This window comes from Chenopodium album, chromosome 14 (genome assembly GCF_948465745.1).
Source record: "Chenopodium album chromosome 14, dcCheAlbu1.1, whole genome shotgun sequence".
Taxonomy (NCBI): Eukaryota; Viridiplantae; Streptophyta; class Magnoliopsida; order Caryophyllales; family Amaranthaceae; genus Chenopodium; species Chenopodium album.
Genome location: NC_137847.1, coordinates 7,532,769 through 7,650,042, shown reverse-complemented (window position 1 = coordinate 7,650,042; position 117,274 = coordinate 7,532,769). Strand labels below are relative to the sequence as shown.

At 34.3% G+C, this 117,274-nt stretch overlaps 5 protein-coding genes, 1 long non-coding RNA gene and 1 other non-coding gene across 7 annotated transcripts; 4 read left to right on the top strand and 3 right to left on the bottom strand.

Moving 5' to 3' along the window:
- Window positions 1–7,088: 7,088 nt before the first annotated feature.
- LOC145578791 (desmethyl-deoxy-podophyllotoxin synthase-like) lies at window positions 7,089–9,777 on the bottom strand. The gene is made up of 3 exons (XM_081636093.1): window positions 9,219–9,777; window positions 8,154–8,484; window positions 7,089–7,799 (listed from the first exon to the last, which is right to left on the bottom strand). The coding sequence occupies exons 1-3, from the start codon at window positions 9,764–9,766 to the stop codon at window positions 7,179–7,181; spliced, it is 1,500 nt and encodes a 499-aa protein (XP_081492219.1). The 5' UTR covers window positions 9,767–9,777; the 3' UTR covers window positions 7,089–7,178.
- A 34,928-nt stretch (window positions 9,778–44,705) lies between these two features.
- Window positions 44,706–47,490, top strand: LOC145578790 (uncharacterized). Its single transcript, XR_014098921.1, has 3 exons — window positions 44,706–45,208; window positions 45,378–45,458; window positions 47,177–47,490. It is a non-coding gene; the product is annotated as an uncharacterized LOC145578790 (long non-coding RNA).
- Window positions 47,491–48,680: 1,190 nt separating this feature from the next.
- On the bottom strand, window positions 48,681–51,859 carry LOC145579995 (desmethyl-deoxy-podophyllotoxin synthase-like). Its single transcript, XM_081637308.1, has 3 exons — window positions 51,229–51,859; window positions 49,645–49,969; window positions 48,681–49,400 (listed from the first exon to the last, which is right to left on the bottom strand). The coding sequence occupies exons 1-3, from the start codon at window positions 51,789–51,791 to the stop codon at window positions 48,792–48,794; spliced, it is 1,497 nt and encodes a 498-aa protein (XP_081493434.1). The 5' UTR covers window positions 51,792–51,859; the 3' UTR covers window positions 48,681–48,791.
- A 3,597-nt stretch (window positions 51,860–55,456) lies between these two features.
- On the top strand, window positions 55,457–61,294 carry LOC145579993 (kinesin-like protein KIN-7B). Its single transcript, XM_081637307.1, has 15 exons — window positions 55,457–55,721; window positions 56,081–56,334; window positions 56,421–56,510; window positions 56,604–56,704; window positions 56,888–57,001; window positions 57,087–57,168; window positions 57,540–57,607; window positions 57,744–57,803; window positions 57,881–58,005; window positions 58,134–58,332; window positions 58,475–58,615; window positions 58,865–58,951; window positions 59,039–59,950; window positions 60,364–60,668; window positions 60,762–61,294. The coding sequence occupies exons 2-15, from the start codon at window positions 56,106–56,108 to the stop codon at window positions 61,090–61,092; spliced, it is 2,844 nt and encodes a 947-aa protein (XP_081493433.1). The 5' UTR covers window positions 55,457–55,721; window positions 56,081–56,105; the 3' UTR covers window positions 61,093–61,294.
- A 10,272-nt stretch (window positions 61,295–71,566) lies between these two features.
- LOC145578789 (eukaryotic translation initiation factor 3 subunit K-like) lies at window positions 71,567–77,247 on the top strand. The gene is made up of 8 exons (XM_081636092.1): window positions 71,567–71,861; window positions 72,471–72,527; window positions 72,673–72,723; window positions 72,872–72,934; window positions 73,949–73,999; window positions 74,076–74,142; window positions 76,454–76,536; window positions 76,749–77,247. Exons 1-8 carry the CDS (start codon window positions 71,721–71,723, stop codon window positions 76,950–76,952), a joined length of 717 nt encoding a protein of 238 aa, XP_081492218.1. The 5' UTR covers window positions 71,567–71,720; the 3' UTR covers window positions 76,953–77,247.
- Window positions 77,248–78,276: 1,029 nt separating this feature from the next.
- Window positions 78,277–99,325, bottom strand: LOC145579992 (phosphoinositide phosphatase SAC3-like). Its single transcript, XM_081637306.1, has 16 exons — window positions 98,686–99,325; window positions 95,304–95,508; window positions 95,052–95,217; window positions 92,100–92,322; window positions 91,774–91,850; window positions 91,309–91,496; window positions 89,502–89,599; window positions 88,910–89,043; window positions 88,685–88,813; window positions 87,481–87,838; window positions 86,160–86,281; window positions 85,786–85,899; window positions 85,229–85,420; window positions 82,333–82,509; window positions 79,795–79,903; window positions 78,277–78,883 (listed from the first exon to the last, which is right to left on the bottom strand). Exons 1-16 carry the CDS (start codon window positions 98,779–98,781, stop codon window positions 78,767–78,769), a joined length of 2,505 nt encoding a protein of 834 aa, XP_081493432.1. The 5' UTR covers window positions 98,782–99,325; the 3' UTR covers window positions 78,277–78,766.
- Window positions 99,326–113,752: 14,427 nt separating this feature from the next.
- Window positions 113,753–113,859, top strand: LOC145580395 (small nucleolar RNA R71). Its single transcript, XR_014099450.1, has one exon. It is a non-coding gene; the product is annotated as a small nucleolar RNA R71 (small nucleolar RNA).
- Window positions 113,860–117,274: the final 3,415 nt, after the last annotated feature.

Sequence of the window (117,274 nt, the reverse complement as noted above, 5' to 3'; positions counted from 1 at the left end):
CGATATGCAATGTTCGAAAAGTATTATCACCTTGTGATGAAACCAATCAAGGAATTCACTTTCGCATTTCTCCATGACATCTTCTCGACGCAAATAAGTTTGAGTACTAAGAATGTAGTCCTCAAACTGCCTAATAGAATAATGACACATGGTTAATCATTGCAGCAATTATATTAAATTTAAGGGTTTTTCAAAAGTTTATCCTAAACATATATACCTTTCGTATTCACCAAGAATGCCGGTATTTCTTAAAACGAACAAATGAGCACGTTCGAGTTCCTTGTCATCTAAATACCGAGTTTTACCCACATTTGACACACGACCCTTATCCACCGTGAACAGCTCAGGGATTTCATCGTTGTCAGCCGTGGATTCCACATCAACATTCACATTTCGACCTAGATCTCGTGTTTTTGTGTCAACTGAGGGCTGAAAGTAATTGGAGCAGAAGTTTGATATCTCTTCAGTGAGATAAGCGTTGCATATGGAACCTTCAACACGAGCCTTATTACCAATTTTTCGTTTCAGGTGATTGAGGAACCTGTAATTATTTTTATATAGCCGTAGAAGTATAAGTAACGAAAAGCAATGAAAGAGATGAAAGTAAGAGTTGAGAAAGGGCCTTTGATTTACCTTTCGAAAGGATACATCCACCGATATTGAACATGTCCACATAACTTGCCCTCATATGGCAAAGGAATTGGTAAATGCTCCATGGAGTTGAAGAAAGATGGAGGGAAAACCTTCTCAAGCTTGCACAGGATCTCAGCAATGTTTTTTTCCAATCGCTCCATGTCGCTAACTGTAATTGTGTAGCAACATAAATCGCGAAAGAATTGGCTTATCTCTGTAATTGCATTCCATATATGGGTAGGGAGCATTTCTCTCAAAGTAGTGGGCAACAACCTCTCCATGAACACGTGACAATCATGGCTTTTCATTCCATGTAACTTACCTGATTGCAAATCAACTCATCTGCTCAAATTGGAAGCGTAACCATCAGGAAACCACAGTTGTTTGACCCACTCACACAAAACCTTTCTCTGAGACTTGTCAAGAGAAAATGGAGCCTTCGGCATGAATTCTTTTCCTCTATCATCCTCTTGAAGATGTAGCTGGGGCCGTTTACAGTATTTGGCAATGTCATTCCGAGCTGATGGCGTGTCACAAGATAGCTTTTTCACGTCCATTATAGTGTGAATCAACTGATCAATAAAGTTCTTTTCAACGTGCATGACATCTAAGTTGTGACGAACAAGTAGATGTTTCCAATATGGATGGTCCCATACAGTGCTTTGCTTGAACCACCGGTTTTTTGCATTCTTGAGACGTTTCAGTGCCTCGGGGCCATCTGTTGCTTTCGAGAGGTTTTTCACACATTCCCAGAGTTCCTCTCCTGACATGATGTGAGGTGGTGAACCTTTTTCGACTTTGTTTTTACAAAATGCATTTTTACTATTTTAAAAAGGATGATTTGTCGGAAGGAATTGACGATGGCAATCAAACCAAGAAACCTTACCACCATGTTCGAGCCAAAATGCTTTGCTTTTCTCCATGTAATATGGACAAGCCTTCTTACCGGCTGTGGTCCAACCAGATAACATACCATAAGCCGGGAAGTCACTAACGGTCCATAGGATGGCTGCTCGAAGATTGAAATTCTGTTTTCTCGAAATATTGTAAGTATTTACCCCAACTTCCCACAACTGTTTCAACTCATGCATGAGCGGTTTCATGTAAACATCCAAGTTGCCCTTAGGGTTTTTAGGACCAGGAACGAGTAACGAAATAAACATGAATTGTCTTTTCATACACATTGACGGAGGCAAGTTATAAGGGGTCAAATGACAGGCCAACAAGAATATTGTCCCCCAAACTGACCATGTGGAGAAAATCCATCCGTACATAAGCCAAATCGAACATTACGAGGTTCAGACGCAAACTCAACTTTCAAGGTGTTTCCACGCTTCACTATCGCTAGGGTGTGCCATTGTGCCGTGAACTCGAGGATTTTTAGCATGCCATGTCATTTCCTCGGAAATGTTTTTAGTTGCAAAAAGCCTTTGCAACCTAGGTGTGATAGGGAAATAAAATAGAACATTCAAAGGCACTAAGCTACCTTTAGAAGTCTTCTTGTATCGGTCGTTACCACACACCCTACATGTAGATAATTGAGCATCATCTTTCCAAAACAACATACATCCTTTCGGGCATGCATGAATCTTTTCATGGGGCAGCTCTAACCCCTTAACAATTTTCTTGACCTCATAGAATGTCTCGGCCATGTGGTTGTTGTTAGGAATCGCTTCATTAACCAAAGAAGCAAATCCATCAACACATCTGTGCGGCAAATTATACTCGCACTTTAGGCTAGTGATTCTAGAAGCCATCTCTAACACAGACAATGACCTCCCTTCGTATAACGGTTGTTCAGAAGCCCTTAACAAATCAAAAAATGGCTTGGCTTGTGCATTAGGCTCCTCCTCTAATGAAACAACCGCCTCTTCGGAATGCCCTTGATCTTGAGACTGACCAAATGCATCCAAAACCATTTCACAATATTCATTTGACTGCCTTCCACGAGTTCCAGGAAACCCTTCCCCATGACACATCCACTCATAGTAATTAGGTAAAAAACCAATGCGATACAAATGAAGTTTAACCGTATCCGCATCCCAAAGACGTTTGTTTTTGCATTTAAAACATGGACACCTAACTTCATTCGGGTTGCTACATACTCTCGGGATGATCTTCCACATATTTAAGGAATTCATCTACCCCCTTCAAGAACTCGGGATTAATAGAATTCCCAACCTTCCTTTCGTACATCCAGCTACGTTCTTTTCGTTTCATGATTACAAGTTCTACACAACTAACACATATGTCATTAATCACATTAGTCACAAAGCACATTATATATTCATTACAGATCAAAGTGTTATGGAAATGCAAATGAGAAGAGAAATGATTTCCAAGGGTCCTTATCACTCCAACCTAACCCATCCTTGGACGTTCAATCTCACTAGTGAATGTATGCCAGGATTTCAATTCTATGGAAAATCCGTCAGCATTTCCCTACAGTTCTCCAAGTACACGATATAGGCGATTAGAAACACCTATATATGTACCTAGAGAACATTGTAGAGAAATGACAAGCAAGGATCTTCCTTAGAATTAAAAAAAAAGGAATACATTCACCACCTAAGTGAGATTAAACATACAAGGACAGTCCCAACCGGGGACTATTCAAGACATACTCCTAATGTGTATACCTTGAACGGGTGTCTAGACATATCATTATGCAAATGATTTATTTAAAGATATCAAAACTAAACTAACATACAAAAAATTATACAAATATATCATAATTAAACTTAACATAAACAAACATATCATAAAACCATAACATTAATATAAACAAATCAAACCAAACAAAACCAAACTGAACTAACATATCATAATATTAAATCTAGTAACATGCATTATATAAAATTAAACTTAAGTAAGAAACATTTATTATATTAAACTAAACAAAACTAAACTAGATTATAATGAACTAAAGTAATCTAACATACATCATATTAAACAAAAAGAACAAAACCTAACTAAAGTTTCATAATATTAAACTAATCTAATATACTTTAGTAAAACTAAACTAAATTAAACCACATTATATTAAAATAAACTAAACTAAACTAACATACTTACAAAAAAGTAAACTAAACTAAACTAACATACTTACAAAAAAAGTAACTAAACTAAAACACATTATATTAGAATAAACTTAACTAAACTAAGTTATGTTAAACAAAACCAAACCAAACTAACATACATACATTATATTAGGGTTTGTAATGTGACTAACCTTTAGATCTGCACTTCTTTTTGACAATTAAACCATCTAATTGTACAAATCCTACATACAAAATATTAAAATAAATAATTAAATTAAATAAATAAGGGTTTATTATTAAAAAAAATAAAATTGGGGAAACGACAACTTACTAGAAAGAGATGAAAACTGCCTTCCTATACTGCTTCAGCCACGGCGAGGGAAGGGAGGAGGCCGGAGGCTGCGGTTGTAGTGGTCAAGGAATCAAGTCAGATTTGAATGTCATTTAAAAAAAACGAAAACAAAAAAAAAAAGTTGTTAACTGACCTAGACGCGGCGCCGGCAACAACCAGCAGCGTCAACGGAGGCTCGACGGAAAACAAGCCGCCCCTTCGACCGCCGTTGTCTTTCTCTTTCTCCTTCTCGTCCTCTTTCTCTTTCTCCTTTTCGTCCTCTTTCTCTATTACATTCTCTGCGGCGTTTTGGTCTTCGTCGGCAGCGGATGGGTGACGAACGGCGCCAGAAGCGTGACGGACGGCGGCGGTGTGTGCCCTTTTCTCTTTCCCTCTCTCTTTCTCTCTCCTTCTCTTTCTTCTGTCCGTTGCAACGTCCTTTCCCCTTCTTTTTTTAAGGTTAAATCAATTTGGGCAATTTTTTAAAAAAGGCTTTTTATTTTCCGACGAAAATTATTTCCGTCGTAATTCCCTTTTCCGACGGAATTTTCTGTCGTAAACCTATTTTCGACGAAATATTCCGTCAGAAAAAGAAAATAACGACGGAAAATATTTCCGTCGGAATAATTACGACGGAAAATTCGTCAAAACTAGTTAAATCTGTCGATATATTGCGACGAAATATATTCCGTCGGAATTTTTGAATTTTGCGACGGAAAATAAGGTCCGTCGGAACCGATCCGTCGCTATTTAGCATATTTCTAGTAGCGTCTTTTTATGTACTAGTTAAAGGGTAAATGTGTAATTTCCTCACCAAATAGTAAATGCAAGTTGTAAACAGTAGTTGGACAACTCACCAAAAGTACCGAATAAATGACCACGCTTTTTCAATATATTTACAGAAATGCCACCAGATTAACAAAAATTCGTTTATCTGACACTTGTATTTGCTTGTTGTTCTGAAGTCATCTAAATTGCATAATACAAAGTATAATATAATTTTGTATTTGTATTTCATATGTTGACAATTTGTTATGTTCTTTTAGACTTTTACTAAATTATTAGTTTATTTGAATATTACTAATCCAATATGAATTACCTTGATATCTTTAATTTTCATGTGTTATAAGTGTATGGTAAATCAATTTTTTGCAATTTTGTGAAATTATATTAAACTTTTTGTAGATATGATTTGTGTAGCTGGTGTTAGTTGAGTTTCGAATTCTATTAATGTAGGCCCGATCGATAAAATATTTCTGGATCCGTCCTTGTTTTCCAATACGAATGGAGGTTCCTCGGGTCTAATATGTTTTAGGCCCATAATTGTTTTCTTGCTTTTTTTTTTTCAAAATTTTTTTTTGAGCTCTTCAACTTCAGTTCAGCTCAGTTTAATTCACTTCATTTCCTAATTTTTTTCTCGTATAAACAATTCAATTCAGTTCAGTTCAGCTTAATTCAGTAAATCTAAACAAGCCCTAAGTCATATACAATGGACGGTTAGTTGTTATTAAATTTTATAAGGGGTTTATATAAATAAAATACACTCGTAATACTAATTCAAAAATAAATATAGCTCGAATTTTATACCTCTAATGTCAAGATTATTGACCCTTACACTTGAGTAATAAAAATAGGTTTATGAGTAGGGATGTCAGTGGGGCAGATTAGTAGGAGACTCGCCCCATCCCCGCCCACTAGGGCGGGGATGGGTCTCAATTTGGTGGGTGGTGGGGCGAGGCCGGGATAGGGATAAAAATCATACCCGCCATGGGTGATGGGGCGGGGATGGATTTTAGGTTGTACCTGCCCCATCCCCACTTCATACCCACCCGCCTAATTTTGTGCCCGCCCCATACCCATTTCCTTATATATTTACATTAAATATATGCTCCGTACTTTTTTTACTATTTTAAATATAAATTAAGTAATATATATATATATATATATATATATATATATATATATATATATATATATATATATATATATATATATATATATATATATATATAGTAAAAGTATAATATTTTGTAATAATAGACTTAAATTATATAAAAAAAAAATTGTGTAACTTAACAATTATTATTATTTTTTTTATTATAATGTAATATAGTTGTATTTAGAAGGTGGGGATTAGGTGGAAGTGGATATCCAAGTGGGGGGTGGGGTGGGGATGGTTTTGGAATTGTACCCGTCGGGGCGGGGATGGGATGGGAATGAGAATGTTAGGTGGGGATGGGATGGGAGAGCCAACATCCACCCCGTCCTATTGACAACCCTATTTATGAGGTTTTATTTAAGAAAATAAATTATAAATATAAGGATAGTACCCGCACGGCCGCACGTCTTGCGTTATTATTAATATGACTTTCAAGAGTAGAAAAATAAGTATTTATAATTATGACTAAAGTAATTACAGCTGACATCATTACTATCCACTTGTCAGCCTTTTATGAAAAAATTAAAGTTCCTACCAAAACTATTTGTGACATCACTATTTTTTAAGCTAAATTAAGGTTTGAAAATGGTTAATTAATTATACATTTTCCTAAAGGATTTTATATTTAAATTGACTAATTATACAATTTTCTAGGTATAAAAAAAAAGAGGTGGTGAGACTATTTCATTTTCTTATTCTTATAAACACTATCTTTTCACCTACACAGTACATTAATTTATATATATTGTACGAATTCGGGGTTTCCAATTTTCCACTCTATATGTAATTCATCAATTTATTACTATGTATATTTTGCTTAAATTATTTATACTATGCATTACATACAAGTTAACCAAAAAAAAAAAAAAAAAAGTTGTTAAAATCGTGCATTATACGAATTGAATCAAACATTATTGCAAAAATAATTAAATTGGATGGAAACAAAGTTGATGAAAACTTAATTACTTTGTCCAACAATAAGATAAGATCGATACTTAATTTGGAACAAATGACCTATATCATCATTAAATATTACAAGTAATATAATTGATCACAAGATCATTTATATGAAAGATAACGCGTTATAAAAATAATAACCTTCATAATCAAATAATGATGGTATTCAAACGGAAAATTCCATTCTCATCATTATTGATCACACTTTTAGCTACTTGACTTGATGTTTATATACTACTAGCTAGTGTAGTAGTATAGCAACAAAAAGACAATCATATTAATTGAAACCTGAGAAAGTAGATAGTAGAGGAATTGCTTTCAAGACATTCTTCCTCCTTGCCACTACACCAAAGGTCTCATCCATGTTCAACTCTTCGGTTCCATTTGGTAACTTCCAATCAAAATGGTAGAGCAACATGGCTAGCACGAGCTCGATTTGTATGATTCCTAGTCCTATTCCCGGGCAAATCCTTCTTCCGGAGCCAAATGGAATCAGTTCAAAATGCATTCCCTTGTAATCGATTGAAGACCCTTCAAATCTTTCAGGATTAAATTTATCTGGGTCTATCCAATAATTTGGACTTCTTCCAATAGCCCATGCATTAATGTAAATTCGAGTTTTTAAAGGTATTTCATAACCATCGATTTCACATCTCGCCATGGACATTCTTGGGATCAAGAAAGGCGTAGGAGGATGAAGCCTGAAAGTTTCTTTGATTACAAGCTTCAAATACTTGAGCTTGTCCAAACTTGCTTCATTTATAAGTGTCTCCGTTCCTTTGAATAGTTTTCTCACCTCATTTTGTGCCTTTTTCATTACCCTAGGGTTCTTTATCAACTCAGACATTACCCACTCGATTACTGTTGAAGATGTTTCGCTCCCAGCAATAAATAGCTCCTATATAAATTTACATACATATAACATTATTAAAAATTGTGCATGACATACATTTTATGATAATTAGACCCTCCACAAATCTTGCATAGTTTTGAAAGAATGTCATCTTAACCTATCTATACTAGATATTGAAATTAACTCCATTGTAAATAAATTAAATTAGTGAATTGTTTGTATGTAACACAAACATTATTATAGAGACCCTATTGATAAAAATATATATAGAGAGAGAAATAAGAATCACAAATGTTAAATAAATTTACATACAACAACCAAATTAAAAGTGAAAAATATCATCTAGTTGTTCATATCAAACAAACAATTGATGTTAGCAATCAGTTTAGTCCAACTTACCAATACTATTGCCTTGATGTTGTCGGTAGAAAGAGAAAACTCGGTTTTAAGACGTACATTGTCCTTGTGAAATTTTAGGAGAGCATCAACCAAATCTTCGTTTTCAATACCTTGTTTTTTGTTAGACATATGATCTTCAATTATAGGATCAACAAATTTGTCAATTCTCTTGACTATCCCTTGAAGTTTCCCTTTCATCCCACTTATGGTGTTTATAAATTTTAATGATGGATATAAGTCTCCAATTGAAAAGCCGGAAGCCAGCGCGGTCATATCTCCTATAAGTGATTTAAACTCGTCTCCATCTTTGCCTTTCTTGTTCATTCCTAATCTGGTGCATGTAATACAACTTATTAGAATTCGGCTAATATATGTAAACTGAAATATATATGGATTGAATAATCTACCTTAATCAATTTTTTTTTGCCAAAAAACTAACTAATCTGAAAGTTGTACGTTATAGTTTAATGCATGGCTTGTTTGACATTGTATTTTGTTTTCAATTTTCAATTTTTATGAAAACAAAAAACCAAAATAAAAAAACAAGTTTTCTATTGTCAGATTTTTAAAATTTTCATGAATGTAATAAGTTTGACCAAATTTTGGTTCATTATACTACTTATATTGTACTTCCTACATTTCAATAATTATTGGAATAAGGATGAAATAATGCATTCCAAAGCACATTTTATCTGTCAAATGTCTATAATTATATAAGAATAAGAGTAAAAATTATAAAACGTTGATACTGTAAAAGTATTTTATGAGACGAATCTAACAAGATCATATTATTTTACGTGAATCATATTATGTCGTCAAAGAAGAGTGATGAATAGTGCAAAAATCCACTTGTAATATTATTAGAACAAGGAAAGTATGATTTTTGAAAAACTTAAAAAACAGAATACCATATTAATGACAAACAGGCCAGGCCGTAAGATTTTTTTTCCGAAAATGCTATTTGATAAACAATCATGATAAAAAATAATATATATATATATATATATATATATATATATATATATATATATATATATATATATATATATATATATATATATATACCTTAATGTGATGTCAAACAAGAGGGAAAAAATCCGGCTGCTAACATTAACCACAGAGCCAGCCTGAGAAGCTAAAGACTTGACAAAGTCCACCACCTCCTCCTCTCTTATGGGCCGAAACGCCTGAATACGGCGGTGGGTAAAGAGTTCGAGGGTGGCGATTTTACGGACTTGGCGCCAATGTTCCCCGTAGGGACTAAAGGCGATGTCACCAGAGTTATAGAACGCTACTTCTGGCAATATCATTGGAGGCCTACTACAAAGTAAAGCATCATGAGTTTTCATCACTTGTTTCGCCAACTCCGCCGAGGAAATGATCACCGTAGGAACTTCTCCTAGGCGGAGGTGCATGATTGGGCCGTGCACACTTGCTAGCTCGGCGAGGCGGTGTTGGGGGAGAGTGGTTTTTGATACTAGCTGATGAAGGTTGCCTATTAAGGGTAACTTTGGAGGTCCTGGTGGTAGATTTTTTGGTGCTTGGTTTTTAAAAAAGTAAAGTATAAAATATGAAATGATGAAGAGTATTGATACTACCCAAAGAGCCTCCATTTTGTAATAGTGTTAAGAGTTTTAATTTATTGAATTGTATGATTTAATTGAGTTAGTGGCAACTCTATATATACGTGGGTTTTGTGGAACTAAGTCTTGACTTTTCGTTCTTTTGAATGGCTTGCTAGTGGCATAGTAGACTAGTCTCACGAATTGCAAATTTAGTGTAAACTAGCTAGCTAGCTAGATAGTGAGTTGTGAATCTTGTGAATTGATTCCTATTACTATTATTCGCCTTAAATTGATTTTTATTATTATAGTTCTTTATTATTATTTATGTTATTTTATGGTCGTGCTAGGCCGAGGCGGGTCGTGCCTGGCTGGCCAAACTACCATGCTGCTCACTGGTCCGTGCCGGATTCTTCAAATCGTGTTCACGACACGGCCCACTCCTCGGTCATCGTGCCGCTGGCGGGCTCGTGCCAATCTCGTGCCGAACCCGTGTCGCCCGCAGGCCAGCACGGCCCATGCCCACCTCTAATTTTATATCATTATTCCCTACTTAATTGTAAATTATACAAGTATACTACTTTTTTTTACAGGGCAAGTGTACTACTTTATCTCTCTTTCTAACCCATATATTTTTAGGTTTTTTAGAAATAAACACCGAAAAAAACCCAAATTTTGATTATAACACCATAAAAAAAATAAAAATATTTATAACACCAAAAAAAAAAAAAAAAAAAAAAAAAAAAAAAAAAACCTCAAAAATTTGATTTCACCACCTCATAACGAATTTTTGAATGGAATCCGTTAGTGGGGCCATAACTAACACATGTCAAATGCCGATTGGTTTAAAAAAGTTTATTTAAAAAACAAAAAGAAAAATTAAAAAAGAAAAAAACCCTAAACCCAAACCCAGCCAACTCCACCACCTTTACCCAGCCCTCCCGACAGCCTATCCCAAGCTGCCGGCACCTCCAACCCCTACCAAAATCTCCAAAACCAGCCTTACTCTCTTCTCCCCTCCCCCCTCCCCGAAAACCACCCCACCTTCGCCTAACATCACATCTCCAACTTCAATTCAAATTTGCACCGAGCAACCCCGTAACCACCTCTGCCACTGCACGAAACCAATTCCCATCACCTTTGAACCACCAAAAATACCGAGTTGCACCGAGCCAGTGGATTGTGGTTGGTATTTTCGGTGGTTCGAAGGTGATGGGGTTTGAATTGGTAGTGATTGTGGTTGGTGTTTGCAGTGGTTCGAAGGTGCTAGGGTTTCAATTTGGCGGTTGGGGTTTCGACGGTGAAGTTGTTGTTGCCGAGGGAAGTGGTGATTTGTGGTGGGTTTCACCAGTTTTGGTGGTGCAGGTGTGCCGGCGGTAGGGGACATGTGGTGTCAGTGGTGGGGTTGGGCTAGGTTAGGTTATTTAGGATTTTTTCCTTTTTTTTCAAATTTTTTTATGTATTTTTAATTTTTTAAACCAATAGTTTAGGGACATGTGTCTCTTGTGGGCCCCACTAACGGATTCCATTCAAAAATCCGTTAAGTGGTGATGAAATCAATTTTTTGGGTTTTTTTTTTGTGGTGTTATGATAAAAGTTTTTTATTTTGTGGTGTTATATTCAATTTTTGTGTTATTTTATAGTGTTATTTTCTAAAAATGCCATATTTTTATTTCATTTTTTATTTTATTATTTAAATTTAAAGTATTGTTTTCAAATATTAATCAAACTTAAGGTGAAAATTTCACTTTATAATTATTCAAAATCTGGGGCATCTACTAGTCTCACTAGTAGTTTTGCAAAATTAGTGTGAACTACCTAGCTTAGCTAGCTGTAGTATTAAGTTAATAAATTTGTTTGGATAAAGCGAGTCATTTATTTTTTCTTTTTAACAAAGAAAGCTTCATAAATAGACAAATTACAACCTGAGAGAGTGAAAAACTAATAAAAACAAATACATTTAATCACACCAAATCAACCTAAACAGCAAAAGGAAAACCATGTATGCTGTAGCTAAGGCAACACGACAAAACAAACCAATATACTTCATAATCTAATATAATTTTATTACTATGTAGACCTATCAATTAGGGTCGGGTCACGAGTCATTTCGGATCGGGTCACTTCAGGTTACAGGTCAAGAAATGTTTAACCCTTGCCCAAAGTTTTGGGTTCGAGTCAACCCAACAGGCTTTAAACATTTTTTTATTTAATTTATTTTTTGCTAATTTATTTTTTTATTATTTTTTTTTATGTTATTACATATCTACTGGATAGAAAATAGTCAAAAAGCACACCAACTGCTAACTAATTTTGTATCATGAATATATTTTAAAATTTGACATATAGATCAAAAATTTATCTTAAAATTAATAAACAACTCGGATCGAATATTGCACGGGCACAAAACTAGTATATATATATACACACAAGTAATAGTTGGTGGAATCATACACCCACACGACACGTGTACATGGTTTTGCAATTTGATTGGGAGGATGCTCCAAGCCAAATTTTTTTGACTTTTGGGCAACCTACCCACAAATCCACAATGGTAGGAAGCCCCCAAAAGTGGACAGAGAGTGTCAGTGGGAGGGTTATAGTAGTGTTTCAACATTGCTGATGCTCTTAATAATGTTCCTGAAAAAATTTTCATTGGTCTAACTTCTATGTAATTCCTCTGTTTTTCTTTTATTGCATCATAAAAACTTTTACACTATTCACTTAATCTTCTTTGACTATCTTTTGTGATTTATCCATTAAAAAAAAACATAGTCATAAGGGATCTAGTTACATTCGTCTTGAAATTTGCTTTTCAAATATCAATTTTTTAAAATTTTTACAAAAGTATAATTAAAGATATTAATAGCCAAAGTAATGCATTGGCAAGCGTAAAACCTCTTATGGTGCAATAAAAAAAGAACGGAGGAAATATTAATTTTTAACCTAATTGAAAAACTCTTTAGGGGGCATTTGGTTCGCAGAGTGGTATAGGTTTAGAATCAGGAATAGGGTTAAGGTGATATCGGGTTGGAACTTGATACTTAATACCATGTGTTTGGTTCAATTCTGGAATGGAATATCATCCCCTTAATTTTATGCATTTGAACCTAATGGAATGGAATGAGCCAAGCCCACCTTCCCCCCAAGGTTTCTAAACCCCATACCTCATGGGTTTGAAGTATGGGATTAAAATTCATATTTTTCACAACCAAACATATGGTATGGTTTTGGTCATTCTAAACTCATACCTCATACCTTTAATCTGCGAACCAAACGCCCCCTTATATGTATAATCACCCTATTCAAATTTCCTTAAAATATTACTCCGTAATTCCATCCTTAGTAATTGCACAATAATATAATTAGTAAGAAAATGATCATTATTCTATTTTTTTGTGCATTAATCTATTCATAAAATTGTAGTAATACAGTTATATTTAGTAGTATATATTTCTTTCAAAAAAAATTTAGTAGTATATATTGACATCAAAATTATAAAATTTGCTCAATCATTTATCTTATATATTAATGCAAAAAATCATTTTTAGTCAAATTAGTTCATACAAATCTTTTAAAAGAAAAAACACCATTATATTTAAGCTCTTAGTGACAAACAAGGGCAAAGTATAATTTGTTTAAAGTAATATATTTATAATGACTCGGACATAGCCGGACCAATAATTAATATTATATGCAAACATAATATGAACTTTAATTGACTAAATTTAGATAGTGATGTGTTAATTTGGAAATTAATTAGAGTTATGCATGATTTGAATAGCGTGAATTGCTAGCTCTACGTTTATAGCTGTCATTGCCTTGCTTTATTACTTAGTAGTAGAAAATTGACGCTCCTATTTCCTTGAACGTAAGTTGATCATTGCGAACCCAATTCATGACTTGTTCTACTTGATCATCCATCTACAACGTCGATTCATTGAACGCTAGTTGATAATTGCCAACCCATTTTTAGCTTAGATTCTCCACAATAATATTCGAAATAATTGATCTAGCATTGGTTTGGATTCTTAGGGGAAACGATGACAAAGATGTCAGCCTAAGGTGGACAGTGGATCAAATTCCGATTCGACACTAAGTACGAATTTTGATTGGTGTATGATGAACTGAAAAAATAAAAATGTTATACCACGTAATTTTATTTTGTTCATGTTATATTTTGATAAAAAGAATAATTTTTCTAATTTAACATTGTAAAATTACCCTATCTAATACGACCTAACCTAGTATAAATACTAATTCCGTTAAATGTTATTCCAAAGTTGCACTTAACATTTAACAGAGGTAGTATAAAAATTACGAAGATTAGTGGTAAATTTGATAAGACCCAAATGACCTTTTTTATCTTTCTATTACTTCCGGATTTGCCGTCTACCCTATGACCAATTGACTAAAATTGATTGATACTATATAATTTTTTATTGTTTTTTTTATTATTATTTTATTGAACATAATGGAACCTTCATATTAAATACAAGGGTAAAATACGGTTATTCAACTTTTGTATTTGTAGCATTTTAGTCCCTTAACTTTCAAATGAAGCAAAATGGTCCCTCAACCACCAATGATTCACTTTTCAAGTACAAATTAGCTGATTAAGACTCTGTTCTTTAGAGCTGCTCTACTCTGCTCTACTCGATCAGATCAAATATGTATGTTCTGCTCAGCTTAAACCTAGTTCCTATTATTCACCTTGGTTCTCACATGATTCATATTATTATTTGCAACTTTGGGTATTATTAATGAGACTGTCAGATAATATAAACTCCTCGATTAGAGTGATTTCCATTGATCAATATTTATAGGGTTACAAGGAGAAACCTAATCATATTAGGTAACTATAAGATATGTACAGATATCAAAGATAATCTTATACAAAATATATCCTAAAACTTAGGATGAGAATATTCTATGGATATTCTCTATCACACCCCCGCAGTCAGAGCGGGAGAAAATCGGATGCTCAGACTGGATCTGAATCACGCATCGAACGGTAAGGATAGTATAGTAACCCATGATCAAAAGAGAAGTAATAGGCATGTGCTGGTGATGACGATGAGAAGAAACAACCACGACCTACGTATAGTAGAGATATGCGCTTTTAGGCCGAAGGAGAAGAGTCACACATATACTTGGGCCAAGTTGCATATCTAGAGAAGAATAAGTTAAGGGATCAAACCATCATCGGGGAGAAGACACTACACTACTACGTGAAATCACAGTTGAAGAAAAACAAATAAAATTGCGCAAGAAAAGATTAAATCCCATCGCTTGAAATTAATCAATTCTCAAAAGAGAAACTAGGTAGCAAGATTAATACTCCACAAAGATTCCAAGTGCTGCAACAATAAAAGGAGCTAACTTGATAGCAAAAGAGATGTGCAAAAGTTGACCTTATTGTGATATACCACCACCAAAACAAAATCTATGTGATTATGTGTAAGGAAAAAAAAAACCAGTGAGGCAATGTAAGAATCATTGTTGGTCATGGGGAGGTGGAAATAGAGTGCGGCACATGGAGTAGGTTGGCAGATGTGGTTACTGCCAGTAGGGGGAGGTGGTAGTGTATGTGATTGCCAACAACGATGGAGGAGGATTTTGCGATTGCTACTGTTGGTAGGAGGCGCAAGGTTACATAAAGATTCTAAAAAAAAAACTTTGAGAAAAGAAAAAAAAATCTATATGTGTGTTTGCGGAAGCATAAAAAACTTTGTATATCCCGCCGATGGGTTTAATTTTCTAACCCACCGGCAGGGTGATAATTTTTGTATATGATCCCAAGATCTAACCTAAGCTGTGATACCATGCATGTCAGATAATATAAACTCCTCGATTAGAGTGATTTCCATTGATCAATATTTATAGGGTTACAATGAGAAACCTAATCATATTAGGTAACTATAAGATATGTACAGATATTAAAGATAATCTTATACAAATATATCCTAAACCTAGGATGAGAATATTCTATGGATATTCTCTATCAGAGACATAAATTAAAATATTTCAAAGTTGCAGATAATATTAAACGAAGGTAGTATTAATATTATACCATTTTTTCTAGAATAATAATGTGAACATTATCGTCTTGTTTGGTAAAAGAGATTTTTGAAAAGCTTTAAGCTCATTGAGTACTATTAGAGGGTTAACCATTATTACAAGCTAATTAGGGTAAATAACTTATTAAAATAGCTTTTGGGCTCAAAAAAAAAAATTTCTTAGTTTGAAATTAGCTTATTGAACAATTATTGGCTTTTTTTAGTACTAAATACATTAAATCTATACTATATTCCCTCCGTTTTTAAATAATTGCTCCACTTTCCTTTGTCGTCCGTTTTTAAATACTTGCTTCATTTCCTTTTTTTGGAAAGCTTTTATAGTATTTAATTTATTTCTCTCACTAGTGGACCAAACATGAATAATATTTTATTAATTTCATATATCTCTCCTCCAATTCTCTCCACTACTTTTGCTTTTTATATTTTTATATATTCTTCCACTTACCACACTACCTCCATATTTTATTACTTTCTCCAATTTCTCCTAAAACTCAGCGCATGGAGAAATGGAGCAAGTATTTAAAAACGGAGGGAGTACATTAAAAGGCGTTCATAAAATTGTGTATGTGTCAAGTGTACCCATCCTTTCTTACATCGATATAGAGCAACATCTATACTATTGATTAAAAGGCATTTATAAAATTGTGTATGTGCCACATGTATCTTTTCTTACATCGGAATAGCACCAAATCATCATTCAACAACCTTTAGGTTCATGCCACATCATCATCCAATGATCATAATTAAAAATGCATGCAAAAAGATTTAAACCCCAAAACTCATTGAATGGAAAACACGTTCCTAAAACAGAATATGTTCCATGTGCCACCTTTTAAGTTTGAAATGTCATCAATATGTATCACATGTCACTATAAACATGACATGTCACCTTCACAACATCTATTAGGTTTGCATTTAAAAAATGCTTATAACAAGATTTGAACTCAAGACCAACAAGTCTTAAGTTACAAGTCTTATCATCTTAGCCATTTATTAATTGTATTTTTTTATCCAACAAAATTATAGCTATCAACTTTTGGCATTGCTATGGTTTTCTGTTTTTTGGTTTTTTGTTTTCTAAAAGTATATGATATGAGTCCAATAATGAATCAAAAATTATATAAACTATTAAAATTATGATAATTTTGAAAACTGACAATAGAAAAGTGGAAACACCTTTTTCTTGTTTCCTGTTTTTGGTTTTTGGTTTTCTAAAAAACAGGAAACTGAAAACCAAAACTGATGCCAAACAAGCCCTTAGATAAGTTAATTGGTGTTATATTATACTATTTTTTTCCATTATGTAATGATTGAGTTGGCAACTAAAAATTATTTCTATCAAGACTTAAACTCGAAACCAACAAGTACAAACTAGCAACTCGGGGCATTGTCTGGGCCACACACTAGTTTATATATAAATACATACATGTATAAGAAGAATAAATTATTGTTCTCGTTATATTATAATTTACCCACGTTAAAAAAATTTTAAGTCTTTTGAAACGTCTAATATAAAAATGAAATCATTCAAAGTATCGCCCACAACAAAGCCCGGGTCACGCACTAGTTATCTATTAATAAACAGCTGTCTCTACCAAACGATTTTACACAATCAGCTAATTACAACTAGCTAAACAAATCACCTAAAATATTTAGCTAGTCAAACTAGTTAATACAATCAACCATAGCTAAAGGGATATTTGTTGACAAAGCGATTAGATTTCCCTTAATATTTTTAAAACTAAAATAAATTTTCATTATACACCGATTAAAAAACAAATTCCTAAAGTACCATCCACAAAGAAATTTCATCAACGTTTTTAAATTAAAACTGTACCGCTATCAATATTAGTGATTTTGTAGTTTTTTTTTATAGATAAAGGCAAAAGAGACTTGTCCTTGTTGAAATGCAATCTCTTTAATTTGAACTTGTCAATGTAAAAATTGTCGCTCTGTTGCTCTCTTCCCTGCTTTTGGCTAAGGAATCTTTGAATTAGCCGAGAAGGAAATGACATTGGCTATTAGTAATATGCAATCTCTTTGATAAAATCGCCAATTTACCAGTGGTGTTAAAATTACAACCGTTATTACCGTTAGCCATTTTAAACTTAACGAAAAGGAAAAAATTACTCCAAACACCGACCCCACGTGGACGATATTTGAAAATTTTATTTTTAAACTGATACATAAGGGAATTTATTTTTATGAATTACATTATACTAAAGGCGAATCTGATATGACACTTGTCAGGTTTTGATTAAAAAAATTCCCGTCACTTTTACTTTCCTTTTTTTTAACAAATATTTATGAACATTATTTTATAATATCCTGTAATATTTAACTTTTAATTTGACAACTATATATAAAGTATAATCTATATGCATTCAATAAAAATATTTTGACATATGATATTTTATAATAGGTATTTTATGGAAAAGAAAATCAAGTATTTGTTTCAATTAAAAATATTGATTTTTATTTTTAATTAATTATTAATTATTGTTAAGTTAACATTATAATTTATAAATATGCTAAGTAAAAACCGTGCATTACACGGGACTTAAACTAGTTTAACATAATTGTGAAAAATCGCTCCATAAAAGTTTAAAAATTGCAATTAAACAACAAAGAAGGAAGTATTAGATGTGTGTGACTTTTCGTTGCATAGTTTTCTTTTCGTGTTTTTTTTTTTTTTTTGGTAAAATAGGAACTGCATTAAAAGGTTAAAGCATTAAAAAGTTTACTTTTCGTTGCATAGTTTTCTTTTCGTTTGTTCTCTAAGTCAATTTCACCTGTTCTCTACACTCTTCAATTGCGGTCCTCCTTTCCTTCATAAACTTTATTACGAACTTACGAAGTATTGTATGATTCAATTATTCTTATGCTATGACATTTTTGTTGTCAAATAGTATGACTAGAAAGTTTTAATATAGAAATTAACAATGAAGTATATAAACCTCGTGATTATTCTTACGCTTATACTAAGATTGGCTAGGCTAGGGACGTAGACTAGTCTCACACTCTCACCAAGTCACTAGTAGTTTTGATTAGCTCCAAAAATAACTAATGTGAGCTTTAATTGACTAACTTTAGTGTAGATAGTGATATAGTGAAAGAGAGGGTGGTACCAATAATTGATCCTGAACCTAGACTTTATAGTTTTCGTACTACTACACTACTAGTCCACCAAGGAAGCTATCGTCAATAAGTGTCATTGTCTTGTGGTTTGACTGTTGAAACCGACTTTATTTATTAGTGATATGATATAGGGTAGAAATCAATGGGCCATAATTCGATTTGGATTTTGGTTTTTCAGTTTTTTCAAATCCTAAAACCAAATCCAAACTGCAAACGACAATTTTTATTTCCTTCAAACCGCACCGAACCATATTAGAAGAAAAAAAGCCGCAACACATTTCTAATTCGGTTTGGTCTGCGGTTTGGTTCGTTCTTAAACAATATTATTTTCATTCCTAATATGAACTTATTACACTTTATTAAAACTTATTTTAGTTGTATTTGTACTTGGGTATTCCTTATTAGAACTTGTATTTTCGGATTGAACTTATCTAAATTTATTATAATATTATACATGTAAAAAGTGAAAATAAGGTAAATATAACAAACCCTGAGAGTTCAAAACAATTGTAATTACTTATGCTATTAATGATAACTTCCTTTTTTTCTTTTTTTTTTTTTTAACCGCAATTACTCATGCTAATGATAATTTTTACTCTAATTTTTTTACGGACTTAAATTGTCATTTTAATAATTATTACATCAAAACTTTAATCACGAAAAATAGACATTGCTCAAAATACACACTAGTTTGCTTTCTTAACAAAATTAAAGCACATTGTCTCTTAATGATAATAACAAGTTTTTTTTTTTTTTTTTTGAAAAACTATAATAACAAGTTCTTGTTCATCAACACATGAAAAATCAAATTTCAATAATAAAAAAAAAATTAATAACAATCATGCTTACACAAGGTTAATAAGGGCAAGGGATAGGAATTAGGATCTTTTAACAAAATGGCTAATTTAGCAAAAATATGTACCAAAACAGCTAATTATAAGTTTTAATCCCGAAACTAGCTAAGTTGGTGACTTGGAAGGAAATTATTAATTTTCTATGTTTTCCTTTGAACCTGTTAGGTTTAGTTGTTTGGTTTTTTTTTTTTTAATTTTATTATTATTATTATTATTGGGTTGGAACAAATTATCTTGTGCACTTACAACAAAATAATACATCCGGTCCAAATTACACGCAACTTTAGGATATTATTTGTGAGGTATAAAATATTCCAAAGTTGCAAGTAATTTGGACTGGAGGTAGTATATTTCTTTGTATTTGTTATCTCACATAAATATATGCAAGTTTTTTTTTTTTTATTATACACATTAAACTCAACAATATTCAAAATTACCCGAGATTAAGAGATAGCATACAATTAAAAGACAAAAAAAAAAAAAAAAAGATGAACAACATCTTAAATTCTCTTATCATCATATGAATTTGCAGTTGTGTGAATGGAGAAATTAAATACTACTTGAATTTCCAATTTTTTGTGAAACGATTGTGATCTCGAAATTAGAAATTTTTATGAGCGACCGTTTACATATGTCAGTAATGGCTTCTAACTGAGAGTGATGGATAGCTCAAGTGGTTAGAGCTTCCCTCCCGATTCCAGGAGATCCTGGGATCGATTCTCACCCCCGCCCTTGTGGCTCTCTAAACACCAAAAAAAAAAAAGTAATGGCTTCTAACCCCAATTTTTTTTAAAAAAAATGAACCAAATCACTTCAAAGGAAAAAATAAATAAATAATTGATGTGAATAAAAAAAATGAACCAAAAGTTAATAGTTTGCTAGTTTTGGAATTAAAAATTATAAATAGCCGTTTTTTGTAAACTCTTTTATTGAATTAGTCATTTTGGTAAAAGATCCTAGTAATTACATGCAATTCACTTTTTCTCCGCATTGTGAGTCCAGAATATTCATCCATATCTAGATTTTCATGATTTTGAACACTAGAAGATAATCAGATATAGGTATTTTCCCATCAAAACGATAGAGTAACAATGATAATGGTAGCTCAACATTAGCTATACCAAGTGCCATGCTCGGGCACTCTCTTCAGCCTGCACCAAATAGAAGTAACTTGAAATAATCTACTTTGTAATCTGATGAACAATTGTCAAATCTTTCGAGATTAAATCTTTCAGGCTCCAACCAAGATTTAGGATCTCTTCAGCATTAATAATTACGCGAGATTTAATAGGTATGTCATAAGATTGGATTTGCATTGAAATCTTTTTGACGGACTCTCTAGGAACCAAGAGAGGAAGCGGGGGATGGAGGCGTAAGGTTCTTTGATCACTTGTTTCAAGTACGTGAGCTTGTGTACTGTAGCTTCGTCTCATTTACTACAACTTCCCCTTGATATACTCATTGTACCTCATCTTGTGCCTTCTTCATTGCTTTTGGGTTTTTAAGCAATTCAGACATTGCCCATTCCATTTCTGTTGATGATGTCTCACTTCCGGCACCAAAAAGCTCCTATACTATATGCACAAGAAAATTGAAAATTTTGTCATTATTCACAATGTATGTTAAGAAATTAATGTCAAATACGTAATGTGGTTACAAATTTCCAACCTTAGGTGGTGTTCATTATCCAATATGCTCTGTACCCTAAAGAAAATGTCCAAATAAGAAAAACAAATAAAAACTATATACATTAATTAGTTGGTAATAAAAGTTTATGTCGTTACAGGTTAATAAAGCCCTTACTCCCTTAGTGTGAGAGAAGAGTAACAACTGACACATGTGAATATGTGATATGTTATCGTATCATTGTTGTAGAAGAAGGAACACAAGGTGAGATAAAATGTATATAATGACCTTGATCAATAAATAAATAATACTCACAACTACAAATGTACAATAATACTAACGAAATTTTGACATTTGCTACTGAGGAAAACACCTCGCTTCATATTTGCTACTAGTTATTTATTTATTTTTATTTTTTTTTTTTTTTTACTTTGTTGTCACCAAAATCAGAGTTTGTTAAAAATAACTATCTAATGTCTTACACCGTTACTATTTCCATTAGTGGGGCCAACCACCGTCCAGCCACCACTCCTTCCCTAGCCACCTCCCTTTTCCCCCATGAACGAACGCTGCCTCGAAGGGTGAAACACATCATTGCCACCCCTCCCCTTTTCGGCCATCCCATTCCCCTTGCTGGCGACCAACTCCTCCACCCCTACTCGAAGCCCCTTTCCTTCGCACGAAACCCTAGAAAAATCCGTCATCTACCCCTAGTCCCCTAAAACCCCCAAATCGTTCCTCCTCCACCCTCAAAACCCTGACCGCTAGGGTTTTGGGGCTGGGCAAGGAGAGATTAGGAGGTTTCAAGGGTAGAGGAGAGGTTTTTCTAGGGTTTTGTAGGAGGGAAAGGGGTTTCGCAGTGGTGAATCGTGGTTTAGAAGCTAGGGGAGAAGAGTGATGCCGCGCTAAAGAGTTCTTGGGGTGTCGCCAGGTTTAGAGGTGATTGGCAGGGGGGAAAATGGAGGTGGTGGGGTTCGCCGGCGTCAAGGGAAACGTTTGGGCGCCGACAAGGGGAGGGGGGAAGGTGGCCGACGGGGAGGGGAAGGTGTGGTGGCTGAGAATTTTTTTTAAAAAGTTTTTGTTTTTTATCAATAAATTAAATTACTATTTAATGAAATATTGGGTCCCACTTAACGGAACTTTAACATATTCTGTTAAGAGGTAGTTATTTTTAACAAAGTGTATTTAGGTGGTAACAAATAAAGTTAAAAAAAAAATTAACTGGTAGCAAATGTGAAGCGATGTGTTTTCCTGATATAGCAAATGTCAATATTTCCTAATACTAATACCATTTACTGTAATATTTGATGATTTCAACAAGTATCCAATGACTTGACTATGTTTTTTTATTTCTTTTATGCATAAGTCACAAACATTATGTGAATAGTGTAAAAAATCAACACAGAGTTTCGGCAACTTACCAGTACAACCGCCTTAATGGTATCTGTACTCAAGCAGAAGTTATGAGAATTTGTGACATTATCCTTGTGAAAGTTGAGCAAAGCATTAAACAAGTCTTCCTCTACTTTACCCTGCTCTCTCTTCTTAGACTTGTGTTCATCAATTATAGGATCAAGTATTCTATTTGATTCTTGAACAAGCTCCTTGAGTTTCAGCTATGGAGAAAATCGATCGACGGGTAGAGGTCTACTATGGAGAAACTTGAGGCAATCTTTATAACTGTTGCAGCTAGAACTTGAAATTCTTCTTGCTTTTTTTTTTTTTTTTTGACAATAGCCTAATAAACTCATAATAAAAATTACAAACTATGGAGTAAGTTCGATAAACTACCACTAGCTCCAATGGTGCAACTATTACAAATAAAACTACGAAACATCATCCTTGCAAGAAACAGTCGGCTTGAAAAACATAGTGTTTGCCTTCGAACATGCTTCAGAAGATACCCAATATTACCATTGTAATCTTTGTATCCCATATACCGTTGATCTTGAAGAATGGATGGAAGAGTATGGCACACATAGCTATTGGTTGCTAACAATAACACGAGCTCAAAAGGACACCAATAGTCCTTAACATTAGTCAACAAGGGTAGGAACAACAGACGACCAAGGCTTGACAACACACTCAGAGTCACTTTGAAAAGTGACTCGGTACTCTTAACTATAGGAACCTTTGGCCTATTCTCAAAGAAAAAGACCATTACCATAAGAGCAAGGCTAAGATAAAGGTTTTTCAAAGCAATGAATTGAAAATCCTCGATTAGAAGAAATAGAAAATCATCCCTAAAATTGAAACCCTAACCCAAAATTTACTCTGTAACCAAAGCGTTTGAGATAGGTTTGGGAAACTAGACCCTTGATCAAACCTTCACACTTGCGAATTGCGACCTTTAAGGATGCTCACCGACGAACTTAGATGAGCAGCGTTGCTTTGGCCGCTGGCAACATGGGAAAATAGAGGAGGAAGGGGTTGTTTGTAGAGAGAATGGAGATGTTTTGTTCTTTAGGGAAAGAAAGACTTTTTACAAGTAGTGAAAATTGATGAGGCCCTATAGCTTGTTGTTAATTCGGATGATATACTACAAGAGGGGGGGTGAATTGTAGTATGTTCCTAGTGCCTACTTTTCGCGGAATATAAAACTGATTGCTGTTAGGAACTTAGACAATGCAAAGCGGATTTTACGAGGAAACCATCCAGGGCCCAACTGGAAGTAAAACCTCGACCCTACCTTAGGGATTTCAAACACACTTCACTATAATAGGGCAAACACCAAGTTACAACCTATTAGACGCGGACCTTTATTTCACAAGTTCCTCACTGGACTTGCTACTTGATAGGACCCTAACCTACCCAATCTAAGTACCACACTTAGATTCACTCGTACCACCAAAGTACTACCCACTCGGCCTCACACTAGAAGCTCAATTGGCCTCACCTAGAAGCTCACACATTGCACTCTTACAATATAATTATAACGAGAATCCTCACGAACTCTCACACCCCAATACATAAAACACTCAAAACCTTTTTTCCCAATTACAAGATCTCAAAGAATAACTCTAAATACATATCAATGAATAAAGAGATAAAACTAATATGCTGGACACTTCAAGATCTGTCTGGAACTTACTGGACGAACTGTAACTGGAACCTGACTGGAACTTTGACCTGGAGGTTTGACTTAGCTTCGTGGTGAAGGATGAAACCATTAAGCACGACCACTAAGCTTCATCAGCCTCAACTTTGAATGAATACATATGAGCATATTTATAGTACACCCAAATTATTCTTTTCATAAAAGATAAGTTTTATTAAAAGATAGAAATAAAAGATATTTTCCAAAAATAAGTTTTCCAAAAATATATCTTTTGTTAAGAATATATTCTATCAATAATAATGAGATATATTTACCATAAAATCAGATTTTATCTAAATCTTATATTTTACAAATATACTAATATATCTTTTAACAAAAGATATACTTACCATATCTTTTTAACAAAAGATATACTTGCCATATCTTTTTATAAAAGATATACTTACCATATCTTTTTACAAAAGATATAATTACCATATCTTTTAACAAAAGATATACTTGCCATAAAATTAGATTTTATTTAAAACTTATTTTACTGAAAATATTTTCCAAAAGTAACTTATCTTTTTCAAAAAGGGATTTATTAGAAAATAAATATTTTTATTCTGTAAAACCAAATCCCTAAAAGATATGCACGTATTAGGTAAATATTTAAATCATTAAATTCGACCTGCGACCTTTAACGACGTGCAGACCTAAGTTCCGATTAGGTTTCGGAACTCTGACAGTCTCTGAGTTCCTGACAAGTCAGTAACTCTAATTTCATTGACTATCATGAGTTCACCTTGGTTCTTTAGACTTGTTCCAGACTGACTTTTATGTCCAACATACTTACATGAATCCTAGAGCGATATACTTCGATTTCTCCGTCTTCATGTTGTTTCTTTGAAACTCTTGTTCTAGAATCTTGTAGTATTGATGTATTCTAGATCTCGGGGCAAGTTCCTGTTAGGGAACTTAGATAGTTCTTGTTAGAGAACTAAGTTCATGTTAGGGAACTCTTCATGTACCTGTTAGGGAACATGGAACTCTTCATGTACCTGTTAGGGAACATGCTCCGGCTTTCGTGGGAAAGCCTGCCGAAAGTTCCTTCTGGATCTTGTTAGAGAATACCTTTAGGTTCCTTCGTGGTTTGGTTCTCATGGGAGAACCTGCTTTAGGTTCATTCATTCTATGTTGTTCCTCTTGAAGTCTTCTATGTTCCAACCCATTGACTTCACCTAAGTCAGTTCCTGTCTTCACATAAACACTTAAGAGAAACATTAGATTGAAGTTTGTTTGCCATAAACAAACTTCAAGTGAGAGAACTAATTAAACTTAAAGCTTATGTAAATACTCCTACACATATACAACTCATGTATGCATAGTGTACTTACCTTATGAAGCTAACATATGCAAACACCTATTTACATAGTTACCTTCATGGTTCTTTAGCCATCATCATGTTTATCAACCATAACACTCATCATTGTTCTTGTTTCTCTATTGCTTATCATATATTGCTCAGGTTCCTTATATATATATATATATATATATATATATATATATATATATATATATATATATATATATATATATATATATGTGACTGCTCAGGTTCCTTGTATCCTGTTCCAAGTATAACTTGTTCTTTCTATGAACAACTTAACAAACACACTAGATAGATAATCATCATTAGTTTACAATCATCAAAAGCTAATTACTCAACAATTTTCCCCTTTTTGATGATGACAAACTAATGATGCTTATCACACATTAAAGGATAAATCGTTGTACATTTATTCCCCCTTAGTTCTTCAAGGAAATAACATTTAGAACACGTTAGGAACATACACAGGAACTTCACATAGTTAGAAACTTAGCAATACACATCCTTATCAATATATATATACTTTCAAAGATCATGTTGTAAGAACTTTAGACTTAACTACTACATACCATAAGCATCATACATATTCTTCCCCCTTTTGTCTTTATCAAAAAGGGTATTGTTCCACAAGTTTGTTTTCCGTAAATTACACACACATAAAGTCATATGTCACACCTACCACCATATAATAAGTAAATATATAATGGTTAAACACATGTGGAGCTCAAAGGATATATAAAGAAGCATATGGAACAAAATAAGTAGAGGGAACATGAAGTGGAATTTGTGCTCTTCGTTTAAACCCTTTGAGATGATAAGGTTCACCACATTTGTTCTTCATTTCATACTCTTGAACCTCCTACTAAACACAACACATATTCATCTTGCTAATTGATAACCAAGTTCCCTTACTTCAACTACCAACTTCTTTGCCTTTCTTATTGATGTTGGTTTTCGATGAGTCCGACTCACCGCGGAAATAAAACCCGAGCCCAAGAACAAACTCACAATTAATATAACAAAATGCATAATTAACAAGAATAGAGAAAAGACTAATTTACCCTTGAAGCGTGCTTCGCTCACTCGGATAGAGCTCTTACTTGAGAAAAGCCAAGCCTCACAAATGGCAAGGACCTCAAACGAAAGTCCACCCACAACTCGACCCGATCGGTCCAATACTTGGAGGTTAGTCAAGTCCGACCAAAAAGACTAACCGAGTAATTTATGAGCTTATAGGATTTCTCTCAAGTGGAGATGCCTAATTGAGTTCTTACTCAAGTGAGTTTTCCCATATCCCAAGTTGGGTATTTATAGGGAAACTCAAGTGAGAATCCACTCTCCCATCAATGTGGGAGATTTGGTTAAATCAATTTTTTCTCCTTTTATTTTTAAATAAAAAAACAAAAGAAAATAGCCAACAACTAATTAATCAACAAGTGGCACACTTAGAGGAGAGGTTAGGTAAGGACCACAAGGGAAAGGAGGGACCAAACTTGATCCCCAAGTCCTCCCCATAACCAGCCACATGCTCCCATCACCCCTAATTGGCTGCTACCACGTGGCACCCTAGCCTTGGTTGGCCTGCCGTGGCTGCTTGGGGTGTGCGCTGCCTCGACCTAACAAGCCACGCACACAAATGCGGGCTGTTGTTCAAGGCCTATTGTTGTGCCTGTGCTAGCACACGCATCCCAACATCCTACACTGGCACTACTAAAAATTAAGGTTTTTGCGACCGCCTCTAACGGTCGCAGAAAATAGCAAAAAACATTGCGACCGTCAACGGTCGTAAAGGGGTGGTCGTTATTTACTTGGTCGCAAAAAAAAATTATTACGACTGTTTGATGGTCGCACATTTATTGCGACCGTTTTTATTAATTTCAACGACCGCAAGGAAAACGGTCGTAAATATAAACAATTGCGACCGGTAATAGCAGCGGTCGCAATTTTGGAAATTAGCGCACGCTTTTAGCCGTCGCTAAAATTAAAAAAAAAAAGAAAAAAAAAAAGAAAATGCACCCCCATCCCTGCTCTTCACAACCACGCCCCCACCACCACCCAAGCCAACTCCACCACTGCCTTTACCCACCAACCACCTTTACCCACCAACCAAACACCTCGAAAACACCACCCAATCACCTCGACAATCCCAACCAGCCACCACCAAAATGAAACCCAAAAAAAACCCAGCAAAAATCAAATATGGTCGAATTCAACCAGCAAAAATCAACCCAAAACATAGATAAAATCAAACCAAAAAAAAAACCAAATTGAAATTAAACAAAATCAAACATAAACCCAAAAAGAACGAAATATTCAAACATAAAAATCAAACAAAATTAACCAAATTGAAATGAACGAAAATGGAACCCAAAAATAACAAAAACCAAACAAACCAACAAAAATTAACCCAAACACAAATAAAATCAAACCCAGAAAAAAAAAATCCAAACAAAAATTCAACGGAAAATAAAAAAAAAAACAGCAAAATTCGAATGAATAACCCATGGAAATTCGAATTAATAAAAGTAATAAACCACAAAATCGAAAATAAAACAATTATCAAACCAAAATCAATAAAAAAATCAAACCCGAAATGAAATTAACAATAATCAACCCAAAATTCGAAACGAAAATCAAACATACTTTGTAATATTAACAAAAATCAAACAAAAAAATCGCCCAAAAATTAAACCCAATAATTATACCCAAAAAAAATAAACCCACAACAATTAAACCAACAAATTCGAACAAAAATTCCAACAAAAATGAAATAAAACCCTCATAAATCGAAAACAAACATAAATTAAACCCACCTTTGTCAATATTTTTTCCTCTAATGTTTCATATGGTCGAATTCGACCACAAAAACTCCAGATCTGGAATTTTTATGGTCGAATTTGACCATTAACACCATAATTCGTTTGTTTCTCGTTGAATAAGGATTCTTTATTGCCTAGACGGAGGGAGGAGCAGAAGAAGAAGAGGAACTAGATCAGGGAAAAGAGGAAAGAGAAGGGGAAAGGACAGGGAAAGAAGAAGAGAAAAGAGGAGAGAGGCGTGAAAATGAGAGGAGAGAGAAAATGAAGAGAAAATGAGAGGAGAGAGGCGTGAAAATGAGGGGCGGCTGTTAGGGTTAGTAAATTAGGGTTGAGGTGAGATGGGTGAGTATTTATACCCGAATATTTTTTTATTAAAAAAAAAGCTTTTTACGACCGTCTTGACGGTCGCAAATTATGAAATTTAGAGACGGTCGCAGATTATGAATTTTGCGACCGTCTTTGACGGTCGCATATTAGGACATTTACGACCGTCTCTTTGACGGTCGCAGATTATGACATTTACGACCGTCTCTTAAACGGTCGCAGATTATGACACTTACGACCGTCTTTGACGGTCGCAGATTATGACATTTACGACCGTCTCTTGGACGGTCGCAGATTATGCCATTTACGACCGTCTTTGACGATCGCAGATTAGGACATTTACGACCGTCTCTTGGACGGTCATAGATTATGACATTTACGACCGTCTTTGACGGCCACAAACGATTTATTATAATTTAGAAATATTTTTAATTGTTAAAACACCCTGGCAACCGTCTTAAAAGCTGAAAATGGTCGAAAATTTGCGACCGTTGTCAAAGCAGTCATAATATTGCGACTGTATAAAAAACGGTCGCAAATTTCATATTTTGCGACCGTTTTTCAGACGGTCGTAGAAAAACGACCGCAATTTAGCCGAATTTTAGTAGTGTGGCTAGCTGGCTGTTGCTGGATGCGTTGTGCTTGGCGCGCCAGCAGCAATGGCCTAGCACACTTGCCCCGCACATATGCACAGCAAGCCACGCATGCATATGCGGGCTACTGCTGCTGCTATGTGCGTGGTTTAGTGCATGCTAGCCATGTGCTCTTAGCACATTTTACCCCTAGCACTCGGTTTGCTCGGGGGATTTCGATACTAGGGGTATTTTGGTAATTGTCGATTAATTAGTTTGATTTTACCGTCTTATCTTTTATTAATTCGACTTAAATTGTGACGCTCGATTTCAACGCTCCTAGCATTGATCCAAAACAAATCACAAATTAAAATAGATAAATCCAAAAAAAAACGAAAGACAAGGATTTCGATTTGCGGAAGCTTGAACGGCAGTGATCCGGTGGTTGGTGATTTGCGGTGGGTTTAGCTTAAGGAAGAATTGGTGGTGGATTCGGTGGGTTTAGCTTAAGGTATAGGTGGTGGTGGGTAAATTCGGTGGTTGGTGGGTGCCCCGGTGGGTTCGATGGGGTGGCGCGTGGGGATGTGTGGCTGATTTGAGAAAGAAAGAGAGGAAGAAGGAGAAAGAGGAGAGATAAGGAAATGAAGTGAACCCCATTCTCATTTGAAACAAGAGAAAAAAGATGGGGGGAGAGAGGAGAGAACGAAGGAAATGAAAGTATATTTTATGTTGTTAATCATATTAGTCAACAAATGACAAATATCAGCCATTAAAATAAACATATCATCCAATTGATGTATGATATCAGTCAACATTAGGGACATATCAAGCATAAATAAAAATGTATCATCCAACAAAAGAAATATATTAGCCAACAAAAGATACATATTAATCAATTAATAAGAGGAATATATCATCCAACAAAAGGTAACTTATCAGCTAACACAAGGAACATGTCAGCCAACAAAAGGATGAAATCAGCAAACAAAAGCAACAGATAGACCACAAAATAAACTTATCAGCCAATAAAATGATATATATAAGCCAATAATTAAAATAAATATCACCCAACTAAAGAAACATATTTATCAATCAACTGATGTCTAACAACAGCCAACAAAAGAAACATAAAAAAAAAAACAAAAAACAAAAAAAAAAACAAAAACAAAAAAAAAACAAAAACAAAAAAAAACAAAACAAAACATATTAGCCAACAAATTAAAAGGAATATATTAGCGAACACAAAAAACCATATCAACCAACAACTGAAACATATCAGCCAACACATAAAACATATTAGCAAACAAGTAAAATATATCAGTCAAGCCTGCCGCACGCAAATTTTCGTGCGCCAGTCCGTACCCAGGCCAATACCTTCTCTACCAGATACTCCAACTAATAATTTAAGCATTCATTTCTAACAACAACTACGACAGTTAATAGTTTTCCAAGACAATTACTTTTGTCGAACACGCCTATAGTCAACATTCTTTGCCTTTTTGCATGAGTTGTATCACTACTAGAAAACTGCTGAATACCGACGGAAAAATTCCGTCGGAAACACCTCAAATTCCGTCGTAAAACACCTTTCCGACGGAATTCCGTCGGAAGTGGTTGTCGGAAAAGGGTTCGTAGTAAATAGGGTCTTTTCCGACGAAAATTCCGTCGGAAACACTGTTCCGACGGAATTCTTTCGTCGGAAGGGTTCCGGCACCGGCAAATCCGTCGGAAATCTACGACGGATGCAATTCCGTCGGAGATTTTCGAGGGAAATTCCGTCGGAAAATTCATTTATGAAATTAAAAAAAAAATACGTCGCGCCACCACCGGCACGGCGTATCACCACCTCCAATCGCATTTCACCCACCACACACCTAACCCAGCGGCCACCACACACACCCACCCTAAACCCTAAACACACCTAAACGGCTAAACCCACCTATGCCCAAACCCCCCCCCCCCCATAAACCTAACCCAGCGGCCAGCGCCACCCACCACACACCATCAACCCACCAAACCCAGATCTAAACCCGAACTACGCCCCACCTAAACCTAGATCTAAACCCACCATCCATGGTCTACCTAATCCCGACCCACCCACCATAATCCACCTAAACCACCCACCACCGCCCACCTAAACAGCCCCAACGAGATCCAAAAAACCATCTCCAGCCACCACACGCATGCACATAAGCCACACCCACCACCACCATCGAAATCCAAAAAAAAAATAAAAAAAAAGAAACAAAATCGAAAATTTAAAATATAAAACATACCTTAAATTGAAATATGCTTTGAATTTCACCATGGAAACGGTTTAACAAGGCCAAATTCGGCCATTTAAAGTCTAGATCTAGGCTTTAAATGGACGAATTTGGCCTCAAAACCATTAATTTTCTTTATTCACCATGAGAAGAGAGAGAAAGGGCGAAACCCTTGACCGATTTTGGTGTGATTGTGGTGGTGTTGTTGGTGATTGTGGTGGTGTTGTTGGTGATTGTCGAAAAGGGGGAAAGAAGAGGAAAGAGAGATATGAAGAAAGAGAAGAGGAGCAGAAATAAAAGAGAGAGAAGGAGAAGGAGAAGAGGAGAGAGAAGAGCGGCTGAGAGAAGGAGCAGAAGAGAGAAGAGCGGCTGGAGAAGAAGGAGAAGAGGAGAGAGAAGGAGAATGAATAAAAAGGAGGCGGAGGCAGCTAGGGTTTAAAAAAATGTTTTTTTTTAAATATATTCCAACGGAAAAATCCGTCGGAAATTTCCGACGGACTTTAAATCCATCGGAAATGGAAAATTACGACGGAAAATTCCGTCGGAAAACACATATATTCCGACGGATTTAATTTCCGTCGGAAATTTCCGACGGATTTTCAACGGAATTGTGAAATCCGTCGGAAAATTTCGACGAAACTAAAATCCGTCGGAATATATGTGTTTTCCGACGGATTTTAGTGTCCGTCGGAACCATTCCGTCGCTATTTACCTGTTTTCTAGTAGTGTATATATCTTAAGTTGTTGTTTAGCTTAGTAACCTAACTAAGTATAGCTAGTTTAACCTAAGTATATATTGGCAGAGGCCGTTTCACAACACTCACATAATTATAGAAGTGCCATCCTTTCACATATTGTTCATGATTCCAGTGGTATGTGAAAAACAATGACCCTCAAAGTTCGGATTATTTAAAAATAATCCAAATTTAGGATTATTTAAAGCGAGTACGTAAAAGTTGAGATCATTTTTACCAATTTTTCCAAATATAAAATATGCTAGATAGACATAAAAATTTAGGAAAAATACACTTTAATAATCCCACCTATGGGCGATTTACTTTTAATAATCCCAACTAAGGTTTATTATTTAATAATCCTAACTAAGCTATGTGTTTGCCACCAATAGTCCCAACCGATAAACACTACTCAATGACCTGTTATAACAGGTTATCATGACACGTATCAACACGTGATTGGTCTAAATTTTTGTTTAAAATAATAAAACAAAAAAAAATCCTAGCCGCCCCTTACCACCGTGAAACCCTAACCTCCACCCCCTAACCTCACTCATCGAACTAGTCGGCCACAGCCTTTTGGCCACCAAAACGAACCAATCGGCGAATCCCGACCCCCAAAACCACCATCCCACCCAACCTCGACCCCCAAAACCACCAGCCCAGCGAACCTCGACCCCCAAAACCACCGGCCCAACAAACTTCGACCCCCAAAAACCACATGTAGTCATCGCCACCACCTGCGGTCACACCTTTGCAGCGATTATTGGTTGACAAAGATGGTGTGATGACGGGCTGGCTCGAATACAAAGCTTTACCAATTCGAGTTTTTAGGGTCAAGGTTGGTTGGGAGGGGTGGTTAGACAAGGTAGACTGATAAGGTTAGGGGTGGGGTTTAGGGTTTGACAGTGGGGTTAGGGTGGCTGGGAAATTTTGGATTTTTTTATTTTTCTTTATATTTTTATTTTATTTATTAAAAAAAATAATTCTTTCAACAGGTTATCTGTCATTGGGACTATTGGTGGTAAGCACCCCAATAGTTAAGATTATTAGATAATAAACTTTAGTTGGGATTATTAAAAGTAATTCGCCTATAGTTGGAATTATTAAAGTGTATTTTTCCAAAAATTTAAAGGTAGTAAAAAATAATAATAAATAAAAGGAAAAATGGAATCTAAAAATCCAACATTTGGCCGGTCTGACAATAAAAATCCAACCTTCCATTAATCTCAAAAAAATCCAATCTTTGCACCCTACCTTCTTTGACAGATCCATAACCTGTTGATGACCGTTTTTTGTAAGTTATGTGCCACGTGTCAGTTTTTAATTGGTCAATTATTTTTTTTAATCATTAAAAAACAAAAAAAAATTAAAAAAAATAAAAAAGAAAAAAAAAGAAAAGAAAAACACCACAAGCCACCTCCCCCAGCCCCCGCACCACCCCAACCACCTCCCCCACTCCCCGACAACTTCCCCCCACCCCAACCAGCCCCGCCATTGGGGTCGTCGGATTCCGGCGATCTCCCCCCCCACCCCTTGCTGCAACCTCCCCAACCACCAAAACCCCCTACGATCTAAACCCTAACCACCACACCAAACACCCTATTCGACCCTCCCAAACCAGCCCGACCCCTCCCCGAACCTTCCCACCGCCCGCCGACCACAATCCGACAACCCCTGACCCGTTTCCACCCCTCCCCACCCTAAACCCGACCCCGGTTTTCTAATACCCCTGACCCATTTTTGGGGTCGTGGTACTATAGGTGGTGGTGTTGGGTGGTTTTGTGGTGATAAGGTGGTGATAGGTGGTGGTGGTGATGATAGGGTGGTGGTGATAGGTGGTGGTGGTGTTGGGTGGTTTCGTGGTGCTAAGGTGGTGGCAGAAGTGGTGGTGGTGTAGAGAGGAGAGAGAAAGAAGAGGAGTGAGAAGGAAATTAAAAAAAAAAAACTTTTTAACCGGTTTAACAAGTTAAAGGTCAAATGGATCTGTAAAAGAAGGTGGGGTGCAAAGGTTGGATTTTTTTGAGATTAATAAAAGGTTGGATTTTTATTGTCAAACCGGCCAAAGGTTGAATTTTTAGATTCCATTTTTCCTAAATAAAAACCAAAGTATTAGCTAGATTTGGTTGTTTTCGACTTTTAGTTGCATAATTTTCTTGTCATTTGCTCTCCAAGTCAATTTCACGTGTTCTATACTTATAGTTAATACTATTCTTTTTTGACGCAACTTAATACTATTCAATTGGGGTCTTTCTACTTCAATTTCTTAAAAAGTATTGTATGATTCTTACTTTATTCAAAAAGCTAAGAGACGCACGCATTAATATAGGTAATCTATCAAATTCGATTTTTTTTTTCTCCGCAATGTTATCTTCTTAATTCTATTCAAAAACTATTAGGTCTTGTTTGGTTGAACAAAAAAAAATAGGGGAATTAAAAAATTATGGGAATTTAGAAATTGGGGGTTTGTTTGGTTGGCTATAAAAAGTGAAATATGTAGGAATTGCAAATTTATGGGAATTTCCAATTCCTACAAAATGCGGGAAATAAATTACCAAGGCCTCCCTTGGTAACTCAAAATTCCCATGAATTACAATTTCCTTTATAGCAACCAAACAAATTTATGCAATTCCTAGAAAATTGAATGTAGAAATTTAATTCCAATGAAATGCAATTGCCTATGGGAAATAAAATCTCATATCAACCAAACAACACCTTAGTAGGTTTAAAAATTATTGATAATATATATATTAAAAAAAATAGATGATTAAGAAAAATATGTTGATGATGTCATGTAGGCTAAATGATACTCCGTAAAATTTGACTTACCTCAAAAAAAATTTATAAATAAAATATGGTACTCACATAATAGAGAGAAGTAGGAATGTAATTTAGGGACGAAGAGAATAGTTTTTTTTAAAGGATGGTAGCTTTCTTTTGAAAAAAAAAACAAAAACATGAGAGGGGTATTTTGGGAAAGTGAAATTTATCACCCAAAAACCCTTTTAAGATGTAGTACTTTGTATGATTGTATCCTTACCTTTTAAAAAGTTTGAATTAACTCTTATAAATAGTGTTTGGATAATTATATGTACTGTTCTACATTATTTACTGTATTAACTTATTTGTCCTTATAAAAGTTTTTTTTTTTTAACTATTATAATTAATGTGCAGGCATTTATTTTTTATCTATTACATTCTAAAAAGAGAAAACAAGGGTTGCTTCAAAAGGGCACATGCACAGTATATTGTTTTACATAAATTCCATCCATATCCCTTTTCATTTATTTATTTATTTATTTTATTTATACAAACTCTTCTAGAGTTCAACCGTTCAAATGCGTCTTGCGTTGGTAATTTTTGTTTTGTTTACTTTTTTTTTTTTTTTGGGGTATTGGATATATACTACGATATTTCTATATTTTAATAAGTGTTAAACCTCTCCGTAGCTCGTATTTCAATGTAAATTTTAATCAATAATATCTTTAATTATTAATAAGTGTAAATTATTAAAATTGAAAAATAATAATCTATTTATTGAGACGATTTTAATAAGTACCTCAGGATTATATTTTCCCTTATGTATAAATCACAAATATTAGTCAAAGGAGGTCAAGTGAATAGTACAAAAAGAAATAATGGAGCACTTACGGAGTATTAAATACGGAGGGAGTACGTAAAATAAAACACATATTGTTTTATTTTTGTGAAAATGAAATACTCTGTATTTATTATATTTATACTATGAAACATTATGTAATTTTATTCGTTTGTTATTTTTACTCCTTTTTAGTACTCCCTTCGTTTTTTTTTTTTTTAATAGGCTAAAAATGAGATTGTGTGGACTTTTCGGTGGTTTAAAAAAAAAAGATGTTAGTGAGGTAGATAAGGTTATTATTTTGTTGAAAAATTTAGTGGTGTGAAGAGGAGTGGGGACCATTAAAGTAGTGAAAAATGACAGAGTAAGAAACAGTGGGACATAATGAGTAAAGATACACTTGGTGCTTGTATTAGATTTTAGAAGATTTTCAAAACTGGAACTCTAGCTTATTTAATAAAATGGACGGAAATAGTAACTTTAGCTTATAAAAAACAAATGCGGTATTATGGAATACTTCCGCCATTCTTTATTACTTGACTCGCTTTTACTTTTACACTATTCACCACCCCTCTTTTGACCTCCTTTTGTGAATAATATGCAAGTAAAAATATATAATATATAATTTTTACTTATGGAGAATTCAAGTTTTCACTAGTAGAAAAATTGAAAATGCCACCGCTTAAAGGCCACCGGTTTTTATAAACCGGTGGTTTAAAAAATGGGCGGGTATAAGGCAAATATTATTGCCACCGGTTCAAACCAAACCAGTGGCAAAAATGTTTAAGGCCACCGGTTTTGAACCGGTGGCAATATTTGATTAAAAAAAAAACCGGCCCTTCTTCTTCATATAAACCCCTCTTCCCTCTCCTCTCTCCTCTCAGCCGTTTCTCTCTCCCCTCTTCCCTCTCCTCCTCTTTCTCTCTCCTCTCTTTCTCATCTCCTTCAATCGGTCTTCTCCTTCGATCTGCACCACCACCACCACCTCTTCTCCTTCTATCTCCACCATTAATTATCTCTTCTCCCTCGATCTCCACCACCATTTCTTCTCCCTCGATCTCACCACCACCTCTTCTCCTTCGATCTCCACCACCACCACCAATTTTTCCACCACCCCCGCAACAATAACACCACCGCCGCTACAATAACACCACGAACACATGCATGAGCAACCTCGACTTTAATCGAGGTTAGGGTTTGATTTTAATCGATTTTTTAAAAAATTTTAATTCGATTTTAATTCTGTTTTACTCGATTTTAATTCGAACTTTATTTGATTTAATTTTAATCTATTTTTATTCAATTTCTTCTTTGTTTTTCTGGGTTTTTAAATCCAATTTATCTAGGTTTTTAAATCGATTTTTTCTGGGTTTTTTTAATCGAATTTTCTGAGTTTTTTATTCGATTTTAATTCGATATCTTAGGTTTAATTCGATTTTAATTCTAGGTTTTTTTTTCTGAGTTCATGAAAATCAATTTCGGGGTTTTTGTTTTTATTTTTGTGGGTTTTTTTGAAACTAATTTTAGTTGATTTATTGGGGTTTTCATCCTTTAATTTTCATATTAATTTTTTCCGATCTAGAGTTCTTGTTTTTTCGGATCTACAGACAAATTTTTTTTTTTTTGGATTTTCATCCTTTTCGTATTAATTTTTTATGCGATTATTATTAGGCGAATTTTCTGGGTTTTATTTTGTTAACTGATATTCTATGTTTTGTTGGGCGAATTTTCTGGCTTTTATTAGGCATTTTTTTGTGAGTTTATTAATTTTTGGGTTTTAATTGATGCAGGTGTTAATTGATGCAACAAGATTCAAGACTTTGATTTTGGAATAATGTTTTTGATGTTGTAATTATTATTATATATTTTTTTTTATTTTGTATTGTACAATAATAATTTGAAGTTGAATTTCATTGTTATTATAATTCATTGTAATTTTTTTTTTTTTGTATTGTACAATTACTGTTATTGTTGAATATAATGAAATTATATTTCATTGCTCTCCTATTGTATTTGCCTGATATTTTAACTACAATTTTTTATATTACTATTATCATTATAATTGTAGCAAAATATATATAAAAAAAATCAATCATGTATGTTATTGCCACCGGTTAACCGGTGGAATTTATATGTAATATCCAAAAAAAAAAAGCAGGAAACATTATTGCCACCGGTTAACCGGTGGCAATACTTGTTTTTGCCATCGGTTTTGAACCGGTGGCTTTTTAGAAGATTATTGCCACCCCCCAAATGACCACCGGTTCAAAACCGGTGGCATTGGGGGGTTTTGAACCGGTGGCTAATTCATATTTTCGCCTAATGTTTGATCGTTAAAGTTTTGCATTTGCAAGTGTGATAAAAGAAACAGGCAAAATAAAACAGAATAGAGGAAGTATATATATATTGTTCCCTCCATATTTTAATAAGTGCTCTATTTCTTCTGGCAAAATTTTGACAAATAATATCTTTAATTTTAAATTAGATTAAATTATAACATTTAAAAGTTAATAATATAATCATTGAAACGATTCCAACAAGTACTCTATTGTTGCTAAACAAATAAATCAAAGAAAATCTCTTCAAAAAAATTAAATCAAAGAAATTAATGTAGATAATGCATAAAGCATGATACATACAACTTTTTCTTTTTATTTCTTTTAATTCTTTTTTTTTTGTTGAGAAAAAAAATAAATAAATAAATGTAGTGTTTTTTTGTTCAATGGATTATATTTGTCTAAATAAATCCTAAGGAAAAACTAAGTTTAATTGTTACCCCTTGAGAATTTGTAGGTAGATAGAATTGTGAATGGGATTGTATATATATATGGTTGATTGATAGAGTAATGCTCCATATAATTGAGTGCTTCTAATATGTCTTGTATAATTAACACGGACTTTTGTTAATTTTATTGAATGACAATCAATATTATAGTGACTTAAACAAATTTTTGTAAGTAGCTTTAATTTCCCATTTAATTTAAGGGTAACTTTTGATTTGTAATGATTTTGATTATATTTTAATGTGTATTCAAATGGATGCATGTTATAAGGCTAATAAGATCAAACTAGAGCTGTCAAAAGCTGACCCAACCCGAAATACCGACCCTAACCTGACCTATTAACCGATCGGTCAGAAACCGAAAAAAATGGTGACCCAAACCCGACCTGAAACTAACCCTAGACCCGAGTTGACCCAAGTATTTGAGACCCAAACCCGAACATTAACCGACCTAAAGATGACCCGACCCGAATGTAACCCGTAAATTATTGACCTGAACCGAACTCGATCTTAACCGAAATTGACCCAAACCCATTTTAACCCGTCAAAACCCGAATTCAACCCGACATATTCCTAACCCGACCCGAATTCAACCCGACCTGTTCCTAACCCGACCCGAATTTAACCCGACCTGCTACAAAGCCAACTCAAATTCAACCCGACCTGTTACAAACCCGACCCGAATCAACCCGACTTGTTATTAACCCGACCCAAATTCAATCCGACTTGTTATCGAATCAATATGTATAGGTCGTTATCTCATGTTGGTATTGGAATAGAAATTGAATCCTAACTCTATTCCTTCAATATTTCACTTTGAATTTTAAGAGGTTAGTTTCACAACATGTTTTAAGGAACGAATTTCAGGGACGAAACATGTTTTCCGCAAATTATTGACTTGAACCGAACTCGACTCGAACCCGAGAATGACCCGACTTGGAAATGACCCGACTTGATTATAACCCGCAAATTATTGACTTGAACCGAACCCGACTTGAACCCGAGAATGACCCGACCTGATTATAACTCGTAAATAATTGACTTGAACCGAACCCGACTCAAACCCAAGAACGAACCTAACTCGTTTTAACCCGTAAAGACCCGAATTTAACCCGACCTATTTTTCACCCAACCCGAATGTAACCCAACCTTTTACTAACTCGACCCAAACCCGATAAGATGTATGACCCGACGTGACCCGACTTAAGCATGACCCAACCCGAACCCGACCCGCATATGTTATGACATTAACCCGTATTGACCCGACCCAACTCACACTAACCCGTCTCAAACCCGACCCGTTTACCCGAATTGACGGCTCTAGATCAAACTAATACATTATTTATTTAGTGTTTTAAAGGGTAAAATTTATGTTAAATATACAAGCAGTAATTTTTATATTATATAAAATACGCAACTTTAAAAACTTTTAGGATAACTCTAACATGTCTTTCAATAAGCTAATGAAAGTCAAATGTATTCAAGTAGTAATTTTAATGTTATATAAAAAGCGTAACTTAAAATTTTTTAGGCTAACTCTAACCTGTCTTTCAATAAGCTAAAGAAAGTCAGAAGCATTCAAGAATTTGTGGAACTTTTTATTTTAAAATATATTTTACCCCATATAAAACCTATTGCAAGGTTGTTATAAATGCATTTTTATATATCATTAATACCTTTAATTTAATTACATATTAGTAAAAATAATTAACAAAAAAAAAGTGAATTTAGGGGTGAATCAAATAAGATTACTCATGACTATTTTTCCAATATTCAAATGCATTTATCACAAAAAGGTCAAATGAATGTGTATGATAAAGAATAGAAGAGGATATAGGTCGTCGTAACTTTTAAAATAATTTTATATTATACTAAGTTAGGGCAGCTAACACGTGCCATATACAATTAGCCATATTCAAAAAGCACTTTTGGTTTGGCTTTTGCCTAAACTTAAGTTGTTGCATCATTAATAACGAGGGACAATATATAAACATATATTTATAGAGGTATCAATATCCGCACACTATTATAAAGAGTTAAAAAATAAAGACATTTATCAGTAATGTGGATAGAGAATTAAATAAATATTTTAGAGAGTATAATCTAAATTTTCTTTATTAAACTTTTTAAAATGCAGGGATATAGACTGCAGTCAGCTTTAGTATTTGAATGACAATAGGTGACCCAAAATATAATTAAAGTAGATTTATTATTTTTTGAAGATGATTATGAGAAATAATACATATCATATGTAGGCTCATTCTTTGTACCAAATATTATTGTAAGCCTTTGCATCCAAGCAATGATTTTTACTAATTAATTATTAACGTTATTATTCACAATACATCACATGCACTTTCAATTTAAAATGTTTTTTTAATGCAATCTAACTTAATTATTTATTTGTAGGGTTTATGTCAAATGGTAATTTTTTTACAGCTTGGTTGTTGAATAATATGATTATATTTCTATGGAGTATTAGTTTTGGTAAAAATGCTCCATAATAACACTTACTATGCATTCCCTTTTAATACTTTTTTTAATTGTACATGCACGCAGGAAAAAAAATTATTAATAATTAATTTTTAATGCATATTAGATTTTTACATTACATTTTTTAATTTATACAATTTAAATATTTAACTTATAGGTTGAAAACTTTATATAAATTATTACAGTTGGTTGATGCGTGCGTAGCACGCAGCGACCCAACTAGTATTCTTAAAAATATTTGTTTGTATAATTTATATTTCCCACATAAATCTTACCAATAATAAAAAATTAAAAATGACTCGTATGATATAAGGCTAAATTGAAAAACCTCCTCAAACATAATTAGCTATAACAAGTGCATCGCGCCCATTAACATGTAACGAGAAAGTTTTAATAGAAACGGTGAAGTATTAGCCTCATAATTATGGAAAACTTTTGTATACACCCGGTTTTCAGTAATTTACTGAACATCGGGTACACTTTTGTCAGATTTAGCGTCACTTTTGTCAAATTTAGTGTCACTTTTGTCAAATTTATCAATGAAGCATAAATAACTTTTATATATGTCAGGGTAACTTTTGTGCGTTTTAATGTAACTTTTGCACATTTTATTGTCACTTTATAACGGATGTTCAGTAATTTACTGAACATCCGTTTTATTTAAAAGTTTGTCCATAATTATTCTTACGCTTATACCATTTTTCTAGATAAGATTGAAAATAAAGAAAAAGTCGTTATTTCGAATGGTTAGGCTAAGGAGTAAGGACATACGTAGACTCTAGGGACATAGACTAGTCTCAATAAGTACTAGTAATAAGCCACTAGTAGTTTTACTTGTATGCAAAAACAATTAATGCATGTGAACTTTAATTGACTAACTTAACTGTAACGTAGATAGTGATCGATATACTGATATGTTAGTTTGAGTGTACTGAGGTGTTTATTTGGAATAATTGAACAAGTATAAGTTATAAAATTTTAAGGCTGTTAGACACTAGGGAAGGGGATCGAGAGCGTAGTTTTCGGGGTGGGAAGAATCGAGAGGGGGTGGTTTTTGGGTGTGGGGGTGGGAATCAGGGTGGTTTCGAGGAGGGGGCAGTTTCGATGGGTGCGAGGGGGCCGGGTTCCGGTGGTGGGGGGTTGTGGAGGGGGGATAAGGTTGGTGGTTGGGGCAGGGAAGGTAGTGGCGTGGGTGGGTTGTTTTCACGTAGTGAAATATGTCCATAACAGGTTACTGATCACTTGGGATTAGTAAAAGCAAATATCTCATAACATTCATATTATTATAATAATTCAATTGGAAATATTAATTAAAAATGAATTGACTTAAAGTTGGGATTATTTAAAAAAGACATTTTGTCAAAAACTACCTTTTAAAGCAATTTTTTTGCGAGAAACTACCTTTTAAAAAAAATGTTGTTATTAAAAACTACCTTATAAAAGGTATTTTGTTGTAATACACTACCCTTGGTCGGAATCTGGGAGTTGACCATATTTTTCCGGCGTTGACCAAGTCACGTGTTAGTCACGTGACTATTAATCTTCCTCCCCCCCCCCCCCCTTTTTTCCCCTAATTTTCCCTCTTCTCTTTCAATTCGATTAAACTCACTGTAGACCCTAATCTGAGTAACATATAAACCAACAATTGAAAGAGGGGTTTGGTCGAAAACAACAATGGCAGCATAAATTTACCTACTTTGTTGTAGTTTCAGTTCACGAGAGAGGGAATTGATTGAACTGAGAGGAAGCACGAAGAAAAGGGGGGAAAATTAGGGATCTGGGTATTTAATCGAAAGAGAAGAGGGAAAATTAGGGGGGAAAGGGGGAAAAGGAAGATTAATGGTCACGTGACTTGGTCAACGCCGGGAAAATATGGTCAACTCCCAGATTCCTACCAAGGGTAGTGTATTACAACAAAAAACCTTTTATAAGGTAGTTTTTAACAACATTTTTTTTAAAAGGTAGTTTCTCGCAAAAAAAAAATGTTTTAAAAGGTAGTTTCTGACAAAATGTCCTTTAAACTTTTTTCCGAATATAACATTAGTTTTCCATTTAAGATGATTTTATTATCATTATTATAAAGTATACTCTCTTTTATATAATAAACATATTAATCAAAACTTAATCTTCAAACCTTGGTATCTTTTACATTAGCATGTATAGAACTACAAAAGGTAGTGATTGTTGTAAAATAAGTGTTTTAAAGACTACAAATATAATAAAATGTATTAATGTGTTTGTTTGATCAAAGGAAGATGGTTGAAAACGAACTTCGGTGCAATCGGGGTGCACATTGTAGCACGTTCCCAAAATTACATACCACTCTTACTCAAAAATATTTTTGGGTGAGAGGTAGAGTCATATAAACTTATGTCCAAAATAAGAAATGTGTTTAGCTCTTTGTATTTTGCATGTGTAGTATGATGTCCATAAAAGATGAAGAATAATCAAGCCAATTTTATAAGCAATGATGGAGTTTCAAGAGGATAAATAATCTAGACATCATAAGGGTGAGTAAATCATAAGAATGAAGTTGATTAAATCACCATAATCATCCACTTTAATGGGGGTTATAAGAGAACCCAAGAGATAGAGGAAGAATGCCAAAGAATGAATGTAGATATGAAAAAGTCTACTCCACAGCTCATTTGTGGACAATCGTTGTTGGCCACAACCCACTTGTGAAGTAAGTTTATTTTTTCTAAAAGTCTAGAATAGACATGAAAATTCTACTCCACAACTCACATGCGAGCAAACGTTATAGGCTACAACCTATTTATGGAGCAAACCATAAAAGGTTTTACTCTCTTTAATCCAATAGTGATGTACATGGACAAGTTTTTTTGTTATTTTTATTTATTTATTTATTTTTTTTATTTTTTTTATTTTTTTGAGGAAAGACGAGTTTGATTCTAGGCTTCTCTAAATCTACTACTTGGACGAGCTTTTTTAATTTTTATTTTGTTTACTAGTCCGTCAATATATGATTTGATAAAATTTGGGCGAACATGCGAAAGTTTAATGGTTCTAGTTTTATGAAATATGATGGATGATACTTTTGTTACAAACTTGTGGGAGATATATATACATACTACAGGCATGTTCTCATTCGTTTATTTTTAGTTCGATCAGTTCAGTTCAGTACCTAATTTTCTTCTCACTACTACAAAAATAGGCAAAGAGATCTATTAAAAGAGACCTGTTATATCATCTAACAGGTCTCTTTAATTAATGAGACCTGTTTTCAGTATTAACAGGTCTCTTATGTAAGCTTTGATGGCGGGAAAATAAACAAAGAGACCTGTTGTTGTTGTTAACAGGTCTCTTTTATGTGTTATCATTTTTTTATTATAAAATATTAGTATCATTGTATGATACAAGGCAATAAACACTATACTTTATGCTTCTAAAAAAACAAAAAGCAAATAAAAACCCACTTCTCTGCCCAAAAGAGTAGTTTCACTCCAAACCCTTGAATTTCCATTGTTCTCACTTCTCAAGGTCGGTTCATTACCATAGTTGAAGGCCATTGTTTCTCATGGTGTTGCCACGCACTATCGTTCTATTTGCAAGGTCGTCGTCCCCACCTCCGTTGTATAGAGCGATTATGAATGGGTGTTTCGTTCAATCGTTTCTCCTTTTGCGTGTTTGTTGTACGAAGCGACCTGCGACCACGATCAATGTCGTCTTTCGGCGCAACTCACCACCATCTACTCTCGTTGTTTTGATATGGAATTGTCTTGGCTCTCATTTGTTGAATCTATGCAATATCCTTTGAAAAGGTTTCCCCACTTTCTCTCTCTTAGGGTTTCATTTTTTTTGTCAAATATCCATCTAATTGTTCTTGATTTCAGTTTTGTTGGTAAGTTCAAGATCGTAAAGTAGGAGATATATCCGATGGTGATATGAAGAGGTTTATTGTGAATTGTGATTGCAATTGTGATTATGCAGATTGTTTGATGAAGAAATCGTAATCATTTAAAGCTGAATTCAACAAAGAAATTAAGCAATTCAAGCTTAAGAGAGATGCAGGTTCGATAGTATTAACATTGATCAGTTAATTAGACTGATTAGCATAATTGCTACTATTATTACTCTTTTAACTTGCTCCAATTTTTTACTTTTTTTTGGTTTAAAGTTTTGATTAATGGTGGATCAGTGAATATTGCATTGTTGATTTTGATGTAATTTGTTCTCAAAGTGGTAAAATTGGTGAACGTGAATGAATGGGTTTAATTCAATTTTGATTTTAGAATGTCCACTAGATTGAGTAGTAAATTGGTGAACATTAGACAAAAGTTTGATTATGTTTTATTGCTTTTTAAGTGCTAAATTGGTGAATTTGGAGTAATGAGTCTGAAAAAGATTTGATTTATTAGCATTAATTTGGTGACTTTTGTAAATGGGTTTGATTAGTTTCAGTTTCTAAGTGTTAAATTTGTTAATTTGGAATTTTGAATAATTGGGTTTAATCAAATTTTGTTTCTTATTTATGAATGGGTTTGGTAAATTTGGTTGATTTCTTCCAAGTAGTAATCTCACTAATATGGTGAATTGGAATCATAGCTGATTAGATTTGGCTTTTAAGTGGTGAATTTGAAATCATGATCTTAATAAATTTTGGTCCATGGATAATCAAGGAATTTTGCATAATGGGCTAGCCAAAAGGCTTTGATTAGTTGGTTTGAAATGGTAAATTATTGATATAAGATTGATCAAATTTTGGGTTTGAGCTCTAACGGATGAAATTAGATTATTGAGTTAGTCTAAATTAAATTTTAGTAAGGATTAAGTTTATTACAATTATAATCATTTATATTTCCTCATTCTTTGACCTGCAATTGTAACGAGAGTTGTCCCATGAAATTGTGGTTAAGCTTGTGAATGTGATAAAGCTTGCAGGTTTTTACTAATGACATCAACTCACGGTGAAAAAGCATGTGTTTAAGGTGATAACCTGCTTAAGTTATATTTTTTTCAAGTGTCGGGGGTTGATGTTTGATTTATTAGCATGTTCAATAAAGAGATAGTAGGTTGTTGTTAATAAGTTGTCGCACATACGATTATTAGTGCTCTGGTGGTTGTAAACAACCATGTGATTAGAGAGATTTTCGCTTTGCCTCTCTTTAAGAATCGTTACTTTGATTGTAGGTTATACTTTTTTCTCTCAACTCATATATGTTTCTATAAATGGAGGGTTATGTTTTTTTTTTTAGTATTTTGATCTTTTATTATCTGATTTTGTTGTTTTCGAGTGGTTTATATTGGAATTTATGGTGAACTTTTACATATTTTGAGAATTTTTTTTATTGTTGTTAGTGGTAATTTTATGGTGTATTTTGATTTGATTGAATCTACTTTGATATAGATTACTTAGACGGCCAAGAGGTTCGGTTCAGTGTTATGTATCTAAAGGTTGTATTTTGATTGTTTTGAATAATTGAGGTTGAAGGGGGGTATTTATGTATTAGTCTATTTTGCACCATGTAAATAGTGTTCATGGATTTTTGTATGTGAAAATGGGAAAATATTGTTTCTGCCATGTTTAATAGTGGTAAGAAAAATTCGATCGAGGGAAAGATAGATTCGATCGAGGAAAGAAAAGTTCAAAATGCAAGTAGTAAGCTATGGAGGATGAGGCAGAAGAGACATGTTGCTGAATCACTTGTTGTGGCTTTTTGTTGTTGATATTAAGTTTTTTTGTTACAAGAATTAACCCTTGTTTTTAAATTGTTTTCAATTGTGTATAGGAGGATGATGAGCAGTTCAAGAAACTCGGTCAAGGAAGTTGATGAATGAAGGGGCTAAAGAAATTATCAAGAATGTGTTGGATTCACTTTTTATAAAATAAGACAGTTGTTGGTTATGGTTGGTTGTAAATTATTTATATAAGCTCATATATACAGTACTTGTAAATTGTGTAAACAATTTTCTTGTATACTTGTAAATTTTAATAATAAGTTTATATATAATTTATTCTTATTATACTATTTATTCGCCATTTTAGTACAGTAATTATAAAATAATAAATAAATCATCAAAATTTATATTATTAAAAAAAAGGTTAAAAGAGACCTGTTGTCTTTCGAAGCAGGTCTCTTTGATGGCGTCAAAGAGACCTGTTATGTTCAATAACTGGTCTCTTTCCCTTCATGAATATAAAAGGTAATTACGTGCAAAGAGACCTGTTGGCTTACATAACAGGTCTCTTTGGCTCAATTAAAGAAACATGTTGACTTGAACAGGTCTCTTTATCAAAGAGACCTGTGAGCTAGAGACCTCCTCTAAACAGGTCTCTTTGGCCTTTTTTATAGCTAGAGTCCGTCAATATATGATTTGATAAAATTTGGGCGAACATGCGAAAGTTTAATGGTTCTAGTTTTATGAAATATGATGGATGATACTTTTGTTACAAACTTGTGGGAGATATATATACATACTACGGGCCTGTTCTCATTCGTTTATTTTTAGTTCGATCAGTTCAGTTCAGCTCCTAATTTTCTTCTCTTATAAAATATTCATTTCAGTTCAGTTCGGTTCAGCTGAGTTCAGTCTATGAGAACAGGCCCTACGCATGTAATATGCAATTATAAGATTCCATAAGAAATTGTACTCAGCTCTTGCTTATGGATATGGTGGGAAGTACACGAATGACTTTTTTTTTTGTAAAGACATGAGCTTAAGCATATACATGTATGACTCTACACTACAAAACATGATACTATATATATCACATGTTTAACCCAAAGGAGTTGGAAAAAAAAGCTTAATCTAGAATATTTTACATTTTTCATACAAAGTATGATAATATATTGGACATTTTGTGAGAAACTACCTTTTAAAGCATTTTTTTTGCGAGAAACTACCTTATAAAAAAAATGTTGTAAAAAACTACCTTATAAAAGCTAAATGTTGTAAGATACTACCCTTGGTCGGAAAGTGAGAGTTGACTTAATTTTTCCAGCGTTGACCTAGTCATGTGCCGGTCACGTGACGTTTAATTCATCTTTCCCCATGTTCCCCTAATTTTCCCCGAGCCTATCCATATAATAGTATAATACCCAAGATGAATTAAATGTCATGTGACCGGCACATGACTTGGTCAACGCCGGAAAAATTTAGTCAACTCTCACTTTCCAACCAAGGGGTAGTATCTTACAACATTTAGCTTTTATAAGGTGGTTTATTACAACATTTTTTATAAGGTAGTTTCTCGCAAAAAAATTGCTTTTCTCACAAAATGTCCTAATATATATAATGCTAGATTAAGCTTTATGTCTTAAACGACATAATGATACACAAAATATAAAATGTAATTACTAAAAAAAACAGTCCAACATCATCTTGTACGTAACAATAAACCAACTAATGAAAAGGGATAGGAATTGCAAACAAATTGTTTTTTCTTCTCATTGTCAAGCCATAAGATTCATCCATCTCTAGGTCTTCAGGTTGAGCTCCATTAGGTAACTTCCAATCAAAATGGTAGAGCAACGCGGCTAATGCTAGCTCGACGTTAGCTACCCCTAGTGTCATACCAGGACACCTTCTCCTTCCGGCACCAAAAGGAATTAACTCGAAATTGTTTCCTTTATAATCAACCAAACAATCTTCAAATCTTTCAGGACTAAATTTTTCAGGATCGGTCCAATATTCAGGATCCCTTCCAATAGCCCATGCATTGATCACAACACGAGTTTTGGCAGGTATATCATAGGAATAAATTTGACATCTCTCCATGGATTCTCTAGGTACCAAAAGAGGTACGGGAGGATGAAGCCTTAAAGCTTCCCTTACCACATGTTTCAAGTACTCGAGCTCATGGAGCTTCGTCTCATCAACTACTCCGCTCTCTTCATACACTCGTCGTACCTCAGCTTGTGCCTTCTCCATTACTTTCGGGTTCTTTAGCAACTCGGACATTGTCCATTCTAGTGTTGCAGATGAATTCTCACTTCCACCTCCTAAAAGCTCCTATAAACACACACATATACGCCTTTTTAATCTCTGTATACCAAAGAGCTAATTTCATTTTTATATTCGAATGACAATAAATAAAGTTAGTCAAACTTATTTAAATCACGTCAATTTTGAAAATTGACATAAAAAGTAACACTTATAGTTTTTTTTTTTTTTTTTTTTAATAAAAAACGATGACAAACAAGAACACTAAAGCTAGTTAATTAATTTAGGTTTAGAAAATAAACGATGGACTTACCACGATAACTCCCTTAATGTTATCAGTTGACATTGAAAAATCGTCGGGATCATCAACGTTGTCCGTGTGATATTTCAAAAGAACATCAACCAAATCTTCTTCATGTTTGCCCTGTTTCTTCTTAAATTGGTGATCAGAAATTATGGGATCTAAAATTCTATCAGATTCCTTAGTAAACTTCTGAAATTTACCCCTGCTAATTGTTTTAAGAAAATTAATCGAAGGGTAGACGTCTGCTGGGCAAAATCCTGTGCAAGTTTCTGTTACTCCTGCTGTATATGCTCTTAATGCTGCTTGCTCGTTACCTTTAGTACCAAAAGTTGCTCTGAAATCCAAAATTGTCGTAACATAGATTAAGATCTGTTTGTTAAATTTGCCATTACCTTTGCAGATACGAAGTACTACGTCTGTTTATTATTATGTGCAACAAAGTATATCATTTTCGTATAATCAATCTAAGTAGTATTATTGCAAATTTGCAAGTGTAAGAAAATATGGTGAATGGTGATAATTTAGTGTCGCAAATGGATGTATGTATGTAAGACTTTAATCGAAAACAAATTAAGTGAGGTTTGTGTAATAAAAAGTCAAAACACATTGATGTATGTCAATAGGGAGGATGATTTTACATTATTTTTAAAAGGAAATTTTACAAAAAAAACACCTTTTATAAGCATGTTTTTGCAAGAAATTACCTTATAATTTTTTTTTGCAAAAACACACCTTAATCAATTTTTTTTTTGCAAAACCATACCTTTATGCCGGAAAATAGAGTCAAACCCTATTTTTCGATGTTGACTACGCCATTTGCACCCACGAAACTAACAGTGGAGGGGAGAAGGGTGACTAGGGCTATAGAGGAGGGTTTAGAGTGGTCAACGTCGTTAAAGTGGTGTATTTAGGGTGATCAACGCCGTAAAAGGGGGTGTGTTTATGGTGGTCAACGTCGTGAAAGGGTGGTTTTGTGGGTGGGGCTTAGGAGGGGGGTGGTTTCGTGGGTGGGGCTGGGGAGAGAGGTGGTTTCGTGGGTAGATTGGGGTAGTCAACGCCGGAAAATGGGGTCAAACCTCATTTTCCGACATAAAGGTATTGATTTGCAAAAAAAAAAATTGATTAAGGTGTGTTATTGCAAAAAAAATTATAATGTGGTTTCTTGCAAAAAATTGCTTATAAAAGGTGGTTTTTTACAAAAATTTCCTTTTAAAAAAATGAACGGTTCAGATTTAATGATTTTTGAATTATCTTTAAATATTAATATTAATTATTTTCTGATAAATTTAATTTAAATTATTTTAATATTATAACTCCATATTAATTAAAACTAAATTTCATAAATTAATTTGAAAAAAATATCGAAAATTAGAATAATTAATTCAAAAACTTAAAAATAATTAAAATGAATTCCTAAATTAAGAAATATGAATTTTAATTGATTATACTGTTTAAAAACAATTAAAAAATCATTAAATCATAGCAGTTCAATTCTAAAAATCATGGTAGTCAAATAGATATTATTTAAATGACTATTGTAGAATTTTTGAAATTGGAAAGGAATAAAAGTGCGAAATTAAATAATTCACATACCTACACATAACATCGCAAGCAAGGACAAAGAACTTGTTGCTAAGGTTAACAGCACAACCACCAACCTCCTTCCGAATTGCCTTCAACATGTTCAAAGTCTCCTCCTCCCTTATGAACCTAAACGACTCGACTCGTTTCGCGGTGAACAACTCGAGCGTCGAAATCTTCCTCACTTGGCGCCAATACTCGCCGTAGGGTGCCAACCCTATGTCTTTACAATCATAGAACACTTCCTTACCTACCATGAGCTCTGGACGGTTACAAAACACCGCGTCATGAGTCTTCATAACCTCCCTAGCCATGTCGGCGGATGTCACTATAATCGTCGGTACTTGGCCGAGTTGTAGCATCATGACTCGGCCGTACTTCTTAGACAACTCCGCGAGGCGGCGGTGGGGGAGGGTATTTTTGGAAGAGAGTAAGTGGAGGTTGCCTATAAAGGGTAGTTTTGGAGGGCATGGAGGTAATTTTGATGTTGGTTTTTGCATGGATTTTATGACGTAGGTGAAAAATAAGGTAGAAATAAAAATTATGAAGAGAGGGTATTGTAGTAGAGTTTCCATTGCTTAATTATAAATGTTCATGGGATACATATTATGCTATCTTATTACACACTTATTTATAACAGTTCTATTACCTCCGTTTTAAAATATTTGCAATGATTAGATATAGAGTCTGAATAAAAAATATTAACCATTGCAAATATTTTAAACGAATATTTTATATTATTGGGATAATAATAAAAATAATGGTCAATCAATTTTCAAACTTCAACTGGTAACACATCTATGCAATAATGTATGTAATAACATAACGTTAAAAGTGGCCCTACCTTTAAAAAGTTGAATTTATGCGTGAATAGTTTCATGTAAAATCTAAAAAGATAATTTATTTAATTGCATGATTGAATAATTGGTAGATGCTTGTTCTTGTTTTATATATGTATGAATTAATCGATCAAATAATTGAGGTAAGATCTAAACCTGGCCTACACCTCTGATTTTATACGAGTTAAATCTTACCAAGTGATTTTTTTTATTTATATTTATTTTTTTAATATTTTGGAACCATTTAAACCTTTTTATTTTTGCACAATTTTTTTAAGTAAAATAGACTTTTATTAACTATTGTAATACCAGCAGTTAAACTTATTACCCTTATATACTATAAAAGTTACAATATTTTAACATGCATTTTAACCTTAAAATACACCAATAATGTATTACATTAATCATATTAGCCTTTATAATTAATAACATGTATAATACACATTAGAATACAATGATCAACTCATTATTAATTACAAATTAAAAGTTACCCTTTAGTGGGTCAAAAAAAGACTTAAAGTTATAGTAAAAATTGTTAAAGTTACCCTCATGACCATCTTTTTATGAAATTTACGAAAATCCACCTTATACAAAACTTATTGTTTAATATTTGTCAAATTGAAAGCAGCCTACAACGATAGATCGATAATGCATGTACACCTATCCTTCGAATACACTTCAAGAGCTAAGATATTCATCCATGTCTAGTCCTTCGATTAGGTTGAGTTCCATCAATTAAACTTCTATAAGATATTCGTCCATGAGCTATTTGCTTGTAACGTACTCAATAGTAACTCAATATAACAGTGCATAACTGCATACTACTAGTTCGTTCGAGGAAAAAAATCTAATGAATGGTGTCAATTGTAATTAAAATTCATAACACGTTTATCATGATAAATGAATTTGGTCACTTTGCCATCCTTGGTAATACACTTTAGCCACGCATTGATAATGACTAAGCAACATTTATTAAATAAAATGTTGTTCTTTGAGTCGGATATCACCATCTATTAATAAAGTCTATTAGTGGGTTTTTAGTTTATTCATTAGGTAGGCGTAGTCCACGTGTTGCACGCCAATGCCATTATTTTTAATGTGAAATGCATTAGTGTCACTATAATTTTTAAATAAAAGAAGAAAATAATTGTAAACGTATGATACAAATATACAATATTAGAGAAAAGAAAAGACTTATCTATTACTTTAAAATATGCCCAAAATGACAGGGAATTAAGAATATTAATAAAGATATTCATTTGAATATTTGATATAGCTCACCATCATTACTTATTATATACTCTCGGATGTATACAGAGAGGTAAGTGGATTTAAGGGTGATTTGTTTTTACTCATTTGATATATTTTTTCTCATCTAAATATTTTAAACGAGCAAAAAGAAAAAAGAAAAAAAAAAGTATCAAATGAGCAAAATTATCTTTAGATAGTTCAATGTGCACTAAAGTGTATATAAAAATTTTCAACTCTATTGATATAGCTCACGATCAACTCATTATTTTTTGGAGTACAACTTAAAATCACTATTATATCTTTGAGTTTTCATGTAATACTTCTCATTATTGCTTTAAAAGGATTTGATATACTTCTCATATCAACACGATACATCTTCTTTTTAGGGAGCTAATATGCATGCTAAGATACTCCACAGTTAATACCATGTTTTGTTCACCTTATTTCCACTTATTTCAGGGTTGATAAGTTCAAATAAGGATAAATAAGTAAGTTCAGGAAAAATAAGTTCTGATAAGTTGTAATAAGGGTTAACCAAGACTACCCAAGTTTAATTTATAGCTAAAATAAGTTCTAATAAGGTTAATATGTTTAGATAAGTTCAGATAAGATCAGATAAGTTCATATAAGTAAAAATCAGGTAAATAGAACGCACCCTAAGTGTGCTTGGCTAGGAGTAGTCTTGGAATGGGTGACCTCTTAGGAAGTTTTCTCGGGTTGCGCATGAGTGAAGACAAAATGCGACGGAAGGACTAGTGTTGGTCTGTAGGGCCAGTTGTTGGTCCTTGATGCGCATTTTGTGACAATAGGCACATCCCTAATTTGTTCGGGGTCGGGGTGTTACACTTCATATATATATATATATATATATATATATATATATATATGTATATATATATATATATATATATATATATATATATATATATATACATATATATATATATACATATATATATATATATATATATATACATATATATATATATACATATACATATATATATATATATATACATATATATATATATATATATATTTTAGTGTACAATAATCATTACTTCATAAAATAAATAAATAAAATATAAAATAAACCTTGTAGGAACACATTTTTCTCGATAAAAGTGATTTTTTTTTTTTGGTTAATATTGTATAAAATTGAATTTTTTATTAAAAAAAAAGGTGGGGACAATTGTCTCCCTTGTACAGAGTCCTTAATTAATTGGCTTTGTTAAAAAATATATATAATTGGCTTGTAAGTAGAGGGATTCCTTTATCTCCCTTCTCTTTACTCTTACACGTTGACCCGAGAAGCTAGACTGACTTAACTTATAAGAGTGTGAGAGATGCAACCAGTTCAGTAGGGTCTTTCATCAGATCTTACCTTTTAAAAAAAAGTAAAACAAAACAAAAAACATTTCCTCTGCTGGTAAATGGAGATAATTAAATTCAAGTATTTGTAATTATATAACCACATGAGGTGATTTTTTTTTTTTTTTTTTCATGTAACCAACCTTAAATTTGTGGAGCTAAGTGTTTGTTAGTGTAGCATTAGTTGTAGATTTGATAGATTTTTTTTTATCTTAATGAACAATCAAAACTTTCGTGATTATATATCAATGGAGCTTTGTCAAGAATGATACAAGGACATTTAAAACAATTAGTAAAAAATAGATAATGTCATTAGTTTAGGAGTGTTTAATTATATTGAAAATTAGACATGCATGGTAATGAAGATTGCAAGTGGTGAATTTTGATAGATACACTGCAACACACTCTAAATTTTAAAAAATTTAGTCAACTTGAAATCTAATTGAAGTATTAACTTCTAAATTTTGTTGCCATTTTCACTTATTTACATGAAATTTTCTTTTTACACAAACTTATGTAACGGTCGGATTCTGATTCAAATTTCAAAAAAAAAAAAAAATTACGAATAAATACCTGTTAATGATAAACTAAAGCAAATTCTTGAATGAATAATAACGTCCAAAACTTTATAATGTACTAGTATTAACTCTCGTCTACATTAATGCCTTCCGTGGCTCCGCTCCGGTCACTCCCTTGGACCAAGAATATTAATTAAAACCTTGTACAATTTTCTTAAAAAAAAAAATAAAAAAAAAAATGTGTAGAAATGGCAAAAAATAAATAAAATTTGAAAGTGGGTTATATTCTTTTCAGGTACCCGCAAATACCGCCAAAACATTAAAGTACCTGAACAGCGTAACTAGCCGTTACATTTTTCTTCCTCCTCAATCTTCACTCCCTGAAATTTTTTGTTTTTGTTTTCATTTTACTATTCATCTCCTCAAATATTCAACTTTCCATATTTCTTCGTAATTTTGGTTCATATTTTTCAATAATTGAGGCAGGAGATTCAAGAATTTAGCAACAAAATCTCTTTCAAATTGGGTAAGTTTCAATAATCTGTTCACATTTCCTTTTATAAATTCTGGGTTTTGTTGGAATTTTTGATCCAATTATAGTAATTTATTTTGTTAATTCAACATTTGTAATCTGGGTTTCCTTTTTTCTTGGATTTTGTTGCCTGATTTATGTTTGATTTTTTGGGTTTTTGATGATTTCTTGAAATGAGTGTAGTTCTTAAATTAGAAACACCCAAAATTAGTAATTTAGCAGTAATCGAAATCTGAAGTTAGATTGATTTTTTACCCAGTTGTATATGCAAGAGTCCTGTTGAATTTCAGTTAAACCCAATTCTTGGAATTGCCATCTAAGTGTTTGATAAAATGCCTGAACTATTTGAGCAGTGGATTTTGAAATTGGGTGTTGAAAATGGGAGAGCCCAAGACTCCATTGTCCAAGATCCTAACAACCACATCATCATGTACTCCTGGGGGAACGAAAGTTCGAGAGGAGAAGATAATGGTAATGGTTCGAGTTAGGCCGCTGAGCTCGAGGGAGCAAGCAATGTATGATTTGATTGCATTGGAGTGCCCGGATGAGGAGACAGTAGTGTTCAAGAATCCCAATGATGAGAGGCCTTGTTCCTCCTTTACTTTTGGTAATTTCTTAGGGTTTTTTCAAGGGTATGATGCATGATTTCATAAAATGTGAAGCTTAATTTGACATGACTGCATTGTGTAACAGATAAAGTATTCAGTTCAACTTGTGTTACCGCGAGGGTTTATGAAGGAGGGGCAAAGGATGTGGCCTTATCAGCTCTTACTGGGATTAATGGTGATTATATGCTTGATTTATAATGATATCTTTATTCTGATTAAGTTTAGTAGATGTTGTTTGTTGATTTAGTGAGAATTTTTGTTCTTGCAGCAACAATTTTTGCATATGGACAGACTAGTAGTGGTAAAACATTTACTATGAGAGGAATCACTGAATATGCAATTGAGGACATATATCAGTATATGCAAAATGTAAGCTTTAACTACTTATGACTGTTCCTGACTTCCTATTATATCATTGGTAGTGGTTATGTGGTATATTTATGCTGAAAATTAAAATGACTGCAATTGATGATATTACAGCAGAGCTTGTAGTATGTGTTAATGTAATCTGGTTTTGAAGGCTGGTTTTGATACTTTATACTATTCTTGCAGCATCCTGAAAGAAATTTCTCTGTAAAAATGTCTGCTTTGGAGATCTACAATGAGACTGTAGTTGATCTTTTGAATCGTAGTTCTGGTCCACTTAGACTTTTGGATGATCCCGAGGTACTTGTTGCCACACACTCCGTATTTTGATATGTTTTAGATTTGTTTCTTGCATGTGTGTAATATAGTAATCTCTCTGTCGCAGAAAGGAACCATTGTTGAAAAGCAAGTTGAAGAAGTTGTAAAGGATAGTCAGCATTTGAAGCATTTAATTGGCATCTGTGAAGGTAGCTTTCTTAAAATTCCATCTCTGAATAATCCTCAAAGAATGTGTACATGAACAATTATATACTAGGAATCTGATTGGAGATATTAGGCACTATTTCGTGTCATTTATGAGATTATGTGAGCCGCCCTTTGATTTATTCTTGTTTGCTGGATGCATAATGATGTAATTTATGCTTTACAAGTGTTTCTTTTTCTCTTAATATATTAAAATTTATAATAAAATAATAAAAAATTGGATGCATAATGATGTAATTTATGCTTTACAAGTGTTTCTTTTTCTCTTAAGATTAAGGTATGATATTTCTTGCTTATTTGAACAAACGTATCGGAGTTTAATTGTTCCAGCATATGTTTTGCTCCAATTTTGCAGCTCAAAGGCAAGTAGGGGAGACAGCCTTGAATGATAAAAGTTCAAGATCACATCAGATAGTGAGACTGGTATTGCACCTGCTTTATTGCACTTCGTTCCTAACAAATCAACAAAGCTGAATTTCTAGCTTGAATCTAAAATATGTATCATACTTTTAGGATATGATAGTTGTTGATTTGATTAAGATATATTTTTTGAACTTAGACCATTGAGAGCCGCCTCAAGGAAAATGCAGGCCGTCTGAAGTCTTTCATAGCAAGCCTGGTACATGCCTCCTACTCTCTTCTGGTCTTGATTGTTGGAGCTGAAAGATACTTATTGCAAAAAATTAAAATTTTCAGAATCTTGTCGACCTCGCTGGTAGTGAACGTGCCTCTCAAACTAAAAGTGCTGGTTTAAGGTTGAGGGAAGGAAGTCATATAAACCGCAGCTTGTTGACACTCACCCAAGTTATCCGAAAATTGGGGTCAGTATTTGTAGTAGCTGGCAATCAGACTGTAGTCTATCACATTTAACAAATGCATCTTATAATTTTTATTGAAGAATTGATTTTTAGTATGCTAAATTTTTTTTGCTCTCTTGCATCCATTTCAGCAGTGGAAAAAGGACAGGTCATATACCATACAGAGAATCAAAGCTTACCCGAATATTGCAGTCTTCACTTGGAGGAAACGCACGAACTGCAATAATATGCACCTTAAGTCCTGCATTGAGTCATGTAGAACAATCACGCAATACACTGTTATTTGCAACAAGTGCAAAGGAGGTTACAAACACTACTAGGGTGAATGTGGTAAGATAGTCTTTACAGACAATCTTTTGACAGTATAATATCATGTCTATTATGCAATTGATATTATGCATAGATTTCATGGTACTCTATGCTTTATGATCTGAATGTCTTTATCTGAAAACAAGCAATATTCTCCGATCAGGTTGTTACGGACCACCAGTTGGTTAAGCATTTACAACAGGAAGTTTCTAGATTGGAAGCTGAGCTCAAAAGTCCAGAACCTTCATCTTCATCAGCAGCTTTAAAGGCACTTCTGATTGAGAAAAACGTAAAAATCCAGAAGGTATGTTTCTTAGCTCATGAACATCTTTACACACTGGGATTATGTTTGCTCAAACAGAACCATTTCAGCCTTTTTTCTGTGTTGAAAATTTTGAAATTAAAGGTTTGCTCTGCTGCTTTTTTAAGCAGAAGTTTGAAACATAAACCCAACCTTATCTGATCCCTACCTCTAAAAAATGCAAGAGTAAGAGAGAATGAGATTGCTCTTTAATTATATAATGACTAACTAAAGCCTTGTTATCATGTATAGTTGGAGAGGGAAATGGGAGAGCTTAAGCGACAAAGAGATCTTGCACAGTCTCAACTTGAACTGGAAAGAACACGCAAGGAAAAGAAGGTAAACCAAGAATTTTGACACTCCATTTCCAGTGTTTTTCAGTTGCAATATTCTTCTCTTTGCGCTCACCCCTCTTTCCTATTTTAGGAATCAAGTAACTCCAGCCCATCAAATCAAGTGAGAAAGTGTCTCGCTTATCCATCAGACACGATTGCGAGCAAATTTGCATCTGAAACCCAGGAAAGATATAAGGCTGGAAGGCAGTCAATGCTTAGGCAATCAGTTACTTCCACTGATCCTTCTCTCTTAGTGCAAGAAATCCGGAAGCTTGAAGTTCTGCAAAGACGACTAGGTGATGAAGCAAATAAAGCTCTTGATATACTTCAAAAAGAAGTTGCGTGTAACAGACTGGGGACACAAGATGCTGCTGAAAATGTTGCAAAGCTACTTTCTGAGATAAAAAACATGCAAATTATAAATTCCATATCCGAAGACATCATGGTAAAGGACAAAGCTGACCTGAAAGAGGAAATCATCCGGTTGAACTCGCAGGGGCAGACAATTGAATCTTTAGAAAAGAAGCTTGAGAATGTCCAGAACTCTGTGGACAGGTTGGTATTTACTTTGGGAAATAATGAGGATACCCCAGATGCAAAGGCACAATCTAAAAGGAAAAAGGGTATCCCATTTAACCTAACCAACAGTCCAAACATGTCAAACTTTATAAGGGCTCCATGTTCTCCTCTTTCTTCTTCTCGGAGAGTAATGGATGAGATAGGTAACACTATGTCAGATAGCCAAAGTGCTTTGCCAACTAATGATAGTCTGCCGAATTCCTGCAAAAGCACCCCTCTTAAAGGTGACCAAGTTGGTTATTCTCATTCCTCTAGGGAGAATACTCCTGCAAGGCAGAAATCAAACTCAGTTAATGTGAAGAAAATGAAGAAAATGTTCAATAATACACTTGAAGAGACTGCGCGTAACATCAGGTCATATGTTACTGAGTTAAAGGAAAGAGTTGCTAAGCTTCAGTATCAAAAGCAGCTTCTGGTTTGTCAGGTAAGAATTCTGATTGATCTATTCAACTGCTTCATGGATACTTATTATGTGATCTCAAGAATGATAATGTTCTGCTTGCTTGCTGTGGGCCGCTATCCACTTCATATCATGTATGCCCTTTAGCTTAGTTGATACTATACAAATAAAACTACATCACCATTGGAGGTCCATGATATTAGAGTATATTGGCTACGTATTTGTTGTTTTATGGTCCTAGATAGGAAGTCAGAGGTTTTTTTTATTGTCTGAGTAATTCATATCTTTTAAAGGACACTCATTTACAGTGATCTTACACCGCTCTATCCAAAGAATGTTTAATTTGCAGCTTCTAGGCTTATGAATATGTTAAATCTCTTGTAATATTTGTCCTTAAATTCTCACATATCTTTTGTTATCCGTTTGTTGATAACTAGGTGCTGGATCTGGAGGCTGGTGAAGCAACAACCAGTTCACATGGTGAAGCTGACCAATCTCCTTTTTCTTGGCTGTCAATGTTTGAGGAACAAAGAAAGCAGATAGTAATGTTATGGCATCTGTGCCATGTCTCGCTGGTGCACCGCACCCAGTTTTTCCTGTTATTTAGAGGTGATCCTGCTGATCAGATATACATGGAAGTTGAGCTGCGAAGATTAACATGGTTAGAACAGCATTTGTCAGATCTTGGAAATGCTAGCCCTGCTCTCTTAAGTGATGAACCAGCCTCCTATGTTTCGTCCAGGTACTGTCTCAATTTGTCAGTTATTTACTATTGTATATATAAGCTGCTTAAACGTTTTCCATGATAACCCATAATGTGTGTGTGAACTTGCAGCATTAAGGCCCTTAAACAAGAGAGGGAAAACCTGGCAAAGAGGGTTAGTTCTAGATTAACACCAGAAGAAAGGGAAGCTCTCTACAGAAAGTGGGATATTCCACCAGAAGGGAAACAAAGACGGAGGCTGCAGTTAGTCAACAAATTATGGACCGACCCTCACAGCTTGCAGCACGTGCAAGAAAGTGCAGACATTGTAGCAAAGCTAGTTGGGTTTTGCGAATCCGGTGAGCAACTTAAAAGGGAGATGTTTGAACTTAATTTCAAGTCACCTTGTGATAAGAAAACATGGATGGGCTGGAACTTGATATCGAACCTGTTGCACCTGTAAATACTTGATTTGAATCAATCTTCTGTAAATATTTGTGTATAAGTTTGTGCTGTCTAACTAACCTTAGAATGTAATAACAAGATTTATGCTGTCTACTAATCTTGGAAAACAATGGGTGCACCTTTTGGAACACCCTGCAGAGCTCGTGTATTAAAGTGCCTTCTGAAAAAACCTTCTTACTGCACATTTTGATGTTGCAAACACCATTTCAGGTTTAATTCAAATTCTGATGATCAAACAGCACATTTTTGTGGAAGCAATAAATCTTCATAATAGCAATAATATGATATGGTCAGATTTTGTTTCCTAATTTCCCTAGATGTTGCCTTTTTCTAGAATTCTAATTGTCTTTGACCTGCTAGGATATACAGAATTGAAGATAATGATATTTCAAAAGATTAATGTTATGAGTAGATTATATTTTTCTTTTTGGAAAATTTGTTGGAAACAACCTTTTAAAGTGTTCACTTTATTTAAAACAACCTTTTAAATATTTTTTTACAAATTCAGACCACATTATAATTTTTTTTTATCAAACACAACCTAATGCTAGTTTTCGGCATTGACTCTATTTTTCCGACGTTGACAACGAGTGTATGAGGCATGTGACCTCATATATTGCTAATTACACCTCTTTCCCTTCAATTCTTAAACAGTTAAAACTCTATAATCTTTCAAGCTATTTTTTTTATTTTTTTTTATAATACTTTGTATTTTAAGGGATAAAATTCTGGTTTTGTATTTAAATCGAAGTGTCCTACGTTTTTAATATTGAAAATTGGATTATTATTTTGTAAACACATGTAATATCAGAAGTTAGATATTGAATCAAATACCAATCACCAAACTTAAAATTTAGCCTAATACCTCCAAAAACTATATAAACCCCTTTTATTAGCCAAATACCTCAACTTTAAAATTACACAAGTCAACCTTCATACATCGTACCCGGTACCCTTTACCTTTGCCCAAGAGGTTACAACCGGAGGCGTTATGTTCCTACACCTTCTCCATCACCCGCACCCTCATCGTAAGCCGCCTCACCACCGCCGCATGTTCCTCGGACGGAAGAGGTCATTGCCACTATTATTCCTCCATAACTCCATTATTGTCTGCTGGCATTGATCGCAAGAATGAAGTAGCATTCATTAGCATGCAGTAGTATTCGGTCACTATTATTTTTGTATAGGATTCATTATTTTTGTAATAATAATAATGAAAACACATTTAACAAAATCAAACAAAAATTAATCGGCGAAAGGCTAAGAATCCAAATGTTTAAATATAACAATTCGGTACATTCTCAATTCGTTGTCTCATACAACTTTTTGGGTGGATATGTCGTCGCTTCGTAATTTTGTGAGAAAGTAAACTCTTACTGATTTCGTAATCGTAATCTCGTACAACCGAAGACCAAATTAAACACAAATAATTAAAACCTTGTCCATCGAAAAAATATTGTCTTTCAAGGAAATAAAACCTTTCGTTCGAGAGAGACATTTGTAACCTAAGAAACAAAAACATTGGGGCTTTCCACCGGTGAAATCTGAAAGGAGGCTAGGGTTTTTTTCCCTTTATTTACGGAAATTTTAGTTAGGCTTATTAATTACTACTCGCTCGTATTATTTTTGTATATTTCCTCTGCATTTTATTTCCTTCAAAGTCCAAAAATTATTGTAGGGTCTGTTTGTCTAAAGCCCCATAAATCATGAAAAAAATTATCACAAATTCTTTAAAAAGACCGTGTATGACAATTTATTATAAGATTGGTTAAAGTTATCTTAAAAGTATTAAAAGTTACCTTTTATACTTATTATTTTTTTAACAATAAATTTTATCTTAAAAAAAAAACTTATAATGTATTAGTACAAAGTTTCATATACGGCTGGCTGTACGGTGCGGCCAGCTATATATATATTTTTAATTCTTCTCTCTCCTCTTTTCTTCTTCCATCTTCTACGACATTTTCCTTTTTTTCCCCAACTTTATTTCTCTCTCCTCCTTTTTCTTCAAACTTCATTAATAGTGTCATCTTTTTAGCACAAATTTCTTCAAACTTCATTAATGGTTTAATATTAGAAATTTATGTTCTACGAATTTTATGTTGAATTCAAGCTTATTTGCTGAAGATTTTGATTATATAACTTGTAAGTTGTTAAATTTTATTACTCAATTTTTTGTTTAATTGAATGAAGAACGAAGAACAAATTGTTTTCGTGTGTAGTGGTGGTTTCGTGGGTGGGTACTGGGTAGTGGTGGTTTCGTGGATGGGTAGTGGTGGTTTCGTGGTTCTGGGTTTTAGATATGGTTTCGTTGGTAGTTTAGGTTGGTAGTGCCGTAGTGGTTCATTAGTGGTGGTTGTTGGTGGTAGTTTTTTGTTGGTGGTGGGTAAGGGGTTACTAGATCCGGTCAGGGGTTACTGGGTGGTCCGGTCAGGGGTTACTAGGTCGGCGGTCAGGGGTTACTTGGGGTTACTAGGTTGGCGGTCAGGGGTTACTATGGGTTACTAGGTCGGTTAGGGGTTACTTAGGGTTACTAGGTCGGGGGTTACAAGGTCGGTTAGGGGTTACTTGGGGTTACTAGGTCGGGGGTTACTAGGTCGGTTTGGGGTTACTAGGTCGGGGGTTACTAGGTTAGTTAGGGGTTACTTGATCAAGGGTTACTAAGTCAGTCAGGGGTTATAAGATTGGTTAAAATTATCTTAAAAGTATTTAAAGTTACCTTTTATACTATAAAAGTTATTATTTTTCTAATAATAAATTTTATCTTACAAAAAACTTATAATGTATTAGACTAATCATATTAACTTTCATAATAATAATCATGAATCAATAAGAAATTACACATTAAAAATAAAATTTGAAGAAATGACGAAATAAAAGCCATCCGTTAAGAAATTAAAGACTATGAAAATAGTTAAAGTTATCTTTAAGCCAACCGTGTTACAATAAAATTAACGTACATCACCTTACATAGATGTATTGAAAAATTATACGGAGGATAAGTTTACGTAATGTTTCTTATGACAAAATTAGATAAATGATGTCAAAAAAAAAAAGACAAAATTAGATAAACTAAACATAACATTATTTGGTTTCAAAAAAAAAAAAAAAAAATTGGAAAGCTAAACGTGGCCCCGCGAATATCTAACTAACGCCCGCAAAATAAAGTAAAATTACAAATTTACCCTTTTTTAATAAAAAAAAATACCCCCTCAATTTACCCCCCTCTTCATACTACCCACCACTACCACCTCTTCATACTAACCACCTGTAATACCCCGTATTTTTATACATATATATTTTATTTTAAAATATGTATTTTATAAAGTATTTGAATAATTTTAATATCTTAATTATGGTATTTTAACTAATATTTTTATAAAAGGAAAGTTTATTTAATTTCTTTATTTATAAATGTTGGGGTTTTATTTTAAGAAAGTTTAATTTTAACAAGTTTTATGAGGGAATGAATTAGGAAAAACTAAAAGAGGGAAGTTTAGGGAAAAAAGGGATTGGTAGAGAAGGGGTATAAATATCCCACTTATGAGGCAAATCAACTTTGCCCAGAGTGGAGAAAAACCCAAGGTAAACTTCTCTCTCGCTTCTCCTTATTTTCTTTCTTTTTCTTTTCCCCTTCCCCTTTCTTTTTTTTCGGCTGCTCTGTTTTCCGCCCCCTCCACCGCTGCCAGCCACCGGCAGCATGTGGCCGCCGCTGCCAGCAGCCGGCAGCAGGTGGCTGCCATGCCTCCTCTTCCCCTTTTTCGAGTGTAAAAAAAAAAAAAAAAAAAAAAAAAAAAAAAAAAAAAAAAACTTAACTTTATTGTTCTAATTTAATCTTTGTTCAAATCTAATTGTAAATTATGAGTTTTGGGATTTGATTTTGATGTTTGATTATAATAGTTATGTTGATTAATTTTCAGATTTGATTTTTAACTAAAAAGCCCCAATTTTTGAACCCTAGGTTCTTGATTTATGAGTTATTGAAGGATTATGATGTATATTGGTTTAGATATTTGTTTCAAGTGTTTTAAGGCTTAATTACAACAAGTTTTAATTAAAATAAAGTGCTGGAATTTTATGTAGGACACTTAATATTATGTTTCTTGAAGGAATTTTAATTACCCATTAATTGGGATTTAATTATGGTGTTTTAAAAATAATTTCAGCTTACTTTAATTAAATTATGAGGGGTTTTAAAATAGTATATATTGCTGGAAATTTATTTAGAGTGGATTTTAATACTCTATTATGATTTTAATGTGTAGGAGACTTCGAAGTAAGCAATTTATATTAGTCGTGGCGATTTTAAGATCGTACTCAAGGTATGTTCGTTCGCGTACTTAGCATATTTTGATGATGCAGAATCATGCTAGGCTTGATTTCAATCAATTACAAGTAGTATCATGCTAACTTGCTAAGGTTTATGTATGGAATTGTGAAGTATTGGTGTTGGTGATTGAATTGTGAAGCATGAATTATTTGTGATGGTTTATGGATTGGAAAATTATATTTTGGCATGATTATATGGACTATATTTATAATTATGGCATGTTTAATTAAAATACATGTTTAATTAAATTACATATTTAATTTGGCTTGGAATATTGTAAAGGAATTTTATTATGGTTCATATAATTTTTATTGATCCTTTAAGCATGAAGAATGAGCTATATAAGTGTCTATGTACACGAGGAATAAATTGTAGGAAATTTTGTCAAAAACTACCAATTAAAGTGCGTGTTTTGAAAACCACTACCTATTAAATTTTTTTTTTTAAAAAGAACTACCACAAAGTTGTAAAAGTTTAAGTAGCACTACCACTTTAATAATTCCAACTAGAATATTCGGCACGTAGGTTCTACTTTTTACCTTTACCTCATAAAATCATCATCTAAATTAACTAAATTACCATTCATAAAGGTAAAAAGTGATATAAAGTGAGACCCAAATACCGGAGATTTTAGCCAAAATTGTTAAAGTGGTAGTGCTAGTTAAACTTTTTATATCTTTATGGTAGTTCTTTTAAAAAAAAAAATTTAATAGGTAGTTGTTTTCAAATCACGTGCTTTAATTGGTAGTTATTGACAAAATTTCCTAAATTATATGTTGGTGCCTTTGTGCATGATAAGTCTATTTTATATATATATTTACTCCCTATCCCACGGTCATATTTGTGCTTATTTGAGCTCTACGGAGCTATTTTTATTACTAATATACGTTTTCTAGTATTTTTGTAGAGTTGGTATTATTTTGTAGGAATTTACAAATTTATGACGATTCCCGAGCTTATTGAACCACTACAAAGATATTGGAGTTTGATCGTATTTTATGACCAATTATTTTAAGCCCAAGACCGAGCTAAAGAAATTTGGTTCGGTGATTAAGGGCTCGATATATGAAGAGGTCCAAGATATTACAAGTTATTTTATTACGGACCAAACAAGGAAGAAAATTGGGTCCAAGCTTGAGGAGCCCAATCCCAAAAGAGCAGCTCAAGAAGCCACGAGATTGATTGTTGGGCGTAATGTCTGGCGGGCCCAATCAATCAAGAATCTTTGGGCCACGGAATGCGCATGATTGTTGAGCTGATTTTGGGACTTTGATTCCTAGATTAATTTTGGCAATTTTATCATAGTTTGAGACTTTGAGTAAAGCTAGGATTATCTTTTTGTTTCTTAATAAGATTCCTTTTCTTTTCTTATATTATAAGGGATGTAGTAGTACGGGGGGGGGGGGGGGGGCAAGTTTTTAGCTTAGGTTCTTAGTTTTAGTTTTAGTTTTAGTTTTTAATTTAGTTTTCTTTTCTCTTTTCACTCTCTAACTTTTCCCTCTCTCTCCCTTAATTAAACTCTTAGTATTATTTTCTCTCTTGTTTCTCTCTCTACAACTCTTGGTTTAATTTCAGTTATTTATTTTCTTTCTTCTATCATGTCTTCTTTTATTGCTTTGATTAGTTTAGATTTAATTATGCGTGAGTAGTTCTCTTTCTAGGGTTTATGGGGATCCATGAATAACATGAAGGGGTAATTTATTATTATTGATTGTCAATGCTAAATTAATTTCCTATTGATTGATTTAATACTATGTAATTAGATTAGCGCTGGTTTAATTGTATGAGTTACGCAATATTGATTCGAGATTCGAGAGATGAGAATTAATATTAAGGCCTAGTTTCAATAGGCAGTTTAATTTATAAATGGTTAAGTCGAGATTCGAGAGATGAGATTTAATACCGGTAAATTAACTCTGTGATTGTAATACGTAGCGAAAGCCCTTTATGATCTGATTAATTGATACATTGATGATTGATTTATATGTTTTACCCTGGAGTATTATTTATTGGTGAACCTATGCCCTAGGTCTTTTGTTCATTGTTTTTCTCCTACTTTTATTTCTTCCTAATTTTATTCTTCGTAGTATAATTCCTTTAAATAACAACAACATTCGTTACCTTGATAATTTAGATTATAATAATTAATTAGGAATAGAAAGACTAGTTTTCCTGTGGATTCGACCCTACTTCCCTATCTGCATTAGTTAGAGGACTTAGGTAATTCTTTTGATTAGGGGATACGACTTTACCCTGTGAGTGCACTTAAAGTGTTTTTAACACCGAGGGATAGGATTTTTGGCGCTTTATGCGTTTAAGGTGTCTTTGACACTGAGGTAGAATTAAAAGGGGTTCAACATTAAATAATATGTGGTCACTAATTATTCAAGAATTAAATAGGTATGTTTGGTTGATTGAATAATTATTGTTGATTGATTTATTATGCTTTGAGAGTCATCACCAAGTCCAATAACATGTAAATAACGTAAAGTGAAAGAGATTACGCACCAAAACTCTTGGAACGTATATACCTTGAGTATGAACAATGGGGGGAGTTATGGGGTTTTATATTTAACCATAACTTCTAATGGAGTACAGGACGATGTACATTCCTTTTTATTTATTATTATGCGCAGGAATTCCGCCACCTTTGAGTGGTTTTGTCGCTGACACGGTTAGCTCCCGTGTCAATTAACCTCAATTTATTTGGGGGAGGTATAGTTGGAAACCCGTTCGATGCGTAATCAACGCTAAATGAATTATTTAGTGTCTTGTTGATTGTTGTGTGTGCTTGTAAACAGGTGCAATGAGGTAAGTGTGTGTTGATAGGTGAAAGCATGTTAGTGTGTTTAATTACGCTTTTATACTCAGCTTTACTGATTGTGTGTGTTTGTGTGTTTGGCCATATCTTTATCTTGGCCCTATGATGAACCATTTTTAATGGAGAGTAGTGGGGACAAGTAGAGATAAACTTTTCAGGTATTGAAGCATATTAATGACGGGGCATGAGAGAAAAGTGAATCATGCTAGTTTCCATTAGTTTACGATGTGTTTTATGCTTTATTTATTTATGACATATTTTATGTGGACTAACGCAAAGGTTTGGTTTTGGAATGGTTTTGAATAAGGGCCTTTAATGGTTCCAAGTTGTAGTTTGATTTTATTTGACTTCGTTTGTTTTGGTTTTAAACTCTACTTTCGTTTGGTTGACTATTGAGTTGACTTGTTTTAACATTTTTTAATTTTAAGTCTTCCGCTGTGTATCTTTGATAATTGCCTTAGCCGTTTTCACGGTGGCAGTAATGTCTTAGATATTCCTAAATCGTATTTTAAAGAGTAGAATGGATATTTAAAGGAAAAGAATTTCTAAGGTGTTACACCACCATTACCACCTCCTCCTCCTCTTTTAACCACCAACTCCTTACCTCCGGTTTCACAATCTACACGGCCGCGGTAGTGACGAGTAAGGACAAAGGGAAGTTTGTAACACCCCCGATTTACTATTAACAATAAATAATAAATAAAAGAAAAATAAACAACCTTTAAATAAAATTGCGGGAGCATACACCTAAATCGGAGGTATTACCGCCACACTCAACAACCTGTCAAGTGTTAAGGCTTACAAAAATCCCAATAATTACAACCCAATAAACTAGGTGAGCTATTTATACAACTTTATAAACTCATGACATCACACTAATCGAAACACTTGAGCTCCTTTAGCTACGACCACTTGATCAGCCTGCTTAGAAAATCTTGACTGCTCACCATTAAGGACAAATTCCAAAATAGATCGTCGCAGGGCCACCATAAGAAAAAGACATGGCCGCAAACACAAGTAATAGAACAAAATAACGCACACACGTCAGCAAAAAAAGCTGAGTAATCACCACATATCAGAATACAGAGTATAATAAGATAATCAACATTACTAGCTCAATTAAATAATGCAGTTCAAAACTACATAACACATTGTACTCTGAAAATAACCTTTATCAACTCAACCTCGAATAATAACACAATCCTTCACTCAATTAACTCATAACCAATTAATGTGTCATGCTCTTTGTTTTATACCTAGCCTTGAACATGGGTAATTCGAATAAAACCAACAAGTATAAAAACTTGAATACTCCCAATAACTAGAAAACACCTTGAACCATACCACATACAAGTCAATTCCCACTGTAGGGGACCACAGAAAAATAAATATTAAAGATTGTACCTCATTCTTAACTCATGATTATTACCCTCCTACCAATAAGCCAAAGACTAAGTTATATAACGTCGAGCCTCAAACCAAGAACATAATAATAATTCTCAACCATTTGATCTCATACATCGATCAAATAACCATTCACATGATAATAAATAATATCTCAATATTGGCACAGGTTCCCAATTCATATATGACGACATATTCGGTTCATAAAATATCTCAACTCTTATAGAACAAATACTAGTACCCAAAATTAATCAAATCTCCACCCAAAAATAATACTCTGCATTAACAACCCTAAAACCTTGATAAAACAATACTCACTATAACAACAACATTAAAACCCTAGAAAAATAACACAATCAATCAATACGACAATTAAATCATATAATACCACACACTAATCATATACATATAAATCATGATCATATATAATTCACAAATTATAAAATTTAGACATAACAATACGGAGTACAATTAATACCAACAATTTATAATCAAACAAATCAAAAAATTAATTAAGGTAATGTGATTACATAAAATAAATAATACAATCAAATTATAAACAAACGATCTAATTAAGGGTTGATAGTGTGATTACCTTTTCGATCATAGACAACCATAAACGAAGTATCTAAATTCTAAAGCATGTACGATTCCGCCCTGACGAAATTGTTTGATATATATATCAAAAAGGCTACTTCAAATTGTCATTATAAAACTTGGAAGGATGACTAAATATTAATTGGTAGGCTAATGATCAATTTGGTTTTTAGTGTAAGGTACGTGTCTTTCTCGGAAGGAATGATGTTGAGTGATAATAAGGATTTGTTGCACATCAAATAAGAAGAATCAAGAGGCAATGATCTCACTGTTTCCTTATTATAAATTGGAACGAGTAATGGTGGAATAAAGATGGGTTTGCCCTTCAAACTTACGCATAGTAATCAAAATAAAACGGCAGCCCTTTTTTTTTTTTTTTTTTTTTTAATAAAGTTAAATATTTAATATACATATAAAAATCTAATTTATCATATAAAGATTCCAACGAAAAAGTAGGATTTTATAGTTTGACAAATTTATCAAATAAAAAGTACAACTCAAATTTTATCTTTTATTAAATCATAAAATATATGGGTATTACAAAGTTGGTCACCGGCGGAGAAAATGTTTGTTTTTTTTTTAATTTTTTATTTTCTGAATTCGCGGCAAACGCCTAGATTTTTCGCACGTCCTAGGCTTAAACACCTAGTTCATGTGAACAACCGTGTGATTGTATGAAAAATCTGGGCGCTTGAGGTGAAACGCCTAGTTTTTTTAGAATAACTTAGGCTGAAACGCCTAGTTTTTTCCGAATAGCCTAGGATGTTTCGAAAAAAAACTAGGCGTTTTAGCCTGGGGTATTCGAAAATTCTAGGCGTTTCTTGGGTTTTGAATTTTTTTAAAAAAATTATCGTGACGTACCGATTTCGTACGGTTCAACGAGCCTTTAGCGAGCGTCTAAGGTTGTGTTTCTGGTATTTTGTCGTTGTCCATAAGATCTAACGAATTTGATTTTGCAAAATTTAAAAAATTTATTTGCTATTGAAACTCACAATGGTTAGGGTGGTTGTTCGATGAGTGTTAGTAGCCGTTGACCACTAGAGAAAACGGTAAAAAGTTTTGTGTACAATAAAAGTGTGAAATTTGAGGTAAAATTTATTATTTTTATAATCGTTATTATAAGGATAAATACGTAATTTTATTTTATTTTACGAGCGTTTATTAGATATTCGAAGGCGATATTTAACAAAAAAAAACATTATTTTACTCAAAATCAAAGATCAAATCTTGTTAAAAACAAATTTCTTTTTTTTTTAAAAAAAAAGAAAAAGATTGGAGGTTAGTTTGGTCATTTGGGAAATTTCTATCATAGAGAAGTATACCCTAAAACAGCATAATCGTCTTTCTCCTTTAGCTCTTCTTCCTCACCTCCCCAGATACCCAAAACCCACAACCCTCCGATCTTTCTCCCTCTTTCGTTGCTTATTTTCTTCGAGAAATTAGGGTTAGGGTTTTTCAATTTGAGTGACAGAAAATGGGGAAAGAGATTCAGAAGCAACCTCAACCTCAGCAACAACAACAGCCTGCGACATCGTACACTGTTGAACAGCTTGTTGCTCTCAATCCTTATAATCCTGACATTCTTCCTGATCTCGAAAATTACGTCAATGAGCAGGTATTTTTTTTTTATTGATTTTAATTTGTAATTTTTACAGTTTTAATGTTAATTAGTAGCGAATTTTAATTTATTGATACTGTAGTTTTTTATTTGTTTAAATTTGTTGTTTTTGGAAATTTTAGGAGGGTATTGTTTAATTGTGTTTGTTTTAATCAGAGGGTTAATTATGTGGAGGTAATTTTGTTCAAATTATTTACAATTTAGGTTTCTGTTATGTAGTAAATAGAATGATTAATGGAAATAAAGACTTAAATTTATGGTTGTTAACTAATTTTTGTGAATTTAGAATTGAAGTATGTATTTTTGTACCTTGGCACAATTTGTCTTATTGGGTTGGTTTGAAGATGACTAATTTAGTGAATTTAGGATTGAAGTATGTATATTTTACCTTGGCTCAATTTGTCTTATTGGGATGGTTTGAAAGGTTCTCATCGAATTTGAGTAGATGCTGAAATGTTGCTTGTAATCTGTTTCACAACTCGATACTAAGTGAAAAGTTTACACCTTTAAAGAGAATTCGTCTAAAGATGCTAACTAAGCCATAAAATTACTTAAACATGTACATTGTTTATTGTTTGAATTCTGCTGTTTCCCTGTGTTTATCAGGTTATGACTGGATCATACAGTCTTGATGCAAATCTTTGTCTTCTTCGGCTTTACCAGGTATAGATTTTCGAATTCAATTGCATCGTAATTTAGTCAGTGAAAGGAATGATGTCGATTTGATGACTAGATCATTGAGATGGATGCAAAGATTGCAATCATTTGTTTTCTTCTTTTAGTGCCTGATTTTACGTTCTCCATGTAGTTTGAACCAGAGAGGATGAGCATCCAGATTATTGCCCGCATTTTGATCAAGGTCTTACTTGCTACATTGCCTTCTTTCATTTGCAATGCTTTTCAAGATGAGGCTTTCTGTGATATTATATGTTTTTTTTTTTTTTTTTTTTTTTTTTTTTTTTTTTTTTTTGTTGATGAATCATCTTTTGCTTGTTTGTTCTACACAGGCACTCATGGCAATGCCGGCTTCTGATTTTAGCCTTTGCCTCTTTTTGATTCCTGAACGTGTGGTATGAGTTTCTCATTCCTTCTCTTTCTAATGTGATTGTAATGCATATATATTTTGTTACACCTATGCCCTACTAAATGAAAATGCTTTAATTCCGTGATTTAAATCCTTTCTTGTGGCTCTGTGTGTGTTGTTGATTTGTTGATAACAAATACGGAGTATATATTTTGGTACACTAGAAATGAAGGATCATGGGCTTCTGAGTTATGAGTTTATGACATATAATTGATGACTGGAAGTGTGTGCTACTTAGAATAATAGGAACTGAATAAGCAAATTAAAGTCATATCAATACTATTAGTTGCTTGATACATTATGAATCAAGCAACTTTTAACTTGTTTTAATGTTGATATTGTAAATCAACAAACAACGCAGCTCTTATATGATACAATCTGAGTTATTGAGTAGATCTTTCCATATTGCCAAGTACAAACCTAGAGTGGCATAGAAGATTTTGGCGCTTGAAATTTCTAGGGCTGTTACCATCTTGATATATTGGAGTCTCAATTGTCAGAATAAGGGGTGGGGTTTGTTTCATTGTGGATCAGAACTTTATTTTTTTTTGTAAAAATTGTAATACCAACACTAGTAAAGATATGGCGGAACAAGAAAATTATTTTTATGGGTTCGGATTTACTATACACATAATAGCATAATCCAAAATACAAAATGCAACTAATAATTTGGGTGTGCACATGTTAGAAAAAATTATGAAGCAACAAAATCAATGCTGGGAACAATCAAACGTGTGACCTTTTAACTAATGTTTATATAACAGAAATCTGATCAAAACTTTCCCGATCCACTATGGGTTCAACTGGACACATACTGGATCCTAAATACTGTGTCATGCCGAGCTTTTGGGAGGTCCAAGCTATTCTACTGTAACTCCTGTCCAGACTGTAGACTAACTTTTATATTTTGTACCAAACAACTGCTGAAGAGTGATATTTATTCCTTTTGTTTTATTGCTGTTGATTAAATTTTTTATGTTTCTTGTGGAATATTTATCAGCAAATGGAAGAGCAGTTCAAGACGTTGATTGTTCTCTCTCACTATCTAGAGGTATAGTTGATGCATTTACACTAGGAAACATGGATAGAATGCATGAAATAATACCTGATTGGTTCTTTACTTGCAGACTGCTAGGTTTCGTCAATTTTGGGAAGAAGCATCCAAGAATCGCCACATTCTTGAAGCAGTTCCAGGTAAATAGTCTCTGCCTCTAAGTTTGTAGGTCTATGTTTTTTGGGGAATGTAGAGGATTTATTGAAGGGATTTGCTTATGAAGTGATTTGTATGGCTTTTGTACATCTAGCTCATGTCTACGAGAAGTGTGGTACTCTGAGGCTCTGAGCTTCGTTGACCTTGGCTAATAGTGGATTTTCTGGTGGGTTTTTTTTTTTTGACAGTTTCAAACTTTCAAACATTTAGCTGATGTACAATTGGGAAGGCATGGATATAATTAGTGATGTCTTAAATGGGTGATGGATGAGGGTGATTAACAGTTGTGGTGTTGCTGAATATATAATTTTTTTTTGTGGCTTTATTCATGACGAACTGCCTAGTAAATCAGGTCATTTTTCTTTCAAAGAAGCAAGGCCAAACCCAAACTTGCACAGAAAAGATAGTTGTCATACACTGACAAATAATTTTGGATTATTGAGAAGAGAGAGGTTGTAATTACCTCAGACTGCTTGATGTGAAAGGGAGCCGACTTATTGGAAGGAAGTGAACAAGCTACACCTTAATTATCTGTATGACTGTATGTACTGATCTTTGGCTCTGGGTTTAGGATGTCATAGAGACTTAGCTTAAGAGTGGATTCCTTGGATTATCTTTTAGGTGCTTTTGAAAATTTTGTGTCACTCAGCCTACCTAGTACTACCTAGATGCGCTTGGTGTGAATGGTTACCTTTCATCTGTATAAGGATGATGAGGAAGGCAGTTATGACATTGCTATTTCTAGCATCTTTTTGTGGATTAGAATTTTGTTTGTATGCCACTGAGATAATGGGTTTGGCCAAACCAGATATTAGATAAAAAAAAATTCAGATATCTGAAATTTCAGATCAGATAACCAAATATCCGCTTGGAAAAACTCAATGATTTCTTATTATTTGGATGTTACTTTTAATTTTCTAATTTTATAGAGTTTGCTTTATTGCTTATGTTTTTCAACTTCAATGAATATACCAATTAGAAAGAAAAACTTTACATAAATTTTTATAAAAAAAAAAAATAAAAAAAAAAGTTGAAAGAAATACTACCTCCGTTTCTTATTAGTTGCAACTTTGGGGTATTATTTATGAGATATAAAATATTCCAAAGTTGCAACTAATACTAAACGGAGGTAGTAAGTATAATAATTCATTAATATTTGAAGGTGTACAAAAGGCATTAACACCGTATTTTAATAAACTTCAATGAATCTGGGTAAATGATGTGCGAGGTTGTTAGGGGGGCTTACTACTTCCTATGCTAGGATTTTACTTTCGGTATTTTCTCGGATATTTGAAACTTTTCAAATGCGATACAAATCTGATCCGAAATATCCTAACATGTAAAACAGGATCAGATTTCCTAAATTTTGGATCAAATTTGCTGAATCAGGGTTACCTAATACTCCCCACCTCGCGTATTCCGTATTAATACTTTCATACCAATACTCAATACTTTTGCATAGTGATATCCCCAAATTAGCATATTTACTGTATTGTAATAGCTCAATGCAGGGAAATAGGATTTAAGAGGGGAAGGGATTCCTTTGCTTTCCTGTTTGTTTCTTTTGCAAGGTTACCTAATACTCCCCTTCATGAACTCCTGATTTAAGTATTTCATACCAGTTTTCCCAATTTTCAAACAAAAAACCTTTAGATTTTTTTCGTGTGTATTATTCATATCATATAATTACTCCATAAAATCGTGGTACAAAAAAATCTCAAATGTATTCCAATACTCCCAACTAGCGTATTGCGAATTTGTATTCGTTCCGCGTATTGGAGCATACTACGTATTAGGTTATTAGATAACCCTGAGCAGAACAAAAGATTGGATTTCTTTGCCCATTCATATTATCACATATATGTAATACATAGACGAAAAGGAAAGACTAGTAGCTTCATTCAGAAATTATGTATTAGCATCTTTGTGATTGGGAGAGACTAGCCTCTATACTAGTTGCTTTCATTTGTTGCTTTTCAATTCAAATTACCTTGTTCCCAGTTTCCTTATAAATTGCTTATGCACTTATTTTCTCCATTTCCAGCCTCCTTTTTAATCTTCTTTGAATATTAATCCATTATCTATCCAATACATTTTTCTTTATAATTATTTTATGCTCATAGAGTCCTGCACTAAGGGCATCATATCAGTTGGTTGGGATTGAAAAGCAAAAAACTCTAAATTTTCTAGCTTAGCCGGTGGGCTATATGAGATTTTGGGTACTTTTTTGGACGCTACTATCATATTTGGCCTTCCCTTTTCCTGAAAAGGTTGCTGACAATCATGTTATTGCAGGTTTTGAGGAAGCAGTTCAGTCCTATGCAGTTCATATTCTCTCACTAACTTGTCAACGGGTGCCAAGAACTGTGTTTGCTGAGGTATGCATTCGATTTTCTTGCACCATCAATGTAAAATGAATTACTTATCATTATGTGTTTTGCCCCGGAATTTATATGAATGTAAATGTGCAACCATACATGAATGATACATTAAGAGGCTAAGAACTTTAGTTAACGCACTGCTTTCAAGTTTTTGTAGGCGAGTTATAGTTGATGCCATTAATCTTGGTTTTCTCTTTGTAATTATACAGGCTATTAACATTGAAGGTCTCGCCCTTGACAAATTCCTGGAGCAACAAGTTACAGAATGTGGGTGGCTTCTTGAAAAGAGTTCCGGAAAGGGCCAAATCATTATCCTCCCTCGCAACGAATTCAACCACCCAGAGTTGAAGAAAAATACAGCAGATAGCATACAGCTGGAGCACATCACTAGGATCTTCCCTATTCTTGGTTGACCTCTAAGCGTTGTACTCCTTTTGGTTGAGAGTATTTGAGAATGGATGACCATTTTTGTTACCTGAGATGCTCTGAATACAGTTTTCTTTTTACCATCAAAAGTTTTGAATGCTTAATGTACTGAGAAATGGCCTCAAATTTTGAGTTAATCCCTTCTCCTAAGTTCCACCATATGCTTTCTTTCAGCTTTTTGTGTAATTATGTTTTCTAAGATTAGAAATTGAACCTATTTGAAACCTGAAACCCCGCTTTCTAGGCTAGAGTCAAAATTAATGCCAATTGCTTTATTATTTATATCTATGAATCCATGAAATAATTATGCTCCAATGTGTTTAAAATCCAAATTTGTTTTTAAAAATTTGTCAATCTCATATTCGTGGAGGCCTCAGTCTCAGAGTTTGGCTCCATAGTTGTGTGGTTTTATTAGCCAACACAACTTTCTGTATTTTTTTTTTTTTTGGAAAATTGTCAGTCAGAACAAAATCTTTAAACTAAAACATCAGATTTTTGGCCTTTTTTTTTCGCATGGCATTCAATATACAACAAATTGCAAAAGTGTAAATGTTGTGTAAGTGGATTTATAAGTGTTAAAATGTACTCGACCAACCTAAACTAATCAAAGTGATCTAATGCAAGGATAGAATAATTTAGCATAACTCGAGTTTCAAATAACACAATCCAACTAAACCCCATTGATGACCTAAATTGGCCTTTTAATAGGTAGGTACGGCAGTGATAGACTGGTAGCAGCCATACAAGCAATACCAGTTACGATGTATACTGGTATCATCACTCCACCAAGGAAAATCCAACACGTGGCTAGGTAATTAAACCACTTGGACAAGCTTTATACTCCTTCATTTTAGAGTAATGGCAAATCTTAACCTTCAAAATTAACAATGGCTGATTATTTAATAACAATACCAAGACAAATCATAATTCATGTTATGGTAACAGGTTTTTGCGATATTCTATTTCTTTGCAGTCGACCAAAGAAAGCAAAAATACAATGTTACCAATGAGAATCTTCGATATGTATATCGAAGTATATGCAATGGTAAGTACAAAATACAAAAGAGTACATGGTTATACTTAAACTCTAATGTTAAAAGAAGATGCCTACGAAAGAATCTTTGAAGACAATTCATATTATTACAATAAAATACACATTTCTAAATCTTTACACATCAAGTTCTCATTTAAAAAAAAAAAAAAAAAAAAAAAAAAAAAAAAGAAAAGTAAAATGAAATTTTAATTAAAGAATAATTGGTGAAATTCAGGAAATAAGGAGTTGAAAATGACATTGAGAAAGCAGTCCAACAATTGTACAAAACCAACTATTCCTTAATGTCCTCTTTCTTCTATCATTTTCAGTATGAAATTCCTTCAATTCGATCTATTGTTAAAACAGATGAAAAGAATCAACTGCCTACATTTGCAAGAGGAGCTCACAAGAGCAAAGGATACATATTTACAAGAAAATAGTTCAAGGAGAAAACAAGAAAGAAAGCAAAGAAAAGGAAGAAAAAAAAACTCCTAAAAGAATCTGTAAACTATTGGCTATTTACCATCAGCTTCTGATTTTCAAATGACAGGTGAGGCAATTGCTCAAGCACTCCACTAAGCATTGTCAGCTCACACGGTACCAGCTCACTCTCTAGCCTAAAAGCTCCATATTAACTTCGCAACTCTTACGATAAACGAAGGGGCATGGAATTCATTCACAGGGAGAACAAAGGAAGAGCTCCGCACACAATCTCAAAATTTCAGACAGGAGGAAGACAGGAAACCACAGCAAGAAAGTTCAAAATTTTCAAAAGCAAAGCGACTCTCCTGATACAACCCAACGCACAAAGCTTTCGGAGAATTCTTCTAGCACAGAATCATTAACCTGGCCACATGATGATAGTTCTCCTGTCTGTTCCCTTGTCTGTAACAAATTGTCCAGATAGACTAGTATAAGCATACAAGAATGTTGAGGAAAGTGCCTAAATACATAATCAAAACTTTGAATGGGGGAAGAGATTGAGAACTATTTCAGACAAAATTTGTGGTCCTTTTTTCCATGTAAAATATCTCCTCTTACATTGCAGACAAAGTTTACACAGGTATTGAACTATATTTTTTTTTTAAAAAAAATTCAAAATCCTAGTTAAAAAAAAAAAAAAAAAGACAGCACCTTGGTGTATCATTAATTTTTACACAAGACAATTTGATCGCAAATATAAGTATTCCATCTACCTTAGTGTACCCCAGAGCAACGTTGGAAATTTTATAGTTTTAACTAACAACCCTTTTCCTAACACCACCTAAAGGTCTTTGACCATGTTGGATTATTTACTAAAGTGTAGACAATTTCATGAGCCATTTAGACATCCGTATTAATCCAAGCCAAATAATACTGCACAATACGACTCAAAATGGTGTAAAAATAGCTCACTTAACTATACCCTATATATAAAGACACCCAAACAAATCCCTTCCCTAGACTGTTCTGACTTCTCAAATGTACTGCATCTCAGGAACATCATTAAACATGTTTGTAACTTAAAACCTCATATACGTAGTACTTGTGATTAGAGAAATAAAGTCAAAGTCTTAAATATTTAAGGTAGTTAAGTGTTAATCACTCCATAAAGATACTTTAGCTGACAATGAAAGAATGTGACAATATGTTTTATTTTATCAATGCTCAAGTGATCAATCCCTGTTTGACAAACCTAACATTATATGGATTGCCAAACATACAAAATAATTAGATTGTGCATAATAGCTAATTTGGAAGGACTTTGAGAAAAAACTATAGATTACTATTGCTAATTTACTGTGCGAGGGACTCACCCTCATGCCTGATCCATACTGACTGCTGGATGGAGTTGTTTCTCCTGTCACTCCATTCATGACATTATCCAATGATACACCAGTAAGTGGAGAATTCATAGACATCGACCTGCCAAAAATAACAATAAAAACATTAGTGGTAACACTTGTAAGAATCCTCTCTCATTTCCAGTCTCCTTGAGCTTATATATATATATATATATATATATATATATATATATAGACCAGCTGAGGGTAGAACCTTAATGTGCTGATATTATAGAATATAAGTGGTTGGCAAATAGATTGACAACTGACAGCTCATCACATACTAACTTCCGAGGGGAACTAATGACCTAAGTCAAAAACATATCACTTTTATATTATTTACAACGATAGGCAAGAAAGGGGGACAATTGAGGGAGAGGGTTATCTTATGCTTCACCAAATGATACACTTCCTCCGTTCCAAATTAATTGAAACATTGTGAATGTTGACAATATTCATAAACTTTACTTTGCCTAACATGTGTGAATTATAGATCTGAAAAAATATAGTCGATCTTGTCAGATCCGTTTTAAATGCTTACTTAATTAAAATAAAAATTTTATTATTTTTCACAATAGTATAATTAAAGTAGTTGGTATATATATATATATATGGGAAGACTCTCGTGAGAACCCCTCCTTTATGAGAGAATTCTTCTTATGTGAGAACACTTTTTATGTTCTAAATTTTTACTCGTATGTTCTAATTTTTTACTCGTATGTTCTATATTTTAAATCTGTTGTTTAAAACTTTTCCCCAGGTGTTCTAAATTACATTAGATGTTCTAAATTAGTACTCATATATTCTAAACCATAAATTAGTTAAGTTAGATGTTATAAATTTTGAATGACTTATTCCAGAAATTTAACTTATATGTTCCAAAATTTTAAAACGTGCGTGTGTTCTAAGATTTTTAGTTATATGTTCTAATTCTATATGGGGCAAGGTGAAAGGCTACCCAGCTTCTTGTAAGCAAGGCAGAATTTGAAAGCATATGTTCCGATTTTTACTCGCATGTTCTAAATTTTTACTCATATGTTCTACATTTTTAGTCCCATTTTCTATATTTTATACCAGGTGTTCTAAATTTTTTATTCACATGTTCAAAATTTTACTCATATGTTCTAGTTTTCTAAAGCAGATTTTTTTTTTTTTAATTTTTACTCACATGTTCTAAATTATAGATCAGTTTTCATATAAGTATGAATTCTTACATATGGACCTATTCTCACCGGATCCTATATATATATCAACTACCTTTGGAACAGAGGAAGTATGTTCCAATGATTCTCAGGCATAAACCTTTTTATTTTCAACAGTAATTATCTAAGAAAATGTTTATCACAAGATAGTTTGTCTAAAAGCAAAGATAACAAAATAACATTATGCAATCCTAAATACTGGCAATCCTAACTGTAGGTACCCAAATACTGGCAGTTACAATTTACCTAAAAGCATACAACAGCTATTACCTCCATATGACTATTACATGTCAAAAGCATTTAATAAGAGATAACATGACAAATTGTCTCCATTTGCTCAGGAAATATTTTACTCTGCAGCTCTGCCTCGTTATTTAATTGTATTTTGTATATAATGTGAAGGGATATCCACCATACTCTCAACAAGAAAGAACATTACTGCATTCTAGAAGAAGGAAGGTTAATCCTTCCTTCATGAACATGTATCTATGTCAATGATATGGTTGTTTTACAATAAAAATATAGCCATGGTTAATCGTATTTGATTATATAGTGCAAAAAGGTTTAGAGAAAGTAATCTTTTGTTTCCTTATCAGCACAAGAACAGTAATTCCAATTATTGGAAGATGAATTGTAGAATCTCCCCTCACGTGTTACCTCCTCCTAAATCCAACATTAGTTGCATGTACCTCCTCCTACCTATATTAAGTTGTAATAATATACATACAACAAATGCACATTCAAATTTTGTCTTTAACCCATTCCAACTCTTCCATGAGTTATGAAGATCAATTATATTCAGTTAATAAAGGAACATATACATTTATACCAAAAAAAAAAAAAACACCACTACTACTCAAACTATTTCCAGTGGAAGTACATATCCCAATTCCCAACTAAAAAAATCAGGCTAAACAACGTTCAAGAATGTGACTGCCAGGTACATTAGGAAATTGAGTGAAATGCAAAGACTGTGAGTTCATGTAAAAGTGCTAGTGAAATGAAATAAGGTTGCCTATTGATTACTTTTTTGTTATTAGATTTATAATATTTTCAACTCATCTCTTTGTACTCATTGAGTTATAATTTCTTTAACTACACAGCTAAAACAGAACAAAACTTTTAGGTCATTACTCCTTTTTTCTATGCTCTCTATTTCTACATCTGCAGAATCCAAAGAACCAATAAGATCCATGGAATTTCTTTCCATGCTACTGTAATCTAGTACTGATAAAACCATCAAGCTTCAGATTAACCGCCACTACTGGAATACATGCACTAAACTTATAAGCAAAACTCAAAAATTTACCTCTCACAAGACTCTTCCCCACATGAATATCCAGAAGACGAAAGCCAATCCAAGTCTACAAAATTTGAGCTATCTACTGTATCTATGCGTTCATGGACGTTGACATTATCATTCTCAGCATAATATTCTCTTTGCACATCTCCAAAAAGCTGCTTGCGAGGCATAGTTTGGGAATATCTGTCACAAAGACAGTTAAGGAAACAAACGCACTATGCATTAGAAATGAACTGACTAAAGAGCTGCAAGACATGAAGCTCTAACATTGAAGCATAAGCCACTGAATTAAAAATACAAACGAACAGAATAAATTAACAGTGTGACCCACAAACTCTGTAGAGAGATAATATCCACATGCAAGAATGGTAAAAAAGAACTAATTACATTGCTGACTTTAATTCCACTGATACTCCAGATTGGTTAAGTCAGTTTTAAACAATGTTCACCAATGTCTCAGCAGAAGAAGACACACGTTGATAAGAAAGTACTTCTAGTCAAGACTATACTAGTATTTCTTCAAGAGTTGCATACTTGCGTGTTGATGTAGCCGTCCCCACTTATGGGATTAAGATTTTGATTGATTGATTCATTGAGTTGCATGTTGATAAAACATTTTTTTTTCCCCGTAGAATTTTTTTATAAGCATTTTATTAGAGCTCGAAAAGAGGAATACATCAAGAGGACAAAGTGTTCCTCTAGGAGAAAGTGAGAAACACAGCTAAATATTTACAAATTATTCCATTTGTATCTTTTATACAAAACAAGCAAGAGATGAAGTAGCTCCATTTCTGTTCTAGCAATATGGTCCACAAGATGCCATCATGATATTTTGCTTAACTTCTCCTTGCCTCTTCTGAACCTCACAAAACAGTTTTAAAACCAATTCTTTATAGGACAAACCCTAATATCCCTCCGTCTTCAGCCAACATACTCCACCCAAACAAACTAGGCGATCATTTCAGACCTCTCCTCTGCTTCAAACAATCAAACCATAAAAACTCCCTTATCAGCATCTCATTCTTATGTGCATTAGCCACCGTAACCTTAAACAAAGACAGCTAATACAGGCAAGTTTGATAAAGAGTAATTCTGCCACCGAGGAAAAAGTAAATCATCTACCACCCATCTAACCTTATCCAAATCTTCGAAAGAACTGATTTCTTCGAATTACTTAAAGCAAGGGTTGAAGTTATATTGCAAGATCTGTAAGACACCCTAAGATTTCCAACTGATTTTATATTAAGCAGGCTACAACAAAAGAGCACGTAAGAATGAATTTTCAGTCTGACAAGCTAACAGTGGGATCTCAAATCTTTTTATGCTCTCAAATAGGAATTAAGGGAATGCATATTCAGTAACAACTACACTAATCCAGAAGAACCATGTACTTATCTTGAGCCCTCCCAAATTTTGATACCACTTCCTAACTTTAGAAATCTAATCATTGGTCTTTCCTATATTACCCTAGCTAGTATAACTTCCACCATTTCTTTACTTGCAACAAAGCCTCATGCCACGCACTTTAAGGAAGATATCTAACAATCTAATCGAACAAATTAATCAGAATTATTTATACACATAATACCTAACCCTTCAATACTCCCGGTGTAAAAAATATTTTAATAGTCGTACATTTACCTTCCTCTAACCACTTCCTAAAATTGGGTGCTTTAAACCTGTGTTGCAAGTAAAAGAATATAGAGGAAGTGTTAAACTACTAATTCCAAGTGAAGGTGACTTAGTTTCATGGAAGAGATAAGATACTACCCAATTATGGTACTTTGATTCAATTTCTTAATTAAAATCTCAGATTAAATGTGGATGTAGCACATTATTGATGGAAGAGCAGTATACTATAATGCTAATTTGAAGGGACGCATTAGAACGTAATACCATCAGATAAGTCACATGCTGAGCTGTCCTCAAATCTGCTCTAAGAAGAGATGGCTTCTTGGTAAAATTTAAGCTCCTTTGTAAATTCCTAATTTTCTCGTCTTCCTTCCCTTAAATACTTTTCTTTCATTGGCTGAGGCCCTTATATTTTTTGTTTTAATGATGCCAATGCAACAACATTAAACGCCCTCTCAAAGGGTCTTAATAAACCCTATCATCCTCCTTTACCTGCCCCAAAACAAATTCCTTTCTATCCCATAGTATTCCATTTTGTACAAAAATGTCTCGCAATCTTCTAATCGGAGGAACTGAACCCTGGCACTTGGAGTCTCAAAGTGGAGATATGAAAGGGAAAAAAAAATATAGCTCCATTTCTTGATTCATAACCTACTTAGTTATTTAAGAGAGAGATTATAGTCAAATATATATATATATATATATATATATATATATATATATATATATATATATATATATATATATTAAAAAAAAAAAAAAAAAAAGTTACTAAGCTGTGGCCAATTTCAGTGAGTCTGAGTCCATTATTTAGCATCTACTAACCCATGCAACAGTTATTACATTAATCATGCATGTGTAAAATAGACAAAAGTAAATGGACAATGGAATAAGGAAAGTATCATAGAGACTATAACATGAAAATAAATTTGAACCTTCCTTTATTGTACTCTCATCAACTGGAAGTCTGGAAGGCAATTTTCATTCAACAAAAAAACAGACAGCTTCAAATGAATGCAAATCTGCTGTCCCAAGCTACCCAACAGGCCAACATTCCCAAAAAAAATCATGACACAGAATTATCTATGGAAACAATCACACATTTGTACATAAACTTGCAGCAAACATCATCAAATAAATTTCAGGTCTCATTCTTATAAAGTATACTAGTATAGTATAATGACAAGTGCATCAACAAATATCACCCTACACCTATTTCGAAGCAAACAGTAGTATGAGATATGAAACATAACATCACAGTGAATCAAACCTGTAATATGACGTATCATTTTCCTTATGTGACATATCAGGAGATGATTCAACCATAATCCGGTTAGAACCTTCAGATGTATCAGGGAATACCAAGTTTGTAAAATTCTCCTGTAGTACATGTCTGGATGAAATGGGAGTGTCTCTTCCATGCAGCATGTTTCCATCTGACCAGCATCTTTTGAATAAAGACCTAACAGCAGAAGGTTAAGCAATGATCATAATCGTTTATTTCCAGATTTTATTAGGAACATCAAATATTAATATTGCAAAGGAAGAAAACTATGAGGTCAGCTAATAGCATGTGGAATTCCACAAGCCACACCACCCAATTACATGAATAAACCTTGTAGAAAATACTCTCTGAGTCTCTGCATCAAGTATGTTCAGCCTCAAAAATATAGTGTTCCAGCAAATCATGCGTAGAAATACTATGGTGTCTTCCCCGAAATGGAACATATTTAGTTACCTCAAAACTACAAATCATCAAAAATTTAAGCAAGTATTCAAAATTAAACAGTGCCTAATCCAAATGTTCAACTCCCGAACTACAATTACCTTCCATTTTCATCAACATCCATTTGCCCATTTCTCCCCGCAGTGCAGTTGTAATCGGAGCCCAAATCCCACAGAGCTGGCTTCTCCTGCTGCGGTTGGAAATGTCCCAGGAATCTGCACAATATTGATTTAGCGACAATGTCCAAGAGCATAAGCAATATTTCTGTTAATTTGATGGCTGAACCCAACAAGGTAACATATTTATGCAGTAAGAAGCTACCATGCTTGTCAAAAAGCCACATTAATTATTTTCTAATGTCCAATGGGAATACAATGATGGAAATAACCTGTTTGTGTAAGAATCTATTAAGACTGCTTTGCAGACAGCATAAGCAACAAAAAAATTTGTTTAAAGGAAGTCAAAGTGAACTTACACATTTATAGCATTTTGCTTCTCTGCATCCATATATGCATTGCTATAATATCTTTGCAGAGTTCTGAAGAATTCCTGGGATTGGGTCGCTGCTTTCCACTGACCCCTTCTTTGAGAGAATATCTACAAGTGCAAGGGTGGAAATATTATAGTAAAAACATACTCAGGCAACCAAAGATTGAAAATGCCTTTGCATATCAAATGACTGTCCCTGCCTTGGTAGTGAGGAGCAGGGGGGTGTTGACCTGTGGACATATCCTCAGTGACTAAACAAGCATCAGCAACGTTTCTGTTCAGCGTCTTTCCCATGCCCAAGATGGCCTCACCCCCAACACCTCCCACGTAATACAACGGGGAAAGACTAATGGGGTCTTTTACAAATGATGGTTCTCCTGACTAAACTAGCTAAAGATGATGCCTAATATTTAAGGTTTTCACCCTAGTTTTAGCAGAAATTACAGTCAATTTATCACATTGCTTGTCTTCCTTCTCTAATCCCACTACCTTACCAACTCAAAACCCATAATGATAATAGCCATTCCTCTTACTTGGCCATTAAAGCAATGATACTTTCCAAGAGAATCTCAGAATTCAAAAGGAAATTCCATCCCCTTAGACAGCAGGTTGGATCATAAGGAAGGAATACTCACTAAAAATATGTAACAATCTACAACCAATAACAACAATATGCTAGAGAAATTAAACAAGAAAATCTGACTGACAAAATAAAAGAGGTTTTTTGATTGATGAAGTAAGAAGGGTTGCTTACAAAAGTGGTTTGAGGCCACCAATCTCCACTAGGTGACTTTAGGTCACCACTCTCACAATTTAATTCATCATACAAAAGCTGTCTATGTGTTACCCTTCTTCCCCTTTTTAAATGTACACATTCTCAAAGCCAAAAGCTGTCAAAAAGATCCCACCTACCCCCTGCAATCATTTGTCTTCTTTTCTCTAATATTGCTGCTCCACTACCACCCCTCCTGATGGTTCCTCTCGCCCCTTCTTTCATATGTGATCAGTCCACGTGGCCATGCACCTTGGCTCATTGCAAAATAATATCTTTTTTATTCGTTTCTAACGAGTTGGTACACCAGCTAGAGATAATCTAAATCTTTTTAAAACTACCCAATCTCTGTGAATGCATGAACATAGATAATCCGAATGATGGAACATTATACAGATGCTGCAAGTCATATGATTCAACTTTCTTAATTTCTATCTTTTTAGTAGAGGATTACAAGTCATACTACCAGCCAAAGTATTAAAGAAATTCATATAGAAAGAAATAACTTGTCAAAAATGCTCAGCAGTATACATACCTTGTTGTGAGCAGCAGAGCCTCCATACTGATGTGCAAGAGTGTCCCCCATTTTCTCATAGAACCCCATCAAACTATCAGCTAGCTGTGAGTTAAGGTCTACCTTCGGAACATCTATCATATCTAGAGAGTGAAGCTGGTGTCCAAGGGCAGCTAATCCATAGGCAAACTGTGCAACATTTGTGCGATCTAGGCAATCTATGCAATTGGTCCTTAAAACGCCATTTTGGAACATTGGCTTCCTGTCAGCAAAATCTCCATTGGTTTTATTTTCACCAGCATCTCCTTCAACATTATCCACATCCTCACAGCCAAAAAGAGGATCATTCTGTTCAGAAGAGTCTATTGTCTCGAAGTCCCTGCATTATTTTTTTAAAGTTAACTTTATTCCCAGGAGTCATATCACCACAAACTAGAATAGCCAGATTTTCAGTTGTCACTAACATACAGCTATCACTTAAACTGTTCTGGCAGCCACATTTGTTACAAAAAACTTAAGATCAACCTGGAATATCAGCATAGATATGACAAAGAAGGAAATATAGACAGACAGATATCACAGTCTAGATTAGAGACCTCATAAGAATAAACCTGTCAGAATTATTCCCTGATACCAGAAGGTAGACAGACAAAGTATAAAGTTCGCAGCATAAGAACTTAGACATCTATACTTCCAAAACACAAGCATTACCACATCTTGAGTGGGCACTAAACTCATGAAATATAAAAATGAAAAAGTTAACCCAGTGGGCATGAGAATTACGGAAATTGAAAGACACATTGCCCTCTTAAATCAATGTTGAGTCCTTCAACATGAATTTATCAAACAAACATTTGCCGCAAACGATAATAATATGTTATTGATGTAATTGGCTTTTGAAACTTTTCTGCCTTCCTTATTCATTATTCTCATGCCTGACACCATATACAGACCCGGTAGATAATAAAACGTGCATATCATATAACTTGGAAAGATTATCATGAATTATAAACCATGTGTATAGCAATATAACAGCTTCCCGAAGAAAAAAGAGTTCCCATTATGTAAGCTACATACATGCGTGCTCAAATTAAAACATAAATTCCAATAGGATCACAAAAAAATAACTTTCTGACTTGATTCTCTTACTTTTGTAAGGATATAGACAGAACAAGAAATGAATTCCTACATAACACCATCAAGAATTTCTTATGAGATAACTTACCCAGAAGATGGACATTCTAGAGGATCACCAGACCCGGCAGCTGGTAGTAGTTGACAGTAAAAGAATCCTGTTAGTGTCAATGCATATGCAGCAACTTTTCCTAGGAGAAGCAACACATTTGTAGATTTGCTGGAAGAGGAAAACAGAATACTCAGGCCTGATGATAATTATTGAAAAGCTTAAATTAGAGATTTTGGGAGTATAAGAATGACAGACATAAATTACCTTCGTGAATGTTTATTCAAATCCCAGTGCAGGAACTTCAAGCGTTTTTCTTCAGGCAAATCTTTATTAATAAATTCAATTGCATTTGCAAACTCTTGACGCAGAATAGACTCTCGTGGCCTCTTTTCAGCCGTCTGTTCAAGAAAGATGATAGCATACGCAATCAGAACTTATTCTGCTTCGAACACTAGAGATTCTTAAAATCCTACTCAATTTGTTACTCAAAATATCATTTTGCCTCAAATGCCCATGCTGGATACTAAACTATTTGATATGGATATGGTCAATTGACACTAATGACAAGTCTAAGTAACCAAGGAGAGGACACATCTGTTTACTTGTTGAATTCAGCTACAAATATATGGGATAACTGAATCCTGCTCTGCAGAAGTAATGCATAGGATCTGTAAATGTTGATTTTTTATCACAATAATGACTTCAAAGAGGAAAATGCATCAGATCACCAGAGACATCCCTAAGGTTCAGTTTACGGTCTTTCAGGCTTCTTTTACATGTTTTATGACTGGCTGCCTAGCAATCAGATCAATCATAAAAAGAAAATCACTACAGCGTAAAAATTCTGGTAACATACCTTGATCAGATTTAAAATGATTATTGGATTGCCATATCGCTTGGTAAGATTTTCAAAATGGAGCCTTGTAGCTTCATAATTCTGGTCTTTCTTAGATACTGAAAAGAGAAACAGCATCAAAAAAAAAAAATTATCGCTATATCTTGCTTTACTGAAAAGGAAATGATATTAAATCTACTACAGAGAGCAACAAAATCAGGCCAGGTGTTTTTTAGAAAATAATCAAGTAATGCTCCAATATTACATAAATTATTTACTTTCTCAATATAAGAAAGGATAAAGCGATGCAGAGATTGCCACCTCATTATAGATATGACTAGTTCTTGGCTCCGGGTGTTTCACAAAAAAATCTTAATATATTGGTTTATTCACTATGTTTGATTCAACAAGATAAATTTTCATCAAAATAACCTTATATAATAGCTGTACCATTCCATCATCTCCCCATGACTGAAATTCAGCTGAATATCTTAAGAAATTTCAATCACAAAGAATTATTATTTTGGCAAAGGTAATAGCTTTGTCAATACTAGTCTTTATTTGCAAACACTATTCCCAAAACAACAATATCAATTGACGGACTGACTAATCTAGAAAGAGTAACTATAACATTAAGGCAATAAATGCTATTGATGAGGGCTTTTCTTATCAAAACTTAAGTTACTGAACTGCAGATTATTTTATAAAATGAAACACCACCAGGACCCACCGAACTCATTCAAATTATAAAGGGAGACACAACCAGGCTCCCTCCTATATAAACAAGCAGGGACTTTTTTTTTTTTTTTTTAATTCATTTTTACGAATTTTGCAAAGCGGAGAGTCAGCTCTTGAGGTTTATTTCAATGTTTCCCAAAATTTAAGGATCAAGGCGGACTTAAAATAAATGAATATGTAATCATCCTTTCATTCAATACACATAAAAAGCACCATTAATGACTATCAATTAGAAGAAATTGAGACATCCAACAAGTTATTGGTGCATTTCTATGAATGGCAATCATGAAATAGGAAGTAGAATTAATACTACCCTGATTTACTCTCATGGATCTTCTCTTTTGACACCTTAAAATGCACTTATTTTAGTAATATTATTAATATGTTGTTACATCTTATTTGTTATGATATTTTTAAATTATAAACTTATAAAAGGTGAGATCAAGGGTGCAACATTAGCATGTTCAACTTTTCCTTAATTTTAATCTATTATTATCCCAACATATATACATTAATAGTAAATCTTATGAACCAAGCATGTCAATGTGCCACATGAAGATCTTTAAATAGACAATTGCCTTTAGGGCTTTAGTTATACAAGTATGCATACTGGTTATGTTCCTAATTATGTTACACCATGCTAAGCAAAAGCATAGACTGAAAGAGAATAATTCCATGCATTCTTCACATTTCCTACTCCCAAACAAGTAAAAAGTTACATTAACGATCTCAGGATTGTAGTTGATTAATCAGGATTGCAATTGTGCTTATTTTGGCTAAGCTTGTACTTAGAAGATAACGAACATATTTACTTCTGACCCCAACCACAACCCACCACCACCACCACTAAGAGAAGATGGGCTGGGGGTGTTTGTGTACAGTATACTTCGTATTTATTTATTTATTTTACACCCCAATTTAAAATGTATGTATTCATCCTTATTTGAGAAGAATAGCATGTATGTAGCCTTACCAATCACCATACTAAAATCAAAGAGATTGTTTTTGGTGCCAATATTTAGTAACACTAATAACATTAACGATAACAACAATAACAAGCTGAGGGCTGCGATAATTAAGAAAAACGTACATATAATATCAGGCTTAATATTTAAGCGAGAAGTTTCCTGTGACCAAAAAAGAGGAATAGAGCCACGATTCTGGACGACAGAACTAATTCGCACAGGTAATCCTTCAGCAACATCCTCGAATACAATCTGTTCCGTTTCAACATCATTTGCCACTCGCCCTTTTTCATTAACTCCTCGTTTAAGATACCTAGTCAAAAGCAATTAGACCATAGACGGGAATTGCCAACTTAGGTCAGAAGAAAAAATTTCAATCTACATGTCAAATAAGTGGTGTAACATAGTATCGACTATTAAGAATTATTTGAACATAATTCACTAACCATATAAACCGAAGTCATTTTTCTAATTTTTAAAATAATATACAGATAACAAGAATTGTTTATATAAACAAATTTTAGGACAGGAAAAATGACTCAATAAGATTTCATAATTGACAGGAGATGTATTCAGAACTGTGAGCCAACCTTGTACCGGCATAATGACGTGAACGCCTAGCTATAAGGGTTAGCTTAAAGTCGCTCCCAGCTATAGAGAGTGTCCCCTGAAGTATACAAAAATAAGAAGAAAACTACAATTATACCATTAAAAAAAAAAAGGATAAGGTCGATAGAACACAGGTGGACAGCAGTAGACAATGTAAATGAAAATTCAGAAATTTTTTTAAAAAAAATTATTAATTAATTAAATTAAAAAGCTATTGGTCATCATGTGCATCTCATATTCTGACAATTAACTTTGTGTTCCAGACCGCAGCATTAACAACAAACTAGGAGACAAGTTCAACACTCACTTGCTTAAAAAAACCATAAACCAATGCAACAGTCCATAGTGTGTTTTGGAGATGACTTCGAATTCCACGGGTCAAAAATTCATTCCAGACAAACATAGTTTCATAGAGGACATGCCCTGTCTGTCTATCACACAGGTTCCTCTGTAGAGTACGCATGACATGATATGAATAGCTGAAGAAGAAGTCCTTCGTAAGATCAACCATGCACAGAAGCTTCTTATACCTGCACAATCAGCACAATAAAGATTTAACAAAAATGAAAGCAATTCTGCACTAAGAATTATTGGAATTTGGCAACACATGAAATTGAGACAAGGAAAACCACCAATTAACTTTTTAAATCAATTTGTGCAGGTCTTAACTTTCACCAAATGAATTATGTTCCAAAGATAAAGCTATATAAACTCATACGCCACTTAAGAAAATGAATACACAATAGGTGCAATAAAGACAAAAGTACAGCAGCTCAACATAGAAACATCTTTTGGGAGTGTGGTTGACCCTTTTCTATTTAAAAAGGAGAAAGAGCGGAAAGGCATACAAAATGCCAACTAATAACAAGAGAAATCCAGCTATCTTAACTTTCCTAAGTTGAGCATACACCACCATCCAGAATACTAAGATTGCAGCAAGTTCAAGTACCCAACCAGCTTAGTAAACCCTACTTAGGGGTCATTTGGTTCGTTAAATTGAAATAAATTGATCTCGGATATCATACTAGTGAGGTATGGGCCTCATACTTGTCTAAACTTGTTTGGTTTATTCTTTGCAATGGTTTTTACATGTCATTAAAGAAATGGATTGTGCATCTTAGGGGGAAGGTGGGTATGGGTCTAGGGGGATGTGGTGGAAGTAGAACCCCCTTGGTATGAGATTCCATACCTAAAAGGTTAAATCCTTACCAAACAATAAAATGGATGGAATGGAATTTAACTCCATTCCAAAAGCTCCAACCAAACGACCCTTAGTAAGATAAACTATAGTCCTTTGGTTTGGTTCAGATGGCCAACTCCAAGACATCAGACTCCAGACACCCACATCCATCGACCCACCCACACACACATAAACTTCTTAATACATCTGATTTCATGGATTGATCCTATTAGACGATATAGTAAGCCAAAAGCAAGATATAAATTCAACCTAAAAGGGAAAAAAAAAACAACAAAAGAAAGAAGGAAACACCTGAAACTGGCTAGATACTACATGATGGTCATTGTTTCCAATCAAAATTCTACAGACAACATCCAATTTCCTGACAAGTAACAATGCATAATTAGGGAATCTATACCCGGGAAACACTACTTTCCAGATTAATAAAAGAACTAATATCTAAATGCAACTCATATATCAATTTTCTAATCATGATAAACTGATATTATAAGATTTACCGATCTAACAAAAATACCCCTAAAAGATATTTTTAAAATATAAGAAAATTGAGTTTACAACAACATTTTAATTTTTAAATTTCCTAGAACAAGGATGTGTTCCCTAATCTTGAACTTCAAATTACTGCCTTTTCTTGCATTCCACATCATTCCACACCTCTAAAAAGGGTGAAAAATAAACAAATTTATCACAAGTCACTTAATTTCTATTGTCCCCTCCTTGAAATAATGAGAGGCATCTAACACCCTCACACTCCTTTCCTATCACAATAGTTGTTACAACAGCAGGTACAACAATAGCAACAGTGACGTAAGCTTCTATTGTTGCTTCCTTGCTACAATCAATTGGTCTCTAATGTCAGCAAGCTTAGCTCAGCATTAGCCTTACGTCATAAGCTTTTGACTCCACTGTCTGTTTCTTAGATTATGTTTCCACCCATTGTTCTCCTCTTTAACCTATTGAGAATACTGTTAATGCCTAAAGATATGGCCACTACTTGCTCATTGTCTTATACTAACTCAGAGTGGGCAGGTGATATTTTAGAAGGGACTATGATCCATCATGAAGAATAACAGCAGTTTTAGCAGTAACTGAAGGTTGATCAGTTGCTCTCCATCTAGCTCAATATCAACAGTTTTCCAATCAACATTGCAATACAGAAGTATGTTACCATCAACAAACAAACAAACAGAAGGATGGAACCATATCCTCCCAAGTTCCAGCAAAGTGGGGATCTGTGCTTTTGACAGAGAAAAAAAGATACCACACTTCAATAAAACTACGCACTGGTTTACATAACTGATCACTCTCAATAATGACAGATGCATGCAGATCAGGGAAGGAAGCTGAGAGAAGAAATCTTCCCATTCCCTTGTCCCCAGGGGGCTCTCCTTTAAGTCACCCCTAAAAGTCTAAGGCTCCATTTTGGATAACCATGCAAGTTTATACTGCACACTAAATTTTTTTTATGATGTATTTGTTAAATATGCATCTGAATTTCTCCTACTCCTATGACAGACAGGGAAGAGAAGTAAGCTAAGATTTACAACAAACTATACGCAGAGACAGTAGAAGAGAAAATAGTTAGAGAGAAACATCGTGTCCCGTCAAAGACAGTAGGTAGAGTAGAGATGAATTCAATCCTATTCACTTCGTTCAAGCCACAATCTAACAAAAATTTTTTAATAAAAAATTAAAAAATATACATATATAAATAAAGGCAAGAGAGAGAATGACAAAGAAGATGTTTACACAGACCCGACTCAACTTATTCATGTTGGTAGCTAGAAAGAGTTCATTTCCATAAAGTCAAGAGATAAAAGTTCCAGAGCGTAGTAGTGTACGCGATGCAAGAAGATAATTTTTTAGCCATTATATTGATCAATGGAAGAAAACAGCAGTACTTAGAGAAGTCAGTCAAGTCACTGGGTCAAGTGATAATTTATTGTACCAAATTATTTAGGTCTACTGTGGTGCTAGAGAAGATAAGAGAGAACCGCATCAGTATAAATTCCTGTATATATTCAAGGAAAAGTATCCAGAAGTCCGTGATTAGTATACCTGTATTCATTCCTTGAGTTCGTCATATGGCTTTGCTCTGCAGAATCTGGAAGAGCAATTATCTCACTCTTTGAGATAGCATATATCATGTGGCCACATATTGAGCCAATTTTCCTCCTTTGAGTGATTAGCAGCATATAATAAGGCCCCAGAAATTTAACAAATCCTAAAAAATGAGAAGAGAAGTTAAGGTCAACTTACTAACCATTTAACAATAGAGACTAAGTTTTAGGATCATATAAAATAACATACCAACAATTCCATAGCAAGTAGTGACAAATTTAAGTCCACCAATGGACTTATTTCCTTCATGTATCCGTTTCAAAATTTCGTTGCATTCACTTTCAGTATATGTAGTAGGATCTTCGTGAATGTTAAGTTCACATGGTTCTGACCTATCTATGGTTAACACACGCCAATATGTTCTACTCTTGTCCCTTCCTATCATGTAAAATTTCTGAATTATAAAAAAAACAGCCAATCAGAATAACAGCATAAACATTTCAGATAGAAGGCATTTATATCAAGCCACAAGCTATTTCTAGCCAACAAGTCAAAAGAAGATACAAAATTTCTCACGTTTGATCAACCCAGAAGATAATTCCAAAGCAATTAGGCAAAATATATACATACCTTCATATTAAAAACTTAAAAATTTTCCATGATGTTAAATGCTTGCTAGACTAGACATGCATGTGAAATAGATTGTTCCAATCAGGACAATATCTTCATGAGATAAATATTTATACAAGGTCCTAACAAACAATTTTAAAATCAATGCCTCCTCAGTGTAAGGACTTTAAGGAGAAACTGTCAACCATCTTAAATTATTTTATGGTTCTTCAATACACAAGGACGACAAACTAATCATTAGTATTCTTACAACTAACATGCTGCGTTAATAAGTAAAAAGCTTTTAACAAACTGTCCCAACTCCCAAACATCAGCAAGTTCATTTTACAAGATAATCACGGAATTTTTAATCAAAAGTCAATTTCTTTGTGCTCTTTTTAACCAGCAATTTCCCTATCTTAAATTCTTGAGCAAAGATATATGAAGGAAAATTACACACACGCGCATATGCTTGAGCTTAGTTTTAAAAGGCGCAAGGCGCAAGGCTAAGGCGCGCGTCTTTCGTATCCAAGGCGCATGTATTTACATATTTATTTCAAATTATTTTTGTTACTTTAATTGCATTTAATACCATTAAAAAGATTCGTAATAAATTAAATAATGATATATGTAAAGCTAAGGTAGTCTAAATTTGAAAAAATGTCCATCATTCTTCAATTTATAACAATTCATAACTTAAATTGTAGTTATTTTCCGTGAGACACAAAGGCGCTTTGAGGCGCGCGCCTTCCGTAGGTGACTGAGCCTCGCCTAGCTAAAGCCCATTTCCCTGAGCGTGGGAGCGAGGCGCGCCTAGAGCATGATGGTTTTGCTTCAATCATCCTTTTGCCCACAGATGATATGCACTTGGTATCATATGACTATATGAGTACACGCATCATGCATACCATCCTCATTACTTCAAATAGATTTAAAATCCACACATATATACAGTCCATACAGCCTCTACTAACATTAAGCCTCACTTCCACCTTTAAAACTTTAATAAAAGAAAGACCTTTCCAACTAATTTAGATTTGAGAACCCACCCAAAAAGCTGTCAAAAGGGAGGGCGAGCCCCAGTAAACCTCCCTCCTCATATAAACAACCTGGGACTTTCAAGTTCCATACCATGCCATTGGGCTGTATCAACGATAACTAATACAACTCTTTTTATTTTTATTTTTTCTTTTTATTTTTTCTTTGGCAATAGAAATCAAAAACAACTAAGGGTGCAGTCTTCTCAGCCAAAATTATCTATATTGCTCATTAGACCTAGTTGGTCCTAATCAGCCCCGGTTTTACCTTATGTTTAGATTGTTTACACCTGATTAGACCAGCCGTGAAACTTAATTTTTAAAGGTAAAAAGAATGCCCCAAACACCCCATAATACTTAAACAGCAACGGAGCAACCATTGTAGCATAGTACACCATTGATCTAAAAAAATTTCAAAGCCTCAAACCAGTCACAATAGTCTCCTCAAAATCCAAGAACCTTGAAACTTAGACCAAAGAAATGAAACCCAAAATCCTATACCTATTAGCCACTAATAATCACAACCAAAACTTTACGGCAAAAATTACCAATGATATCTAATTTATTCACTTTAGATACATCCTTGGCATAATTCATCAATACATTTACAAGTAAGAAATATGTTTTCTCTAGTTCCTCTTCAGTCCAATAATCACAATAAAAATCAGACCTCCAATAAAACTACAGCCATCTTATGGAGCTTATGGATAATCAAATTGCTATTTTCTTCTCTAATGCTATTCTCATAAACAATAAATGCAATGTCTAATTCTAATAAATTAACCTACGGATTTTGGATACTCCCTCTTCCCCTTTCTTTCACCAATAATTTTCACCTCTTTAATCCTCTCTTCAATACAAATTTTTTTCCAATTCAATTCAAGCAACAGCGGTTTTTACCATCTCTGATACTGGAGACTGTCTTTTAAATCAGTTTCCTACAACTTGAGAGAGGAACTATTTAAATTGCAGAAGGTGCTGCTCTCGTAGTTTATTGATTCTATACACCTTAAAAAAATGTATATGTGAATTACTTAAATGCTCTCCACAGTTATATAAACTGATCAGATTGCCATATCCTCAAGCAGAACATACCCAAAGTCATATTTATAATTTTATTTGAAGCATAACAAACTTCTCTACGATGAGCAATGTAATGTGCCATTGAACAGCGATTTGAGAAAAACATAGGTCTGTTATTCAATATGAATAAAGTCAATCATCATGGGAACACATAAGCACTAAGCAGTAACCGTGAAACTATACCTAATCACATTTCTAACATGGTATACAGACTACAGATTCCATTGTCTAGTTTACACATAAATCATATTTGGAACACATCCGCACTAACCGATAACCATTTTAACTATACCATGTCACATTTCCTACAAGGTGTACAGACTACAAATTCTCTATTCTAGTTAACACATACTCATAATGTGAAGCTGGGAATTCATCAGCACTAAGCGGTAACCATTTAACTATAATTAATTACATTTCCTACAAGGTGCTCTAGTACAGCTTACACACTGAACTACCCTCCACTAAAACCACATTTCGCAGTGTTTTTAATTCTCCTTATTTGTGCTCAAATTTGCTTAAGGAAATCACAAAACTACCCAAATGAAACATAGCAAAATATTGACATAATTAAACTTCAAACTCAACTTGAATAAAAAAATTCACAAGTATCAAGAATCCTAATCAACTTACCACACTTAAATCTACAACTAACATTAAACTATAAAACATTCCATAGAGATCTCAAACCCATAAAAATGTAAACCAGTCAACCAACATCCACAATTAAAATCCAAAAGTGGATGTCAGCAAGCTTAGTTAGTACACTCCCGCGGGTAATACCCAAGACCTGAAATCAAATCCCGTCTATTACATAAAATAAACATAAACACAAACAAGCAATATAAAATTCAAAACAACAAACAACAATCACAACAAGAACAATCAAAAGGGAGCGATACCGATCGAGTCTCATAGAGCCTGAACTTGTGCATACACGTCTCAGGAGGAGAGAGACTAGGGTGAAAAGGTTGAGGTTCCTCTTCTTGAGAACCCATTTTCCTTATTTTTCGCGCTCTCTTGTAGATCCCCGAGCCTCCGGGCTCGGGAATTTCTCAGACTCGCATTCAAATTCCTCACTTCAAATTAACAAATTCACCATCACCCAATTCTTGAACCATTGGCTGCTTCAAATACAGCATTTCCTTCACAAATTTTTCCCCAGTTCGATTTTTTTTCAATTACCCACATTCATTTACCAATACCCCACAAATTTTTGTCACACCCACAAAAAATTTCACCTTTTTTCACCCAAAATCATACAATTCTCCTCCTAATTCAGCTGAATTATTCGTACCCACCTCAAATTAAACCTCAATTTACAAGAAATTGACGGATCAAATTCAGAATATCCTGGTAATCTTGTTAATCTAATTAACAATAAAACTATTAAATTAAAAAATTAAAATTGGTAATCTAATTTTCTGGAAATTGGTTGAAATTTTTTGAGAGATTATGAGAGAGAAAGAAAGGAGAGGAAGTTGAGATCGGAAGAGGCAAAACCAAGACCACAACTTGGCAAATTAGCATATGCCAAAATCCCCACCGAATTTTCCTTTTTTTTTTTTTGTTTTCTTGGGTTAAAATATTAACTTTGTTCTATTATTGTTATTTTTATATGGCAATATAAGATTCTACCTCCATTTCATTAAAAACGTTCATATGGATTACTGGTGTTTTTACGGCCTCTAATACAAATGTTTAACCACTACAAATAACGTATTTCACTTCATTCGGATAATCTTATCTGTTATTTGCGCTAAATATAAAGACTAAGATATGTATCGAGATGAATTAGACTAAATTACATTGAGCGGTAATTTTTAAGAAGTCAAATACCAACATATCATATTTATGAAATGAGTTAAAATGATATTCTAAGCATCTAAATCAATAACATTATTTTATAGCAAGACCGGTTGACATACGTATTTTAAAAAATTCGATTTCAAAACTACTTGTATACAATTAAAATTGCATTTAATAAAGACATTAAAATATTTTTTGATGGGATGATATAAATCATCTGAAGTATAATCATACTAGTATAATTTTTTTACCAAAAATTAAAATAAAAAGGGAAATTCAACAGAAGGCAGGTTTCTTGTGAGCTGTGAACTCTTTCTGTTTGGTTGGGTGCAATTATTGGCAAAGCTAGGAGTTGAATTTTATTTTTAAATAATTATTAAAAATGTAAAAAAAAAAAAAAAAAAAAAAAAAAAAAAAAATCAAGGTATGATGACGGTTGATGTATAAAATAAAATTTTTTAAAAAAAATCATATTCTGTTGCATTTATAATACCACGTGTAAATGAAGTTATGGAGTATTTGTGACAAGTTGACGACAATGCTTTTTACTTCAAGCCACCATCAAAAGTACATCACATTGCTGCGCGATTAATGTGATACTTTTCTTTTTCTTTTCTTTTTTTTTTATTATTTATTTTATACGATTAATGTGATTCTTGGTCAAATTACTACCTCCGTTACATATTATTTGCAACGATTTGACATAAAGTAGAGAGTAAAAATGTTTAATCGTTGCACATAATGTGTAACGGAGGTAGTATAACATTTTTGTTCACTTAATTAACTTCGTGAGGGAATAGTAACAAAATCACTAATTTTTTATTTTAAATTAGATGTGGATTTCATATATGTTGATAAAATTTATTACAAAATTGTCAATTTGACAAAATAAGTTTTATGAAATTTTGACTTTTACCAATACCCAAAAAAAAAAAAACACACACACACACAAAATTGATTTTTACTACCAAAATTTCTATAAGTTTATTTATTTATTTTTTTCTTCTAAAATTTTATTTTACCACCAAATAAAAATATAAAAATTGTCTTTTACCCAATGTGATCAAATTCTAACTAATAAATTTTTCAATTTTCGTCCCAAAAACATGCTCTTAAATGGTATTGGGGCTATCTTGTTCCTTTCGTTCCGATTTTAGGTCAGAATTGACAAAAAAATTATCGCAAATGTCTCATTTTACCTACTTAAAAACCTCGGTTTGCGTGACACATGCTAAACGAGGCATTTGTGATAATCAAAGAAATCTTTTAAAAACCATTAGATTTAACAATTCTCTTGACGAGTTGACGGCAGCCGGCAGGTGGTGAAAACAAAATTTAGAAATTTTTTGTGATAAAATAAAATTTTTTAGAAGTTTTGGTGGTAAAAAACAATTTTGTGTTTTTTGTGGTGGTTGAAGTCAAGATATCCTAATTTTTAAATTTTAATTACAAGTTTTGTCACTTGATTTGCATAGAGCAATAGTGATGTTTATTTCCTTGTTGATGGCGGCTGGATTGATTGAACTAATAATCAAAGCGTCACGGTGGCCCCTAGTACAACCATTGTTTGCTTAGTTTTGGGCAAAATATTTGGGCAACACCTTAGTATATGTAATATTGAACCTGATTAATATATGTTGGAGGTAGTTATATACTCATATTGCTCTAGGGACTAGGGAGTGTGCTTTTAGGTTTTGCCACATAGTTTCAGTGATTTAATTGATTGGTTGGCCAATACACAAGTGACACATGTTTAAAGATCGATATTTTTAAGTTAGTTTGCTATTCGGGATTATTGAACATTTTTCTTAGACCGGCTAAGGGAATAACACGTGTTAAACTCTTTTTTTTTTGGGGAACACGTGTCAAACTCTAATTGACCCTTAACGATGAATTGGCTACCACATGCCATCTTCTAACTAGTCCACATGTTAGGTCTTTTTATAAGCAGTATTTGTTTGTTTACTTTGTGTTAATTATAAAGAATGATAATAGAAGATAATTTTATTTTTGCCTTTGGTCTTTAATTAATGGGATTGCAATTAATCCTACTTATTTTTATGTGATCATTAAATAAAGAAATAAGGTCAGTCTTTTAAGATAAGTGAAAACAAAAATACAAAAAAAGTGAAGTAAAGCCATCACATAGCAATGCGATGAGGTGGCGGGTTGAAGGCATAGATGATACCTTCACACCCATCATCACCTAAAAATCTCATACCCATCCTTACCCCACCACCCATGGTAGGTACAATACTTTCATCCATCCTCGCCTCAACAAGCAAGCTAAAATCCATTGACTTTGCAATCCATATTCCCTCTAAATCTACTAATTTCTACACTTTTCAACCAAAAAAAAAATATATATATAATACCACATACTACTAACGTGCCTAACATCAATATATGAACATATGTGCCACTACCATACATTCATAAATACGAGCGTAATTTCCTTAAATATGATATGATGATTAATTTAGATTTACATAAATTATTTTGGGTGGAAGAAAAGTGGGGTGTGCAAGAATGCAGTGGGGCGAGTGGGTAGGGAGGTCTAGTCTAAAATCCATACTCGGCCCATGTAGGGAATAATTTCAAGCCTTTAAAATCCCACTAGCTTGAACCCCACTGTGATCATACACTAAAGTACGGTGGCGTCCAAAAGGGAGGAAGATAGAGCAAAAGAGTCGCCAACAAGTTTTTTTAGGAACTTGTAAACCGTTCACGAGGTGAAGGTTACGCCCCTTAACGATCCAAGAGATCGTCAACTCCATAAGGTCTAGAACCAAATAAGGGTTCGGGGATGATGGTACAAATCCAACCTAAAAGAGATTGAACCTGCCCTAATAATAGGCCTCTACTTTATTCTGATCGTATTCATGTGCGCTTTCTGATTAACATGCAATCAATAAGATTAACCCTAAACCTGTTTATCTATGTTGGTTGAATATTAATGCACAAATAAACTATTACTGGCGATCACTTGAATTATAATCACATTAACCCTAAACAAGATTATTAATTATCTTATTAAGCATGATTACAAGTACAAACTCCCTTTAAACATGCAATAAAAGGTGTGATCAAGCAATAACAATAAATATCAAGCAACATAATAAATAATCAATATCATGAATAATAATTAATAATCATAATCATCATAATAAAATAATCAAAATAATAATAATATAAATAAAATAATCATGATCAATATAATAATAATATTCATAATCATCATAAATCATAACAATTATAATCATAATCATGTTCATGTTAATATTAAAGCATAATAAAAATAGCAAGATCCTAGGCATGATACTAACAAGATTAATAACAAACCCTAGCATGTCAATAAGCAATAAAAATCAAATCTTTAATCCTAACATGATACTAACAATCATAAATATTAGAAAGAAAATAGGAAACATCATAGCAATCATATTAAATATTAAAATTACCCTAGACATGATACTAGGAATATCATAATAACAATATAAACATGATATCTACATTATAATATCAATTAATCAATAAAGTACTTACTTTGATGCTTCGTACCTCTTTCTAATAACAAAATACACACGTTAGTAACTTCAAGGAAAATAATAAACAAACAATTAAATTATATAATTGAAAGAGAGATTTGGAACCAAACCCTCAGAAATTAAAACCTTTCACGTCTAGGGCGAAGGCAACTTCGAATATGGCTAGGTGTATCTAAATCTTGTGAAGGCGGAATTTTGTATGAGAAAACCAAGTTTAGGAAAGATGAATGAGGGAGATGAATGAAAACTGATTGAAGGTGAATAACTTGCGAATGAGGAGAATTGGTGAATGAAAACGGAGTTTTCAATACGATATTTATAGAGAAAATCAGCCAAAAAAGATAAATTAACAAAACAAAGTCTGACGCTCAGGAAACAGAGCTGGCGCCAACCCTGGCTAGCTGGCGCCAGGCACCAGCCTTAGCGTCAGGCGCCAATGGCTAGCGCCAGGCGCCAAGGCCTGGGGTTGGACGCCAAGCTTGATTTTAACGCGTTTTCGAAAATCCGATAAGTTTACCGTACTGGAGGATAAAATAATATAATTTCTTCGAAAATGCTATTTGATTTTGATTAAAACTCTGAAAAGTCAACAAAGTCAACTTATCAATACTAATTGAATTAGGAATGAAAAGAACCTTCTAGAAGAATCTAGAAGACTAAAACCATTCCTAATTGCATTAGGAATGATAAATCAATCATATTAGGCCCTCCTCTAGATCATTGGGCCGTACATAAAGCTCAAACCGGGTCCAGTTTGGTAAATTGGCCATAATTTCCTCAATATTCATCGGAATTGGGCTTATAATATATCGTTGGAAAGGTCTTTGCAAGCCCCATCCAACTACACTACTATTGGACCCATATCATGGACCAACCAAACTGGATTGGCTGTGTAGGCGTCGTTCGAAGTGCGCCTACATAAAAGCATGTGGTGAATATGCTTGGCACTCATAGGAAGTGGGAATTGACATATACGATTAGGGACAAGGAAAGTAGGGAGTCGCCAACAAGTTTTTAAGGAACTTGTAAACCGTTCACGGATCATTTAAGGCAACCACGATAAGGGACAACGATAGACAACAACAATTGACCCGTAAAGGTTACACCCCATTCATGATCCATGAGATTACTAACTCCATATGGTTCGGAACCACGAAAGGAGGATCGGGGATGATGGTACGAAGTGAGTCATGGAGTCACATTCGCCCGTATTGGCCTCTACTCGATTCTTATATTGAAAAACATTCCTGTGATCTCAAAGGCATACAAACAATAATTCAATTCGCTCCAAACTATTATTTAACTAAATTGGTTTAAGATTAATGCACACATAATTCTAAAATATTGGTGATCACTTCAATTAATAATAAGATTAAAAGGATCCTAAACTGGTTGTCCAAATTATCTTATTAGTCGTGATTTTCAATTACATATTCCCTTTAAACATGCAATATGGTGATCAATAAAAAAATAATAGAACAACATTAATATTAAAACCAATTTAGTCACAATTCCAACAACATAAAATCGTTAGAAAAATAATAAAAATAAAAGGAGCATGATCCTTACTTTGATTCTGTTTGTTTGCAACTACAAAATAATAAACGAGTTAGTAACTTCAAGGAAATAATAAAACAATAATTAAATTAAATTAAATAAAATAAGTTGATTTTGGGGCCAAACCCTCAAACAATTCTACCTTTCACGCCTTGGCTTAAGGACAGAACCTCGAGTAAAATATGGACTCCTTTGATTACTTGAAGAAGGAATTTTGAAGTGAAAAGGGTAGGCTAGTGTTTAGGCTAATAGCATAGAAGAGAGAAAATAAAATAATAAAATTACTCCGTGCCCCGTACATCAGAAATGAGGGGGTATTTATAGGGAAAATGTGCTGAGGGAGCTCACGGAACCCTAAAATGATAAAAACCCTAAAAACGTACCCCGTGACACGGTCAGACTGTACCGTGACACGGGAAGCTCTACCGTCAGACGGTACACTTTCCCGTGACACGGTACACTTTTGGAGTGACGCGGGAAATTTTCAGAAAACGGGATGAAAAACACGTTAAGGGTTTACGCGTAAAGGACACGGAATGTCCCGTGTCACGGCAGACCTCCCGTGTCACGGGAAGTCCCACCGTCAGACAGGAAGGATTCCCGTGACACGGTGGCAGTCTGCCGTAGCGCGGGAATTTCCAGTCCATTTTCCGTCTAAATACATTTTTAACCCTAATTTCCTTCGGCTTTTTAAGTGCCAATTGATAATTTCGGGCCTTTTCTGACTTTTATTATTCGGGCTAAAATAAGAAAATAATTAAAATAAAAATAAATAAAAGGTTTGGGCCAAAAATAAATAATAAGACAATAAAATAAAAAAGGTTTGGGCTTAAAATTAATTAATAAGTTTGGGCTGAAATTAAAACAATGACTTTACCAAACATCAAGACTAATCCATGGACCATTCAAAAGTATGAATTTAATAAAATATGATTTTTTAAGCACTCTCGGGATTAAATACTTAACCCGACCAATAGTGGCGGTGAAAGGTTATTTATCATCGGGTTTGGTTTTGGGGAGACATTTTTAGGTGTCTACAAAAGCCCCCACTTTGACTGAGTTTGTAGAAACGTCAGTTTCGAAAACGATAGTCAAAGTAGCCGATAGGGACGGAGAATGATTTAATACGTCCTGCGATCCTAAATCACTCTGCATACGCCGATACCTGCAGAAAGATGTTAATTCCACAGATAAAAGAGTAAAGGGATAGAATACGTATCTGGCACTGACAGGGTAAAGTCGTATCCCCTAATAAAAAATAATTACCTAAATCACTAACTAAGGTAGATAGGGAAGTAGGGTCGATCTCCACAGGGAAACTAGTCTTTTTACTCCTAATTAAATACTATAATCTAAATTATTTAAGTAACCAATATTTATAATTAAGTATGAAGCTAAACTACAAAGAATAAGAGTAGGGAGAAAACGATATATAAAGGGATCTAGGGTCACAGGTTCACCAATAAATAATACTCCAGGGTAAAACATAGTAATCAATCATTGACATTGCATAAATAACATGATTAACAGGCTCTCGCAATTTATTAATCAACATAGATCTAACAGGCTCTCGCAATTTACTAGATCTAAGTTCTTATTGAAAATAGCCTTTAATATCAAATTAACATCTGCTCGATTCATCAATTTAATATTGCTATACTTTTACAAGCCGCAATTGTAAAACATTAAAACAATCCAATAAGAAATCATCATGCAATACCAATAATCAATAATAGTCAATCATCAATGCATCAATTAACCAGATTGTAAAGGGCTCTCGCTACGTATTACAATCACACAATTAATTTACTGGTATTAAATCTTATCTCTCGAATCTTGACTTAACCATTTATAAATTAACTTGCCTATTGAAACTAGACCTAAACATTAATTCTCATCTCTCGATTCTTGAATCAATATTGTCAAACTCATGCATAAAAGATAGGCCTAATCTAGTCACAGAGCATTAAATCAATCAATAGGAAATTAATCTAGCATTGATAATCAACAACAATAATTTACCCCTTCATATTATTTATGGATCCCCATAAACCCTAGAAATTAAACTACTCACACATATTAAAAACTAAACTAATCAAAGTAATAAAATAAATCATGATGAAAGGAATAAAATAAATAACTAAGATTAAGGGAAGAGAAATCGTTACCAAAATAAATATGGGAATTAATGAAAGAATTAAGAACAAAGGTTTAGAGAGAGATTAAGAGAGAGAACTAAGTAGAGAGAGAAAGTCTAAGAGAGAAGATCCGTCCTAATAATCGTCCAAAAAACGTCCTTAAAAACAAAACTAAAACAACTCCTAATTAGAAACTAATTGCTCGACAAAAGAGCCTTTCCAGAAACACGCGCCCGATCGGGCTAGAGGCCGCCCGATCGGGCGCGCCTTTTTTCTCGCACAGCTCTTCTCACATCCGCGCCCGATCGAGCTAGCAGCTCACCCGATCGGGCGCGCCTTTGGCCACGCACCAGCACGCTTGCGTGCCTTGCCCGATCGAGCTAAGCTGCCCGATCGGGCCCTTGCTTCACCTCGAGTCTCGGAGCTTCGATTGGGCTTATTTCTTCGGCCCAATCCGGGTATCCACTTAGGGTCTTGATCACTCGGTCCATATACCTCGGTATCTCGATTACCGAGCCCTTAATCACCGGCTCTCACCGGTCTTGGGCTCCAAAAGCGGTCGTGTTTCTCCAATACTCGTGATTGCTCCAAAATATCTCGGGAAAATACTCCAAAAGCATAAATCCCTGCAAAAGTCAACCAAATCTACGAAAACACTGGAAAACACCGATTAGTAATAAAAGTGGATCTAAAGAGCCAAAAACACTACTAATTATGACCAAGGGACAAGGGTAAAATAATATATAAAATGGACACATCAAACTCCCCCAAGCCAAACCTTTGCTTGTCCCTAAGCAAATATCTCATCAATGAATCAATAAATATGCTTCACCCCAAAAAAGTAAAAATCAAGCACAAACGATCCAGGGTAAATCAAATAAACACGCTTCAAAGTCAAACAATCAAATCCATCCAATTACCTTTCTTCCCTAACAATTGTCAAATAGAGCAAACCACAAGAGCATATAGAATTCAAGACTAGTGCTCACACACTCGACTCTCATTTTTGTGGCGAGTAAAAGATGTACTCGATTGCTCTCCATCCAACCCCTTTAATGTGAACAATGCCCTCCCAACTCACACTCTCGTGTGTATAAAAAAACATTGAACGCTCATCCTACTAGTCGACTCGAAATATGCCAAGTCATAACTTGCATTGATAAACAACACTTTCACATTTACATGACTTCTATGCACAAGGTCGGAAGGTCTTTTAAGCTTGTAATGTAAAGCTAGGGTAAAGGTAGGATAAATTTGGGATTATGTGAGAGAAAAGCTATGCACTAAGGGAGCCAAATCCTAATAAACCCATGATCAAAAATAATGATCATACACATCTCCAACATAACCAACTCCAAACAACAATCCACCAAATATACTCCAAACAATATAAACAATCCCAACACTTACAATTTCACTCATAAAAATATGATAATATGGAACTTTGAGAGAAAGACAAACTTTGAACTCATTCTTTTTTTTTTCTTTTTTCAAACTTGAAATTTTTTCTTCTCTTTTTTTTTTTTTTTCTTTTGATTAACCTTCACTTAGAACATTTGAACATCAAACATTTTTTTCTTTTGCTCTTTTATTCTTTTCGACTCATATTGGAAATTTCAACTTTGAAACACAACATCAATATTTTCCAATCAAAAATCAAAGAACAATAACTCTTCTTTTATTCCCACATTGTGCAAATAATATGCACACCACACTCCCTCACCTCACTAACTAATAGCTCCCCCAAGCCAAGCTTGGGACTAGTAACCAATGGGGCTCATATAGGCTTGTAATGTGGCTAATATAACAATAAAAAGGGCACAAGCAACAACATGGGTAACAAGAAGGGAACAAATGTATCTAATACTCTGAAGGCTACCTAAAAGAATGAACGCCTTCGTCCTTCTCATGTGCATAATAATAAGTCATGAAACACTACTCATAGTTGCAAATCAATACTCAAATTCATTGACATACCAGGAATTATGGAACTATCACACATTCCTAACCAAATCAACTAGTCAAGCACTATATTCACAAGTAGTTGGGCAAAATTGACGCATGTTAAGGGTTCAAGGCAATCAAACATCAAATCATGATCAACTAATCCACAATGCCTATCATCAAATACCAAGAATCAAAACAAATATTCTCAAGTAAGGGGCACAGGGAAGCATAATTTATGATTCATTGGAACGTATTTTTGGATTTTTTTTATTTTTTTAATTTTTTTTTGTATTTTTATATATAAAGAAAGCAATAAAAACTACACTAGGAAAGCAAGAAATCTAACCTAGAAAGCAAGAAAATCTATACTATGAAAGCAAATAAAGAGAGAAAAGGAAGAGAATTTTGAAGTGAAAGATCACCCCCCCAAGCCAAATCAAGCAATGCCCTCATTGACTTGGGAGAGTAGCCTACTTCTTATCCTCATCCATCCTCGAATAGCCCCCGCCATGGCTAGAACCGGCTCCTCCATGGCTAGAGCCACCACCACCATACCCCGAACCACCCGCCAAATAGTTAGGGTCTACATTCCCCCCAAGCCCACCAAAAGGAGCATCGGTCCCATATCCATGGACTGATGAATAGTCCACATAGGTACCGTAGGCACTTGGGTCCGTGTATCCCCCTTGGGGGTATTGGAACCAATCGGGGACAAGTGATTCGGGGGGAATAGCCCCCCGACGGGCATAATCATCATACATGGGGTATAAACCCCGCCCGAAGTTCCTCTCCACAACCCCAACCCTAGCATCTAGGGCTCCTACCCTAGTGTCCAAATTCCTAACCATACCCTCCATCCTCCCTTGCCCACTCTCTGTCCGATCCAATTGGCTTCTAAAAGCCGAAAAGTCATATGGGGCGTTAGGGTCGATGTTGTAGTTGGTTGAGGAAGTGAGAATGTTATGTGTATAGTGTTGGGGTGATGGTTGGTGGAAATGTTGTGGTGGTAAGGGAGGTGCTTGGTGGTGTGCTTGGGCCTCCCCTTGGTCTCCTAATTCAAAGGTATAAGAGGGAAGACCCTTCTCAAATTTGGTCAAGGCCGGGTTAGGCAAGGTGAAAGCGTTGTCTCTTCTACCCGACTCCCTATGAATCACCCACCAAGTCTCACCCCCTATCACATTTATCCAATTAAGGCCTCCTAAGTAGGGTGCGTCCATTAAGGTTGGTCCGGCTACCTTACCATCACCGCTAGGGGTCCAACTAAGGTATTTGACCGCTATGTGGGTTACTAACCCATCAAAGTAAATTGGGACCCTAGACCTACCCGATTCGGCCGCATTGGCCACCCTCTGGAAGTGTTGGGCCATCCTATGAACTATGTTAAGCTTGTCACTCTTAGGAATCATGTATGACCCTAATAGTTCTAGTTCATCCCTCCTCATATTTGCCGGTTCATGCCTCCCAAAGATGGTAAGGCCAACAAACCGTTGCCAAAGTTTTGGCACGGGATGTTGAATCCAAGTGCCCTTGGCATGTTGGAGGTTCAAGCTAGGATCCCCCGTAAGGGATTGATAGACAACGACAATGTTGTCTTGGGGTGGTTCAAGAGGCCTATCCGATTTCAACTCAAAAATTTTACCAAACTCTTTCAAAGTCAATCTAATATCATTATTGAATAACCGAAATTGAACATGAGAAATTAAGGCATTTGATTTTATGACATTAAAACTAGAAACGAATTCTAAGGTTAAATAGTCATAAGTATCGTAATGCATGTCAAAGAAACCGCTCATGCCAACTCCTTTAAATAATTTTTCTACATGTTTATCAATACCTAGTCTAATAAGAGTAGGGTGATGAATGAAGCGAGTGGGAATTACCTGCCTCGTAATGAGGTTAAGCATCCTTTGTTTTTGCTCTTGGGTGGTGATGACCACCCTCTCCCATCCCGGAATTTGCAAGGCCGGCCTCTTGATTCCTTGAGCCTTCACCCCTCACCGTTCTTGACCTCTTGAAAGCCATTGATGGTGTAATTTCTAGGAATTGAGTGGTTTCTCTCTCTTAGGGTTTAGAAAAATTTGAGAGAAAATGGTAGAAATTGGGTATAGATTGTAGAGAAAGGTGAAAGGATTAGAAATATGTAAAAAATTTTGAGTTTTGATGGAAGAATTGGAGGAGATCTTGAATTTAAGTGGAGGTTGAAGGTTTGAAAATGGAGGTTTTAGAGAGAGAAAGTGAAATGAGGGAGATGAAATAAGGAGAAAGTGAGGAAGGAAAGAAGGGAAAAGAAAATAAAGGGGGGACGACCTGATGGCGCGCCCGATCGGGCGAGCCTCGCCCGATCGGGCGAATGTGGGGATTTCCAGAATACAAGTTGCGCGCCCGATCGGGCGCGAACGCGAAGAGAAATTTCGCCTCTTTCTCGCCCGAGAAATCTTTCCTTCTCACTCGATTTGCGCCCGATTGGGCGAAAAGAGAACTCGTTTCCAGCTCTCCTCTCGTGCCCGATCAGGCAGCCGCGCCCGATCAGGCGAATTAAAGGCTGAAATCTGGGTTGCTTGCGCGCCCGATCGGGTGGGCCTCGCCCGATCGGGCCCGAGCAGCCTTTTTTTTTCTCTGATTTCTTTTCTTCTTCAAATTTTTCTAAGTCTTTATACCAGTCAAATTCATACCTGTACAACAACACTTAAAACTGGTGAAATATCACTCTCCTCGCCTCTCTAAAAAAACAACAACAAAAAAAAAGAAAAGAAAAGGAAAACTAATCTAGAAAGCATGAAATACGGGTTGCCTCCCGCAAAGCGCTAGTTTATCTAAGTCCCGCACGACCTTCTTACCAAGTACAATTCCTAGGACCCTTGGCCTAACGCTTGATCGGCGGTCTAGCGATGTTTAGGCTGCGATGCGGCTTCCTGACATAACCTGTGGGACACCAAGTCGCCTTATCTGGTGGATCCTCCTTGACTTGGACTGGGGGATCTTCAATGCTACGCACTAAAAACCCTTCTTTGATCGAATGTTGCTTCGAATTGTCATTGCGTTCAACACTTGCAACTCGATCTGGCGGAACACTTACCGTAGGCTCGATTTGCACAACTTGCTCGATCGGTTCCACTTGTTCATCCTTTAAACCAAGACCAACATTGTAGAGTGCTCTTTCTATTGCATCGACTTCCTTCTGCCATTTGTCTATCTCATCTGAAAAGGATGCAACACAAGATACTGCCTCCAAGGGATCTTTTTCAAGAGCTTGGGGCTTGTTAGAATAATTTACAACCACATTAACACTGAAACATTTCTCCTCAATCATGGAGCTTTTGGGGGTATTATTCAGATTAAAAACAACTTTATCGTCCCCTACTGATAGTGTTAACTTACCACTTCTTACATCTATGACTGTTCCTGCAGTGTTAAGGAATGGTCTACCCAAAATAATTGGGGTTTGCATATCCTCAGCCATATCAAGAACAACAAAATCTACAGGTATATAAAATTTACCTACTCTAACGGGGACATCCTCTAAAACACCTAGGGGGTATTTGAAAGAACGATCGGCCATTTGCAGAGTTATATTGGTAGCTTTTAATTTACCCATATTCAACTTAGAACACACAGATAATGGCATGACGCTAACACTAGCACCCAAATCACATAATGCATTATCAATCAAGAGATTGCCAATATGACAAGGGATAGAAAAACTACCCGGATCTTTTAATTTAGGTGGAGACTTATTTTGAAGTACGGCACTACATTCTGCAGTGAAAGCTACTGTCTCTACCTCACTAATAGACCTTTTTCTCGTCAAAATTTCTTTCATAAATTTTGCATATGAGGGGATTTGTGTGATCAATTCAGTAAAGGGAACTGTTACCTTCAAATCTTTAACCACCTCCAGGAACTTACCAAACTGCTTATCCAAGTTTGTCTTCAATTGACGATTGGGGAAAGGAAGTTTGATGATTGGCTTTGGAGCATTCTTATTCTTGTCTGGAGTAGCCACCTTCTCTGGAGTTTTACCCTGCAATGTAGAATTAGATGTGTTAGTATTATCCTCTAGCCCTGCAGGGCTATCAACTACATTGTTTGGTTTAATGGAATCAAGATTAGCATTATTTAATAAAATAGGTTCATCAACTCTAGGCATAGAGGGCCCTTCATAGTTTGAACCACTCCTTAGAGTAATTGCAAATGCTTGATCCGTAGGCCTAGTCGGCTGTGCCGGCAGGGCTCCATGTTGGCGTGCTTGTAGAGTAGCGGAAAGTTGCGCAATTTGATTATCTACAATTTTATTATGCGCTAGAATTTGATCAATTGTCGCATCCTTGCTCTCCATGTGCTTTTTCATATTGATCAACATTGCTCTAATTTCCCCCAAAGAAGGGTCGGAAGATGAGGGGGGTTGTTGTGGTTGATTTTTCTGGCTAGCATTGGGGTGATAATATTTCTGCTGCTGTTGCTGTGGCACCTGTGGTTCTTGTGGTGGTGGATTTTGAACATTAGTGCTCCGGTAGGAAAGGTATGGATGATTTCGATACCCAGGATTGTAAGTGTTGGAGTATGGGTTATTCTGCCTATAAGCTTGGAAGGCATTAACTTGCTCCACGGAACTCCTGCAATCCTGCTCCCAATGACCTACAATACCACAATTTTCACAGAAAGCCTCATTAGAATTATTATTAATTGCAGAAACATTGGCTACATTAGCAGTGCTTAGATTATCTAATTTTTGGCAAATAGAGGTTAGTTGAGCTTGCAAAAAGGATACAGAGTCGACACTATGTTTCCCCTTGTTAGCAAATCCTCTGGGATTCCCATATTGGGAATTGTGTATCGCCATATCTTCAATAACCTGACCTGCATCATCAACATTAAGATTCATAAATCTCCCACTAGCTGCAGAGTCTAAAATTATTGTAGAAGAATTTCCAATGCCGTTATAAAAGGCTTGGATTAACTGCCATTGTGCTAAATTATGGTGAGGGCATTCTCTTTGTAAGTCCTTAAACCTCTCCCAAGCCTCATATAAAGACTCATCGGCTTCTTGGGCAAAGTTTTGAATCGCACTTCGTAGTACTGCTGTTCTCTCTGCAGGATAATACTTGTTATAAAAATTCAAACAAGAGTTTCCCAGTCAGTTATACCAAGTGTAGTTCTATTTAAGCCATTAAACCACAATTTAGCTTTTCCAGTTAAAGAGAAGGGAAAGAGAATCTCCCTGATTTGGTCTTGAGTGAACCCGGCTTGCCTGATGGTGTTACAATATTGACAATAGTCGGCAATGTGAAGATTCGGGTCTTCACCCTTTGCTCCACTGAATTGCTTCCTCTATATCATCGTTATAAATTAAGGTTTAATTTCAAATTGAACCCCATCAAGAGCCGGAGTAGGGGTGAGATGTGGAAAATCCGTAAGCTTTGGTTGTGAATAATCACTAAGCTTCTTTGGAGCCGCCATCTCTGATTCTGTGTCTGATGATACCTCTAAATCGCTAGAATCAGTTGGAGGATCGCGGTGATTATTGTTATTATCACCAGAATCCGCCAGGATTTGCTTGTAGAAGTTTTTCTGTCTATGGAAGGAACGTTCGATCTCAGGATCGAATGGAATGTAACCTGATCTGGAACACCTGGGCATAAACAAAAACTAGAAGCAAATATGAGATTTGTCTCAGAGAACTAACGCTCTCTGAGACAAAAGAGAAATAATCTAGACTACAAAAACAATCAGAAATAAAAATAAAATCGTTTCCCCGGCAACGGCGCCAAATTTTGACAGGGTAAAGTCGTATCCCCTAATAAAAAATAATTACCTAAATCACTAACTAAGTTTGATAGGGAAGTAGGGTCGATCTCCACAGGGAAACTAGTCTTTTTACTCCTGATTAAATATTATAATCTAAATTATTTAAGTAACCAATATTTATAATTAAGTATGAAACTAAACTACAAAGAATAAGAGTAGGGAGAAAACGATATATAAAGGGATCTAGGGTCACAGGTTCACCAATAAATAATACTCCAGGGTAAAACATAGTAATCAATCATTAACATTGCATAAATAACATGATTAACAGGCTCTCGCAATTTATTAATCAACATAGATCTAACAGGCTCTCGCAATTTACTAGATCTAAGTTCTTATTGAAAATAGCCTTTAATATCAAATTAACATCTGCTCGATTCATCAATTTAATATTGCTATACTTTTACAAGCCGCAATTGTAAAACATTAAAACAATCCAATAAGAAATCATCACGCAATACCAATAATCAATAATAGTCAATCATCAATGCATCAATTAACCAGATTGTAAAGGGCTTTCGCTACGTATTACAATCACACAATTAATTTACCGGTATTAAATCTTATCTCTCGAATCTTGACTTAACCATTTATAAATTAACTTGCCTATTGAAACTAGACCTAAACATTAATTCTCATCTCTCGATTCTTGAATCAATATTGTCAAACTCATGCATAAAAGATAGGCCTAATCTAGTCACAGAGCATTAAATCAATCAATAGGAAATTAATCTAGCATTGATAATCAACAACAATAATTTACCCCTTCATATTATTTATGGATCCCCATAAACCCTAGAAATTAAACTACTCACACATATTAAAAACTAAACTAATCAAAGTAATAAAATAAATCATGATGAAAGGAATAAAATAAATAACTAAGATTAAGGGAAGAGAAATCGTTACCAAAATAAATCTGGGAATTAATGAAAGAATTAAGAACAAAGGTTTAGAGAGAGATTAAGAGAGAGAACTAAGTAGAGAGAGAAAGTCTAAGAGAGAAGATCCGTCCTAATAATCGTCCAAAAAACGTCCTTAAAAACAAAACTAAAACAACTCCTAATTAGAAACTAATTGCTCGACAAAAGAGCCTTTCCAGAAACACGCGCCCGATCGGGCTAGAGGCCGCCCGATCGAGCTAGCAGCTCACCCGATCGGGCGCGCCTTTGGCCACGCACCAGCACGCTTGCGTGCCTTGCCCGATCGAGCTAAGCTGCCCGATCGGGCCCTTGCTTCACCTCGAGGCTCGGAGCTTCGATTGGGCTTATTTCTTCGGCCCAATCCGGGTATCCACTTAGGGTCTTGATCACTCGGTCCATATACCTCGGTATCCCGATTACCGAGCCCTTAATCACCGGCTCTCACCGGTCTTGGGCTCCAAAAGCGGTCGTGTTTCTCCAATTCTCGTGATTGCTCCAAAATATCTCGGGAAAATACTCCAAAAGCATAAATCCCTGCAAAAGTCAACCAAATCTACGAAAACACTGGAAAACACCGATTAGTAATAAAAGTGGCTCTAAAGAGCCAAAAACACTACTAATTATGACCAAGGGACGGGGGTAAAATAATATATAAAATGGACACATCAGGCACCAGTGTATCGGTGACAAACGAATTTGGCAGCTTCCTAAGCTTGAAGGAATTCACCGAGTGACATTTGTTGAAATGCTTTCCATGCTTGAGGAAAGCCGACTGAAGAGTTTGGTAGTTTTATAAGCTTGAAGAAATCTACCGGATAATACTTTCCATGCCTGAGGAAAGTCGACGAATGAATTTGGTGTCTTCCTATGCTTGAAGAAATCCAGCGACAATGCCTTCCATGCTTGAGGAAAGCCGACAAAAGAATTTGGCGGTTTTCTATACCTGAAGAAAAATCCACCAATAACGCTTTCCATGCCTGAGGAAAGCCGACTTGGCGGTTTTCTATACTTGAAGAAAAAATCCACCGATAACGCTTTCCAGGCCTGAGGAAAGCCGACTTGGCGGTTTTCTATACTTGAAGAAAAATCCATCGATAACTGTAGGCGTCGTTTGAAGTGCGCCTACGTTAAAGCATGTTGTGAATATGCTTGGCACTCATAGGAAGTGGGAATTGACATTACGATTAGGGACAAATAAAGTAGGGAGCCGCCAACAAGTTTTTAAGGAACTTGTAAACCGTTCATGGATCATAAAAAGGCAACCACGATAAGGGACAACGATAGGCAACAACGATTGACCCGTGAAGGTTACACCCCATTCATAATCCATGAGATTATTAACTCCATATGGTTCGGAACCACGAAAGGAGGATCGGGGATGATGGTACGAAGTGAGTCATGGAGTCACATTCGCCCGTATTGGCCTCTACTCGATTCTTATATTGAAAAGCATTCCTGTGATCTCAAAGGCATACAAACAATAATTCAATTTGCTCCAAACTATTATTTAACTACATTGGTTTAAGATTAATGCACACATAACTCTAAAAATTTGGTGATCACTTGAATTAATAATAAGATTAAAAGGGATCCTAAACCGGTTGTCCAAATTATCTTATTAGTCGTGATTTTCAATTACATATTCCCTTTAAACATGCAATATGGTGATCAAAATAAATAATAGAATCAATATTAACATAAAAACCAATTTAATCATAATTCGAACAACATAAAAAATTGTTAGAACAATAATAATAATAAAAA

Bases quoted from the DNA above. Each gene is read 5' to 3' on its own strand.
- LOC145578791 (XM_081636093.1), bottom strand. From the start codon at position 9,766: ATGGAGGCTCTTTGGGTAGTATCAATACTCTTCATCATTTCATATTTT. The intron at 8,485-9,218 runs GTATATATATAT...TACATGCACCAG, and splicing joins TTGTTTGACATCACATTAAG to ATTAGGAATGAACAAGAAAG. The intron at 7,800-8,153 runs GTAAGTTGGACT...AAATTTATATAG, and splicing joins ACATCAAGGCAATAGTATTG to GAGCTATTTATTGCTGGGAG.
- LOC145579995 (XM_081637308.1), bottom strand. From the start codon at position 51,791: ATGGAAACTCTACTACAATACCCTCTCTTCATAATTTTTATTTCTACC. The intron at 49,970-51,228 runs GTATGTGAATTA...TTTGGATTTCAG, and splicing joins GCTTGCGATGTTATGTGTAG to AGCAACTTTTGGTACTAAAG. The intron at 49,401-49,644 runs GTAAGTCCATCG...GTGTGTTTATAG, and splicing joins ACATTAAGGGAGTTATCGTG to GAGCTTTTAGGAGGTGGAAG.
- LOC145579993 (XM_081637307.1), top strand. From the start codon at position 56,106: ATGGGAGAGCCCAAGACTCCATTGTCCAAGATCCTAACAACCACATCA. The intron at 56,335-56,420 runs GTAATTTCTTAG...ATTGTGTAACAG, and splicing joins TTGTTCCTCCTTTACTTTTG to ATAAAGTATTCAGTTCAACT. The intron at 56,511-56,603 runs GTGATTATATGC...TTGTTCTTGCAG, and splicing joins AGCTCTTACTGGGATTAATG to CAACAATTTTTGCATATGGA.
- LOC145578789 (XM_081636092.1), top strand. From the start codon at position 71,721: ATGGGGAAAGAGATTCAGAAGCAACCTCAACCTCAGCAACAACAACAG. The intron at 72,724-72,871 runs GTCTTACTTGCT...TGTTCTACACAG, and splicing joins TTGCCCGCATTTTGATCAAG to GCACTCATGGCAATGCCGGC. The intron at 74,000-74,075 runs GTATAGTTGATG...CTTTACTTGCAG, and splicing joins TTCTCTCTCACTATCTAGAG to ACTGCTAGGTTTCGTCAATT.
- LOC145579992 (XM_081637306.1), bottom strand. From the start codon at position 98,781: ATGGGTTCTCAAGAAGAGGAACCTCAACCTTTTCACCCTAGTCTCTCT. The intron at 89,044-89,501 runs GTATGTTACCAG...TTTCTTGAACAG, and splicing joins TCATTTTAAATCTGATCAAG to ACGGCTGAAAAGAGGCCACG. The intron at 87,839-88,684 runs GTAAGTTATCTC...AAAATAATGCAG, and splicing joins CTAGAATGTCCATCTTCTGG to GGACTTCGAGACAATAGACT.